Genomic DNA, 144,179 nt, shown 5'->3' on the forward strand with positions numbered 1-144,179 from the left:
CATCATTTAAAGAAATTTCTCTCTTATTTTGTGTGCTCCAAAACTAAGAGTGATTGCCTAACAATTTGCTTTCTTACCAGTTTCTCAGAAGCAAAAATCTAAACACTTTGATGCAGAGGATGTCCACGAAAGTGACAAGGATTCCACTTTAGATCAGACAGGAGCTGTCGAAAAGCAGATGCTCAACAGAATATAGAAAGCTGGGAAAGTAGAGGAGAAAGTGGAGACTTGCGATTCGCTGGTAAATGTCTAAAGTTTACCTTCAATGCATGCTCAGCCCCAGGAAGAAAATCAAGCTTTAGAGCAGCAGCAGATAAGGGCTCCGTGAAGAGCAAGTGCTTGGTGTTTGGGGAGGTGCCAAAGGTGAGCATGGGAAGCATTGTTCCCTGGTCATTTTGAACAACTTGCGGTATTTGGTTCAATGTGACAATAACGGAGATCACCAGGAGATAAAACCCCGAATAGATAGAAATAATGACCGCCACTGATCTTTGTTCATTCATCCAGAAAGAACTAACAATTCCTCCCCCAAGGCGCAGCATCTACATTTCTCCAATAATTCAAGGCTGTTTGCCTGCACGACCCTACTCATTCAATTCCAGTCCATTCCATTGAATTGATTAACTTCATGTAAAGTTCCTACAGCTATTGGTCCTAATTTGCCTTTCCATTGTTTCAATCTATTCTCCTGAAGAGTGAGGTGATTCATTTTGGTAGGAAAAACTTAGAAAGGCAATATAAACTATGAAGTACAATGTTAAATTTGATACCGGAGCAGAGAATAAACACCCACAATTTGAGAAGACTTTAAAAAAGTCATACGGAATCTTTGGCTTTATAAATCGAGGCATAGAGTACAAAAGCAAGGAAGATTTGCTGAACATCTATAAAACACTGGTTAGGTCACGAATGGAGTATTGTGGGCAATTCTGGGCACCACATTTCAGGAAGGATGTCCAGGCCTTGGAGTTGATGCAGAGGAGATTCACCGGATGACACCAGGGATGCAAGATATCAGCTAAGTGGAGAAGCTGGGGTTGTTCACTTAAGAGCAGAGAAGTTTAAGAGGAGATTTGATTGAGGTGTTTAAAATCATGAAACGCTTTGATACAGTAAATAAGGAGAAACTTTTTCCATTGCAGAAGGGTCGGTAACCACAGAACAGAGATTTTAGGTGACTGGCAATAGAACCACAGTGGAGATGAGGAGATTTATTTTACGGAGGAAGGATGGAAGGTGAAAATTAGTTGCAGAGGGGGAAGGAGGTACTCAGTAATTTAAACAAAGGAGTAACAGTAAATTGGAATATAATCATAGCATTTGGTTAGATTTAAGAGAATAATGTAGGAGTCTCTACACTCCTAGCAAAGATACTATAAACTCACTGGTAGTTAATAAACTGAGTTTAATGCACTGAAACTTTAACAAAACAAGAAAATACAAGAGAAGCTCTGAACAGGTCTGTACACTATAGCATTGCACGAGGACTAACTGGAAACGCCCTTCCAACCTGACGTCATCACGTCATCACTTTTCCCGCCGTTGTGAACGTCACGTGACCCACGCGACGACGTCATCGCGTCAGATCGCTATTTTGTCGATCTTGCACTGTTTAAACAGAGCAAACATTTAAAGGCAATAAACATGATTAAAGGCAATTGTACAAGTTACTGTGAGAGTCTCCTCGTGGCTTCGCCACATACACCCCCCGCAGAATTGTCTTTAACGAGAAGAGTCAATCGCTGAGGAGGTTGGACAAGCCTGTTTGACCGACTCCTAAATTCCCAGAAGTGCCAATCGCTATCGTGGCTCCAGAGGAAGTACGGGGACCGGCGTGCTTGACTCGCAGCAGTCTATTCGACGGTCTGGTTATGAAACTGCATGGTGGTCGGCAGCAGCGGGCCTTCCGGCCGAAATGAGGATGGTAGTAACAGTAACCAATCGTCGGAGGTGCCGGGGCCAGAGCCAGGGCCAGGCTCCTCGTGGCGGGGTGTTGCATGATGGCGCAGTTTGTTGCCAGGCTGCATAAATTTTATCCGCTTCTTCAGCGAGCGTGACGCAGTCTCCAGTCTCCGTACTGGCGACGGCTGCCTGGACTTGCTCGGGGAGATGAGTAAGGAACAGCTCGCGGCAGAGTAAGCACTGGGGTTTGGACCCCAGGAGAATCACCATGTGGCTCATATGTTCCGAGGTTTTGGAGTCACCTAACCCTGGTAGTGTCAATAAATGGCGAGCGCACTCCGCTTTGGTAAGACCGAATACCTGCAGTAGTCGTGTTTTAATGGCTACATACTTGTCAGCATTCGGGGGGCTCTCCAGAAGGCTGAGGATTCTCAATGCCGTCGAGCTATCTGGAGCGGTGACCACATGCAGATATCTGGTCTGGTCCTGTACGTCATGGCGGACTTCGAATTGTGCCTCGGCCTGCACAAATAAGGAGGCCGCCTGTTGTTCCCAGAATTGGGGGAGATTCAAGGCCACTGAATTGGCCTCCATTACTGGCCCGCGTTCCGTGTTCACCACGAAAAATGATTGCGAGGATTCGGGGTCAACAATGATGCAGTCTCTACACTCCTAGCAAAGAGGCTATAAACTCACTGGTAGTTAACAAACTGCCTTTAATGCACTGGAACTTTATCAAAACAAGAAAAACCAAGTGAAGCTCTGAACAGTTCTGTACACGATAACTCTCCACGAGGACTAACTGGAAACGCCCTTCCTCCCTGACGTCATGACGTCATCACGTCTCCTGCCGTTGGGAACATCACGTGACCCACGTGATGATGTCAACGCGTCAGATCGTGACTTTGTCGGTTTAGCTCTGTTTAAACAGAGCAAGCATTTAAAGGCAATAAGCATGATTAAAGCCAATTGTACAAGTAACTGTGAGAGCCTATTAGTGGCTTGGCCACAATAACTTAAAAATAACTAAATAGAGTACACTAACATTAAAAGGGATCTGAATTGCATTAAATACAAATCTGGTATACATAAATGATTAAGCAAAAAAAAGAACATATTTACATACCATATACCCTGAAGGCAGCGGAACAGGTAGATAAGGTGGTTGAAAAGGCATATGGGATACTTGCCTTCATTAGCCAAGGCATAGAATATAAGAGCAGGGAGGTTATGATGGAGCTGTACAAAACGCTGGTGAGGCCACAGCTGGAGTACTGTGTGCAGTTCTTGTCGCCTCACTATAGGAAGGATGTGATTGCTTTGGAGAGGGTGCAGAGAAGATTCACCAGGATGTTATCTGGGATGGAACGCCTCAGCTATGAAGAAAGGCTAAACAGGCTGGGGTTGTTTTCCTTGGAGCAAAGAAGGCTGAGGGGGGACCTGATTGAGGTGTACAAAATGATGTGGGGCATAGATAGGGTAGATAAAGAGGAACGTTTACCCTTAGTAGGGGGGTCAATAACAAGGGGGCATAGATTCAGGGTAAGGGGCAGGAGATTTAGAGGGGACTTGAGGAGGAACTTTTTCACCCAGAGGGTGGTTGGAATCTGGAACTCACTGCCTGAAAGGGTGGTAGAGGCAGGAACCCTCACAACATTCAAGAAGCATTTGGATGAGCACTTGAAATGCCATTGCATACAAGACTATGGACCAAATGCTGGAAAATGGGATTAGACTGGACAGGGATTGATGGATGGCGCAGACACGATGGGCCAAAGGGCCTCTTTCTGTGCTGTAAAACTCTATAACTCTATGACATAAGCAGATCGGCTTTGAAATAAAATGATGGGAAAGCTCAGACCCGTTGCCTGTAATTCCTGTGCCATGTGGTAACTCCAGGACGCTTCAATCCTGGATAACCACGTGTACAGGAAGTGCCTCCAACTGCTCGAACTGGAGCTCAGGGCTTCTGAGTTTGAGTAGTGGCCGGAGTCACTGCCGGGCATGCAGGAGGCTTGAGAATTTCCTGGAACACACATTGTAGGAGCTGGTCATCCCGCAGCTACAGAGAGTTCAGGAGGATAGTAAGTGGGTGGCGATCTGGCAGGGCAGGAAGAGGCACGCAGTGCAGGAATCCTCCAGAAGTCTGGCACTCTCAAATCGGTTTCCTTAGCTGAATACAAGTGAGCATGACAACACCTCGTAGACTGCAGACCAGAGCACATCCCCAACACAGTGGGTCAAAATAATGCACGGGGGGCACAGCAAAGTGTAATAATGCAGTGGTCATCGGAGATTCAATAGTTATGGAAACAGACAAGGGTTGCAGCAAAGCTGATGTGCGTCCAACATGTTCTGTTGCCTCAATGCTGCCAGGGTGAAGGACATCACTGAGCAGCTGCAGATCATATTGAGTGGGGTAGGCAACACACAGAATTCATGTTCCATGTTGGAACCAATGAAGTAAGTAGGAAAATGGTTGAGGTCTTTCAGGAGCTGAGGAGGGTGTTATGTAGCAGGACCTCAAAGGTATTAATCTCTGGCTTACTCCGAGTACCTTGTGCTAGTCAAGGATGTCTCAGAGTGGCTGCAGAACATTTTGGAAGGGGAGGGTGAACAGCAAGTTGTCCTGGTGCATATAGGTACCAACGATATAGGTAAAAAACGGGGTGAGGACCTCAAAGCTGAATATAGGGAGATGGAGGTAAGTTAAAAAAATAGGACCACAAACGTAGCAACCTCAGGATTGCTACCAGTGCTACGTGCTAGCCAGAGTAGAAATAGAAGGATATTTCAGGTGAATACGTGGCTAGAGGAAAGGTGCGAGGTGTAGGGATTCAAATTCCTGGGAATTTGGAAGCGGTTCTGCAGGTGGTGGGACATGTTCAAACTGGACGGTTTGCACCTGGGCGGGACCAGGACCGATGTCCTAGGGGGAGTGTTTGCTAGTGCTCTGGGGAGGGGTTAATCTATAATGGCAGGGGGTTGGGAACCTGAGCAGGGGACAGAGCAAAGGTAAACAAGGATAAAAGCGTAAGAAAGGAAGGAGAAAAACAAAAGTGGCAGTCAGAGAAATCAACGGTTTTAATCAAACATGGCCACAGTAAATAGTAATTCTAATAGATTTAATAGCGTTAAAAAACAAGCCTGAAGGCTTTGTGTCTTAATGCGAGGAGCATTTGTAATAAGGTGGATGAATTAGCTGCACAAATAGAGGTAAACAGATAGATTTGATTGGGATTACGGAAACATGGCTCCAGGGTGGCCATGGCTGGGAACTCATCATCCAGGGGTATTCAATATTCAGGAAAGATAGGCAAAAAGGAAAGGGAGGTGGGGTAGCATTACTGGTTAAAGAAGGGATTAACACAATTGTAAGGAAGGATATTAGCTCTGATGATGTGGAATCTCTATCGGTAGAACTGAGAAATACCATGGGGCACAAAACGTTAGTGGGAGTGGTATATAGACCTCCAAACAGTAATGCGGAGAAGTTGAAGACGGGAAGGGAATAGTCGGAGATGTTTAGAGATGTATGAGTTTAACTGGCATCTGACCATGTCGCCATTGACTGCAGCAATGAATGTCACTTATAACACGAATCTTGGCAACTCGCCAACAACATTCATATCCCAACGTATGTGGATAATGTTGTTTCTCTCTCTCGCTCTCTCTTGCTATACGTTTTGAGCCTTAGTTAGCCAAAGCCAGACATTCAAGTGTTGGAGAGAGTCTTGTTTTTGCATTTGCAGGGTTGTTGATGCGTGGTTTTCACAAACATATTTTCTTTTGGAGGAATGCAGCTGGGCACAGAGTGAACAACTTGTGACTTTGGTGAGTGTGGCACTGAATCTGAAGGGATAATCTCCGCTTGATAAAATCTAGTGATAAAATGTAGCCACGCAATTGGTAGAAGTGTCAGTAGGAGAGCATTTTGGTGACAGTGACCATAATTCGGTGAGATTTAAGGCAATCATGGAAAGGGACAAAGATGGACTGGAAAAAAAAGGTTCTAAATTTGGGGAAGGCCGATTTTAATATGATAATGGAGGATCTGGCCAAAGTGGACTGTGATCAGCTACTTGTCAGAAAAGCCACAGCAGAGGATTGGGACTCTTTCAGAAAGGAAATAGAGAGAGTACAATGCCAACATGATACTGTAAAGGTCAAGTGTGAGACCAACAAGCCCAGAGAAACCTGCATGTCAAGGGATACATAAAAATGGATTCAGAAAAAACGGAGGCTTTTGGCAGATACAAAGAACTAAAAAGAGTGCAAGCCCTAGAGGAGTGTAGAAAGTGCAGGTGGGTGCTTAGAAAATAAATTAGGAGAGCAAAGAGGGGCATAAAAAACATTGGCGGGCAAAATAAAGGAACATTCCAAGGTGTTTTATAAGTATATTAAGGGCACGAGGATAACCAGGAAAAGAGTAGGACCCAGTAGGGACCAATGTGGCAATCTGTGTGTAGAGCTGGAAGATGCAGGTGAGGTTTAAAATGAATATTCTTCATCTGTGTTCACTATGGATAAGGATGATGTAGGCATAGAAATCAGGCAGGGCGATTGTGATATACTTGAACAAATTAATATTGAGAGGGAGGAGGTACTAGTGGTTTTAGTGTGGTAAAAGTGGATACATCCCCAGGCACAGACGGGATGGATCCCAGACTGCTATGTGAGGCTAGTGAGGAGATGTTGGCGGCTCTGACACAAATTTTCAGATCCGCTCTGGCCACAGGGGAGGTGCCAGTGGACTGGAGGACAGTTAATGTTGTACCATTGTTCTAGAAGGGTACTAGGTATAAACCAGGGAATTACAGGCCAATGAGCCTAACATCAATGGTAGGGAAATAATTGGAAAAACTTCTGAGGAACAGAATTAGTCTCCACTTGGAGAGGCAGGGATTAATCATTGATAGTTAGCATGGCTTTGTCAATGGGAGATCATGTTTGACCAATTTGACTGCATTTTTCTTGGGGGTGACTAGGTGTGTGGATGAGGATAGTGACGTTGATATGATCTACATGGACTTCAGTAAGGCTTTCGACAAATTCCCGCATGCGAGACTGGCCAAGAAGATAAGAGCCCGTGGGAACCAGGGCAATTTGACACATTGGATCCAAAATTGGCTTAGTGGCAGGAGGCAGAGTGTGCGAATCGAAGGTTTTTTTTGTGACTGGAGGAATGTGTCCAGTGGTGTACCGCTGGGATCGGTGCTGGGTCCTTTGCTTTTTGTAGTGCACATTATTGATTTAGATTTGAATGTAGGAGGTATTATCAGTAAGTTCGCAGAATGCATGTAAATTGTTGGAGTGGGAAATAGGTAAGAGGGAAGCCTTAGGCTGCAGGACGATATAGATGGGTTGGTCAGATGGGCAGAACAGTGCCAAATGGAATTTAACTCTGCAAAGTGTGAGGTGATGCATTTTGTAAGGAAAAACAAGGCAATTGAATGCACAATGAAGTGTAGGAAACTAGGAAGGACAGAGGGTCAGAGGGGCCTTGGTGTGCATGTGCATATATGCCTGACGGCAGCAGGACTGGTAGATAAGGTGGTTAAAACGCATACTTGATACTTGCCTTCGTTAGCCAAGGCATACAAATTAAGAGCAGGAGGGTTAAATGGAGCTGTACACAACGCTATTTAGCCACAGCTGGAACACTGTGTGCAGTTCTGGTCGCCAAAATATAGGAGGGATTTGATTGCATTGGAAGGGGTGCAGAGGAGTTTCACCAGGATGTTACGTGGGCTTGAGTGCTTCAACTATGAACAGACACTGGACAGTCTTTGGTTGTTTACTTTCGAGCAGAGAAGGCTGAGCGGGGACTTGATTGAGGTGTACAAAACTATGAGCGGCATAGATAGGGTAGATAGAAAGGAACTTTTCTCCTTAGTAGAGAGGCCAATAACCAGGGAACATACAATCAAGGTAAGGGGCAGAAGGTTTAGCGGGGATTTGAGGAAATACTTTTTCACCCAGAGGCTGATTGGAATCTGGAACTCACTGCCTGAAAGGGTGGTAGAGACAGGAACCCTCAGCATTCAAGAAGCGTGTAGATGAATACTTGAAACGCCATAGCATACAAGGCTACGGAACAAGTGCTGGAAAATGCGATGATGATAGACAGGACTTGATGGCCAGTGTGGACACGATGGGCCGAAGGGCTTCTTTCTGTGCTGTATAACTCTATGGCTCTATGATTCTAGTCTTGTTTGCTTTCAATTAGCATTTAACTTAAATGTACTCTTTTCAGTTTTAATTTCTTCCAGGCTTGGGCAGAACTAAGCAAGCTGTGTACTGGAGTTAGTTAATTATCTCGTCTAATCTGTTTCTGCAACTGCCAGACAGCGGAGTGATATATCTCAGCAGTATAAACAAGGGAGGTTGCAGTACAGCTTGGCGCAGAGTGAATAAATTGTGCGTTTGGTAAGTGTGGAGTTCGATGAAGTGGTGGAAGTAGCTGCATGCTTTTCCTAAATTCTCCCACAGAGCAGTGCCGGCCCTGAGCGGGAGCAGACCGAGGCCCGAGACCAGGGATAAAAGCAGCAGCAGACCTGCATCAATAAGAGAAAACTGCATTGTGACATTACAGGTAAGGCAGGGAAGTGATTGGTAGTGACTGTGGGCGAAGTATCAAGTTCAGATATAACATATAACTAAATTAAAAAAACTAAACTTAATTTCATTAATTTAATAAACTAAACGAGGTAAATGCTTTCATTAACACTAAACTAATAAAATACATTAATTAATTAATGGGAGAACAGGAGATGTGTTGCTGCTGCAATACGTGGGAGCTTCTGGACATTTGTGTCCAGGGTGACTACATTTGCGGTCAGTGTCTGTGACTCGCGGAACTTCGGCTCTGAGTTCAGGAGCTGGAGTGCGTGCTGCAGACATTGTGAGACTTCAGGGAGGGAGAAAGTTACCTGGACCTATTGACCAGGAGACAGCCACAACCCTTAGATTAAATTCTTTACAATTGACACGTGGTCAGGGGCAGCAGGGTGCAACTGCGAACGAGGCAGGTACGGGGATCCAGGAGGTAGTATTGGAGGAGCATGTGTCCCAGCAATTTTCCAATAGATTCGCGGTTCTTGCACCCGTTGTGGACCAATGTGGGGAGTGTGGGGAGGAGCAGCAAAATGACCACGGCACCGTGGTACAGGAAGCCGTTCCAGTGGTGGGAGTAAAATGAAGGAGGTTGTCGTAGGTTACAGTATAGTTAGTGGGATTGACACTGTTCTCTGGAGACAGGAGCGTGAGTCCCGAAGGCTATGCTGCCTACCCGGTGCCAGGGTAAAGGACACTTCCACCGGGCTAGAGAGAATTTGGACTGAGAGGGGGAGGATCCATTTGTAGAGGTCCACGTAGGTACCAACTACATAGGTAGGACTGAGAAAGAGCTTCTGCTGGGAGAGTTTGAGCAGCTAGGGAATTTATTAAATACAGAACCACAAAGTTAATTATACCTGGATTATGACATGAGACACGAGAAAATTGTCATTGGGACAATAGGATCAGGGAGATGAATGCGTGGCTCAAAGACTGGTGTGGGAGAAGTGGGTTTCCAATCGTGGAGCACTGACACCAGTACTGGGGAAAGGGAGAGCTGTTTCATTGGGATGAACTACACCTGAACCATGCTGGGTCCAGAGTTCCAGCGAATCGAATAGCTAGGGAGGTAGATAGGGGTTTAAACTAAATGAGGGGGGTCGGGTCCCGGTGGAGAGAAATCTAGAATGCTAAAGAGAAAAGACAAGGAAGCAGTGCAGGAAAGTGATTGGGTTAAGCAAAATCAGATTGTGTCAGGAAGGGACAGAGCATACAAACAAAGGAGGGCATTAACAAATATTGTCCGGATAACAAAAAATGTTAATAAGACACAGAGGGCCAATGTATAAGGAAACGTTAAGATGTCTAAAAATGTTAAAAAAAGAAAAATCTAAAGGCACTGTATCTGAATGCACGGAGCATTCGTCACAAGGCAGACGAATTAACAGTGCAAATAGATGTAAACGGATATGACATCATTGCGATTATGGAGACTGGCTGCAGGGTGACCAAAGTTGGGAGCTGAATATACAAAGATATTCGACATTTAGGAAGGACAGGCAAAAAGTAGAAGGAAGTGGGGTGGCATTGTTAGTAAAGGATGAAATCAGAGCACTATTGAGAAAGGATATTGGCTTAGAAAAATCAAATGTAGAATCACATGGGTGCAGCTACGAAGCACCAAGGAGCAGAGAACATTGGTGGTGTAGTGTATGTAGCTTTAAGAGAGAACTACATTTACAGCTCCTGTATACTGTAGTACTGGCAGTGACCACACCTGTATATAAGCCTTGAGCATGCCTCTGTACTTTCAGTCATTAGACTACCCTCCTCCAGTAAACACCTGTTGATTGTTAAGTTTCAGCCTCCGTGTAGGTATTGGAAAACATCATACTTTAAGAATCACGGAATGAACAGTGGCGATGAGGTCGATTCGAATCTATCTGCAACTCTGCATTGCCCTTCAAGGATTCGCTCCGGGAGGGCGGTGGAAGAAAGTCAAGGCCAGAAGCACGGGAGTCGCCCACGAGCAACAGCCCAGTCATCCGGCAAAGAGTGAACATCGCAGGGGAGGCTGTTGAGAGCAGGGCTTGGTTCCCCAGCCACGACGATCCTGCAACAGACTGGCAACAGGTACAGTGCAGTCCCTTCCCGGACAGCGGCGGATGGCAGAGAAAAAGCCGAGCAGCGTCGATGGGGTAAGAGAGTGGGTGAAGCGCACAGGGCACAGCCGGGGGTTGAAAACCGAGCGGCGTCGAGGATAAAACAAAACAGAGAAAGAGGGTAAAGCAGCAGCCAGGTTCAGGACCGAGCGGCGGCAATGGGAAAGGCGCACAGGAGAATGCGCAGAGCACAGCCAGGGCTCAAGGCTGAACAGCGTCCACGGGGAGAAGAAGGGAGAGCGCGGGAGATGCCATTGAGCCGCGGAGAAGAAGGGAGAGCATTGGAGACGCCATTTTAGAAGCCGCAGTGGAGAAGAAGGGCAAGTGTGGGAAGAAAGGAAAGCGCGGGAGATGCCATTTTTTGCCAGCGGAGAAGAAGGGAGAGCATGGCAGACGCCATTTTAGACAGTTAAATCACACTCACGGATGCCGAAGAGTGGCAGTATCACTGCATTCGACAATGAAGTCGAAGAATGAGCGACATATGTGGAACGCATTGAGGTGTACTACAGGGTGAATGAAGTGCCAGATGCTAAGAAAGCACTGGTTTTGTTAAATTCCATGGGTGCAAAAACTTATGGCTTACTACGAAACCTAATAACCCCAGAGAACCCAGTGGATAAGAATTTCGAAAACATAGTGGAAATCCTACAGGACCACTTAAACGCCACACTGCTGCTGATAGCAGAAAAATTTAAGTTTCACAAAAGGAACCAGCATAAAGATGAAAGTAATGCTGAGTACTTAATGAACTGCGCAAGCTATTGAAACACTGCCAGTTTGGAGTGGGACTAGCAGATACGTTAAGGGACAAGTTTGTGTGTGGGCTTCAAAGTGAAGGAACCCAGAAAGGGCTTCTATCAGCAAAGGATCTTACGCTGGACAAGGCTTTCAGCATGGCAGTATCACATGAAGCAGCTACATGGGGCACTGCAGAGATACAACGGAGACCGCAAGAATATGGCACCAATGAAATTTCATATGGGGCAGGGAAGTGTTATCGCTGCAGCAGAACAACACACGACCAGAAGGATTGTTGGTACAAGGACCAAGTGTACAGACAGTGTGGAAAAGCAGGACACATAGCAAGATTCTGCAGGTCAGGGAAGAAAACCAGCAGAAAGAAATCTCCAGAGGAGAAGTACAAAAAGGGACATAAGGTGATGGACAGTAGTTCAGACGAACAGAAAACTGATACAGACTCCGGAAGCAAGGAGCTGGGTTGTCTGAACCTACATAAGGTAACCAAAATGGAGGATCACCAGACTATCTGTGTCACACTCACGATAGACGGAGTCCAAGTGAAAACGGAATTGGACACAGGATCAGCCCTAACAGTTATAAACCAAAGGGACTGCAAGCAGCTATTTTCACATATACCTCTTGAAGACGTACACGGGGCAAAAAGTCTACCCTAAAGGAAAAATAAGGGTGTAAGTGATATACAAAGGCCAGGAAATACCTAAAATGAACCTATATGTATTGCCAGATGGAGGACCACCACTACCAGGACGTGAATGGATCCGGAAGATACAATTAGATTGGCATTCCATACAGGCACTGATGGTTGAGGCCAAAAAGGATGACGACATCACAACTGGACGACAGTCGAAAATGCTAACTGATGCACAAGAAGTGTTCCAGGAGGGACTCGGAACACTAAAAGGCATAACAGCTACGATTGAAATAGAGGAAAATGCATGCCCAAAGGTTTTAAAGGCCAGACCCGTGCCTTATGCGATCCGACCTGCCGTCGAAGCAGAGCTGGAAGGGTTGGAACATTCAGGACTACTATCCAAAGTAGACTGGAGCGAGTGGGCTACACCCATCGTTCCTGTAATGAAGAGGTCGTGAAGTAATATGCTTGGGGAACCAAAGAAGGTCCGCATCTGTGGGGATTTCAAGGTGACAGTTAACCCAGTCCTTCACATGGTACAATAGCCGCTTCCACGGATTGAGGATATTTTCGCCTCTCTATCTGGAGGTAGACGCTTCACCAAAATTGATCTGGCCCAGGTGTACTTGCAAATGGAGGTAGAAGAAGCCTCGAAAATATACCTCACGATCAACACTCATAAAGGTCTCTACCAATACAACCGGCTGGTGTTCGGAGTAGCATCGGCTCTGGCTATTTGGCAAAGGGCAATGGATCAAGCCCTGCAAGGGATTCCAGGGACCCAGTGTTATTTGGACAACATCCTGGTCACGGGCGAAAATTACAGTGATCACCTCACCAACCTGGAGAAGGTGCTCACTAGATTAAAGGAATATGGGCTACGAGCTAATCGCCACAAGTGCGAGTTTTTCCAGAAGCAGATCTCGTATTGTGGCCACGTTATTGATGAAGAGGGATTACATAAGTCCCCTGAAAAGATTGAGGCAGTATTCAAGGCTCCAGCACCGGAAAATGTGTCACAACTGAGGTCGTTCCTCGGGCTGGTAAACTACTACCATAAGTTCTTAACAGATTTGTCTGCAGTATTACACCCACTGAACACCCTACTGCAAACGGGGGTACCAGGGAAGTGGAATGACGAATGTAAACGAGATTTCCAGAAGTGCAAATAATTGATCACATCAAAAGAGGTGTTGGCCCATTTCAACCCAGCACTACCAATTCGTTTGGCATGTGACGCTTCACCCTATGGTATTGGAGCAGTGCTATCACACAAATTCCCAGATGGGTTGGAGAGGCCAGTAGCCTTTGCGTCTCGGTCACTAACCTCAGCCGAGTGCAACTACGTCCAGATTGACAGGGAGGCCCTCAGTCTAGTATGGGGAGTAAAAAAATTCAACCACTATCTGCATGGGCAGAAGTTCATCTTGCTGACTGACCACCAACCACTTCTTTCCATTTTCAATCCAAAGAAGGGCGTTCCGGTGCTGACTGCACAACGGTTACAAAGATGGTCCTTTTTTCTAGGGGCAAACCAATATGAAATAGAATATAAAGGCACGAAGCAGCATGGAAACGCTGATGGGCTATCATGCCTGCCACTGCCTACTGTGGAGGAAGCACCAGCGATGGACGTTATCGAGATATTTTATTCATCAATAGTTGAACGATTGCCAGTAACTAACGTGGATATAGAGAAGGAGACTCGCAATGATCCGACACTGTCTCGGCTATATGATTTGACGGTGAGGGGATGGCCAACACATGGCGACTCACTGTTGCCAGCATTCTCATCCAGAGAGAACAGCTGTCAGTATGCCAGGGGACAGTGATGTGTGGATCCAGAGTGGTGATTCCACCCAAGTTAAGGGAGAGAGTGCTAAATGAGCTACATGAAGGTCATCTGGGGGGTGTGAAAATGAAAAGCCTTGCTAGGGCTTATGTGTGGTGGCCGGGAATCGATCAACAAATCGAAGACCTAACTAAGAGCTGCTCAGGATGCCAGAAGGTCCAAAATGCACCACCACATGCCCCTCTACACCCATGGGAGTGGCTCTCCTCTCCATGGAAACGGGTGCATATTGCTTTCGCTGGTCCATTCATGGACTCAATGTTCTTATTAGCAGTGGATGCTCATTCTAAGTGGCCTGAGGTGAAAAAAATGTCCTCAACCACTACAGAGGAAACGATTGCAGTCCTACGGACCATATTTGCCAGAAACGGTTTGCCAGAGCAGATTTTGTTCTGATAATGGACCACAGATAGTGTCAGAAGAGTTTCGAAAATTTATGAGAAGGAATGTGGTAAGGCATTACACATCCGTTCCGTACCATCCAGCCACAAATGGATTGGCTGAGAGGTTCGTACAAACTTTTAAGAAGGCGATAAAGGCCATGTGCGATGATGAAATTCCACTACAGCATAAGGCGGACAATTTCTTCTTAGCCTGCCGAAACGTGACACATGCAGTTACAAACCAGACCCCGGCCATGATGTTCTATAACCGAAGGTTGAGATCTCATCTGGACTTGCTCAGGCCAAATGTGCGAAGAAATTTTGAGGACAAACAATTCCAGCACATCAATGAGAAGCCGACAAGGAGCTTCAATGTAGGATAACCAGTCTTGGCCCGTGACTACCGAACAGAGAAATGGCAACCCGGAACGATATGCACAAGGCAGGGTCCATTAATGTACACAGTGGATGTCGGGGAGAACATTGTGAGACGCCACGTCGATCAGATCTTAGCGTCACAAGAACGAGTCAACCCCATGTATCAAGTACCTGGGGATGAACCCGACATACCGGTAGCATCTACCTGAGAACCAGTAGCAGTGGAAACCGATGAACTACCCGATGAAAAGGGGCAAGAATCGCCTCTGCACCAAGAACGAGAACCTCAGGAAAGGCGCTATCCCACAAGGGATCGGAAGCTGCCCCAAAGACTGAATCTATAATTGGACTATTGTTGTCTAATGTACATGTTAAAGTGTTAATTCTTATTTGAATATTAGGGGTACTACAAATCTAAAAGGGGAGGAATTATAGTGTATGTACCTTTAAGACAGAACTACTTTAACAGCTCCTGTATACTGTAGTACCGGCAGTGACCACACCTGTATGTAAGCCTTGCGCATGCCTCTGTACCCCCAATCTTGAGACTACCCTCCTCCAGTAAATACCTGTTTACTGTTAAGTTACAGCATCCGTGTGGTTATTGAAAGACATCATACTCTCAGAATCACGGATCTAACAAGAACAGTGTGATAAAGAGGCAGAAGGGACATAAATAAGAATAAGAACAGGAGAAATAGGAGCAGGAATATGCCATTCGGATCCTCGAGCGTGCTCCGCCATTCAATAAGGTCATGGCTCAACACCACGTTCCCGCCAGCTCCCCATAACCCTTGGCTCCCCTATAGCTCAAATATATATCTATGTTTCTTTGAATATACTCAATGGGGCAGAAATTCCTCCCCAAACGCATGAGTACGGAAGCGGTACTCACGCGTCTGGCCAGTGGAAATGCCGGTTTTCAGCATGCAAAGCACATGCGCTGAAAACCGGCATTTCCTCTCCTCTAACCCAAGAGGTGAAGAGGCTAGCACGTGCGCTGTAGGGGGCAGCACGTGCATCTTGGATTTCCTCTGTTTTGGGGGATTTGCGCATGCGTAAAGGCCTCTGATCTTGTAAAAAACACACGTAAATATTTATTTTTACAGGTAAGTGGTTTTTTAGTGCAATTTAGAATTTTTTTCCACAGGTTTATTTTTTTAAAGAATCTACAATAAGGTAAGTTTAGTTTTAGACACTTTTTATTAAAAATTAATTTTTTTCAAAAAAAAAATTATTGTTTAAATTATTTTTTTTAACTTATTTTTACGGATTGGGATGTTTTTTTAAATTGAAGTAGTGTTTTGGGGTGCAGTACTTCTCATGAGTTTGGCAGTTCTTACTCTCAAACTTATCACAGAATCACAGAAACCCCACAGTGCAGATAGAGGCCATTTCGGCCCATCGAGCCTGCACCGACGCATATACCACCCGATCCCCGTAACCCCTACACCAACACATATCCCACCCTATCCCCGTAACCACACGTATTTAATCCCCCTAACACTAAGGGTCAATTTATCATAGCCAATCAACCTAACCAGCACATCTTTGGACTGTGGGAAGAAACCGGAGCACCCGGAGGAAACCCACGCAAACACGGGGAGAATGTGCAAACTCCACACAGACAGTCGCCCGAGACCAGATTCGAACCCAGGTCTCTGGCGCTGTGAGGCAACAGTGCTAACCTGATCCCAGCAGGCACATTGCACTAACTACGCCGCTAGGTCAGGTTAGCACAGCGTGCCGACATCAGAACCTGGCCACTGACAGGAAATCCACTGCGGGCCAGGTTTCAGATGTTGGCGCGCCGGGTAAGTTCAGACCGGGGGCTTGCACGCGCGGCAAACCCCCGACACCAAGTTCTGGGCCATTGACTCCGCTTCCACAACTCTCTGGGGTAGAGCATTCCAAAGATTCACGACCGTCTGAGAGAAGAAATTCCTCCTCATCTCCGTTTTAAATGGGCGACCACTGTTCCTGAAAGTTTGCCCCCTTGCTCTAGATTCCCCCGGGAGGGGAAACATCCTCCCTGCATCTGCCCTGTCAAGCTCCCTCAGAAGCATAGACAGAGACAAAGACGAAAACAGAAACAAAGACAGATATAGAGAGCGAGAGCCTCAGTTTGACGGTACAGAGTGGTCTGAGTGATAAGGGACTTCAGTTATATTGAGAGTGTGCAGAAGCTGGGATTGTTTTCCTCAGAAGGTAAAGAGGAAATTTAATAGAGGCTTTAAAAATTACAAAGGGTTTTGATAGAGGAGATAAGGAGAAACACTTTCCAGTGGCAGTAGGGACGATAACCAGAGGACACCGATTGAAGATAACCAGCAAAATAACCAGCATGGGGAGACTTGTCTTATGCAGCAAAGGCTCAGGCCTAATGAATATCTTAATGCTCAGGATAAGTTATCACGGCCCAGGCACTCTGTCATTCCAGTCTTGCACGTGTTGCTAATGTTTCAAATGTGGCATTTTTCAAAATGTCAATGAGTTGATTGATAGCCATGCTATGTTTGTAAGGGAGATGCGTCAGCAAGAAAATAGATGGAAGACGGATAATAACAGTGACTGTTCTGACACGGTGAGCTACAGTTAAATTTGGGCATTTAAATATTTAAAGTTTATAGTTCCAAATGGCATTTCCTGCTGACTTTGAAACAGCAGACATTTTAAGGAAAGCAAGGATATTCATTTTGTACCTCTGTACCGAACAAGGCGCTGCTGGCTGCCGAGGCAGCAGCAGCGGGGTGGAAAGTCGAAAGGTAGATCAGGAGCGATATGACAAAAGGACATGTTCCAGAAAGCAGAGCCCCAAGGGCGGGTAGGCATTCACTTGAAATGTTTATGCACTGCTTGAGACAAAGCATCAAACACACACAAAATACCCGTGTGTGCTCTCTTTGTGTGGGTATGTCTCAGATATCCATATCAGAGTCAAGGACTCATGGAGGCTGGCAGCACAGTGGGAGGCCATTTGGCCAATCGTGCCTGTGCTGTCTCTTTGAAAGAGCAGTCGTGCTTTCTCCCGCTGTTATCTCATTTTCTCTCTTCCTCCTCAGTGCCCCACACAAAAGGCAAAAAGAAGGAGAACACTCTACTAACGAGGAACTGGTGCAGGGAGTTGTTATACAGTTCTTCATATGCCAGTACATATTTTAAAATGATTTTATTTCATTTTGTTCTGTTCAACTTTTCCCAGGGGCATTTTAAGGTGCTGCCCAAAGGTTTAAAATTGGGTTGTTATATATCCTCCCCGTCGGGGAATTGAATCCCGGGTGATAGGCGGGGATACTCACCACTATACTAACGAGGACCTGAAAGGTGTAGAATCTGTCAGAGCAAAAATCGAACTGTGAACAGAGGGACAAAGAGGCAGAAGGGACAGGAATAAGAATAAGAACAGAAGAAATAGGAGCAGGAGTGGGATATTCGGCCCCTCGAGCCTGCCCCGCCATTCAGAAGGTCATGGCTGAACATATCTTCGACTCAACGCCACTTTCCCGCCCGCTCCCTATAACCCTTGACACTCCTGTAGCTCAAATATATGCCTAGCTCCCCCTTGAATATATTCAATAACTCCGCCTCCACAGCTTTCTCGGGTAGAGGATTCCAAAGATTCACGACACTCTGAGAGAAGAAATTACTCCTCATCTCCGTTTTAAATGGGCGACCGGATATCCTGAAGCTTTGCCCCCTGGTTCTCGATTCCCCCAGGAGGGGAAACATTCTCCCTGCATCTATCCTGTCAAGCACCCTCAGAATCCTATACAGAGAGAGACAGGGACAAAGAGGGAGACAAAGACAGACAAACAGAGCGGGACCCTCAGTTTGACGTCTTACACAGTGGTCCGAGGGATGAGGCACTTCAGTTATGCTATGAGTCAGGGATTGCTTTCCTCAGAAGGTTAAGAGGAAATTTAATAAGAGGCTTTCAAATTTGCAAGGGGTTTTGATAGAGGTAATAAGGAGAAACGCTTGCCAGTGGCAGGAGGGCCAGTAAACAGAGGACACCGATTGAAGATCACCAGCAAAAGAATCAGTATGGGGAGAATTGTCTTACGCAGCAAGGGCTCAGGCCTAATGAATAATCTACTGCTCAGGATAAGTTATCACGGCCAAGGCACTCTCTCATTCCAGTCTTGCACACGTTGCTACCTTTCAAATGTTGCATTTTTCACACTGGCATTGAGTTGAGTGATAGCCGTGCTGTGATAAGCTAAGTTTGTTAGGGAGATGCATTCGGCAAGAAAATACATGGAAGGCTGATAATAACCGTGACTGTTCTGACACTGTGAGCTGCAGTTAAATGTGGGCATGTAAATATTGAAATTGTCTCGTTCCAGATGCCATTTCCTGCTGACTTTGAAACAGCAGGCATTTTACAGAAGTCTAGCAAGTGCATTTTGTACCGAATGATGCGCTGCTGACTGTTGGGGCAGCAGTGGTGTGGAAAGTTGAAAGGTTGATCAGGAGCAAGCATTGCTTCGCGCAGGTGCTTTGATTGACGGCGTTTCAAACAGCCCCGAAACACACTGTTTCCTGACCGGGAATCGAACGCGATGAGGAAAGTACCGAATTCTAACCACTGCACCATCAGGGAAGTTACAAGATGCTGTCTGCTAGCAAGCACAGCAATGCAGACTTTCCTCCTTGCTGCTTTGAAATTCAGGTCACTTTCACGCCAGTCAAACTTTTCGTACAAGATGTCATTTTTTAGGTGAGATCACAAAGGACATGTTCACGAAACCACAGCACCAAATGCGGGTCGGCGTCCACTTGAATTCTATTTCCTTCTGTGCATTTCTCAGAGAAACACAGTCAGAGAGAAGCCGTCGGGGTATTGAGTAAACACCACTATAATATCAAGGACAATGTAGGGAAAATGGTTATGTGGTGCTTGAGACAAAGACTCCAACACACACACACAAATACAGGTGTGTGCTCTCTTTGTGTGGGCATGTCTCAGATATCCATCCGATTCATGGAGGCTGGCAGCACAGTGGGAGGCCATTTGGCCAACCGTGCCTGTGCTGTCTCTTTGAAAGAGCAGTCGTGCTTAATCCCGCTGTTATCTCATTTTCTCTCTCCCTCCTCAGTGCCCCACGCAAAAGACAAACAGTCAGAGAACACTATACTAACGAGAAATTGTGGCAGGACGTTGTTATACAGTTCTTCATATTCCAGAACATCTTTTAAAAATATTTTAGTTCATTTTTTCTGTTCAACTTTTCCAAGGAAGAATTCTAAGGACCTGCCCAAAGTTTTAAAATGGGCGATGTTAAAAATACTCCCGTAGGGGAATTGAAACCCCGTCTGCCACGTGACAGACGGGGATACTTACAACTTTACTAACAAGGAACTAAGAGCTCCACAGTCTGTCACAGCAAGAATCGACTTGTGAACAGAGGGACAACGCAGCAGAAGGGACAGAAATAAGTATAAGAACAGAAGTAATAGGAGCAGGAGTGTGCCATTCGGCCCCTCGAGCCTGCCCCGCCATTCAGTAAGATCATGGCTGATCAGATCTTCGACTCAACGCCACATTCCCGCCCGCTCTCGATAACCCTTGACTCTCCTGTAGCTCCAATATGTGTCTATCTCCGCCTTGAATATATTCCATGACTCCGCCTCAACAACTCTCTGGGATAGAGGATTCCAAAGTTTCACGACCCACTGAGAGAAGAAATTCCTCCTCTTCTCCGTTTTAAATGGGCGACCCCTGTTCCTGAAACTTTGCCCCCAGTTCTAGATTCCCCCAGGAGGGGAAACATCCTCCCTGCACCTACCCTGTCAAGCCCCCTCAGAATCATATACAGAGACAAAGAGGGAGACAGAGACAAAGACGGACTAACAGAGCGAGAGCCTCAGTTCAACGTCTTACAGAGTGGTCCGAGAGATAAGGGACTTCAGTTATGTTGAGAGACTAGGTTTGTTTTCCTCAGTAGGTTAAGAGGAAAGTTAATAGAGGCTTACAAAATTACACGGCGTTTTGATGGAGGAAATAAGGAGAAACGCTTGCCAGTGGCAGGAGTGACGGTAACCAGAGGACACCGATTGAAGATAACCAGCAAAAGAATCACTAAATCACTATGGGGAGAATTGTCTTACCAGCAATGGCTCAGGCCTAATGAATATCTTACTGCTCAGGATAAGTTATCACGGCCCAGGCACTCTCTCATTCTAATCTTGCACACGTTGCTAATTTTCAAATGTTGCATTTTTCACATTGGCAATGAGTTGATTGATAGCCGTGCTGTGATAAGCTAAGTTTGTTAGGGAGATGCAGTCGGCAAGAAACTACATGGAAGACTGATAATAACCGCGATTGTTCTGATACTGTGAGCTGCAGTTAAATGTGGGCATGTACACATTTAAATTGTCTCGTTCGAAATGTTATTTCCTGCTGACTTTGAAACAACAGGCATTTTACAGAAGGCAGGAAAGTGCATTTTGTACCGACTGATGCACTGCTGACTGTTGGGGCAGAAGTGGTGTTGAAAGTTGGAAGGTTGATCAGGAGCAAGCATTGCTTGGCGCGGGTGCGTTGATTTGAGGCATTTCAACCGCCCCAAAACGCACTTTTCCCTGACCAGGAATGGTTTGTTAGGGAGATGCAGTCCACAAAAAAAATATGGAAGACTGATAATAAACGTGAGTGCTCTGACACTGAGCTGCAGTTAAATGAGGGCTTGTAAACTTTGAAAGCGCCTAGTTCCAATTGTATCTACCCCATGCTCTACCTGTCCCAGGATTATTTGATGGGACAATGTAGATGGAGCTTTACTCTGTATCTAACCGGTGCTGTGCCTGCCCTCGGAGCGTTTGATGTGGCATTGTAGAGGGAGCTTTACTCTGTATCTACCAGTGCTGCACCTGCCCTGGCAGTATTTGATGGGACAGTGTTGAGGGAGATTTACTCTGTATCTAATCCGTGCTGTACCTGACCTGGGTGTGTTTGATGGGACAGTGTAGAGGGACCTTTACTTTGTATCTAACCCGTTCTGGCCCTGCCCTGGGAGTGTTTGATGGGGCAGTGTAGAGGGAGCTTTACTCTGTATCTAACACGTGCTGTACGTGCCATGGGAGTGTTTGATGAGACAGTTCTTAGCGAGCTTTACTTTATATCTAACCCGTGCTGTACCTGCCCTGGGAGTGTTTGATGGGACAGTGTAGAGGGAGATTTACTCTGTATCTAACCCGTGTTGTACCTGCCCTGGGAGTGTTTGATGGGACAGTGTAGAGGGAGCTTTACTCTGTATCAAACCGTGCTGTCCCTGCACTTGGATTGTTTGGTGGGACAACGTAGAGGGAGCATTACTCTGTATCTAATAAGTCCTGTACCTGCCCTGGGAGTTTTTGATGGGGACAGTGTAGTGGGGGCATTAATCTGTATCTAACCCGTGCTTTACCTGCCCTGGGAGTGTTTGATGGGTCAGCGTAGAGGGATTTTTACTCTATATCTAACCCACGCTATACCTGACCTCGGAATTTTTGACGGGACAGTTTTGAGGGAACTTTACTCTGTATCTAACCCGTGCTGCACCTGCCCTGGGGGTGTTTCATCGGACCGTGTAGAGGGAGCTTTACTCTGTATCTAAACCGTGCTGTATCTGCCCTGGGAGTGTTTGATGGGACAGTGTAGAGAGAACTTCACTCTGCATCTAACCCGTGTTGTGCCTGCCCTGGGAGTCTTAGATGAGACAGTGCCGAGGGAGATTTACTCTGTATCTAACACGTGCTGTACCGGCCCTGGGAGTGTATGATGGGACAGTGTAGAGTGAGCTTTACTCTGTATTCAACCCGTGCTGTACCTGACCCGGCAGTGTATGATGTGACACTGTAGAGGGAGCATTAATCTGTATCTAACCCGTGCTGTACCTGTCCCGGGAGTGTTTGAAGGGACAGTGTAGAGGGAGCTTTACACTGTATCCACCCCATGCTGTACGTGTCCCAGCAGTGATTGATGTAACACTGTAGAGGGAGCTTTACTCTGTATCTAAGCAGTGATCTACCTGCCATGGAAGTGTTGGATGGGACATTGTAGAGGGAGATTTACTTCGTATCTAACCCGTGCTGTCCCTGCCCTGGGAGTGTTTGATGCGACAGTTTAGAGTGAGCTTCACTCTGTATCGAACCCATGCTGGACCTGCCCTGGGAGTGTTTGATGGGGACAGTGTAGAGGGAAATTTACTCTGTATCTCACCAGTGCTGTATCAGCCCTGGGAGTGTTTGATGTGGACAGTGTAGAGGGAGCTTTACTCTGTATATAACCCATGCTGTACCTGCACTGGGATGTTTGATGGGACAGTTTAGAGGGATCTTTACACTGAATCTAACCCATGCTGTGCCTGCCCTGGGAGTTTTTGATGGGACAGTTTAGAGGGAGCTTTACTCTGTATCTAACAAGTGCTGTATCTGCCCTGGGGGTATTTAATGGGACAGTTTAGAGGGAGCATTACTCTGTATCTAACCCGTGCTGTACCTGCCCTTGGAGTTATTGATGGGACAGTGTAGAGGGATCTTTACTCTGTATCTAAACCATGCTGTACCTGAATTGGAAGTGTTTGATGGGACAGTGTAGAGGGAAATTTACTCTGTACCTAACCCCGTGCTGTACCTGCCCTGGGAGTGTTTGATGGGACGGTGTAGATGGAGCATTTATCTATATCTAACCCGTGCTGGATCTGCCCTTTGATTGTTTGATGGGGGGTGTAGAGGGTGATTTACTTTGCATCTATCCCGTGCTGTACCTGCCCTGGGAGTGTTTCATGGGACAGTGTAGAGGGGCTTTTATTCTGTATCTAACACGTGCTGTGCCTGCCCTGGGAGTGTTTGATGGAACAGTGTAGAGGGAGCTTTACTTTGTATCTAACCCGTGCTGTACCTGCCCTGGGAGTGTTTGTTGGGGCAGTGTAGCGAGAGCTTTACTCTGTAACTAACCCGTGCTGTACCTGCCCTGGGAGTGTTTGATGGGACAGTGTAGAGGGAGCTTTACTCTGAATCTAACCCATGCTGCACCTGCCCTGGGAGTGTTTGATGGGGACAGTGTAGAGGTAGTGTTACTCTGTACCAACCCGTGCTTTACTTGCCCTGTGATTGTTTGATGGGGACAGTGTAGAAGGAGCTTTACTCTACCTAACCCGCGCTGTACCTGAACTGGGAGTGTTTGATGGGACAGTTTAGAGTGAGCTTTACTCTGTATCTAACCCGTGCTGTCCCTCCCCTGGGAGTGATTGATGGGGACAGTGTAGAGGGATCTTTATTCTGTATATAACCCGTGCTGTATCTGCCCTGGGATTTTTGATGGGTCAATTTAGAGTGAGCTTTACTCTGTATCTAACCCATGCTGTACTTGCCCTGGGAGTTTTTGATGGGACAGTGTTGAGGGAGATTTACTGTGTATCTAACCAGTGCTATACCTGCCCTGGGAGTGTTTAATGGGACAGTGTAGAGGGAGCTTTACTCTGTATATAACCCGTGCTGTACCTGCCCTGGGAGTTTTTGATGGGACAGTGTAGAGGGTGCTTTACTCTGTATCTAACCCATGCTGTACCTTACTTGGAAGTGTTTGATGGGACAGTTTAGATGGAGCTTTACTCTGTATCTCACCAGTGCTTTACCTGCCCTGGGAGTGCTTGATGGGACAGTGTAGAGGGAGCTTTACTCTGTATCTAACCCGTGCTGTACCTGGCCTGGGTGTGTTTGATGGGACAGTGTAGAGGGAGCTTTACTCTGGATCTAACGCCTGCTGTACCTGCCCTTGTTGTATTTGATGGGACAGTGTAGAGGGAGCTTTACTCTGTATCTTACCCCATGCTGTACCTGCCCTGGGTATGTTTGATCGGACAGTGTAGAGGGAGATTTACTCTGTATCTAACCCGTGCTGTAGCTGCACTGTGATTGTTTGATGGGACAGTGTATGGGGAGCTTTACCTTGTATGTGTCTCGTGCTGGACCTGCCCTGGAAGTGTTTGAAGGGACAGCATAAACGGAGCTTTTCACTGTATCTAACCCGTGCTGTACATGCCCTGGGATTGTTTGATGGGACAGTGTAGAGTGACATTTACTCTGCATCTAACTCATGCTGTACCTGCCCTGGGAGTGTTTGATGGGACAGTGTTAAGGGAGCTTTACCTTGTATCTAACCCATTCTGTACCTGCCCTGGGAGTGTTTGATTTGACATTGTGGAGGGAGATTTACGCCGTATCTAATTCTGTTACTTGAGTGGCGGCGGACCTTTGAGGTGCGGCGGTGATTACTTAAGACGAGCCCGAGGAGCAGGTAGGTTTTCCAACCTCAGAGCTCCCAGAGCGGGAGAGGGAAGTAAAATTAATCGAAGTTTGACGTCACCAGAAAGCATGTGAGTGATTGGTTGGTGAGTATTTCTCTCTTTTTCGTTTTTTCCAAACTTAAATTGTGGGGTTTATAGTTTATAGGGTGTCTGTTATTTAGCGGGGACTGCAGGTAAACAAGGGCCCTTGATTATATCATTTAATTGTAGTGTAATTGGTGGGATTCATTTGATTTAATTTAATCTGAATTAATTAAAGGGTAACTCATGGCAGGACAGTTCAGCGCCCATAGTATTGTCTTCCTGCACTTTTTGGAAATCAGTGACACTTCCTGTGTCCCTGAGGACCATGAGTACGGGAAGTGTATCCAGCTGCAGCTTCTGACAGACCGCATTGCGGCGCTGGAGCTGCGAAAGCATGCACACTGGAGCATTCGCGATGATGAGTACATCGTGGATAGCATGTTTAGGGATTTGGTCACACCACAGGTAAAGGCTGCACAGGCAGGAGGAGAATGTTTGACCACCAGGCAGAGTAGTAGGTGCAGGCAGGCAGTGCAGGGGTCCCCTGTGGCCATCCCACTCTCAGACAGATATACCGCTTTGGCTATTGTTGAGGAGCATGGCTTATCAGGGGAAGGCAGCAGCAGCCAACTTCCTTGCAACTTGGGTGTTTCTGCTGCACAGAACAGGAGGGAAAATAGTGGGAGAGCTATAGAGATAGGGGATTCTATTGTAAGGCGATTAGATAGGCTTTTCTGTTGCCGCAAACATGACTCCAGGATGTTATGTTGCCTCCCTGGTGCAAGGGTCAAGGATGTCTCAGAGCGGCTACAGAGCATTTTTGAAGGGGAGGGTGAACAGTCAATTGTCGTGCTGCATATAGGTACCAACGACACAGTTAAAAAGCGGGATGAGGTCCTAAAAGCTGAATATACGGAGTTAGGAGGCAAATTAAAAAATAGGACCTCAAAGGTAGTAATCTCAGGACTGCTACCAGTGCCGCGTGCTGGTCAGAGTAGAAATAGAAAGATATTTCAAATGAATCCGTGGCTAGAGGAATTGTGTAAAGGGGAGTGATTCCAATTCCTGGGAGATTGGAACCGGATCTGGGGGAGTTGGGACCACTACAAAACGAACGGTTTGCACCTGGGCAGGACCGGGACTGATGTCCGAGGGGGAGTGTTTGCTAGTGCTGTGGGAGAGGGTTTAATCTAAAATGGCAGGGTGTTGGGAACCTGTGCAGGGAGACAGAGGAAACGGAAACAAGGATAGAAGCAAGAAACAGGAAGGAGAAAAACAAAAGTGACAGTCAGAGAAATCAAGCTTTAAAAGAAACAAGGCCACAGTACACAATAATTCTAAAATGTCTAAGATAGTACAAAAAATCAAGCCTGAAGGCTTTGTGTCTTAATGCGAGGAGCATTCGTAATAAGGTGGATCAATTAGCTGTGCAAATAGAGGTAAACGGATATGATAAGATTGGCATGACGGAAACATGGCTCCAGGGTGACCAAGGCTGGGAACTCAGCATCCAGGGGTATTCAATATTCAGGAAAGATAGGCAAAAAGGAAAAGGAGGTGGGTAGCATTGCTGGTTAAAGAGGGGATTAACAAAATTGTAAGGAAGGATATTAGGTCTGACGATGTGGAATCAGTATGTGCAGAACTGAGAAATACCAAGGGGCAGAAAACGTTAGTGGGAGAGGTATGCAGACCCCAAACAATAATGTGGAGGATGGGGATGGCAGTGAACGGGAAATTAGAGAGGCGTGAAATAAGGGCACAACAGTTATCAAGGGTGGCTTTAATATAAATATAGATTGGGCTAACCAAATAAGTAACAATACCGTGGAGGACGAATTGCTGGAGTGTATACGGGATGGTTTCCTGGACCAATATGTCGAGGAATCAACTAGAGGTCAGGCCTTCTTAGACTGGGTATTATGTAATGAGAAAGGATTAATTAGCAATCTTGTTGTGCAAGGTCCCTTGGGTCGGAGCGATCATAATATGATCGAATTCTTCATTAAGATGGAGAATGAAGTGGTTGACTCAGAGACTATGGTCCTGAAATTAAATAAAGCAAACTACGATGGTCTGAGGAGCGAGTTGGGTAGGATTTGTTGGTGAATGTCACTCAAACTATGGCCGGTGGATAAGCAATGGCAAACATTCAAAGAGCGCATGGATGAACTACAGAATTTGTTCATCTCAGTTTGGCATAAAAATAAAACCAATAACGTGACTCAACCGTGGATAACAAGGGAAATTAGGGATAGCATAAGATCCAAGGAGAAGACATATAAATTGGCCAGTAAAAGCAGTAAACCTGAGGACTGGACGCAGTTTAGTGTTCAGCAAAGGGGGACAAATGAATTAATTAAAAGGGGGAAAATAGAGTTTGACAGAATGCTTGCAGGGATCATAAAAACTTTTGTAAAAGCTTTTATAGATATGTGAAGAGAAAAAGATTGGTGAAGTCAAGTGTAGGTCCCTTGCAGTCAAAATCAGGGGAAGTTACAATAGGGAACAAAGAAATGGCAGACCAATTAAATAAATACGTTGGTTCTGCCTTCACAACGGAGGACACAAATAGCCTCCCAGAGATGTTGGAGAAAAGAGGGTCTGATGAGAATCTACATCCCAGGGTACTTAAGGAAGTGATCATAGAAATAATAGATGCATTGCTGGTCATCTTCCAAAATTCGATAGACTCTGGAACAGTTCCCATGGATTGGATGTTAGCTAATTTTACCCCACTATTCAAGAAAGGTGGTAGAGAGAAAACGGGAAATTATAGACCGGTAAGCCTGACATCGGTAGTGTGGAAAATGCTAGAGTCCATTATAAAAGATGTAATAGCAGAGCACTTGGAAAACAGTGACAGGATCGGACAAAGTCAATATGGATTTACAAAAGGTAAACCGTGCTTGATTAATCTACTGGATTTTTTTGAGGATGTAACTGGTAAAATAGATAAGGGAGAACCAGTGGATGTGGCCCATTTGGACTTTCAGAAGGCTTTTGATAAGGTCCCGCATAAGAGATTAGCGTGTAAAGTTAAGACACATGGGATTGGGTGCAGGGTACTGACTAGGATAGAGAACTGTTTGGCAGACAGGAAGCAAAGTGTTGGAATAATCGGGCCTTTTTCCGAGTGGCAGGCAGTGACTAGTGGGGTACCACAAGGATCGGTCCTAGGACCCCAGCTATTCACAATATATATTAATGATCTAGACGACGGAACTAGATGTAATATCTCAAAGTTTGCAAAGCTGGTTGGGCATGTGTGCTGTGGGGAGAATGCCGAGAAACTCAAGTATGTTTTGGACAAGCTGGGTGATTGGGCAGACGCATGGCAGGTGCATTATAATGTGGATAAATGCGAGGTTATCCACTTCGGTTGGAAAACAGGATGGCAGATTATTATCTTAACGGCAATAGATTGGGAGAAGGGGAACTGCAACGAGATCTGTGTGTCCTTGTGCACCAGTTGCTGAAGTTAAGCATGCAGGTGCAGCAGGCGGTTAAGAAGGCAAATGGTATGTTGGCCTTCATAGCGAGAGGCTTCGAGTACAGGAACAAAGATGTCTTGCTGCAGTTGTATAGGGTCTTGGTGAGACCACATCTTGTGTAGTGTGTGCAGCTTTTGTCACCTTATCTGAGGGAGGATGTTCTTGTCATGGAAGGAGTGCAGTGACGATTCACCAGACTGATACCTGGGATGGCAGGAATGACGGATGAGGAGAGATTGGGTCGATTGGGCTTATATTCGCTGTAGTTTAGAAGAATGAGAGGGGATCTAATTTAAACTTATAAAATTCTAACATGACTAGACATACTAGATGCAGGAAGGATTTGCCCGATGGCCGGGGAGTCCAGAACCAGGGGTAACAATCTAAGGATAAGGGGTAAGCCATTTAGGACAGATGAGGAGGAACTTTTTCACCCAGAGAGTGGGGAACCTGTGGAATTATCTACCGTAGAAGGCAGTGGAGGCCAATTCATTAAAGATATTCAAGAAGGAGTTAGATATATTTATTAAGGCTAAAGGGGTCAATGGATATGGGGAGAAGGTAAGGAGAGCGTACTGAATTTGTATGAGCAGGCATGATCTCATTGAATGTCGCAGCAGGCTCGAGGGGACGGATGGCCTACTCCTGCTCCTATCTCCTATGTTTCAATGTGTCTAACCCGTGCTATACCTGCCCTGGGACTGTTTGATGGGACAGCGTATAGCGAGATTAAATCTGTATGTCAACGTGCTGTACATGCCCTGGGAGTGTTTGTAGGAACAGTGTAGAGGAATCTTTACTCTGTATCTAACCAATGCTCTACTGGCCCAGGGAGTGTTCGATGAGACAGTGTAGAGGCATATTTACTCTGTCTATCCCGTGCTCTACCTGCCCTGGAAGTGTTTGATGGAGCACTCTAGAGGGAGCGTTAATCTGTATGTAACCCGTGCTCTATCTGCCCTGGGAGTGTTTGATGGGATAGTGCAGAGGAACATTTTCTCAGTCCCTAACCCGAACTGTACCTGCCCTGGGGTGTTTGATGGGACAGTTTAGAGGGAGCTTTACTCTGCACATAACCTGTACTGTCGCTGCCCTGGAACTGTTTGATGTGACAATGTAGATGGAGCTTTACTCTTTATCAGACCTGTGCTCTACCTGCCCTGGAACTGCTTGATGGGACAATGTAGATGGAGCTTTACTCTGAATCTAATTTGGATGCAGCCTTACACTCTATCTAACTTGTGCTATACCTGCCCTGGGAAAATTTGATGCGAAAGTATTGAGGGAGCTTTGCTCAGTATCTAAACCGTGCTTTACCTGGCCTGGGAGTGTTTGAAGTGACAGTGCAGAGGCAGCTTTACTCTGCAGCTGACCTGAGCTGCACCTGCTCTGGGAGTGTTTGACGGTACATGGTAGAGGGAGATTTACTCTGTATCTAACCCGTGCTGTACCTGCCCTGGGAGTGTATAATGGGACAGTGTACATGGAGCTTTACTCCGTAGTTAACCCGTGCTGTTCTTGCATTGGTAGTTTCTGATGGGTCCGTGTAGATGGAGATTTACTCTGTATCTAACCCGTGTTGGACCTGTCCTGGGAGTTTTTGATGGGGCAATGTAGATGGAGCTTTACTCTGTATTCCGGTCTGCTCCTGCCCTGGCAGTGTTTGCTGGGTCAGTGTAGAGGGAGCTTTACTCTGTATCTAACCCGTGCTGCACCAGCCCTGGTTCTGTTTGATGGTACAGTGTAGAGGGAAAATTACTCTGTATCTAACCCATGCTGTACCTGCCCTGGGAGATTTTGATGGGACAGTGTCGAGGGAGCTTTACTCTGTATCTAATCCATGCTGTACCCGCCTTGTGATTGTCTTATTGGACAGTGTAGAGGGAATGTTACTCTGTATCTAACTCGTTCTCATCCTGCAGTGGGAGTGTTTGATGGGACAGTATAGATGTAGATTTACTCTGTATCTAACCCATACTGTGCCTCCCCTGGGAGTTTCTGATGGGACAGTGTAGAGGGAGCTTTACTCCGTATCTAAGCCGTGCTGCACCTGCCCTGGGAGTGTTTGATGGGAGAGTGTAGAGGGAGATTTACTATGTACTTAACCTGTGCTGTACCTGCACTGGGATTGTGAGATGGGACAAAAAAGAAGGAGCTTTAATCTGTATCTAATATTTGCTGTACCTGCCCCGGGATTGTTTGATGGGACAATGTAGATGGAGCTTCATTCTGTATCCAACCCGTGCTGTACCTGCCCTGGGAGTGTTTGTTAGGACAGTGTACATGGAACTTGACTTCTTATCTAACCCATGCTGATCTTGCGTTGGTAGTTTCTGATGGGAACGTGTAGATGGAGATTTACTCTGTATCTAACCCGTGTTGTACCTGTCCTGGGAGTGTTTGATGGGACAGTGTAGAGGGAGCTTTACTCCGTATCTAACCCAGTCTGCTCCTGCCCTGGCAGTATTTGCTGGGTCAGTGTAGAGGGAGCTTTACTCTCTATCTAATCCGTGCTGTACCAGCCCTGGTACTGTTTGATGGTCAGTGTAGATGGAAATTTACTCTGTATCTAACCCATGCTGTACCTGCCCTGGGAGATTTTGATGGGACAGTGTCGAGGGACATTTACTCTGTATCTAATCCGTGCTGTACCCGCCCTGTGATTGTCTTTTTGGACAGTGTAGAGGGAGTGTTACACTTTATGTAACTCGTTCTGACCCTGCCCTGGGAGTGTTTGTTGGGACAGTATAGATATAGATATATTTTGTATCTAACCCGTGCTGTGCCTCCCCTGGGAGTCTTTGATGGGACAGTGTAGAGGGACCTTTACTCCATATCTAAGCCCTGCTGTACCTGCACTGGGAGTGTTTGATTGGACAGCGCACATGTAGCATTACTCCTTATCTAACCCGTGCTGTTCTTGTGTTGGTACTTTCTGATGGGACCGTGTAGATGGAAATTTACTCTGTATCTAACCCATATTGTACCTGTCCTGGTAGTGTTTGGTGGGATAGTGTAGACGGAGATTTACTCTGTATCTAACCCGGTCTGCTCCTGCCTGGGCAGTGTTTGCTGTGTCAGTTTAGAGGGAGCTTTACTCTTTATCTGTCCCGTGCTGTAACTGCCCTGGTACTGTTTCATGGTACACTGTAGAGGGAAATTTACTCTGTATCTAACTCATGCTGTACCTGCCCTGGGAGTGTTTGATGGGACAGTGTCTAGGGAGCATTACCCGATAGATGACCTGTGCTGTACCTGCTCTGGAAATGTTTGATGGTACAGGGCAGAGGGAGATTTACTCTGTATCTAACCCGTGCTGTATCTGCCCTGGGTATGTTTGATTGGGCAATCTAGAGGGAACTTTTCACTGCATCAAACCGTGCTGTACCTGCCCTGGGATTGTTTGATGTAACAGTGCAGAGGGATCTGGATCTGTATCTAACCTGTGCTGTACCTACCCTAGGAATTATTGATGGGACAGTGTTGAGGGAGCAGTACTCTGTATCTAACACGTGCTGTACCTGCCCTGGGAGTTTTTGAATAGACAGTGTAAATGCAGCTTTACTCCGTATCTAACCCGTGCTGTCCCTGCGCTGTGAGTGTTTGGTGGGACCATGTAGATGGAACTTTACTCTGTATCTAACCCGGGCGGCACCAGCCCTGGTAGTGTTTGATGACAGTGTGTAGAGGGAGCTTTACTCTGTATCTAACACCTACTGCATCATCCCTGGGAGTGTTTAGTGGGACAGTATAGAGGGAGCTTCACTTTGCATCTAACCCGTGCTGTACCTGTCCTGGGAGTGTTTGATAGGACAGCGTAGAGCGAGCTTTATTCTGTATCTAGCCCGTGCTGTACATGCCCTGGGAGTGTGAGATGGGACAGTGCAGAGGGAACTTCACTCTGTATCTAACCCATGCTGCACCTGCCCTGGGAGTGTTCTATGGGACACTGTAGAGGGAACGGTACTCTGTATCTAACCCGTTCTGTACCTGCCTTGGGAGTGTTTGATGGGATAGTTTAGAGGGAGCTTTTCTCTGTATCTAACCCGTGCTGTGCCTCCCCTGGGATTTTTTGCTGCTACATTGTAGAGGGAGCTTTACTCTGTATCTAAGCCTTGCTCTACCTGCCCTGGGCGTGTTTGATGGGACAGTGTAGAGTCGGATTTACTCTGTACCTAGCCCTTGCTGTACCTGCCCTGGCATTGTTTAATGGGACAGTGTAGACGGAGCATTACTCTATATCTAACACGTGCTGTACCTGCCCTTGGAGTGTTTGCTGGGACAGTGCAGAGGGAGCTTTACTCCGTATCTAAGCCCTGCTGTACCTGCAATGGGAGTGTTTGATTGGACAGTGTAGATGGAGCTTAAGTCTTTATCTAACCCGTGCTGTACCTGCCCTTGGAGTGTTTGATGGGACAGTGCACATGGAGCTTTACTCCTTATCTAACCCGTGCTGTTCTTGTGTTGGTAGTTTCTGATGGGACCGTGTGGATGGAAATTTACTCTGTATCTAACCCATATTGTACCTGTCCTGGTAGTGTTTGATGGGATAGTGTAGACGGAGCTTTACTCTGTATCTAACCCGGTCTGCTCCTGCCTGGGCAGTGTTTGCTGTGTCAGTTTAGAGGGAGCATTACTCTGTATCTGTCCCGTGCTGTACCTGCCCTGGTACTGTTTGATGGTACACTGTAGAGGGAAATTTACTCTGTATCTAACTCATGCTGTACCTGCCCTGGGAGTGTTTAATGGGACAGTGTCGAGGGAGCATTGCCCGATAGATGACCTGTGCTGTACCTGCTCTGGAAATGTTTGATGGTGCAGGGCAGAGGGAGATTTACTCTGTATCTAACCCGTGCTGTATCTGCCCTGGGTATGTTTGATTGGGCAATCTAGAGGGAACTTTTCACTGCATCAAACCGTGCTGTACCTGCCCTGGGATTGTTTGATGTAACAGTGCCGAGGGAGCTTTACTCTGTATCTAACCTGTGCTGTACCTACCCTAGGAATTATTGATGGGGCAGTGTTGAGGGAGCTGTACTCTGTATCTAACACGTGCTGTACCTGCCCTGGGAGTTTTTGAATAGACACTGTAAACGCAGCTTTACTCCGTATCTAACCCGTGCTGTTCCTGCTCTGTGAGTGTTTGGTGGGACCATGTAGATGGAACTTTACACTGTATCTAACCCGGGCGGCTCCAGCACTGGTATTGTTTGATGAGTGTGTAGAGGGAGCTTTACTATTTATCTAACATCTACTGCATCATCCCTGGGAGTGTTTAGTGGGACAGTATAGAGGGAGCTTCACTCTGCATCTAAACCGCGCTGTACCTGTCCTGGGAGTGTTTGATAGGACAGCGTAGAGCGAGCTTTATTCTGTATCTAGCCCGTGCTGTACATGCCCTGGGAGTGTGAGTTGGGACAGTGCAGAGGGAACTTTACTCTCTATCTAACCCATGCTGCACCTGCCCTGGGAGTGTTCTATGGGACAGTGTAGAGGGAACGTTACTCTGTATATAACCCGTTCTGTACCTGCCTTGGGAGTGTTTGATGGGATAGTTTAGAGGGAGCTTTTCTCTGTATCTAACCCGTGCTGTGCCTCCCCTGGGATTTTTTGTTGCGACATTGTAGAGGGAGCTTTACTCTGTATCTAAGCCATGCTCTACCTGCCCTGGGCGTGTTTGATGGGACAGTGTAGAGTCGGATTAACTCTGTACCTAGCCCTTGCTGTACCTGCCCTGGGATTGCTTAATGGGACAGTGTAGACGGAGCGTTATTCTATATCTAACACGTGCTGTACCTGCCCTTGGAGTGTTTGCTAGGACAGTGCAGAGGGAGCTTTACTCTGTATCTAACCTGTGCTGTACCTGCCCTGGGAGTGTTTGATGGGACAGTGTAGAGGGAGCTTTACTCTGTATCATACCCGTGGTTCCACTGCCCTGGGAGTGTTTGATGGGACAGTGCAAAGGGAATTTTGCTGTGTATCTAATGGGAAAGTGTAGACGGAGCTTTGCCCTGTCTCTAACCTATGCTTTACCAGCCATGGGACTGTTGGATGGGACAGTTTACAGGGAGCTTTACGCTGTATCCAACCAGTGCTTCAAATGCCTTTTGAGTGTTTGATGGGACAGAGCAGAGCGCGATTTACTCTGTATCTAACGTGTGCTGAACCGGCCATGGGAGTGTTTGACGGGACAGTGTAGAGGGAGCTTTTCTCTATATCTAACCTGTGCTGCAACTGCCCTTGGTGTGTTTGACGGTGCATTTTAGAGGGAGCTTTACTCTCTAGCTGAATTTGCTGTACCTGCTCTGGTAGTGTTTGATGGTAGTGTGGAGGGAACTTTACTCTGAATCTGACCCGAGCTGTACCTGCACTGGGAGTTTTTGATGGGTCACTGTAGAGGGGTTTTTACTCTCTATCTAACCCGTGGTATAACTGCCCTGGGTGTTTTTGATGGGACGTCTAGATGGAGCTTTACTCTGTATCTAATCCGTGCTGTACCTGCCCTGGAATTGTTTGATGGGGCAGTGTAAAGGGAGCTTTACTCTATATCTAAGCAATGCTGTACCGGCCTTGGTGTGTTTGATGGAAAAGTGCAGAGGGAGCTTTACGCTGTATCTTACCCCTTCTGTGCCTGGCCTGGAATTGTTTGCTGGGACAATGTTGAGGGAGTTTTACTCTCTATCTAACTCGTGCTGCAACGGGCATTGAAATTTTTGATGGGACAATGATGTGGGAGCTGTACTCTGTAGCTAACACATCTGTACATGAACTGGGAGTGTTTGATGGGACAGTGTAGAAGCAGCTTTACTTCGTATCTAACCCTTGCTGTTCCTGCCCTGTGAGTGTTTGATGGGACAGTGTAGAGGTAGCTTTACTCTGTATCTAACCCGTGCTGCACCCGCACTAGTACTGTTTGATGGGAGAGTGTAAAGGGCGCTTTACTCTGTATCTAACCCGTGCTGCGCCTGCCCTGGGAGTGTTTGGTGGGACAGTGTAGAGGAAGCTTTACTCTGTATCGAACCCGTGCTGTAACTGCCCTGGGAGTGTGAGATGGGAGAATGCAGAGGGATCTTTACTCTGTATCTAACCTGTACTGTGCCTCTCCTTGGAGTGTTTGATCGGACAGTGTAGAGGGTGCATTACTCCCTATTTAACCCCTACTGGCCAGCCCTGGGAGTGTTTGATGGGACCCTCTAAAGGGAGCGTTACCCTATATCTAACCCTTGCTCTACCTGCCCTGGGAGTGTTTGATGGGACAGTGTAAAGGGAGTTTTACTCTGTATATAACCGCTGCTGTATCTGCCCTGGGTATTTTTGATGGGGCAGCCTAGATGCGGATTTACTCTGTATCTAATCCGTGCTGTTCCAGCCCTGGAATTGTTTGATGGGGCAGTGTAAATGGGAGCTTTACTCTGTATCTAAGCCGTGCTGTAAATGCCCTGGGTGTGTTTGATGGAAACGTGCAGATGGAGCTTTAATCTCTATCTTCCCACTTCTGTACCTGCCCTGGGAGTGTTGATGGGACAGTGTAGAGGGAGTTATACTCTGTATCTAACCGATGCTGTATCTGCCCTGGGTGTTATTGATGGGGCAGCCTGGATGGAGATTTACACTGTATCTAACACGTGCTGTTCCAGCCCTGGAATTGTTTGATGTGGCAGTGTTAATGCAGCTTTACTCCATATCTAACCCGTGCTGTTCCTGCTCTGTGAGTGTTTGATGTGACCATGTAGATGGAAATTTACTCTGTATCTAACCCGGGTGACACCTGCCTGGTAGTGTTTGATGGGAGTGTGTAAAGGGAGCTTTACTCTGTATCTAACCCCTACTGCATCTGCCCTGGGAGTGTTTAGTGGAACAGTGTAGAGGGAGATTCACTCTGCATCTAACCCGTGCTGTACCTGTCCTGGGAGTGTTTGATAGGAGAGCGTAGAGCGAGCTTTACTCTGTATCTAGCCCGTGCTGTACATGCCCTGGGAGTGTGAGATGGGACAGTGCAGAGGGAACTTTACTTTGAATCTAACCCATGCTGTACCTGCCCTGTGAGTCTTTTATGGGACAGTGTAGAGAGACTGTTACTCTGTATCTAACCCGTTCTGTACCTGCCTTGGGAGTGTGTGATGGGATAGTTTAGAGGGAGCTTTACTCTGTATCTAACCCGTGCTGTGCTTCCCCTGGGATTGTTTGATGGGTCAGTGTTGAGGGAGCTTTACTCTGTATCAAACCCATTCTGACCCTGCTCTGTGAGTGTTTGATGGGAGAGTGTAGATAGAGCTTTAATCTGTATCTAACCCGTGGTGTGCCTCCCCAGTGAGTGTTGGATTGCACTGTTTAGATGGAGCTTAACTCCGTACATAACCCGTACTGTACCTGCCCTGGGAATGTTTGATGGGACACTGTAGAGGGAGCTTTACATTGTATCTAAAGCGTGCTCGACCTGCCCTGGGAGTGTTTGATGGGACAGTGTAGAAGGAGCTTTACTCTGTATCTAACCCGTGCTGCACCGGCCGTGGGAGTGTTTGATGGGATGTGTAGAGGCAGATTTACACTGTATCTTACCAGTGCTGTATCTGCCCTGGGAATGTATTATGGGACAGTGTAGAGGTAGCTTTACTCTGTATCTAACCCGTGCTGCACCCGCCCTGGGAGTGTTTGATGGGAGAGTGTAGATGGAGCTTTAATCTGTATCTAAACCGTGCTCTACTGCCCTGGGAGTGTTTGATGGGACAGTGCAGAAGGAGCTTTACTCTTTATCTAACCCGTGCTGTACATGCCCTTGGAGTGTTTGATGGGATGTGTAGAGACAGATTTACACTGTATCTAACCCGTGCTGTATCTGCCCTGGGAGTGTTTTATGGGACAGTGTAAATGGATCTTTACTCTGTATCTAACCCGTGCTGTACCTGTCCTGGGAGTGTTTGATGGAGCAGCGCAGTGGGAGCTTTACTCTGTATCTAACCCATGCTGTACCTGCCCTGGGAGTGTTTGATGGGACAGTGTAGAGGGAGCTTTGCTCTGTATCGAACCTGTGCTTTACCAGCCATTGGAGTGCCTACTGCGACAGCGTAGGCGGAAGTTTATTCTATCAGTAATCTATGCTTTACCTGCCATGGGATTGTTTGATGGGACAGTGCACAGGGAGTTTTACTCTGTATCCAACCTGTGCTGTACTTGCCCTGGCTGCGTTTGACGGGGCTGTGTATACGGATTTGCACACTGTATCTAGCCTGTGCTATAGAGAGTAGCAATTTAAACTCAGATGCTTTCTATTGCCCACGCCTCAAATTCCTGAGAATTAAACTCAGAGACAATGTTTCCATTGGCCAATCCTGTTATTAAAAAGCTCCTTCTGCACACCCCGCAATGTTTTTTCTCTGTCTTCATACCATTGTAATTGCATTTACTTACGTTTAGGCTTCTAGATTCTAAGTGCTGATGTACAGAGGGTTCTGGTGGTCCTTGTACATGGATCACAAAAAGTTATCGTGCAGGTACAGCAAGTGATTAGAAAGACAAATGGAATGTTGTCCTTTATTGAAAGGGGGATGGAGTATAAACTTGGGAAGTGTTGCACAACTGCACAGGGCGGTGGTGAGATCGCACCTTGAGTACTGCATACAATTTTGGCCTCCTAATTTAAGGAGTGATATACTTGTATTGGAGGCAGATCAGAGAATGTTAACTCGGTTAATTGCTGAGATGAAACGGTTGTCTTATGAAGAAAGGTTGAGCAGGTTGGGCCTATACTTATTGGAGTTCAGAAGAATGAGAGGTGATCTTATTGAAGCATATAAGATTCTGATGGGGCTGGAAAGGGTAGATGCAGGGAGGATGTTTCCCCATGTGCGGGAATCTAGTACTAGGGGCATAGTTTCAGGATAAGGGGTCGCCCATTTAAAACTGAGATGAGGAGGAGTTTCTTCACTCAGATTGTCGGGAATCTTTGGAATTCTACACCCCAGAGAGCTGATGAGTTGGAGTCATTGAATATATTCAAGGCGGAGATAGACGTAAATTTGAGCTACAGGGGAGTCAAGGGTTATGGCGAGCGGGTGGGAAATTGATGTCGAGGCCAAGATCAGATCAGCCATGATCTTATTAAATGGTGGGGCATGCTCGAGGGGCCAAATGGCCCACTCCTGCTCCTAGTTCTTTTGTTCTTATTCTCTTATGTATGAAAGGGGTTAACTGAAGCTGTTTGTTCATTGAATGCAATTGATGTCAGTCTCCACGGGTTACCTGAAGCTGTTTGTTCATTGACTGTAATTAATGTCAGTCTCCACGGTTTACATGAAGCTGTTTGTTCAGTGACTGTAATTAATATCAGTGTCAATGGATATTATTGTATGTGTCCAGGGTTTCCCTCTTCTATTAATAAGGGACTCATTTCAATGTGTTATCCCATAGTGTCAGTGAGTGCCTCACCACCGGCACTGACAGGGATCAGCGGGCAGAGAGGGAGTCGGAATCTGAGATCATTAGATTTAATGTTACAACAATGGAGCGGAATCTAACAACAGTGGATTGGAATGTTACAATAATGGACAGGAGTTTCTCTTGGGCGTTTGATTATCTTTCTGAATATTCTGATTATCTCACATTGGATGAGCAGATCTATTACGCACTGTTGGCTATTCAAGGCATTTACTATCCCTTCCTTGCTGCTTTTGGTGTTCCTGGTAAGTCTCTCTATCCAGCTATTTCATTAACGATGTTTTACTGTATTACTGTTCTTGCTATTTACTCGCCCCTCTTTGCTTGTATTGGCATCCCTGTTATATTTCTATATTCAGGAATTAGATTTGTAAACCACTTTTCACTGGATTACTCTGTTTGACATTTACATCTTGGGATGACCAAAGCCATTGTCTTCGGTCCTCGTCAAAATCTCCATTATCAACCGACACAGTCCTCCACCGTGGCCAATGTCTGAGGCTCAACCAGACTGGTCACAACCTCGTCGTTCTCTTTGAATGTGAGCTGAGTTCCGACCTGATTTCCTGTGAATCACCAGGCCTGCCTACAACCCCCTCCATAACATCTCCAATCTCCACCCCGCCTCAGTACTTCCACTGCATAAACCCCATCTTTGCCTTTGTTAAATCCAGACTCGACAATTACAATGCGCCCCTGGCCGGCCTCACAGTTAAAAGCCTCCATAAATTGGAGCTGATCCAAAACTCTGCTGCCCATATCCTAACTCGCAGTAGTCCCGTTCTCCCATCACCTCTGTACTCACTGAGCTACATTGGCTCCCGATCCGGCAACACCTCAATCTTAATATTCTCATCCTTGTGTTCAAATCCCTCCATGTCCTCATCCCTCCAGTTAGTCCCATTCCCCGGCACTTTTCCCAAAGTCCTGCAAATTGCTCCCCTTATATATTTATCCAATTCCCCTTTTCAAGTTAATGTATTTCCCACTGTACCTCTCCCAGTCCTTCTGTCTCTATTTTACTTTCTATTTTCTCTCTCTCTCTCTATCCCTCTTCTCTGTCTGTCTCTTGCTCATAGAATCATACAGTGATACAGCACAGATGGAGCCCATTCTGTTCATCGTGTCTGTGCCATCTCTTTGAAAGTGCTCTCTAATTAGTCCTACTCTTTAGCCAGAGCCCTGTAAAAATTCCCCTTCAACTTATTATCCAATTCCCTGTCTAAAGTTACTATTGAATCTGCATCCACCACGTTCTCAGACAGAGCATTCCAGAACACAACAACCCACTGCATAAAGAAAATGCTCCATCTCTCGTCTGGTTCTTTTGACAAATACCATAAATCTGAGTCCTCTGCTTACCCACCATTCTGCCGCTAGAAACAGACTTACTTACTTTATCGAAATACATATTGATTTTAAACATCCATATTATATCTCCCCTTATGGAAAAGGACAATGAGAGAGTATAATGTCTCCAAGTGGGAAAGACCAATTATAGTAAGCTGAGATATGATTTAGCAACAATGGACTGGGAACAGCTGCTTGAAGGGAAATCAGTGTCAGAGCAGTGAGAAGCTTTCAAGGAGGAGATAGTGAGGGTTCAGAGCAAATATGTTCCCACAACTAAAAAGGGTGGAACATCCAAATCTTAAACCCTCTGAATGTCAAGGGACATACAGTGTAGGATAAGGGAAAAAAGGTATGCTTTTGTCAGATACCGAGAGCTCAATACTTCAGAAAACCTGGAGGAGCATAGAAAGTGCCGGGGTGAAGTTCAAAAGGAAATTGGGACAGCAAAGACAGGGCATGAAAAATATTGGCAAGTCAAATCAAGGGAAACCAAAATATGTTTTATAAATACATAAAGTGCAAGAGGATAATTAAGGAAAGAATAGGGCTCATTAGAGACCAAAATGGTAAGCTGTGTGTGCAGCTGGATGACGTGGATATTACTCTTAATAAATACTTTGTGCCTGTTTTCACAGAAGAGAGGGATGATGCAGAAAATTGTACTTAAGGAAGAGTGTGTAATATTAGCTTAGATAAATATAGTGAGAGAGGAAATGTTAAGGTTTTTACCAACTTTGAATGTAGATAAATCACGAGGCCCAGAAGAAGAGTATCCCAGATGTTAAGAGAGGCAAGGTCTCCTTTCCTAAGTAAGGATGCAGTTGCCATCGAAGGAGTGCAATGAAGGTGCGCCAGAGTGTTTCCTGGAATGGGGGATTGTCCTATGAGGAGAGATTGAGTAGACTAGGCCCACATTATCTATAGTTTAGAAGAATGAAAGGTGATCTCTTTGAAACATACAAAATATTTACATGACTTGAAAGGGTAGATGCAGGGAAAATGATCCCCCTGACTGGGGAGTCTAGAACCAGGGATCATCGTCTAATAATAAGAGGTCGGCCATTTAGGGCTGAAATGAGGAGACATTTCTTCACACCGAGGGTGGTGAATCTGTGGAATTCTCTACCCCAGAGGGCTGTGGAGGCTCAGTCATTGAATATATTCAAGACAAAAATCGATAGGTTTTTGAATATTAAGGGAATCAAGGGATATGTGGATAGTGCAGGAAAGTGGAGAAGAAGGAGAAGATCACCAATGATCTTATTGAATGGTGGAGCAGGCTCGAACGGCCAAATGGTCTAATCCTGCCCCTATTTATTTTTTCTTTTGTTCTTGAGTGGCCAAGGGTTTAAGTGTTTTGCAGGCAATGAACACCTAATCAAGAGTGCCGAACCACAGCCATTGACACAGAATCAGCCACACAGGCTTTTAAAAGAGGACAGGACAAGTCACACAGGCTCTTTGAAGAGACAGAAAAAGACACACGTGCTTTTTAAACAGACAGAACCAGTTAAAAGGGCTTTTTAAAGAGACATGACCAGTAAGACAGGATTTTTAAAAGATAAACGACAAGACACACAGGCTTTTTAAACCGACAGAACCAGTCATGCGGGCTTTTTCATCTGACAGGAAAAGTCACACAAGCCTTTTAAAGAGACAGGAACAGTCACACAGTCCATTGAAAGAGACATGACCCGTCACACAGTCTTATTAAATAGACAGACCCAATCACACAGGCTTAATAAAGAGACAGAACCATTCACTCAGGCTTATTAAAGTGACAGGACAAGTTACACGGACGTATTAAGGAGAGAGAACCAGTCACACAGGCATTTTCTTCTGACAGGAACAGTCACACAGGCTTTTTAAAGAGACAGGATTAGTCACACAGTCTATTGAAAGAGGCAGGACCAGTCACACAGGGTTATTAAAGAGACAGACGCAATCACACAGGCTTATTAAAGTGAAAGGATGAATCACAAAGGCTTTATAAAGAGACAGGATCATACACACAGGCTTTTTAAAGCGATAGGACCAGTCACACAGGCTTTTTAAATAGACAGACCCAATCACACAGGCTTATTAAAGAGACAGGACCAGTAACACAGGATTTTTAAAGAGACAGGACCAGTCACACAGGCTTGTTAAAGAGATAGAGCCAGTCACACAGGCTTTTTAAAGAGACAGCGCCTCACATACAGGCTTTATAAAGAGACACGATCAGACACAAAGGCCTTTTAAAAAGACAGAATCAATCACATAGGTTTTTGAAAGAGGCAGGACCAATCGCACAGGCTTTCTAAGGAGACAAATCTAGACATAGGTTTTTGAAGAGTCAGGACATGTCACACAGACATTTCAAAGAGACAGAAACAGTCACAGAGGCTTATTAAAGAGAAAGGACCAGTCATACTGGCTTTGTAAAGTGACAGGGCCAGTCACACACATTTGAATGAGACATGAACAGTCACACAGGCTTTGTAAAGTGACAGGACCAGTCACACAGGCTTTTTAAAGACAGGACATAGAAACATAGAAACAGAGAAGATAGGAGCAGGAGTAGGCCATTCAGCCCCTCGAGCCTGCTTCACCATTCAATGAGATCATGGCTGATCATCCAAATTCAGTACCCGGTCCCTGCTTTCTCCCCATACACCTTGATCCCTTTAGACCGAAGAAATATATCTAACTCCTTCTTGAATATATTTAATGAATTGGCCTCTGCTGCCTCCTGTGGTAGAGAATTCCACAGGTTCACCACTCTCTGGGTGAAGAAATTCCTCATCATCACAGTCCTAAATGGCTTACCTCATATCCTTAGACTGTGACCCCTGGTTCTGGAATCACCGACCATCGGGAACACCCTCCCTTCATCTAGTCTGTCCCGTCCTGCCAGAATGTTCTTAGTTTCAGTCCGATCCCCTCTCATTCATCTAAACTCCAACGGGTATAAGCCCAATCGACCGAATCTCTCCTCATATGTCATTCCTGTCATTCCACGTATCGGCCTGGTGAATCTTCGCTGCACTCCCTCCATGGCAAGAACAACCTTTTCAGATAAGGCGACCAAAACTGCACAAAATACTCAAGGTGTGGTCTCACCAAGGCCCTGTACAACTGTAGCAAGACATCCTTGTTCCTGTACATGAACCCTCTCGCTACGAATGCCAACCTTCCATTTGCCTTCTTAACTGCCTGCTGCACCTGCATGCTTACCTTCACCGACTGGTGCACAAGGACACCCAGGTCTCGTTGCACTTCCCCTTCTCCCAATCTATTGCCATTCAGATAATAATCTGCCTTCCTGTTTTTGACACCAAAGTGGATAACCTCGCATGTATCCACGTTATATTGCATCTGCCATGATTCTGCCCAATCACCCAACCTGTTGAATTCATGCTGGGGTTTCTGGCATCCTCCTCACAGCACACACGCACAGCCAGCTTTGTATCAAATGCAAACTTGGAGATATTACATCTAATTCCCTCATATATTTCATTAATATATATTGTGAATAGCTGGGGTCCTAGGACCGATCCCTGCAGTACCCCACTAGTCACTGCCTGCCACAAAGAAAAATACCCGTTTATTCCAACACTTTGCTTTCTGTCTGCCAACCAGTTCTCTATCCAAGTCAATACCTTGCCCCCAATCCCATGTGCCTTAACTTTACACGCTAATCTCTTATGCGGGACCTTATCGAAAGCCTTCTGAAAGTCCAAATACACCACATCCACTGGTTCTCCCTTATCTATTCTACCAGTTACATCCTAAAAAATATCCAGTAGATTAGTCAAGCACGATTTACTCTTTATAAATCCATGTTGACTTTGTCCGATCCTGTCACCGTTTCCAAGTGTTCTGCTATTACATCTTTTATAATGGACTCTAACATTTTCCCCACTACCGATGTCAGGCTTACAGGGCTGTAATTCATCGTTTCACTCCACCATCATTTTTGAATAGTGGAGTAACATTATCTACTCTCCAATCCATGGGTACTTTTCCAGATTCTATCAAATGTTGAAAGATGACCAGCAATGAATCTACTATTTCTAGGGCATCTTCCTTAAGTACCCTAGGATGTAGCTTATCAGCCCTGGGGATTTATCGACCTTCAATCCCGTCAATTTCCCTAGCACCATTTCGCTACAAATGCTGATTTCTTTTCGTTCAGGACCAGTCATATATGCGTATTAAAGAGACAGAAAGAGCCACACCGGCTTTTAAAAGAGACAAGACCTGTCACACTGGTTCTTAACCAGTCAGGACATGTCAATACGAGCGATTGAAAGAGACAGGCCCAGTCAGGCTATTTCTGGGGACAGCACCATTCACACAGCCTTTTTAAAGAGACAGGATCAGTCACACAGGCGTTTCAAAGAGACAAAAGCTGATAAACTGGCTTAGAAACAGATAGAAACAGTCACACCGTCTTTTTATAAAGACGGGACTTGACACTGCCGCGTTTTAAGGAGACAGGACCAGACCCAGAGGCTTTTTAAACATAAGAACTTAAGAAATGGTAGCAGGAGTAGGCCATCCGGCTCTTCGAGCCTGCTCCGCCTTTCAATGGGTTCATGGCTGATCTTCTGCCTCAACTCCATTCACCGGCCCTATCGCCATATCCCTTGATGTAATAACTAATCAGAAATGTATTGACGTCTGTTTTGAACATACCCAATGATTGAGCCTTCACAGCCCTCTGGGACAGAGAATTCCAAAGATTCACCACCCTCTGTTTGAAGACATGTCTTCTCATCTCAGTCCTGAATGGCCTACCCTTTATCCTGAGGCTGTGGCCCCTGGTTCTAGGCTCCCCAGCCAAGGGGCACATTCTCCCAGCATCCACCCTATCAAGCCCCGTAATAATTTTGTATGCTTCAATGCGATCCCCTCTCATTCTTCTGAATTCAAGAGAATATAGGCCGAGTTTACTCAATCTCTTCTCATACGAATGTCCCACCATCCCAGGATTCAATCTCCTGAACCTTCGTTGCACTCCATCTGTGGCAAGTAAATCCTTCCTTTGGTAAGGAGACCAAAATTATACACAGTACTCCTGGTGTGGTTTCACCAAGACCCTATATAAATGGAGTAAGACTTCGTTACTCCTGTACTCCAATCCTCTTGAAATGAAGGCCAGCATAACATTTGCCTTCCTAATGGCTTGTTGCACCTGCACATTCACTTTCAGTGACTCGTGTACAAGAACACCCAGATCCCGTTGAGCACCTGCATTCCCCAATCTTTCACCATTTAGGAAATACTCTGCCTTTCTGTTTTTTTTTTAACAAAGCAGATAACTTCACATTGATCAGCTTAAAGTGACAGGGCCAGTGAAACATGCTTTTTCAAGAGGGAGGACGAGGCACACGGGCATTTTTAAGAGGCAGGGGCAGTCAAACTGGCTATTTAAAGTGACAGATCAATCTCACATGATTTTTATAGAGACAGCACCATTCACACAGGCAATTAAACAGTCTGGACCTGTCACACAGCCTTTTCCAAGAGACAGGAGAAGTCACACTGTCTATTTAAAGAGTCAGGACTAATCACACAGGCTTATTAAAGGGACAGGAACTATGACACTTGCTATTAAAAGAGACAGGCCCAGTCAGACAGGTTCTTTATGGAGACAGCACCAGACACAGCCAGCGATTTCAAGAGACAAGGCCAGTCACACAGGCTTTAGAAATACATAGAAAGAGTAACACCGTCATTTTATAGAGTCGGGATCTGACACCCCCACGTTTTAAAGAGACAGGACCAGTGACACAAGCTTTATAAAGAGACATGAACAGTCATCCGAGCTTTTTTAACTGACAGGACCAGCCACAAAGGATTATTAAAGCGAAACGTCCAGTCACACAGGATTATAATCAGAAAGGACCAGTTACATAGGCTTTTTAATCAGAAAGGACCTGTCACACAGGCTTAGTAAAGAGATAAGATCAGTCACACAGTCTTATTAAAGAGACAGTAACAATCACACAAGCTTATTAAAGAGGCAGAACCAGCCACACAGGCTTATTAAAGAGACAGGACCATTGACACAGGCTTATTAAAGAGACAGGACCAGCCGCACAGGCGTATTAAAGAGACAGGACCAGTCACACAGGCTTATTAAAGAGACAGATCCAGTCACCCAGGCTTATTAAAGAGACAGGACCAGTCACACAGGCTTATTAAAGAGACAGATCCAGTCAAACAGGCTTATTAAAGAGACAGATCCAGCCACACAGGCTTATTAAAGAGACAGGACCAGTCACACAACTGTATTAAAGAGACAGGACCAGCCACACAGGCTTATTAAAGAGACAGGACCAGTCACACAGGCTTATTAAAGAGACAGATCCAGTCACACAGGCTTTTTAAAGAAACATGACCAGCCACACAGGCTTATTAAAGAGGCAGGACCAGACAAACAGGCTTATGAAAGAGGCAGATCCATTCACACAGGCTTATTAAAGAGACAGGATCAGTCACACAGGCTTATTAAAGAGACAGATCCAGTCACACAGGCTTATGAAAGAGACAGGGCCAATCAAACAGGCTTATTAAAGAGACAGGAACAATCACACAGGCTTATTAAAGAGACAGATCCAGTCACACAGGCTGATTAAAGAGACAGGACAAGTCACACAGGCTTATTAAAGTGACAGGAACAATCACACAGGCTGATTAAAGAGACAGGACCAGTCACACAGGCTTATTAAAGAGACAGGACCAGCCACACAGGCTTATTAAAGAGACAGGACCAGTCACACAGGCTTATTATAGAGACAGATCCAGTCACACGGGCTTTTTAAAGAAACAGGACCAGTCACACAGGCTTATTAAAGAGGCAGGGCCAGACAAACAGGCTTATTAAAGAGACAGAAACAGTCACAGACGCTTATTAAAGAGACAGGACCAGTCACACAAACTTATTAAAGAGACAGATTTAGGCACACAGGCTTATGAAAGAGATAGGACCAGCCACACAGGCTTATTATAGAGGCAGGTCCAGTCAAACAGGCTTATTAAAGAGACAGAAACAGTCACAGAGGATTATTAAAGAGACAGGACCAGTCACACAAGCTTATTAAAGAGGCAGAACCAGCCACATAGGCTTATTAATGAGACAGGACAAGCCACACAGGCTTATTAAAGAGACAGGACCAGTCACACAGGCTTATTAAAGAGACAGATCCTGTCACACAGGCTTATTAAAGAGACAGGACCAGTCACACAACCACATTAAAGAGACAGGATCAGCCACACAGGCTTATTAAAGAGACAGGACCAGTCACACAGGCTTATTAAAGAGACATATCCAGTCACACAGGCTTTTTAAATAAATATGACCAGCCACACAGGCTTATTAAAGAGGCAGGACCAGTCACACAGGCTTATTAAAGAGACAGATCCAGTCACACAGGCTTATTAAAGAGACAGGACCAGTCACACAGGCTTATTAAAGAGACAGGATCAACCACACATGCTTAGTAAAGAGACAGGACCAGACAAACAGGCTTATTAAAGAGACAGAACCAGTCACACAGGCGTATTAAAGAGACAGGAACAATCACACAGGCTTATTAAAGAGACAGATCCAGTCGCACAGGCTGATTAAAGAGACAGGACCAGTCACACAGGCTTAATAAAGAGACAGGACCAGCCACACAGGCTTATTAAAGAGACAGAACCAGTCACACAGGCTTATTATAGAGACAGATCCAGTCACACGGGATTTTTAAAGAAACAGTACCAGTCACACAGGCTTATTAAAGAGGCAGGGCCAGACATACATGCTTATTAAAGAGACAGATTCAGTCACACAGGCTTATTAAAGAGATAAGACCAGCCACACAGGCTTATTAAAGAGGCAGGACCAGTCACTCAGGCTTATTAAAGAGACAGGACCAGTCACACAAGCTTATGAAAGAGGTAGAACCAGTCATACAGGCTTATTAAAGAGGCAGGACAGTCACACAGTGTTTTTAAAAAACAGGACCAGTCACACAGGCTTATTAAAGAGACAGATCCAGCCACACAGGCATTTTAAAGAAACAGGACCAGTCCCACAGGCTTATTAAAGAGGCAGAACCAGTCATACAGGCTTATTAAAGAGGCAGGACCAGCCACACAGTCTTGTTAAAGAAACAGGACCAGTCACACAGGCTTATTAAAGAGGCAGAACCAGTCATACAGGCTTATTATAGAGGCAGGACCAGTCACACAGGCTTTTAAAAGGAGCAGGTCCAGCCACACAGGCTTATTAAAGAGGCAGGACCAGTCAAACAGGCTTATTAAAGAGGCAGAACCTGTCATACAGGCTTATTAAAAAGGCAGGACAGTCACACAGTCTTTATAAAGAGACAGGACTAGTCACACAGTCTTTTTAAAGAAACAGGATCAGTCACACAGGCTTTTTAATGAGGCAGGACCAGTCAAAGAGGCTTATTAAAGAGACAGGAACTTTACATTGACGGGCCTGTCACACAGCATATTAAAATTTGCAGGACCATTCTCACAGGCATTTTAAAGAGGCAGGAACTTTAAATTGACTAGACCTGTCACACAGGCACTTTGACGAGGATGGACCAATCACACAGGCTTTCTAAAGAGACAGGCACTTTTAATTGACTGGACCAGCCAGACAGGCGCTTTAAAGGGACAGGACATGTAACACAGGGTGTTAAAAGAGGCAGGACGTTTCAATAAGTGACATTGAATGAGACAGGCCAGGTCAGACAGGCTTTTTGTGGAGCCAGCACCAGTCACACTGCCTTTTCAAAAAGCCAGGAAAAGTGACAAAGGAGTTTTAAAGAGACAAGACCAGTGAAATATGCTTTATAACGAGACAGGACCAGTCACACAGGCTTTTTAAAGAGACAGGACCAGACGCACATACTTTTAAAGAGACAGGACCAGTCACACAGGCTTTTTAAAGAGGCAGGGCCAGTCACACAGGTTTTTTAAAGAGACCGGACCAGTCACACATGCTTTTTAAAAAGGCAGGACCAGTCACACAGGCTTTTTAAAGAGACAGGACCAGTCACACAGAATTTTAAAGAGACAGGCCAGTGCAAAATGCTTTTTAAAGAGACAGGACCAGTCACACAGGATTTTAAAAGGGACAGAAGCTGATACATTGGCATTCTAAAGAGAAAGGACCAGTGACACAGGCTTTTTAAGGAGGCAGGACATGTCACGCAGGCTTGTTAATCAGAAAGGACCAGCACACAGGCTTATTAAAGAGACAGGCCCAGTCACACAGGCTTTTTAAAGAAATAGGACCAGTAACACAGGTTTGTTAAAGGGACAGGACCAGTAACACAGGCTTTTTAAAGTGACAGGACCGGTCACACAGGCTTTTTAAAGAGACAGGACCAGTCACACAGGCTTTTAAAAGGGACAGGACCAGTCACACAGGCTTTTTAAAGAGACGGGACCATTCACACAGGCTTTTTAATCAGAAAGGACCAGTCACACAGGCTTTTTAATCAGAAAGGACCAGTCACACAGGTTTATTAAAGAGACAGAACAAATCACACTCTTTATTTGAAGAGACATGACAAGTCACAGACGTTTTAAAGAGACAGTACCAGCAACATGGGTTTTTGAAAGAGATAGCACTTGTCACACAAACTTTCAAACGACAGGACCAGTCAAAGTGGCTTTTTAAAGAAACAGGACCACTCACACAGGCTTCTTCAATGACAGGACCAGTTAGACATTGGCCCAGAAATTCGGTTCGGGGGCTTCCCGCGGGTGCAGTCCCCGACCTACACTTACCTAGCGCGCCGGGAGTTGACCTCTTGGCCTGCATGGAATTCCTCTCTGAGGCCTGTACCAGAGGCCGGCGCACTTTGCTGGTGTGTCCCAGGGGCGTAGTTAGTGCGAAGCGTCCCCTGGGATCACGTGAGCAACAGGCAGCCAATCGAAGCAGGGAATGCTCCATTCATAAGTCTTGACAGATAGACCTGTCAAAACGTATAAATGCTGAGGCTGTAAAACTTTACTTTACCTTCAAATAAATGTTTAAAAAACATCACACTTTGTAAATAAACTATGAATGACATTAAATAACTGTTTTAAACAAAAAATAAAATTTTTGAAAAAAATAATTTTATGAAAAAACGGGGCTAAAAATAAACTTATCTTGCTTTAAAGTACTTAAAAGTAAAAAACCTGTGGAAAAAATGTTTTAATATTAAATAATTGACCACTTTCCTTTGAAAACGAAGTCCTTACGGCTGCTTTTAACATTTCTAAAATGTGCAGACTTACCTGCTCATTAAAACCTGGAAAAAAAAAGGAAGTTCAACACGCGCGCGCAGACTCAAACGTCGCAAGGGAACTGTCTCTTAGCCCCTTGGTTCAGAGGAGAGGAAAGGCCGGTTTACGCGCATGCGCTGTGCATGCTGAAATCTGGAACTTCCAACGGGCCCACGCGTGAGTACCCTGTCCGTACTCACGCGTTGGGACCGGAATTACTGGACCATTAATATGGGAGAATTGTAATCTTCATATCGACTGGTGAAATCAAATTGGCAAAGGTTGTCTGGAGGACGAGTTCATGGAATGCATTTGGGATAGTATCCTAGAACAATACATCATGGAATCAACCAGGGAACAGTTGATTTTAGATCTTGAATTGGGTAATGAGACAGGGTTAGTTAGCAATTTCATAGCAACGGATCCGCTGGGCAGACTGATCATAATATGATAGAATGACACGTTAATTTTAAGAGTGACTTGCCTAAGTCCGAAACTAGAGCCTTACACATATATAAAGCCAATTACATAGGTATGAGGGGCGAGTTGGCTAAGGCAAATTGGAAAAATAGATTAAAAGGTATGACGGAAGATAAGCAGTGACTAACATTTAAAGAATATTTAATAATTCTGAACAAAACTACATTCCTTTGAGAAACAAAAGCTCCACGGGAAAAGTGATCCAAGCATGGAGAACTAAAGAAGTTGTGGATAGCAATAGATTGAAAGATGAAGCTTATAATGTTGCAAAGAATAATAGTAAGCCTGACGATTGGGAGATTTTCACAAACCAGCAAAGGCTGACCAAAAAAATTATATAAAGGGAAAAAATAGAATATAAGAGAAAACCAGCAAGAAATATAAAAGCAGATGGGAAGAGTTTGTAAAAGTATGTAAAAAGGAAAAGAGTAGCAAAAGTAAACGTTGGTTTCTTAGAGGCTGAGACAGGAGGAATTATTATGGGGAATAAGGAAATGGCAGAAACGTAAAAAAATATTTTTCATCTGTCTCCACAGTAGAAGACACAAAAAGCATACCAAAAATGTTGGGGAACCAAGGGTCTAATGAGGCTGAGGAACTTAAGGTAATTAATGTATGTGGAGGAAATGCACGAGAAAAATTTTTGGAACAAAAAGCCGACAAATCCACTGGACTGGACGGCCTACATCCTCTGGTTTTAACGAGGTGGCTGAAGAGATAGTGGATGCATTGGTTTTAATTTTCCAAAATTCCCTAGATTCTGGAATGGTCTCAGTGGATTTGAAGGTCACAAATGTATCACCGCTATAAAAGAAAGGAGGGAGAGAAGAAACTGGGATCTACAGCAAGTTAGCCTGACATCAGTCGTCGGGAAAATGCTGGAATCCATTATTAAGGAAGTGGTATCAAGTCACTTGGAAAATCATTTCATGATTAGGCCGAGTCAACATGGTTTTATGAAAGGGAAATCGTGTTTGACAAATTTATTAGAGTTTTTTGAAGATGTAACTCTCACGGTAGATAAAGCAGAACCATTGGATGTAGTATACCTGGATTTCCAAAAGGCATTATATATGGTGCCACATTAAAGGTTATTACACAAAATTAAGGCTCATGGGGTTGGGGGTATTATAGTAGCATGGATAGAGGATTGGTTAATGGACAGAAAACAGAAAGCAGGGCTAAACAGTTCTTTTTCAGGTTGGCAGGCTGTAACTAGCGGGGTGCCGCAAGGATCAGTATTGGGGCCTCAGCTATTTAAAATCTATATTAATGACCTAGATGAAGGGACCAAGTGTTATGTATCCAAGTTTGCTGATGATACCAAGCTAGGTGGGACAGTAAGCTGTGAGGAGTGCACAAGGAGTCTGCAAAGGGATATAGATAGACTAAATGAGTGTACAGTAAGTTGGCAGATGGAGTACAATGTAGGGAAATCTGAGGTTATTCACTTTGGTAGGAAGAATAGAAAAACAGAATATGTTTTAAATGGTGACTATCTTTCAAATGTTGGTGTACAGATAGATTTGCTTGTCCTCGTGCAAGAAACACAGAAAGCAGGTGCAGCAAGCAATAAGAAGGACCAATGGCATGTTGATCTTTCTTGCAAGGGGGTTGGAGTACAAGCGTAAGGAAGTCTTGCAATTGTACGTGGACTTCGTGAGACCACACCTGGAGTAATGTGCACAGTTTTGTTCTCCTTATCTAAGCAAGGATATACTTGCCCTCGAGGCGGTTCAACAAAGGTTCACTCGGTAGATTCCTGGGATGAGAGGGCTGTCCTATGAGGAGAGATTGCGTTGAAGGGGTGGTGGTGGCGTAGTGGCAATGTCACTAGACTGATAAGCCAGAGACTTAGTCCAATGCTCTCACAAATGTGTGTTCAAATCCCACCACGGCAACTGGCGAATTTAAATTTAATTCATAGAAACATAGAAGATAGGAGTAGGCCAAGCGGCCCTTCAAACTTGCTCCGCCATTCAATGTGATCATGGCTGATCATCCAAATTCAGTACCCTTTTCCCCATATCCCTTGATCCTTTCAGCCTCAAGGAACATATACAACTCTTTCTTGAATATATTTAATGAACTGGCCTCCACCGCCCTCTGTGACAGAAAATTCCACAGGTTCACCAGTCTCTGGGTGAAGAAATTCCTCCTCATTTCAGTCCTAAATGGCTTACCCCTTATCCTTAGACTACGACCACTGGTTCTGGACTCCCCGGCCATCAGAAACATTCTGGAATTAAATGTTAGTCTTAGTAATGGTGACCATAATTTGATTGTTGCAAAAACCCATCTGGTTAACTAATGCCCTTTAGGGAAGGAAATCTGCTGTCCTTGCCTACATGTGACTCCAGAATCACAGCAATGTGGTTGAATCTTAATGGCCCAGCAAGCCACTCAGTTATAAACAACCGCTACGAAAAACAATAAGAATAAAACCGGATGGACCAACTGGCAGCGGAAACGACAACGGCAAACCCAGCCCTGTCGACCCCGCAAAGTCCTCCTTAACAGCATCTGGGGGCTTGTGCCAAAATTGGGAGAGCTGTCCCACAGACAAGTCAAGCAACAGAACAGCCTGATATAGTCATAATTACCGAATCATACCTTACAACCAATGTCCCAGACACCATCACCATCCGTGGGTATGTCCTGTCCCACTGGCAGGACAGACACACCAGAGTTGGTGGCACCGTGGTATACAGTGGGGAGGGAGTAGCCCTGGGAGTTCTAAACATATATTCAGGACCACATGAGGTCTCATGGCATCAAGTCAAATATGTTCAAGTGAAACAGCCTGCTAATTACCACCTACCACCCAACCTCAGCTGATGAATCAGTACTCCATCATGTTGAACACCAATTGGAAGAAGCACAGAGAGTAGCTAGGGCACAAAATGTACTCTGGGTGGGGGACTTCAATGTCCATTACCAAGATTGGCTCGGTTGCAACACAACTGGCCGGAGTCCTAAAGGACATAGCTGCCAGACTGGGTCTGTGCCAGGTGGTGAGGGAAAAAATTACTTGATCTCGTCCTCACCAATCTACCTGTTGCAGATGCATCTGTCCATGAACAGCATTGTGGGAACTGACCACTGCACAGTCCTTGTGGAGACGTAGTCCCGTCTTCATGTTGAGGATACCCTCCACCGTGTTGTTTGGCACTACCACCGTGCAAAATGTGACAGATCTGGCAACTCAAAACTGGGCATCCATGAGGCGCTGTGGGGCAGCAGCAGAATTGCATTCAACCACAACCTGTAACCTCATGGCCCGGCATATCCCTCACCCTACCATTACCATCAAGCCGGGAGACCAACCCTGGATAAAAGAAGAGTGCAGGAGAGCATGCCGGGAACAGCACCAGGAGTACCGAAAAATGAGGTGTCAACCTGGTGAGGCTACAACACAGGACTACTTGCATGCCAAACAACGGAAGCAACATGCGATAGAGAGTGCTAAGCGATCTCACAATCATCGGATCAAATCAAAGCTCTGCAGTCCTGCCACATCGAGTCGTGATTGGTGGCGGACAATTAAACAGTTAACAGGAGGAGGAGGCTCCAAAAATATCTCCATCCTCAATAATGGTGGAGCCCAGCACGTGAGTTCAGAAGACAAGGCTGAAGCATTTGCAACTATCTTCAGCCAGAAGTGCCGAGTGGATGATCCATCTCGGCCTCCTCCTTAGGTCCCCAGCATCACAGATGCCAGTCTTCAGCCCATTCAATTCACTCCACGTGATGTGAAGAAACGGCTGAAGTCACTGGATACTGCAAAGGCTATGGGCCCTAACAACATTCCGGCAATAGTACTGAAGGCTTGTGCTCCAGAACTAGCCGCGCCCCTAGCCAAGCTGTTCCAGCACAGCTACAACACTGGCATCTACCCGGCAATGTGGAATATTGCCCAAGTATGTCCTGTCTACAAAAAGCAGGACAAATCCGACCCGGCCAATTACCGTCCCATCAGTCTATTCTCAATCATCAGCATAGTGATGGAAGGTGTCGTCGACAGTGCTATCAAGCGGCACCTACTCAGCAATAACCTGCTAACTGACGCCAAGTTTGTGTTCTGCCAGGGCCACTCAGCTCCTGACCTCATTACAGCCTTGGTCCAAACATGGAAAAAAGAGCTGAACTCAAGAGGTGAGGTGAGAGTGACTTACCTTGACATCAAGGCAGCATTTGATCGAGTGTCGCATCAAGGAGCCCTAGCAAAACTGAAGTCAATGGGAATCAAGGGGAAAATTCTCCATTGGTTGGAATCATACCTAGCACAAAGGAAGTTGGCTGTAGTTGTTGGAGGTCATTCATCTCAATCACATGACATCACTGCAATGTTCCTCAGGGCAGTGTCCTAGGCCCAACCATCTTCAGCTGTTTCATCAATGACCTTCCCTCCATTATAAGGTCAGAAGTGGGGATGTTCACTGATGATTGCACACTGTTCAGCACCATTCGAGACTCGTCAGATACTGACGCAGTCCGTGTCCATATGCAGTAAGACCTGTACAACATTCAGACTTGGGCTGACAAGTGGCAAGAAACATTCGCACCACACAAGTGCCAGGCAATGACCATCTCCAAAAAGAGAGGCTCTAACCATCTCCCCTTGACATTACCATCGCTGAATCCCCCACTATCAACATCCTGGGGGTTACTATTGATCAGAAACTGAACTAGAAGAGCTATATAATTACTGTGGATACAAGAGCAGGCCAGAGGCTGGTAATTCTGCGGCGAGTGTCTCACCTCCTGACTCCACAAAGCCTTTCCACCATCTACAAGGCACAAGTAAGGAGTGTGATGGAATACTCTCCACTTGCCTGGATGAGTGCAGCTCCAACAACGCTCAAGAAGCTCGACACCATTCAGGATAAAGCAACCCGCTTGATTGGCTTTCCATCCACCACCTTCAACATTCACTCCCTCCACCACCGGCGCACTGTGGCTGCAATGTGTACCATCTACAAGATGCACTGCAGCAACTCGCCAAAGCTCCTTCAACAGCACCTTCCAAACCCGCGATCTCTACCACTTAGAAGGACAAGGGAAGCAGACGCATGGGATCATCACCACCTACAAGTTCCCCTCCAAGCCACACACCATCCTGACTTGGACCTGTATCGCCGTTCCTTCACTGTCACTGGGCCAAAATCCTGGAACTCCCTTCCTAACAGCATTGTGGGTGTACCTACACCATATGGACTGCAGCGGTTCAAGAAGGCGGCTCACCACCATCTTCTCAAGGGCAATAAGAATGGGCACTAAATGCAGGCCTAGCCAGCTGACGACGCCCACATCCCATCAATGAATAAAAAAAAAGAATGGGCCTATACTCTCTGGAGTTTAGAAGAACCAGAGGTGATCTCATTGAAATATACAAGGTTCTGAGGGGGATTACAGGGTAGATGCTGAGACGTTGTTTCCCCTGGCTGGTGTGTCTAGAGCTAGGGGTCATAGTCTCAGGATAAGGGATAAGCTATTTATGACTGAGATGAGGGATAATTTATTCAGTCAGAGATTTGTGAATCTTTGGTATTCTCTGCCCCAGATGGCTGTGAATGCTGAGTCTTCGAGTATATTCAAGGCTGAGATAGGTAGCTTTTTGGGCTCTAGGGGAATCAAGGGATATGGTGATAGGGCGGAAAGGTCGAGTTGAGGTCAATGAACAGCCATAATCTTAATGAATGGCGGTGCAGGCTCCAGGGACGGTATGGCCTACTCCTGCTCTTTTTTCTTATTTTCTTATGTTATACAGTTTTTAAAGAGACAGCACCAGTAAAACATGCTTTTTAAAGAAGTAGGATCAGTCACACAGCCTGCTTAAAGAGCCACGATCAGTCACACAGGCTTTTTAAAGAGAGGACCAATCACACATTCTTTCCAAAGTGACAGGACCAGTCACACATTCTTTCCAAAGTGACAGGACCAATCACACATTCTTTCCAAAGTGACAGGACCAGTCACACATTCTTTCCAAAGTGACAGGACCAATCACACATTCTTTCCAAAGTGACAGGACCAATCACACATTCTTTCCAAAGTGACAGGACCAGTCACACATTCTTTCCAAAGTGACAGGAACAGTCACACAGGCTTTCTAAAGAGACAGGACCAGGCACACAGGCTTTTTAAAGAGACAGAACTAGACACATATGCTGTTTAAGCAAACAGGACCAGTAACACGGGCATTTTAAGCAGACAGGACCAGTCACACAAGCCTTTTAAGGAGACAGGACCACTCGCGTTTTTTAAAGAGGCAGCAATTTAAATTTTAAAGGATCAGTCGCACAGGCTTTTAACGAGATAGGACCTGACACACAGGCTATTACAGGAGGCAGGGCCTGTAGCACCGGCCTCTAATATCGACATGAACCGTCACACCGGCTTCTGAACTAGACAGGACCAGTCATATAGGCTTTTCAGAGTAACAGGACCAGTTTTACATGCTTTTTAAAGCGAAGATAATAGTCACACATTCTTTTTTAAATACACAGGACCAGTGAAACCCGTATTTTAAAGAGGCAGGAGCAGCCACATTGGTTTTTTTAAAGAGACAGGACCAGTCACACAGGCTTTATAATGAGACAGACCTGAAAAACTAACTTTTTAAAGAGACAGGACAAGTGAAACCTGTATTTTAAAGAGGCAGGAGCAGTCACATTGTTTTTTTAATGAGACAGAACCTGAAAAACTAGCTTTTTAAAGAGACAGGACAAGTGAAACATACTTTTTAAAGAAACAGGACAAGTCAAACAGGCGTATTCATTGACAGGACCAGTCATACATACTGTTTAAATAGACAGGACCTCTCACACCGGCTTATTCATTGACAGGACCAGTCATACACACTGTTTAAATAGACAGGACCTGTCACATCGGCTTATTCATTGACAGGACCAGTCATACATACTGTTTAAATAGACAGGACCTGTCACACCGGCTTATTCATTGACAGGACCAGTCATACACACTGTTTAAATAGACAGGACCTCTCACATCGGCTTATTCATTGACAGGACCAGTCATACATACTGTTTAAATAGACAGGACCTCTCACACCGGCTTATTCATTGACAGGACCAGTCATACACACTGTTTAAATAGACAGGACCAGTCAAACCGGCTTATTCATTGACAGGACCAGTCATACATACTGTTTAAATAGACAGGGCCTGTCACACCGGCTTATTCATTGACAGGACCAGTCATACATACTGTTTAAATAGACAGGACCTCTCACACCGCCTTATTCATTGACAGGACCAGTCATACATACTGTTTAAATAGACAGGACCTCTCACAACGCCTTATTCATTGACAGGGCCAGTCATACATACTGTTTAAATAGACAGGACCAGTCACACCGGCTTATTCATTGACAGGACCAGTCATACACACTGTTTAAATAGACAGGACCTGTCACACCGGCTTATTCATTGACAGGACCAGTCATACACACTGTTTAAATAGACAGGACCACTCACACCGGCTTATTCATTGAAAGGACCAGCCATACACACTGTTTAAATAGACAGGACCTGTCACACCGGCTATTAAATGAGACAAGAAAATAGAAACATAGGAGCAGGAGTTGGCCATTCGGCCCTTCGATCCACCATTCAATATGATCATGGCTGATCCTCTATCTCAATAACATATTCCCGCTCTCTTCCTATACACATTAATGCCTTTTCTTCTGGAAATCTATCTATCTCCCTCTTAAATATATTCAATGATTTGGCCTCCATAGCCTTCTGTGGTAGCGAATTCCATTGGTTCACCACCCTCTGATTGAAGAAATTTCTCCTTATCTCAGTCCGAAATGTCCTACCCTGTATCCTGTGATTGTGACCCCACCTTCTAAACCCCAACCAGGGGAAACATCCTCCCTGCATCCTGTCTGTCTAGCCCTGGCAAAATTTTATACGTTTCAATGAAATCCCCTCTCCTTCTTCTAATCTCGAGTGAATACAGGCCGAGCCGGCCCAATCTCTCCTCATACGACAGTCCTGCCATCCCAGGAATCAGTCTGGTGAACATTCGCTGCATTGCTTCTATGGCAAGTATATTCTTTCATAGGTAAGTAGACCAAAACTGCAGACAGTACTCCAGGTGTGGTCTCATCAAGGCCCTGCATAACTGTAGTAAGACATCCTTGCTCCTCTACTCAAATCCTCTTGCAATGAAGGCAAACATACCATTTGCCTTCCTAACTGCTGGCTGCACCTGTATGTTCGTATTCATTGACTGGTTTACAAGGACACCCCGGTCCATTTTTACATCAACACTTCCCAATCAATCCCATTTTAAATAATACTCTATCTTTCTGTGATTCCTACCGAAGTGGATAACTTCACATTTATCCACGTTATACTGCATCTGCCATGTATTTCCCCATTCATTCAACTTGTCTAAATCGCCGTGAAGCCTCTTGTTATCCTCCTCACAACTCACAATCCTACCTAGTTTCGTGTCGTCAGCAAACTTGGAAATGTTATTTTGGTTCCCTCATCCAAATCATTGAAATATATTGTGAATAGCTGGGGCCCAAACACTGATCCCTGCGGTACCCCACTAGTCACCGCCTGCTACCCTGAAAAATTCAAGCTCTCTGTTTCCTGTCTGTTAACCATTTTCAGTCCATGCCAGTATATTACCCCCAATCCCATGTGCTTTAGTTTTGCACACGAGCCTCTTATGTGGGACATTATCAAATGCCTTCTGAAAATCCAAATACCCCATATCCACTGGTTCTCCGATTAATATTCTATCAGTTGCATACTCAAAGTACTCCAGTAGGATTGTCAAACACGATTTCCCTTTCATAATTCCACGTTGTATTTGTCGAATCATTTTCTATGTGTCCTGTTATCACATCCTTTATAATAGACTCTAGCATTTTCCCTACTACTGATGTTAGGCTAACCTGTCTGTAGTTCCCTGTTTTCTCTCTTCCATCCATTTTTAAATAGTGGGGTTACATTTGCCACCCTCTAGTCTGCAGGAACTGTACCATAATTTATAGAATTTTGGAAGAGGACAGACAATGCATCCATTGTTTCCATGGCTACCTCTTTTAGTACTCTGTGATGCAGAATATCACGCCGTGGGAATTTATCAGCTTTCAGTCCCATTAATTTCTCCAGCACTATTATATTACTAATACTAATTTCCTTTAATTCCTCCTTCTCACTAGACCCTTGGTTCCCTAGCGTTTCCAGGAAGTTACTTGTGTCCTCTTCCGCGAAGATGGAACCAAAGAATATGTTTAATTGATCAGCCACTTCCTTGTTCCCCATTATAACCTCTCCCGCATCTGACTGTAAGGGACCTACATCTGTCTTCACTAATCTTTTTCTTTTTACATATTGTAGAAGCTGTTACAATCGGCTATTATGTTCCTTGCAACTTTACTCTCATACTCCATTTACACCTCTTAATCAATCTCTTGGTTCTTTTTGCTGAAAAATAAACAGCTCCCAATACTCAGGCTTACTAATTTTCTGGCAACTTTATCTGACTCCTCTTTGGATCTAATAATATCCTTAATTTATTTTGTTAGCCATGACTGAGCTGCTTTTCCTTTTGTGTTCTTGCGCCAGAAGTAATGTTTAACTGTCACACAGGCTTTTTAACGAGACAGGGACAATCACACAAGCTTTCTAAAGAGGGCGGACCAGTCACAAAGGATTTTTATTGAGACAGGACCAGTCACACAGAATCAGGCACAAAGGTTTATTAACGAGGCAAGTTCAGTCGCACATACATTTTAAAGAGACATGACCTGTCACACCGGCTGCTAGATGAGCCAGGACCTGTCATACATGCTGTTTAAACAGACGGGACCATTCACACCGGCTATTAGATGAGCCAGCATCTGTCATACATGCTGTTTACAGAGAGCGGACCAGTCACACCGGGTATTAGATGAGCCAGAACCTGTCATACATGCTGTTAAATCACAGAAATCCCACAGAGTAGATAGAGGCCATTTCGGCCCATTGAGCCTGCACTGACACATTTCCCACCCAATCCCCGTAACCCCTACACCAACATCAACACATTTCCCACCCTATCCTCGTAACCCCACGTATTTAATCCCCCTAACAATAAGGGTCAATTTATCATAGCAAATCAACCTAACCCGCACATTTTTGGACTGTAGGAGGAAACCGGAGCACACGGAGGAAACCCACGCAAACACGGGGAGAATGTGCAAATACCACACAGGCAGTCACCCGAGGCCGGATTCGAACCCGAGTCCCTGGCGCTATGAGGCAACAGTGCTAACCACTATGCCACCGTGCTGCCCCTTGAGGCAGGACCAGTCACACAGATTTTTGAAGCAGACAGGATCAGACTCAAAGGTATTTTTTTTAAGTGACAGGACCAGTCACAGAGCATATTTCAAGAGATAGGACCAGTCACATAGGCTTTTCAAAGTAACAGGATCAGTCACAAAGGCTTATTAAATATACAGGACCAGTCACACACGCTTATTAAAAAGACAGGACCAGTCACACAGGCTTATTAAAGAGACAGGACCCATCAGACCGGTTTCTTTTAGAGATTGGACCAGTCACACTGGCTCTTCAAAGAGAGAGGACAAGTCACACAGGCTTTTAAAAAAGTCTGGTCCAGTCATACATTATTTTGTATAGATATATGAACAGTCACACAGGATTTTTTTAAAGTGATTGGACACGTGAAACATGCTTTTCAAAGAGGCAGTACCAGACATGATTAGATACACAGGCGTTTGACATAGTGTGACATAGAATGCTGGTTAACAAAATTGAGGCTCAAGGAATAGATTGGTCAGTGGCAGCTTGGATAAGAATTTGGCTTAAGGACAGAAAACAGCGAGCTGTGGTGAACGGCTGTTATTCAGACTGGTGGGTGGTAGACAGTGGTGTTCCCCAGGGGTCAGTGCTGGAGCCACATCTTTTTTTGATATATATAAATTACCTGGATATTTGAATACAGAGTAGAATTTCGAAATTTGACAGTGACACCGAAAGTGTCGGTGTGGCAAGCAGTGATGATGATACCAATCGACTGCAACAGGTCATAGAAAAGCTAGCAAAATGGGCAGAGAAGTGGCAGATGGAATATAATACAGCGAAGTGTGAGTTGATGCATGTTGGCAGAAGGAACAGGGAGAGGCAGTTTCCAATAAATGGCACAGTTTTAAAGAGTGTGCAGGGACAGGGGGAACTGGGAGTTAATGTGCATAGGTCCCTGAGGTGGTGGGGCATATTGAGAGAGTGGTTGGAAAGCATATGGGATCTTGGGCTTCAGAAATAGAGGTATTGAGTACAAAAGTAAAGATATGCTGAACCTTTATGAAGCGCTGGTTAGGCAGCAACTGGAATACTGCGTCCAGTTCTGGTCACCAAACTTGAGGAAGGATGTGAAGGCCCTTGAGAGGGTGCAGAGGAGATTTACCAGAATTGTTCCGTGGATTGGGGATCTTAGTTACGAGGACAGGTTGGAGAAGCTGGATTTGTTTTAATTAAAGCAAAGGTGGTTGCACGATGATTTGATGGAGTTCTACAAGATTATGACAGTTTTGGAAAGGCTAGACAGGGAAAGGCTTTTCCCACTAATTGATGGTACAATGTCTATGGGACACAGATTTAAGGATTGGGGCAAGAGATACAGAGGGGACGTGAGGAAAAGGTTTTAACGCAGCGAGTGGTGATCAACTGGAACTTGCTGCCGACGGAAGAGGTGGAAGTGGAGACACTCAATGTTTTCTAGGGGAGACTGGATAGGCACCTGACGGAAATAAACTTGCAGAGCTACAAGGATAGAGTGGGGGAATTGGACTTACTGGATTGACCTATAGAGAGCCGGCATGGACATGATGGGCCAAATTGCCTCTTTCTGTGCAGTTATGACTCTATGACAGGCTTTTAAAAGCGGCAACACCAATCCTACCAGATTTTTAACGAGACAGGGTCAATCACACAGGGTGATTAAAACGGCAAGTCCAGTCGCAAATTTGTTATAACGAGGCATTTTAAGGAGACAGGAGAGTCACAAAGGTTTATTAGGGAGAGAGGATCAGACGCACAGGTTTATTAACGGGACATAACCAGTCACATAGACTTTTTAAAGAGATAGGATGTATCACACTGGCTATTTAAAGATACAGGACCAGACACACAGGCATTTTAAGCAGACAGAACCAGTCGCACAATATTTATAAAGAGACAGGACCTGTCACACCTTATTTAAAAAAAAGACGTTACCAGCCACAAAGGCCTTTTAAAGAGACATGAAAAGTCACACTGTCTTTTTAAAGAGATAGGATCAATCACACCGGCTTTTTAAAGAGACTGGACCAGTCAGGCAGGCTTTTTAAAGAGTGAGGACCTGTCACATATGCTTTTTAAAGAAACAGGACCAGTCACACAGGTTTAGTAAAGAGACAGGATCGTCACACAGGCTTTTTATAGAGAATGGACCAGTCACACAGGTTATTTTAATGAGATGGAACCAGACAAACATATATATGAAAGAGGCAGTACCTTTCACACCAGATATTCAATGAGTCACGCTCAGTCACACAGGCTTTTTAAAGAGATAGGACAACAACAGCAACAACAATTTGCATGTTTATAGCGCCTTTAACATAGTAAAATGTCCCTAGGCGCTGCAAAGTAATATTTTAAGACAACAAATTTGACTCCGAGCCACATAAGGTTAAATGAGGGCAGGTGACCAAAAGCTTGGTGAAAGAGGTAGGTTATAAGGAGTGTCTTAAGGAAGGAAGAGAGGTGAAAAGGTTTCCAGAGGGAATTCGGGAGCTTCGGGTCTAGGCAACAGAAGGCACGACCACCAAAGATTAAGCGATTATTATCAGTGATGCTCAAGAGGGCGAAATTAGAGGAGTGCAGATATCTCGAGGGGTTCTGGGTCTGAAGGAAATTGCAGTGATAGGAAGGGGCAAGGCAAAGGAAGGATTTGAAAATAAGGAGGAGAATTTTGAAATCGAGACGCTGCTTAACCGGGAGCCAATGTAGGTCAGCGAGCACAGGGGTTATGGGCGAAAGGGGCTTGATGCGAGTTAGGAAACGAACAGAAGAGTTTTGGATGACCTCAGGTTTACGTAGGGTGGAATGTGGGAGGCCAGCCAGGAGTGTGTTGGAATAGTCAAGTCTGGAGCAAACAAAGGAATGGATGAAAGTTTCATCAGCGAATGAGCTGAGGCAAGGGCGGAGACGGGCAATGTTATGGAGGTGGAAGTAGCCGGTCTATGTTGTACCGCTGATATGTGGTTGGAAGGTCATTTCAGGGTCAAATATGACACCAAGGTTGCGAGCCGGGTGGTTCAGCCTCAGACTGATGTTAGGGAGAGGGCTGGAGTCAATGGCTAGGGAACGGAGTTCGTGGCAAGGACCAAAAACGATAGCTTCATTATCCCCAATATTTAACTGGAGAAAGTATTTGCTCATCCAAAACTGTATGTCGTACACGCAGTCTGATAATTTAGACTCCGTGGAGGGGTCGAGAGAAAAGTTACTGAGTTAGATCTGGGTGTCGTCAGCGTACATGTGGAAACTGACGCTGTGTTTTCAAGGGGCACCATGCAGGTCAGAAATAGGAGGGGGCCAATGATAGTTCCAAGGGGAACGTCAGAGGAAATGATACGGCGGCGGGAAGAGAAGCCATTGCAGGTGATTCACTGGCTACGATTAGATAGATAAGAATGGAAGCAGGCGAGTGCAGTCCCACCCAGCCGGACGACGGTGAAGATGCTTTCCAGAAACATGGAGTGGTCAACCGTGTCAAATGCTGCAGACAAGTCAAGAATGGCGAGGAGGGAAATTTTACCTTCGTCACAATCACAATGGTTGTAATTTGTGACTTTGATGAGAGCCATTTCGGTAATGTGGTAAGGGCGGAAATCTGATTGGAGGGATTCAAACATGGAATTGCGGGAAAGATGGGCATGAATTTGGGAGGCGACAACACGTTCAAGGACTTTGTAGAGGAAAGGGAGATTGCAGATGGGGCGGTAGTTTGCAGGGACGGAGGCATCAAGGTTTTTTTTGAAGAGAAGGGTGATGACGATCAGATTTGAGGGAGAGGGGGAGAGTACCCGAGGAGAGAGAACCGTTAACAACATCAGCTAACATGGGAGCCAGAAAAGGGATTTGCGTTATCAGCAGTTTGGTGGGAAAATGGTCGAGGGAAAATGGTTCTCATCGTCAGGATGAGCGCACACAGATCATGAGGGGAGATCGGACAGAAGCTGCAGAAAGATCTGAGTTCAGCGCTAGGGAAGGGGGCAACGTTAGATGAAGTTTGGTCCAGTGGGGTGGGGAAGAAAGGGAAGTGGCAGAGGCAGCTGAACGGATAGTCTCAATCTTAGAAACAAAGAAGTCCATGACCGCCGCACATGTTATCGGAGGTGTGGCCGGAGGAGACAGTGAGAGGGGTTTGAGAAGACGGTTGGCAGCAGAGAATAGGAGCCGGGGTTTATCATTTCATTCCAGAATGATTCTGGAATAGTGAGCAATTTTGGCAGACGAGAGCTGGGCCCGATAGTGCTTTACGTGGTCCAGACAGATCTGGTGCTGAACGGCTAAGGACCAGTCACACAGGCTTTTTAAAAAGGCATGACCAGTCATACATGCCTTTTAAAGAGACGGGAAATGTCACACAGGCTATTTAAAGGGACAGGACCTGACACACCAGATTTTTAATCGGACATGATTGGCACGCAGGCTTTCTAGAGAGGCAGGACTAGTCACACAGGCTTTTTAATGAGACAGGAACAGTCTCACAGGCTTTGCAATGAGACAGGACGAGTCGCACTTGCTTTTGAGAGAGACAGCACCAGTCACAGTGGCTTTATAAAGAGACAGTACCAGTAACACATGCTTTTTAACAAGACAGGACCAGTCGCACAGGCTTTTTAAAGAGACAGGACCGGTCACATCGTGTTTTTAAAGAGATAGGATGAATCGCACCGAATGTTAAAAGATACAGGAACAGGCATAGAAGCGTTTAAGGAGACAGGGCCTGTCACACAGGCTTTTCAAGATACAGGACCAGTCATACCGGCTTTATAAAGATACATGGCTTGTCACACGTGTTTTTGCTAGAGAAACGCTCATTCTCATAGGCATTTTAAAGGGAGAGGACCAGTCAGACATGCTTTTGAAAGAAAGAGAACCAGTCACTCACGCTTTTTAAAGAAACAGGTCGAGTCAGTCAGGCTTATAATGGAGACAGGGCCAGTCACACTGGAGTTTTTTAGAGACAGAACCAGTCACACAGCCTTTTTAATGAGACAGGGCCAGTCAGACAGGCGGTTTATAGACACAAGTCCAGTCACACAGGATTGTTAAAGACAAAAGACCAGTCACACAGGCCTTTATAGAGACATCACCAGACACAAAAGCTTTTATAGAGAAAGACCCTGTCACAAAGGCTTTTATAGAGACAGATCCTGTCACAAAGGCTTTTATAGAGACAGACCCAGTCACAAAGGCTTTTATAGAGACAGACCCTGTCACAAAGGCTTTTATAGAGACGGACCCAGTCACAAAGGCTTCTATAGAGACACGCCCAGTCACAAAGGCTTTTATCGAGACAGACGCTGTCACAAAGGCTTTTATAGAGACAGACCCAGTCACAAAGACTTTTATAGAGACAAACCCAGTCACAAAGGCTTTTATAGAGACACGCCCAGTCACAAAGGCTTTTATAGAGACAGACCCTGTCACAAAGGCTTTTATAGAGACAAACCCAGTCACAAAGGCTTTTATAGAGACACGCCCAGTCACAAAGGCTTTTATAGAGACAGACCCTGTCACAAAGGCTTTTATAGAGACACGCCCAGTCACAAAGGCTTTTATAGAGACAGACCCTGTCACAAAGGCTTTTATAGAGACAGACCCTGTCACAAAGGCTTTTATAGAGACAGACCCAGTCACAAAGACTTTTATAGAGACAGACACAGTCACAAAGTCTTTTATAGAGACAGACCCAGTCACAAAGGCTTTTATAGAGACAGACCCTGTCGCAAAGGCTTTTATAGAGACAGACCCTGTCAAAAAGGCTTTGGTAGAGACAGATCCTGTCACAAAGGCTTTTATAGAGACAGACCCAGTCACAAAGGCTTTTATAGAGACTGACCCAGTCACAAAGGCTTTTATAGAGACAGGCCCAGTCACCAAGGCTTTTATAGACACAGACCCTGTCACAAAGGCTTTTATAGAGACAGATCCTGTCACAAGGGTTTTTATAGAGACAGACCCAGTCACAAAGGCTTTTATAGAGAAAGACCCAGTCACAAAGGCTTTTATAGAGACAGACCCAGTCACAAAGGCTATTATACAGACAGACCATGTCACAAAGGCTTTTATAGAGACAGACCCTGTCACAAAGGCTTTTATAGAGACAGACCCTGTCACAAAGGCTTTTATAGAGACAGACCCTGTCACAAAGGCTTTTATAGAGACAGACCCAGTCACAAAGGCTTTTTAGAGACAGACCCAGTCACAAAGGCTTTATAAAGAGGCAGACCCAGTCACAAAGGCTATTGTAGCGACAGACCCAGTCACAAAGGCTTTTATAGAGACAGACCCTGTCACAAAGGCTTTTATAGAGAGAGAATCTGTCACAAAGGCTTTTTAAATAGACAGGACCAGGCACACTGGCTTTTTAACGATATACAACTAATCACACCGGCTGCTTAAAGGGACAAGAACAGTCACAGAGCCGTTTAAAGATGCATGGCCAGTCACTCAGGATTGTTAAAGAGACAGGTCCTTATAACAAGCATCTAACGAGACAGGGCATGTCACACAGTCTTTTTAAAGAGACAGGACCAGTCAAACGTGTTTTTTAAAGAAACAGGACCAGTCAAACAGGCATTTTATAATGACAGGTTCAGACACACAGGCATTTTAAGCAGACTGGACCAGATGAAATGGATTTTAAAAAGACACGAGCAGTCATACAGCCTTTGTAAAGAAACCGGACCAGTTACAAAGGACTTTAAAGACAGGACCAGTCACACAGACTTAGTAAGCAGAGATTACCAATCACACAGGCTTATTAAAGATACAGGAACAGTTAGCCATTTGGGACTGAGATGAGCAGGAATTTCTTCCCCCACAGAGTGGTGAACATGTGGAAATCTCTGACACAGAGGGCGGTGGAGGCCAGTTCATTAAATATATTCAAGAAGTAGTTGGATATACTTCTTAAGGCAAAAGGGATCAAGGGATATGGGGAGAAGGCAGGGACTGGGTACTGAATGTGGATGATCAGCCATGACCTCATTGAATGGTGGAGCAGGCTCGAGGGGCTTGAATGGCCTACTCCTGCTCCTATCTTCTATGTTTCTATGTTTCTGGGTGAAGAAATTCCTCCTCATTTCTGTCCTAAATGGCTTACCCCTTATCCTTAGACTGTGACCCCTTGTTCTGGACTCCCCGACCATCGGGAACATCCTTCCTGCATCTAGTCTGTCCAGCCCTGTCAGCATTTTATAAGTATTAATGAGGTCCCCTCTCATTCTTCTAAACTCCAGCGAGTATAAGCCCAATCGACCCAATCTCTCCTCATAAGTCATTCCTGCCATCCCAGGTATCAGCCTGATGAATCTTCGCTGAACTCCTTCCATTGCAAGAACATCCTTCCTCAGATATGGCAAACAAAACTGCACACAATACTCAAGGTGTGGTCTCACCAAGGCCCTGTACAACTGCAGCAAGAGATCCTTGTTCCTGTACTCAATCCCTCTCGCTACGAAGGCTAACATACCATTTGCCTTCTTAACCGCCTGCTGCACCTGCATGCTTAACTTCAGCGACTGGTGAACAAGGACACCAAGGTCTCGTTGCACACCCCCTTCTCCCAATATATTGCCATTCAGACAATAATATGCCTTCCTGTTTTTGCCACCAAAGTGGATAGCCTCACATTTATCCACATTATAGTGCATCTGCCATGCTTCTGCCCAATCAGTCAACCTGCCCAAATCATACTGGAGTTTCTCAGCATCCTCCTCACAGCACACACGCCCAGCCAGCTTTGTGTCGTCTGCAAACTTGGAGATATTACATCTAGTTCCCTCGTCCAGATCATTAATATATATTGTGAATAGCTGGGGACCGACGTCCGGTCCCTGCAGTACCCCACTAGTCACTGCCTGCCACTCAGAAAAAGAGCCGTTTATTCCAACTCTGCTTTTTGTCGGCCAACCAGTTCTCTATTCATTTCAATACGTTGCCCCCAATCCCATGGGCCTTAACTTTACACGCTAATCTATTATGCGGGACATTATCCAAAGCTTTCTTAAAGTCCAAATACACCACATCCACTGGGTCTCCCTTAACTATTTTACCAGTTACATCCTCAAAAAATTCCAGTAGATTAGTCAAGCACGATTTACCTTTTTAAATCCATGTTGACTTTGTCCGATCCTGTCACTGCTTTCCAAGTGCCCTGATATTACTTCTTTTATGAAAGGCTCTAGCATTTCCCCCTACCGATGTCAGGCTTACCGGTCTGTAATTTCCCGTTTTCTCTCTACCAACTTTTTTGAATAGTGGGGTAAAATTGGTTACCCTCCAATCCATGGGTACTGTTTCAGATTCCATCGAATGTTGGAAGATGATCAGCAATGCATCTATTATTTCTAAGGCCACTTCCTTAAGTACCCTAGGATGTAGATTATCAGGCCCTGGGGATTTATCGGCCTTCTCTCCCGTCAATTTCCCTAACAGCATTTCCCTACAAATACTGATTTCTTTCAGTTCCTCGCTTTCATCAGACCCTCTGTTTCCCGACATCTCTGGGAGGTTATTTGTGTCCTCCTTTATGAAGACAGAACCAAAAAATGTATTTAATTGGTCTGCTATTTCTTTGTTCCCCATTATAAATTCTCCTGATTCTGACTGCAGGGGACCTACGCTTGACTTCACCAATTTTTTTCACTTCACATATCTATGAAAGCTTTTACAGTCAGTTTTTATGTTCCCTGAAAGCTTACTCTCATATCCTCTTTTCCCTTTCTTAATTAATCCCTTTGTCTTCCTTTGTTGAATCCTAAACTGCTCCCAATCCTCAGGTTTTCTGCTTTTTCAGGCCAATTTATATGTCCTATCCTTGGATCTTATACTATCCCTAATTTGCCTAGTTAGCCACGGTTGAGTCACCGTTTTTGCTTTATTTTTATGCCAATCTGGGATGAACAAATTCTGTAGTTCATCCATACGGTCTTTGAATGTTTGCAATTGCCTATCCACCGTCAACCATTTGATTGACATTTCCCAATCAATCCTACCCAACCCGCGCCTCATACCATCGTAGTTTCCTTTACTTAAATTCAAGAACCTAGTCTCTGAGTCAACCATTTCATTCTCCATCTTAATAAAGACTTTTATCATATTATGATTACTCTGACCCAAGGGGCCTCGTACAACAACATTGCTAATTAATCCATTCTCGTTACATAATACCCAGTCTAAGATGGCCTGATCTCTGGTTGGTTCCTCGACGTATTGGTCCAGGAAACCATCCCGTATACACTCCAGGAATTCCTCCTCCACGGTGTTTTTACTAATTTGGTTAGCCCCATCTATATGTAGATTAAAGTTACCCATGATGACTGCTGTGCCCTTGTTGCACGCTTCTCTAATTTCCCTGTTAACGCCATCCCCAACCTCCGCATTACTGTTTTGAGGTCTATATAACACTCCTACTAACGCTTTCTGCCCTTTGGTATTTCTCAGTTCTACCCATGCATATTCCACATCATCAGAGCTAATATGCTTCCTTACAATTGTGTTAATCCATTCTTTAACCAGCAATGCAACCCCAGCTCACTTTCCTTTTTCCTATGTTTCCTGAATATTGAATACCCCTGGATGTTGTATTCCCAGCCTTGGCCACTCTGGAGCCATGTTTCTGTAATCCCAATCAAATCATTTTTGTTTTCCTTTATTTGCGCAGCTAATTCATCCACCTTATTACAAAAGCTCCTCGCATTAAGACACAAAGGCTTCAGGCTTGTTTTTTTAACGCTCTTACACCTACTAGAATTATTATTTACTGCGGCCATGTTGGAGTTAAACCGATGATTTTTCTGACTGCCACTTTTGTTTTTTCCTTCCCACCTTTTGCTTTTATCCTAGTTTCCCATTCCTCTGTGTCCCTGTGCAGATTCCCAACCCTCTGCCATTTTAGTTTCAACCCTCCCACAGAGCACTAGCAAATACTCCCCCTACGACATCAGTCCCGGCCCTGCCCAGTTGCAAACCGTCCGGTTTGAAGTGGTCCCACCTCCCCCAGAACCGGTTCCAATGTCCCAGGAATTTGAATCCCTCACCCTTGTACACGTCCTCTAGCCTCGTATTCATCTGAAATATCCTTCCATTTCTACTCTGACTAGCACGTGGCACTGGGAGCAATCCTGTGATTACACTCTTTGAGTACTATTTTTTTAATATACCTCCTAACTTCCTATCTTCAGGTTTAAGGACCTCATCCCGTTTTTTACCTCTATCTTTGGTACCTATATGCACAACGACAACTGGCTGTTCACCCTCCCCTTTCAAAATGTTCTGCAGCCGCTCTGAGACATGTTTGACCCTTCCACCAGGGAGGCAACACAACATCCTGGAGTCTCGTTTGCAGCCGCAGAAACGCCTATCTATTCCCCTTACAATTGAATCCCCTATTACTGTAGCTCTACCCCGCTTTTTCCTCCCGTCCTGTGCAGCAGAGCCACCCTTGGTGCCAAGAATTTGGCTGCTGCTGCCTTCCTCTGATAAGCCATCTCACTCAACAATATTCAAACTGGTATATCTGTTTGAGAGGGGGATGTCCACAGGGGACTCCTGCACTACCTGCCTGTGCCTACTATTCTGTCTGTTGGTCACCGCTTCCCTTTCTGCATGTCCAACCTTTGCCTGCGGTGTAAGCAACTGCTTAAACGTAAACTCCACGACGTCCTCAGCATCACGAATGGTCCAGTATGTATCCAATCGCAGCTGCAGTGCCGTAATGCGGTCTGCCAATCATGCAGGCGTCTTAAAGTGACTGGACCAATCACACAGCCTATTTAAATGGACATGACCAGTCACACATGCTTTTGGTAGAGAATGGATCATTCGCACAGGCTTTAGAAAGAGACTGGACCAGTCATACATGCTTTTTAAGATGTGAGTTTCAGTCACTCAGGCTTTTGAAAGGGACAAGTTCAGTCCCACATGCTTCTTAAAGTGACAGGACCAGTCAAACAGGCTTTTAAAATAGTCAGGACCAGTCACCCATGCATCTTAAAGTGACAGGACCAGTCACGCAGGCTTTTTAAATAGTCAGGACCAGTCGCAGATGCTTCTTAAAGTGACAGGACCAGTCACACATGCATCTTTAAGTGACAGGAACAGTCATGCAGGCTTCTAAAAGTGATAGGAACAGTCAGCCATGCTTCTTAAAGCGACACGACCATTCACACATGCTTTGTAAAGTGACAGGACCTGACACACATGGTTTTTCAAGTGAGAGGACCAGTGCCACATGCTAATTAATTAACAGGACCAGTCACACATGCTTCTTAAACTGACAGGACCAGGCACACATGCTTCTTAAACTGACAGGACCAGGCACGCATGCTTTGGAAAGAGACAAAACCAGGCACACATGCTTTGTAAAGAGACAGGACGAGGCACACAGGCAGTTTAAAGAGACATGACCATTGACAAAGACTTTTTAAAGACACATGACCAGGCCCACATGAATTTTAAAGAGACAGTAATAGTCATACAATCTTTTTTAAAAAGTGATCGGACCAATCACACTGGCTGTTTACATAGACAGAACCATTCACACAAGCTTTCTAAAATGACAGGACCAATTACACAGCCTTTTTAAGGGACATCACCTGTCACACATGCTTTTGGTAGAGAATGGATCTTTCCAACAGGCTTTTAAAAGAGACTGGACCAGTCATACATGCTTTTAAAAAGAGAGGTTCAGACACGCAGGCTTTTGAAATGCACAAGACCAGTCCCACATGCTTTTATAAATCTCATCATTCATCAATAATCTAATCGTGAGATAAAGCTGGACGGCCAGCTGGTGGCGCCCTCCAAGGAGCATAAATACTCGGGGGTCGGCCCCATGCTACCCAGGGACATTTTGTAAGACAAGGAACTAGTGAACTACAACTCGACCTCCATGTTCTGAGACAAGTTGATTAAAGCCTTGCTTTATCCTCAAACCAAGTGCGTAGTGAGTTTTATTACATCAGGACCTGTCACACCGGCTATTAAAGGAGACAAGGCCAGTCACACGGGCTATTAAAAGAGAGGATAAGTCTTAAAGACTTCTTAATAAACAGGACCAGTCAGACACCCTTTTTAAAGAGCCAGATTCAGTCACAAAGGCATTTTAAAGAGACAGGACCAGTCACACAGGCTTTATAAAGTGACATGACCTGTCCCAAAGGCTTATTAAAGAGACAGGACACCTCACAAAGGCTTATTAAAGAGACAGGAACAGTGACAACGTCTCCTTAAAGGGATAGGACCAGTCACACAGGCGTTTCAAAGTGACACTACCAATCACACAGGCGTTTCAAAGCGACAGGACCAATCACACAGGCTTTGGAAAGAGAGAGGACGAGTCACACGGGCTTTTTTAAGAGGCAGGACCAGTCAGACCTGCTTTTAAAAGAGACACGACCATTAACACATGACTTTCAGCAAGACAGGACCAGTCACTCAGGCTATTGAGAGAGACAGGACGATTTTTAAAAAGACACGATCTGTCGCACCATATTTTTAGAGACATGAGCATTCAGAAAGGCTTTTTAAAGAGACATGACCAGGCACACATTCATTTTAAAGAGACAGAAATAGTCACACAGGTTTTATTTTAAAGAGGCAGGGCCATTTGAACTGAAATTTTAAAGAGACAGAACCAGTCACACCGGGTTTTTAAGGAGACAGGAGCAGTACCACATGCTTTTGTAACGAGACATGACCAGTCGCACAGTCTTTTTAAAGAGACAGGACGATTCAGATAGGCTTACAATGGAGACAGGGCCAGTCACACAGGCGTTTTATAGAGACAGAGCCAGTCACAAAGGCTTTTTAGTGAGACAGGACGAGTCAGACAGGCATTCTAAAGAGACAAGTCCATTCACACAGTCTTTGTAAAGATAAATGACCAGTCACACAGGCTTTTCAAACATAGACATAGAAACTTAGAAGATAGGAGCAGAAGTAGACAATTCGGCCCCTCGAGCCTGTTCCGCTACTTAATGAGATCATGGCTGATCCAGCAAATTCAGTACCCGGTCCCTGCTTTCTCCACATATTCCTTGATCCCTTTACCATTACGTAAGATATCTAACTTCTTCTTGAATATATTTAATGAATTGGCCTCCGCTGCCTTCTGTGGTAGAGAATTCCACAGGTTCACCACTCTCTGGGTGAAGAAATTCTTCCTCATTTCTGTCCTAAATGGCCTAACCCTCATCCTTAGATTTTGACCCCTGGTTCTGGAGCCCCCTGCCATCGGGAACATCCTTCCTGCATCTAGTCTGTCCAGTCCTGTTAGAATTTTTTAAGTTTCAATGAGATCCACTCTCATTCTTCTAAACTCTAGCGAATATAAGCCTAATAGACTCAATCTATCTTCATACTTCATTCCTGCCATCCCAGGTATTAGTCTGGTGAATCTTCGCTGCTCTCCCTCCATGGCAAGGATATCCTTCCACAGATAAGGCGAACAAAACTGCACAAATTACTCAAGGTGTGGTATCACCAAGGCCCTGTACAAGTGCAGCAAGACATCCTTGCTCCTGCATTCGAATCCTCTCTCTATGAAGGCCAACATAACATTTGCCTTCTGAACCACCTGCTGCACCTGCATGCTTACCGTTAGCGAGTGGTGCACATGCATGCCCAGGCCTTGTTACATTTCCCGTTTTCCGAATCTATTGCCGTTTAGATAATAAGCTTTCTTCCTGTTTTTGCCACCAAAGTGGGTAACCTCACATTTAACCACATTATACTGCATCTGCCATGCATCTGCCCAATCACCCAACCCGTCCTAACCTAACTGGGTTTTCTCTGCAGCCTCCTCACAGCACACACGCCCACCCAGCTTTGTGTCGCCAGCAAACTTGGAGATATTACATCTAGGTCCCTTGACTAGATTATTAATATATATTGTGAATAGCTGGGGTTCATGCACCGATCCCTGCGGTACCCCAATAGTCACTGCCTGCTACTCAGAAAAAGACCCAATTATTCCAACTCTTTGCTTCCTGTCTGCCAACCAGTTCTCTATCCAAGTCAGACCCTTACCCCAATCCCATGTGCTTTACATTTGCACGTCAATCTCTTATTCCGGACCTTATCGAAAGCCTTCTGAAAGTCCAAATACACCACATCCACTGGTTGTCCCTTATCTAGTCCATCACTTACATCCTCAAAAAATTCCAAAAAAGGCAGCACAGTGACATAGTGGTTAGCACTGTTGCCTCACAGTGACAGGGACCCGGGTTCGAATCTGGTGTCAGGTGACTGTCTGTGTGGAGTTTGCACATTCTCACCGTGTTTGTGTGGGTTTGCTCCGGTTTCTTCCCACAGTCCAAAGATGTGTGGGTTAGGTTGATTGGCTATGATAAATTGACCGTTAGCGTTAGGGGGATTACGTGGGGTTACGGGGATATGTGTTGGTATAGGGGTTACAGGGATCGGGTGGGATATGTGTCGGTGCAGGCTCGATGGGCCGAAATGGCCTCTATCTGCACTGTGGGGATTCTGTAATATGTCAAGCATGAATTACCTTTTCTAAATCCAGGTTAACTTTGTCCAATATTGTCAATGTTTTCCAAGCACTCTACTACTACATCTTTTATAATGGACTCTAGCATTTTCCCCACTACCGATGTCAGCCTTATCGGTCTATAATTCCCCATTTTCTCTCGCACCTTTTTTAAACAGTAGTGTTATATTAGCTGCCTTCCAATCCATGGGAACTATTCCAGAGTATATAGAATTCTGGAAGATGACCAGCAATGCATCTACTCTTTCTAGGACCACTTCTGTAAGTACCATAGGATGTAGATTATCAGGCCCTGGGGATTTATTGGCCATCAATACTGTCAATTTCTGTACCACCATTCCCCTAAAAATACTGATTTCATTCAATTCCTCCCTCTCATTAGAGCCTATGTTCCCCGAAATCTCTGGAAGGTTGTTTGTGTCCTCCTTTGAGAAGGCAGAACAAAAGTATGTATTTGTTGATCAACCATTTCTTTGTTACCCAATATAAATTCCCCTGATCCTGACTGCAAGGGACCTACGCTTGACTTCACCAATCTTTTTCTCTTCACATATCTATAGATGATTTTACAGTCATTTTGTATGTTCCCTGCAAGCTTACTCTCTGACTTAAAGAGTCAGGATTAGTCACACCGGCTATTTAAAACGACAGGGCCAGTCACACAAGCATTTTCAAGAGACAGGACCAGCCACACAGGCTTTTTAAAGATGCAGGACATCACACAGGTTAGAATTAGTTAGAAAATGTGTAGTGCCAGAGGACTGGCGGATAGCTAACCTGTTACCTATATTTAAGTAGCGCATAGGACATGTGCTGGCTATTATATACCAGCCAGCTTAACATCGATGGTAGGAAAAATAATGGAATCCCTTCTAAAGGGGAAAATAGCAGAAAATCTAGATACTAAATAAATAGTAATGAATTGTCATCATTGATTCCAAAAGGGAAATTCGTGCTTAAACAACCTCATCGTATTTTTGAATATGTAACAGAGAAAGTAGACAAAGGCAATGCAGTAGATGTATTTATCTAGATTTTGACAAGGCCTTCAATAATGTACACCATAATATACTAATGAACATGGTCAGAGAATGCGGAGTAAGGGGACAAGTTCGCAGAATGGATAGCAAGCTGGCTTCAAGACAGAAAGCAGAGAATAAGGGTAACATATAGTTATTCACAGTGGCTGAAGTTGGGAAGTGGTGTTCCACAAGGATCAGCGCTGGGACCACTGTTGTCCACAATTTATATTAATGATTTAGACGTAGGAATCAAAAACACAATTTCTAAATTTGCAAATGACACCAAATTGGGGAGGGGTTAGTCAATACAGAGCAGGACTGCAACGAACTACAGGAGGATATTAATAAACTTGCTGAATTGGCCTATAATTGTCATATGCTTTCAACACAGATAAATGTTACATTTTGCTAGGTAGAATAGTGCGAGTCTAGGTGGGGTAGAGGGACAAATGGATCTGGTATTACAAATACACAAATCATTAAAAAATGTGACACAGGATTGTATGGCCATAAAAAAGCAAACCAAGCACTGGGGTTTATATCTCGAGGTATAGAATTGAAAAGTCGGTAGTTATGCTAAACCTGTATCGAAACGTGTTAGACCACTTTTAGGGTAGAGTTCTGATCGCCATATTATAAAAAGGATACAGAGGCACTGGAGAGAGTGCAGAGAAGATTTACAAAGATGATACCATGAATGCGATGGTATACATATCAGGAAAGGATGACAGCTCGGTCTCCTTTCGCTTGAAAAAAGAAGGCCGAGGTTTGACCTAATAGAGGTCGTTAGAATTATGAAAGGTTTTGATAGCGTGGATACAGAGAGAATGCTTCCACTTGTGGGGAGATGCATAACTAGAGGCCAGCAATATAAATTAGTTACAAAGAATTGCAATAGGCAATTCAGAAGGAACTTCTTTACCCAAAGAGCTCTGAGAAGGTCGAACTCGCTGCCAAAGGGAGTGGTTGGAACGAAAAGTATAGAGGCCTTCAAGGGGAGACTGGACAAGCATAAAAGGGAGAAGGGAATAGAGGGATATGCTGATATATATATATGAGGTAAAACGGGTGGAACTCGAATGGAGCATGAACGCTGGCATGGACAGGTTGGGCCGAATCACCAGTTTATGTACCGTATATCCAATATAATCTTCGGTATTTCAGGTTCTTTTGCAACTCCCTTTTGAAAGCGATGATTGAGTTTCCCTCCACGATCCTTTTAGGCAATGCATTACTTTAGAATTCTGCACGTCAATTACAAGGGGAATGCAAGGAACAGCAACAACCGCTGTATATGGCATTCTTTGAGCTCACAAAGGACTTCGACACTGTCAACCATGAGGGATTATGGAGTGTCCTCCTCAAATTCGGCTGCCCTCAAAATGTTGTCACCATCGTCCGCATGCTTCACGACGACATGCAAGCCATTACCCTGACCAACAGTTCCACCACAGATGCAATTCATGTACGAACCGGGGTCAAGCATGGCTGTGTCATTGCACCAATGCTCTTCTCGATCTTCCTTGCTGCAATGCTCCATCTTAGCCTCAGTAAGGTCCCCGCTGGAGTGGAGCTAATTTACAGAACAAACGGGAAACTGTTCAACCTCCGTCGCCTCCAGTCCAGATCCATTGTCGTCCCATCCTCTGCCGTCCAGTTAATTTATGCAGACGACACTTGAATCTGTGCTCACTCGGAGGTCGAACTCAAAACTTTAGTCAACACCTTCACCAAAGCATACGAGCGCATGGGCTTTACACTAAACATCCATAAGACAAAGGTCCTCTACCAACCTTCCTACACCACTCAGTGCTGCCCCCCGTTTATCAAAATCTATGACAAGGCCTTGGACAACATGGACTACTTTCCATACCTCGGTAGCCTACTGTCAACAGGGGCAGACGACGACAACGAAATCCAACACCGCCTTCAATGTGCCAGTGCAGCCTTCGGTCGCTTGAGGAAGAGAGTGTTTGAAGACAAGGACCTCAAACCTGGCACTAAGCTCATGGTCTACAGAGCAGTAGTGATACCCGCCCTGCTGTATGCCTTAGGGACATGGAACCTGTACAGCAGGCACCTCAAGGCACCGAAGAGGTACCACCAATGCTGCCTCCACAAGATCCTGCAAATCCATTGGCAAGATAGGCACACCAAAGTCAGTGTTCTTGCTCAGGCCCAAATCCCCAGCATCGAAGCTTTGACCACGCTCGATCAGCTCCGATGGACGGGTCACATTGTCCGCATTCCCGATACGAGACTCCCAAAACAAGCACACTACTCCGAGCTCCGGCATGGCAAGACAGCCCTAGCTGGGCAGAGGAAACGCTTCAAGGACACCCTCAAATCCTCCTTGAAAAAGTGTAACATTCCCACCGACACCTGGGAATCCCTGGCCCAAGACCGTATCAAGGGGAGGAGAAGCATCCGGGAAGGCGCCGAACACCTCGAGTCTCTTCGCCGGGAGCAAGCGGAAGCCAATCGCAGGCAGCGCAAGGAGCGCACGTCAACCCAAGCAACCCACCCACCCGCCCCTTCAACCACCGTCTGCCCCACCTGTGACAGAGACTGTAGGTCCCGCATTTGACTCATCAGTCACCTGAGAACTCATTTTTAATGTGGAAGCAAGTCATCCTCGGTTCCGAGGGACTGCCTAAGAGGAATTCCAGATGTGAATCACTCGCTGCAAAAAAAGCTTTTTCTTATGTCGCCTTTGGTTCTTTTCCCAGTCACCTTAAATTTATTTCCTCTGGTTCTCGATCCCTCTCCCTATTTGGGACAATTTCTCTCCACCTAATTTCTCCAGACATATCATGATTTTGAACATCTCTATCTAATCTCCTCTCAATCTGCTCTAATCCAAGGAGAACGATACACAGGCATTTTAAAGGGACATGACCAGTTACCCTTGTTTTGTAAAGTGACAGGATCAGTCACATGGACTTCTTAAAGAGTCATGACGAGTCACACAGGCTTCTTAAAGAAACAGGACCAGTCACAAAGGCTTTGTAATGAGATAGGATCAGTCACACAGGCTTTATACAGAGACAGGACCAGTCACACAGGCTTTATAAAGAGACAGGACCAGTTTCACGGGATTTTTAAAGAGATATGACCAGTCACACAGGCTTCTTAAAGAGTCAGTACCAGTCACACAGGCTTTTTAATGAGACAAGAGCAGTCACACAGGCTTTTAAAGAGACATGTCCAGAAACACAGGCTTTATAAAGAGACAGGACCAGTCACACAGGCTTTTTAAAGAGACAGGACCAGTCACACCAGCTTTATAAAGAGACAGGACCAGTCACACAGGCTTTATAAAGAGACAGGACCAGACACACAGGCTTTATAAAGAGACAGGACCAGTCACACCAGCTTTATAAAGAGACAGGACCAGTCACACAGGCTTTATAAAGAGACAGGACCAGTCACACAGGCTATGTAAAGAGACAGGACCAGTCACACAGGCTTTTAAAAGAGATAGAACCAGTCACACAGGCTTTATAAAGAGACAGGGCCAGTCACACAGGCTTTATAAAGAGACAGGGCCAGTCACACAGGCTTTATAAAGAGACAGGACCAGTCACACAGCCTCTCTCATGAGACAGGACCAGTCACACAGACTTCTTAACGAGTCAGGACCAGTCACACAGGCTTTCTAATGAGACAGGGCCAGTCACCCAGGCTTCTTAATGAGTCAGGAGCAGTCACACAGGCTTTGTAAAGAGACAGGACCAGTCACACAGACTTTGTAAAGGGACAGGACCAGTCACACAGACTTTGTAAAGAGACAGGACCAGTTACTCGGGCTTTTTAAAGAGACAGGACCAGTCACATAGGCTTTTTAATCAGTCAGGACCAGTCACACATGCTTTGTGAAGAGACCTAACTAGATAAATAGGCTTTGTAAGGCGACTGGACCAGTTACACATGCTTTGTGAAGAGACAGGACCAGTTTCTCGGGCTTTTTAAAGAGAAACTACAGATCACGCAGGCTTCTAAATGAAACAGGACCAGGGACATAGTATTTTGAAGGAGAAAAAACGCTGAAAACACAAGTGCCTAGAAAATCCTCTCGGGCAGAGACTCAAAACACACGATTTCGGATCCGAAATCCTTGGCCCCCATAACTTTCCTTACAGATTATTAGATCATTAATGTTCGTTGACAAGTTCTAATCTTGTCCTGTTTATGACCCCTTACAACTTGCTTTTTTTGGGAAGTCTTAGTTTTAAAGTGTTTTATTGTCAAATGTTTAATAAAAATTTCGAATACCTTGTTAAACATTTCTCAGTATTAATGACAATTGGGTTCTTACCCACATGTTGTTCCTCTGTCTTTTTTACTTTATTCATGGAATGTTGGCATTGCTGGCCAGGCAAGCCAATCCCTAATTCTTGGGATCCCTAATCCTGGAGAAGGTGGCGTGGAACCGCCTTCTGGAACTGCTGCAGTCCTTATGGCGAATGTTCTTCCACGGTGCTGACTTTGGTACAGCTGAAATGCTTGCTCGGCCATTTCAGAGGGCAGTTAAGAGTGAATCACATATGGGCAGCCCAGGTAAAGATGGCAGGCTTCCTTTCCTAGGTTTTCACAACAATCTTCCATTACTGATAATATATATTATTTCAAATGTATTATGTGAAACTAAATTCCCCAGCTGGTGTGGTGGGATTATCAGTCCTGCCCTCTGGATTACCAGTCCAGTAACGTAAACATTGTCATAAATTGCAACTTCTACAAGAAGTAACTCAGGAAGCACTACTGAACGGACAGCTGAGGGTGCCGACCGAGGAGTATAAATACTCGGGCGTAGGCCCAACTTGACCTGAGACAATCTGGAAACAGGAAACTAGTGACTACTAAACAAAGCTCCATGTTTTGTTACAAGTCGATTAAAGCCTTGCTTTATGTACAACCAGGTGCCCAGTGAGTCTTTATTCCATCAAACACTCTGCTAATTTACACCACGTCTACAGAGAGTAATCTATCACACCTTTGATTTGTGCCTTGTAGGTGTTGGAGATATTTGCAGGATGCAGGAGGTGAGTTATTCACCTCAGAATACCAGATTCTGACCTACTGTCGTAACGACGGCATTTATGTGGCTGGCCCAGATGATTTTCTGATCGATAGCGACCCCTACAATTTTGATGGTGGAGGATTGGGTGACGGAAATGCCATTGCCTGGCAAGTGGAGGAGGTTAGATGATCTCTGGTTGGAAGTGGTCATCTTCTCCCGCTTGATTGGAGATAATTTACCATAATAACAGCAGAAATGAGGGATTGTAGTTATCTGGAGAGACTGGGACTGGTCTTCTTAGAGCAGCGAAGGTTAGGGGGAGATTGAATAGATGTGTTTAAATGATAAGTGTATGGATACCCTCTACTCGGAGCTCCGACACTGCAAGAGTGCCCGAGGTAGGCAGAGGAAACGCTTCAAGGACACCATCAGAGCCTCCTTGAAAAAGTGCAACATCCCCACCGACACCTGGGAAACCCTGGCCCAAGGCCACACAAAGTGGATGAGACGAATCCGGGAAGGCATCGAACACCTCGAGTCTCTTTGCAGAGAGCAAGCTGAAGCCACGTGCTAACAGCGGAAGGAGCGCACGTCAACCCAAGCATCCCACCAACCCGCCCATTCAAACACCATCTGCCCCACCTGTGACAGAGACTGTAGGTCCCGCATTGGACTCATCATTCACCTGAGAACTCATTTTTACTGTGGAAGCAAGTCATCCTCGGTTCTGAGGGACTGCCTAAGAAGAAGATTGATACCGTAAATAAGGAGAAATTGTTTCCACTGGCTGACTTGCCAGTATTAAAAGGAGGAGCTTTGTTCACGCAGTGAGTTTTTATGATCTGGAACTAACTCTCAGAAAGGCTGGTGGAAGCAGATTCAATAGGGTCAGGTCGTAGCATGCTCGCCTCTGAGTGAGAAGGTCCTGTGTTCAAGTTCCACTCCAGCGATGTGAGTACAGCAATCTAGCTAACACTTCAGTGCAGTATTTAGAGAGCGCTGCACAGCCAGAGGGGCAGTACTGAGGGAGCACTGCACTGTCGGAGAGAGGGTACTGAGGAAGCAGTCCACTGTCAGAGGGTCTGTACTGAGGGAGCGCTGCAATGTCGGAGGGTCAGTACTGTGGGCGCACTGCACTGTTGGAGGGTCAGTACCGAGGGAACGCTGCACTGTCGGATTGACAGTACTGCTGAAGTGCCGTACTGTCGGAGTGTCAGTGCAGAGGGAGGGCTGCACTGTCGGAGGGGCAGTACTGATGGAGCGCTGCACTGTCTGAGGGGCAGTACTGAGGGAGGGATATACTGTCGGAGGGGCAGTACTGAGGGAGCGCTGCACTGTCCGAATGGCAGTACTGAGGGAGCGCTGCACTGTTGGAGGGGCAGTACCGAGGGAACGGTGCACTGTCAGAAGGGCAGTATTGAGGGAGCGCCACTATGTCCGAGGGAAGTAGTGAGGGAGCGCTGCACTGTTGGAGGTGCAGTACTGAGGGAGCGCGGCACTGTCGGAGGGCCAGTACTGGGGGAGCACTACATTGTCGGAGGTGCAGTCCTGGGGGAGCGCTAGATTGTCGGATTTGCAGTACTGGGGGAGCGCTACATTGTCGGCGGTGCAGTACTGAGGAGGCACGACATTGTTGGAGTGTCAGTACTGAGGGAGCGCTGCATTGTCGGAGGTGCAGTACTGGGGAGCTCTACATTGTCGGTGGTGCAGTACTGGGGGAGCGCTCTGTTGGCGGAGGAGCCATCTTTCTAATGCGACGTTTAACCGAGGCATAATCTGCTGTCTCTCAGGTGGATGTTTGAAGAAGAGCTGTGGAGTTTTCTTCAGTGTTCTGGCCATTATTTATCTCAAACAGCATCACTAAAATAGATGGTCTGGTCATTATTACTTTGCTGTTTATGGAACTTGACGTGCACAAACTAACGGCCGTGTTTCCTACAGTACAACACTGACTACACTTCGAAATAACTTCATTGACTTTAAAGTGCTTTGGGACATCCCAAGGTTGTGAAAGGCGCTCTATAAATGCAAGTCTTTCTTTGTTAATAGAAACTTTCAACAGGCGTTTGAATATGGATTTGAAAAGGAGAGATTTTCATTACCATTCACGACTGGATATGAGAGATTTGAAATAATTTCATCGCTGGTCTCTGTCCAATTTCATCCCACTGAGCACGATGGTAGTGACACATGATATGATGGAGTGTGTCCTCAGTGTGAAGGCGAGACATAATCTCCACAAATATTGTGCAGTGTTCAGTCCTACCAATATCGTCATGGACAGAGACATATGTGATAGGTAGGTTGGTGAGGACGAGGTCATGCAGGCTGTTCTATCATGTTGGTTCTCCCACCACCAGCCACAATCCCAGTCTTGGAGCTGTGTTCTTCAGGGATCAGTTAATGATGGTTCTGCCGAGCCACTCTCGGTGATGAACATTAAAGTATACCCCCTTCCAAGCCATAGTATATTTTGTGTCCTTCCTGCTCTTGGTGCTCCTATCACCTGGGGTTCAGCATGGAGATGTGCCGATTCATCAGCTGAGGGAGGTCGGTAGGTGGTAATCAGCAGGAATTTACAACTGCCCATATCTGGATGGCAGCCATGAGACTTCATTATGCCCTTGGGCAATGTTGAGGACTCGCAGTATCTCACCCACCAGATTGCGTACACCTCTGGCCTCACTTCTGGTGGGTCTGTCCTGCTGTCATACCCTGGGATGGTGATGGCGGAGTCGGGATTTGTTAACTGATAGGTATGGTTCTGTGATTATGACTGCGAGAATTCAATGTTTCCAGAGCGGTTCCTTGAGTATTGAAATGGTTACAGGGTATTTACCGAATTGTTTCCTATTTTAAGCACATCCCTTTGATTCCTTGGAGTCAACCCTTTGAATGTTTTCTTTATTTTTCCCCTCTGTAAAGCGCCATTACAAGTTTGGTTGGGTGAGTTCAATCTTTAGAAACATCTTGCTGTTCTTGTTGTAGATTCAGGTGAACAGAGTGCCCTGGGAATGAAATTACTGGACTGAGGCGGGAGCAGTGTAAGCTAGGTGGCCCTGGAAATGTAATTACTAGACTGACGTCAGGGCAGTGTAATCTAGGTAGCTCTGGGAATGAAATTCCTTGACTGAGGCGGAAGCAGTGGAATCTAGGCGCCCCTGTGAATGAAATTCCTGGACCGAGGCAGGAGCAGTGTAATCTTGGCGGCCCAGGGAATGACATTCCTGGACTGAGGCAGGAGCAGTGTGATCAAGGTGGCATGGGAATTAAATACCTGGACTGTGGCGGGAACAGTGTAAATTAGGTGGCACTGCGAATGGAATTACTGGAATGAGGGGGGAGCAGTGGAATCTAGGTGGCACTGGGAATGGAATTACTGGAATGAGGCGGGAACAGTGGAATCTAGGCGGCCCTGGGAATGAAATTCCTGGACTGAGGGGGGAGCAGTGGAATCTAGGCGGCCCTGGGAATGAAATTCCTGGACTGAGGGGGGAGCAGTGGAATCTAGGCGGCACTGGGAATGGAATTACTGGAATGAGGCGGGAACAGTGGAATCTAGGTGGCCCAGCGAATTAAATTCCTGGACTGAGGCGGGAGCAGTGGAAACTAGGCGGCCCTGGGAATGAAATTCCTGGACTGAGGGGGAGCAGTGGAAACTAGGTGGCCCTGGGAATGAAATTCCTGGACTGAGGCGGGAGCAGTGGAAACTAGGCGGCCCTGGGAATGAAATTCCTGGACTGAGGCGGGAGCAGTGGAAAGTAGGCAGCCCTGGGAATCACATTCCTGGTCTGAGAAAGGAGCAGTGGAATTTGGCGACTCTGGGAATTAAATTCCTGGATTTAGGCGGGAGCAGTGTAATCTAGGCAGCCCTAGGAATTACATTCATGGGCTGAGGCGGTAGCAGGGGAAAATAGGCAGCCCATGGAATGAAATTCCTGGACTGAGGCGGGAGCAGTGGAATCTTGGTGGCTGTGGGAATTATATCCTGGAATGAGGCGGGAGCAGTGGAACCAAGGCGGCCCTGAGAATGAATTTCTTGGACTCAGACGGGAGCAGTGGAATGTAGGCAGCCCATGGAATGAATTTCCTGGAATGAGGCTTGAGCAGTGGAATCTAGGCGGCCTTGTGAATGAAATTCTTGGCATGAGTCGGGAGCAGTGGAAGCTAGACGGCCCTGGGAATTAAATACCTGGACAGAGGAAGGAGCAGTGGAATGTAGGCGGCCCAGGGAATTACATTCTTGGACTATGGGGGAACCAATTGAATCTAGGCGGTCCTAGTAATGACTTTCCTGGACTGTGGCAGGAGCAAAGTAATCTAGGCCGCCCTGGGAATGAAACTCTTGAACTGACTAAGGAGCAGTGGAAGCTAAGCTGCCTAGGGAATGAAATTCCTGGACTGAGAAAGGAGCAGTGGAATGTAGGCGGCCCTGGGAATTAAATTCCTAGACTGAGGCGGGAGCAGTGGAATCTATGCAGCCCAGGGAATGAAATTCCTGGACTGAGGCGAGAGCAGTGGAATCTAGGTGGCCCTGTGAATTACATTCCTGGACTGAGGTGGGAGCAAAGGAATCTAGGCAGCCCTGGGAATGAAATTCCTGGACTGAGGTGGGAGCAGTGCAATCTAGGCGGCCTGGGAATGAAATTCCTGGACTCAGGCGGGAGCAGTGGAATGTAGGCGGCCCAGGGAATGACATTCCTGGACTGAGGCGGGAGCAATGTAAACTCGGCAGCCCTGGGAATGAAATTCCTGGATTGAGGCGGGAGCAGAGGAAGCTAGGCGGCGTTGTGAATGAAATTCCAGGAATGAGGCAGGATCAGTGTAATCTAGGCGGCCCTCGGAATGAAATTCCTGGACTGAGGTGGAAGCAGAGGAATTTAGGCGGCACTGGATGAGGAATTCCTGGACTGAGGTGGGAGCAGAGGAATCAAGGTGGCACTGGGAATGAAATTCCTTGACCGAGGCGGGCGCACTGGATTCTAGGCGGCCCTGGTAATGAAATTCCTGGACTGAGGCAGAAGCAGTGTAAAGTAGGCAACCCTGGGAATTAAACTTCTGGATTGAGTTGTGAGCAGTGGAATCTTGGCAGCCTGGGATTGATATTCCTGGACTGAGGCAGGAGCAGTGTAATCGAGGCGGCGCTAGGATTGAAATTCCTAGACTGAGGCAGGAGCAGTGTAATCTTGGTGGCTCTGGGAATTACATTCCTGGACTGAGGCGGGAGCAGTGGAATCTAGGTGGCACTGGGAATTATATTCCCGGACTGAGGCGGGAGCAGTGGAATCTATGCAGCCCTGGGAATTACATTACTGGACCGAGTCAGGGGCAGTGGAATGTAGGCAGCCCTGGGAATGACATTCCTGGTTTCTGGCGGGAGCAGTATAATCCAGGCGGCCTGGGATTGTAATTCCTGGATTGAGGCGGGAGCAGTGTAATCTAGGCAGCCTGGGAATTAAATTCCAGGGTGGAGGCGGAGCTGTGTAATCTAGGCAGCCTGGGAATGAAATTCCTGGATTGAGGCGGAGCAGTGCCATGTAGGCAGTGACTTCATTCCATCACTGGGATCATCTCTAAGATCCTGCCATTCAGGAACTTTTATTTATCCTTCATGTTTTTACCCCAATGTCCTGGCATGGTATAAATCAGAGTACACGTTTGGGGCAATGCATATTTTCTAGTATTTTATACCATCCTTTTTTCTGTCACTTTCTCATCTTTTGTTCTCAGTTTGAGTTTAATACATGAAGAGAAATTTCGTTCTCTCTTTTCTGTCCACGGCACTCAAAGGATGGGTGAAATAACAGCTTAACATTTACATTTACATTTGTAACAGTTCAGCAGAATGTTGTCTCAGGTTCAGAAGATTTTCACCAAATGCCGAAATGTCATCGGCCAGAAACGTTAACTTTATTTCTCTCTCCACAGATGCGGCCTGACCTGCTGAGTATTTCTAGCAGTCTCTGTTTTTATTTGCTGCTGTTTTCACCGAATGGTCGGTGTGGTGGCTTACACAGAGTCTCAGGAACAAATGATGGGAGATCACATCCGCATCGTTAAATGTATGAAATATCCGCTAATCATTTAGTTCCAGTCAGTGTCTCCTTTCACACCCTCTCCAGTTCTGCATTAGTGGAACTGCTTCTGAAGGTTAGAATAGGATTACAAAGATCATTTCCATTTCCACAGAATATTCATTCAGTCAGATTTCAAAACGTTTATTTCCAAACTTTGTTTAGAATTTACAATTGATCCCATGCCCGTCTGGGGAAGATCAGTAGATCTGTCAGTGAGACCCAAAGTGATTCTGTATTGCCTCCTGCTATCCTTCAGGATAAACAATCCCAAATGATAATTACTGATGTACTGAGGATAAGAAAATCCTTTCATATTTTTTCATCTAATATTCACTGCACCGGTTGGAAAGCAACAGCTGAATAGTTGAAGGATAAACCTCTTCCATTTGTTTTCAGGTACTTTACAAAAGCGTTCGGCGGCACTTTGCCTGTGGGACAGGTCGTCTGATTTCGATGTAAATTACCTGGTCAATGATAACGATTTATTTTAATTCAGTGTCTATTCTTTGCAATGTTATTTGGAAAATCTTCCTTTCAATGAGCTGCGATTTGGATATTTCAAAAAAGTGTAGAAAACTCAATCTGTAACACTTCTTACAACCCAGTTATCTTAATTACTGCAGTGCAATTATATTTATTATCTTATTGTCATATTACATCCATACATTTTCAATACAATTGCCTGTAATTATTGTACGCCAAGGTAGCAATTCCTGTATTGTGCTGCAAAATGGATATTCTAACAAGGAGCAGGAATCCAAGCAGGACTTACCACGTCCCTAACACAGGGGCACAGAAGCGAATTGCATCGCTCCAAATGCCGACTGATCCTAGGACACGAAGGCTTCCTGAGAGGTTCTGGTCCTTTGTGTCCCTGGTACCTCGGATGGTGCTCTTGTCTGCCTGGTTAAAGGTAGATCCAACACTTAATCTCTCATTGATTAAGAATCTGTTACTTTAATTTTGTATTTACCACAATTTCATTTATTATTCCGCAATTATTCCCGATTATTATTGCAATATACCTTGTAGTCAGCTCCACAGGTAAAATAATTAGAATATGTCTTTGAGTGGCGCTAGTGAGTTGCAGATTTCACCCCAATACCATCAAATTGCTGCTTTTGCTCCCTTCCTGATATATAATGTTCCTGTTTATTTCCCTTCCTCACAGTGAATTTGGTGACAATTGTGATCCTTTCCCGGGGAAAGTGCGGTCTCTCCAAATGTGTCACTCGCTACCTGGTGGCCATGGCCACAGCGGATCTACTGGTCGTTATCCTCGATCTGATATTGAGGCAGATTCCCATTGTTTATAAGGACAAGTTTCATTTCGTACTGTCCTTCCGAATGTGTAATATCCACGCCGTTCTGATTTATGTAGCCACAGACTGTTCTGTCTGGTTCACCGTCACTTTCACCTTTGATCGATTTGTGGCCATTTGTAGCCAGAAGCTGAAAACTAAATATTGCACCGAGAAAACGGCGGCTGTGGTTCTGGGAACAGTGACTGTGCTGAGCGGTTTAAAGAACATTTTCTGGTATTTTATGTTCACAGATCAGTATTGGCTTCAGAACAACCCCTGGTTTTGTGGTGTACCACCCGATGTTTTGTTTTCACGTGTCTGGGGAGCAATCGAGTTCCTTCATTATATTCTCACCCCGGGGGTCCCATTTGTTCTGATTCTGCTGCTCAACGCTGTCACTATCAGGCACATTTTACTGGCCAGCAGAGCCCGCAGGAGACTCCGGGGTCCCAGCAGTGGGGGGAGTCCCAGGGATCCAGAGATGGAGAGTCGCAGAAAATCCATCATTTCACTGCTTGTTATCTCCGGCAACTTCATCCTGTTATGGGCAGCGTTTACGGTGTTTTGTATATTGAACCGGATGTATGATTTGGGGTTATGGTCTGTATTTCTATCATATTATGTTCTCGAAATGGGTTTGATGCTGCAGCTGCTGAGTTGCTGCACAAACACTGGGATTTATGCAGTGACCCAGACTAAGTTCAGAGAGCAGTTGAAGAATGTGGGGAAATATCCCTTTACACTGATTGTAAAATTCATTAAAGGATGAGAATAAATGGTGAATTTGCAGCCTGAGAGCTCCCTGGGCCTGTTATTGTGAGCGAGCTGCTCACCTAGGGCCGGACCGGGCCGAGCTAGTGATCAGCAACATTCACAAACTCACTCACACAGTCTACACTGGGCTCCCTGGGCCTAATGTTGCAGTGAGCCGCTCTCCCCAGGGCCGCGGGGCTGGTGATCGGGGACAATCACACACTCACAGACACAATGTCAACACTGGGCTCCATGGGCGCGATATTGTGGTGAGCCGCTCTCCCCCGAGTCGCAGGGCTGGTGATTTGGGAGATTCACACACTTACTCACAAACTGACTACACTGGGCTCACTGTGTCTGATATTGTAGTGAGCCACTCTTCCCCGGGCCGCCCGTGGGGCCGGTGATCAGGGACAGTCACACACTCACTCACACACTGTCTACACTGGGCTCACTGTGTCTGATATTGTGGGGAGCCACTCTCCCACGGGCCCCGGGGCCGGTGATCGGGGGCATTCACTCATTCACTCACACACTTTCTACACTGGGCTCACTGGGTCTGATATTGTGGTGAGCCGCTCTCCCCCGGGTCGCAGGGCTGGTGATTGGGGACATTCACACACTCACTCACAAACTGACTAATTGGGCTCACTGTGGCTGATATTGTGGTGAGCCACTCTTCCCCGGGCCGCGGGGCCAGTGATTGGGGACATTCACACACTCACTCACAAACTGACTACACTGGGCTCACTGTGTCTGATATTGTGGTGAGCCACTCTTCCCCGGGCCGCCCGTGGGGCCGGTGATCGGGGACATTCACACACTCTCTCACACATTCTCTGCAGTGGGCTCCCTGGGCCTGATATTGTGGTGAGACGCTCTCCCCCTGGCCAAAGGGCCGGTGATCGGGGACATTCACACACTCACTCACACACTGTCAGCACTGGGCTTCCTGGGCCTGATATTGTGGTGAGCCCCTCTCCCCCGGGCCACGGGGCTGGTGATCGGGGACATTCACATGCACACTCATACACTGTCTAAACTGGGCTCCCTGTGTCTGATATTGTGGAGAGCCGTTCTCCCCCGGGCTGGGACGGTGTTCGCGGACATTCACACACACAGTCACACACTCTCTACACTGGGCTCCCTGGGTCTGATATTGTGGAGAGCCGCTCTCCCCCAGGCCGGGACACTGTTCGCAGACATTCACTCACTCACTCACTCACTCTCTACACTGGGCTCCCTGGGTCTGATATTCTGGTGAGCCTCTCTCCCCCGGTCACGGTGCCGGTGATCGGGGACATTCACATACTCACTCACACACTAACTACACTGGGCTCCCTGGGCCTGATATTGTTTCGAGTCGCTCTCCGCCGGTCCGTGGGCCGGTGATCGGGGACATTCACACACTCACTCACACACTGTCTACACTGGGTTCCCTGGGTCTGATATTGTGGTGAGCCGCTGTTCCCTGGCCACGGGGCCGGTGATCGGGGACATTCACACACTCACTCACACACTGCCTACTCTGAGGTCCCTAGGTCTGATATTGTGGCAAGCCGGTCTCCCCTGGACCGCCCGCGGGGCTGGAGATCGGGGACATTCACACACTGACTCACACATTGTATACACTGGGCTCACTGGGTCTGATATTCTGGTGAGCCGCTCTCCCCTGGGCCGTCCGAGTGGCTGGTGATCGGGGACATTCACACACTCACTCACACACTCTCTACACTTGGCTCCCTGGGCCTGATACTGTGGTGAGCCACGCTCCCCTGGGCTGCAAGACCGGTGATCAGTGACATTCACTCGTTCACTCACACACTGTTTACACTCGGCTCCCTGTGCCTGATGTTCTGAAGAGCCGCTCTCCCCTGCGCAGTCATGTTGGTTACCAGGGTGATTCACACACTCACTCACACACTGTCTACACTGGGCTCCATGGACCTGATGTTGTGGCGAGCTGCTCTACCCCGGGCCGCGGGGCCGGTGATCAGGCACATTCAAACATTCACTCACACACTGTCTACACTGGGTTCCTTGCATCTGATATTGTGGTGAGCCGCTCTCCCCAGGGCCGCGGGGCTGGTGATCAGGGACATTCACACACTCACTCACACACTGCCTACTCTGTGGTCCCTAGGCCTGATATTGTGGCAAGCCGGTCTCCCCTGGACCGCCCGCGGGGCTGGAGATCGGGGACATTCACACACTGACTCACACATTGTATACACTGGGCTCACTGGGTCTGATATTCTGGTGAGCCGCTCTCCCCTGGGCCGTCCGAGTGGCTGGTGATCGGGGACATTCACACACTCACTCACACACTCTCTACACTTGGCTCCCTGGGCCTGATACTGTGGTGAGCCACGCTCCCCTGGGCTGCAGGACCGGTGATCAGTGACATTCACTCGTTCACTCACACACTGTTTACACTCGGCTCCCTGTGCCTGATGTTCTGAAGAGCCGCTCTCCCCTGCGCAATCATGTTGGTTACCAGGGTGATTCACACACTCACTCACACACTGTCTACACTGGGCTCCATGGACCTGATGTTGTGGCGAGCTGCTCTACCCCGGGCCGCGGGGCCGGTGATCAGGCACATTCAAACATTCACTCACACACTGTCTACACTGGGTTCCTTGCATCTGATATTGTGGTGAGCCGCTCTCCCCAGGGCCGCGGGGCTGGTGATTGGGGACATTCACACACTCACTCACAAACTGTCTACACTGGGCTCCCAGGGCCTGATATTGTGGTGAGCCGCTCTCCCCCGGTCCGCAGGGCCGGTGATCGGGGACATTCACACACTGACTCACACACTGTAAACACTGGGCTCCCTGGGCCTGATATTCTGGTGAGCCGCTCTCCCCCGGTCCGCAGGGCCGGTGATCGGGGACATTCACACACTGACTCACACATTGTAAACACTGGGCTCCCTGGGCCTGATATTCTGGTGAGCCGCTCTCCCCCGGTCCGCAGGGCCGGTGATCGGGGACATTCACACACTGACTCACACACTGTCTACACTGGGCTCACTGGGTCTGATATTCTGGTGAGCCGCTCTCCCCTGGGCCGTCCGAGTGGCTGGTGATCGGGGACATTCACACACTCACTCACACACTCTCTACACTTGGCTCCCTGGGTTTGATACTGTGGTGAGCCACGCTCCCCTGGGCTGCAGGACCGGTGATCAGTGACATTCACTCGTTCACTCACACACTGTTTACACTCGGCTCCCTGTGTCTGATGTTCTGAAGAGCTGCTCTCCGCTGCGCAGGCATGTTGGTTACCAGGGTGATTCACACACTCACTCACACACTGTCTACACTGGGCTCCCTGGGCCTGATATTGTGGTGAGCCGCTCTCCCCCGGTCCGCGGGGCCGGTGTCGGAGACATTCAGACACTCTCTCACACACTCTCTACATTGGGTTCCCTGGGCCTGATATTGAGGTGAGCCGCTCTCCCCCGGGCCACGGGGCTGGAGATCGGGGACATTCACTCACTCACTCACACGCTGTCTACACTGTGCTCACTGGGTCTGATATTGTGGTGAGCCACTCTCCCCCTGGCCGCAGGGCCAATAATCGGGGACATTTACACACACTCGCACACTCTCTACACTGGGCTCCCTGGGCCTGATATTATGGTGAGTCACTCTACCCCGGGTCGTGGGGCCGGTGCTCGGGGACATTCACACACACACTCACACATTGTCTACACAGGGCTCCCTGTGCCTGATATTGTGGCGAGCTGCTCCCCCCGGACCAGGTCTCAGGTATGGGAGGTGCGATTTTATGTTCGATTGGGGAAGTACATTTTAAAGTGATGACGATAGACTAGCAATGGCTAGCATTTAAATAATTAATACATAGTTTACAACAAATATACATTCCTTTGAGGCACATAAAACGCACAGGAAATGTGGTCGAACCGTGGATAACCAGAGAAGTTAAAGATAGTATTAGATCAGAGGAAGAGGCTTATAATGCTGTCAAAAAGAGCAGTGAGCCTGCGGATTGGGAGGATTTTAGAAGTCAGCAAAGGAGGACCTAGGAATTGATAAAGAAAGCGAAAGTAGAATATGAGAGTTAATTCGTGAGATAAATAAAAACAGACTGTTAAATCTCCAATACGTATGTAAAAAGGAACAGATTAGTCCTCAACAAAGGCCTGAGCTACATTCGCTTACGCTCCCACCTCAATGAATTTCGAGCTCGGCACGATGTTGAGCTCTTTTTCTGCTGCCTTCATCTCCTTGCCCACTTCTCTGGCCAGGAGTGGTCCCCCCGCACAACTGACCCTTTCTCCCGCTTGCAGAATTCCTGTTCTACTTGGACCACTCCCCCTGGCCTCTTACCCTCTCTAGAACTTTTCATCGCTAACTGCCGCCTTGACATCGTCCGTCTCCATTTCTCTGCTCCCTTCACTCACTCCAACCTACCTCCCTCTGAACTTGCAGCACTCCATTCTCTTAGATCCAACCCTGACATTGTCATTCAACCCGCTGACAATGGTGATGCTGTTGTTGTTTGGCGTACTGACCTCTACCTAGTGGAAGCTGAATGCCAACTCTCCGACACATCCTCCTACGTCCACCTGGACCATGACCCCACTACCAAACATCAAACCACCATTTCCAAGACTGTCACTGACCTCATGTCCTCTGGAGATCTACCCCCGCTGCCACCAACCTCATAGTTCCCCAACCCCGCACAGCCCGCTTCTACCTCCTTCCCAAGATTCACAAACAGGTAGACCCATCGTTTCAGACTTTTCTTGCCCCACAGAAATTATCTCTTCCTATCTTGACTCTATCTTTTGTCCCCTTGTCCAGTCACTTCCCACCTACATCCGCGACTCTTCGGATGCCCTCCACCACTTTAACAGTTTCCAGTTTCCTGGCCCCAACCGCTTCCTTTTCACCATGGACGTACAATCCCTCTACACATCCATCCCCCACCTGGATGGCCTGAGGGCGCTCCGCTTCTTCCTTGAACAGGGGCTCGACCAGTCCCCATCCACCACCACCCTCCTCCACCTGGCTGAACTAGTTCTCACATTGAACAACTTCTCCTTTAACTCGACTCATTTCCTCCAAATCAAAGGTGTTGCCATGGGTACCCGCATGGGTCCTAGCTATGCCTGCCTTTTCGTGGGCTATGTGGAACAATCTTTGTTCCAGTCCTACTCGGGTCCCCTCCCTCAACCCTTTTTCCGATACATTGATGACTCTAGCGGTGCCGTTTCCTGCTCTCACCTCGAACTTGACAATTTCATTTACTTTGCCTCCAATTTCCATCTCTGACTCTTCCCTTCCCTTCCTCGACTTCTCCATCTCCATCTCTGGGGATAGGTTATCGACCAATATTCACAACAAGCCCACTGACTCCCACAGCTACCTGGACTACACTTCCTCCCACCCCGCTTCCTGTAAGGACTCTATTCCATTCTCCCAGTCTCTCTGTCTCCGCCGTATCTGCTCCGACGATGCCACCTTCCACACCAATGCTTCAGACATGTCTTCCTTTTTCCACAACCGAGGATTCCCCTCTACGATGGTTGACACTATCCTCGACCGTGTCGGTTCTATCTCCCGCAATTCTGCCCTCACTCCTGCCCCTCCCTCCCGGAACCATGATAGGGTTCTCCTTGTCCTCACCTTGCACCCCACCAGCCTCCACATTCAACGGATCATCCTCTGGCATTTCCGCTACCTCCAAAGTGATCCCACCACCAAACGTATCATCCCTCCTCTCCACTTTCAGCATTCTGTAGGGACCGCTCCCTCCGAGACACCCCAGTCCACTCCTCTATCACCCCAAACAGCCCTTCCCCTTCACCTGGCACCTTCCCGTGCAAGCGGATGAGATGTAACACCTGTCCCAATGTCCAGTGCCCCAAACACCTCTTCCAGGTGAAACAGCGATTTACTTCTACTTCCCGCAATCTAGTATACTGTATTCGCTGCCCATGATGTGGTTTCCTCTAAATTGGGGAGACCAAACACAGATTGGGTGACCGCTTTGCAGAACACCTCCATTCAGTCCATAAGGGTGATCCGAGCTTCCGGTCGCCTGTCATTTTAATTCACCACTCCATTCCCACTCGGACCTCACCATCCTTGGCCTCTTGTATTGTTCCATGGAAGCTCAATGTAAACTCGAGGAACAGCACCTCATCTTCCGATTAGGCACTCTGCAGCCTTTCGGACTCAATATCGAGTTCAACAATTGCAGATCATAACCTCGGCCACTATTACACATTTTTTCTTGTAATTTTTCCACTCCTTTTTCCCCCCCTTTCCTTTTGTTTCTCTCTCACACCTGGCAGCTATCTCTTGCCCTGCCAGTACACTTTACACCTAATCTCAGCCTATTACCATCTCGTCTAGATCTTTTGTTTCTTTCACTTCTTTTGTCCGATCACAGCCCTGCCTTCGATTTATTTTCTTTTCTCTCCAGTTTTGAAGAAGGGTTCGACCCATAACGTCAACTCCAATTTCTCTCCACGGATGTTGCCTGACCTGCTGAGATTTTCCAGCATTTTCTGTTGTTATTTTGGCAGTATCATTGCCGTTTTCTGCTCTCGCCCTGAACTAGAACATTTCATTCACTTTGCTTCCAATTTCCAACCTTCCCTTACCTTCACATGGTCCATCTATAACTCTTCCTTTCTCTTCCTCGACTTCTCTATCTCCATCTCTGGGTATTGACAATCATTCACTATAAGACACTGGAATCACTCATCAGGCCAGGCAGCATCTGTGTAGAGAGAAACAGAGTTAAAGTTTCAGGTCTGAGACCCTTCATCAGAACTGAAAAAAGCTGGAGATGTAATTGATAGCACCTTCTCCTGCTGCTTCACAAAGTCAAAGGGGGCAAGAAAGAGTGACAAACAAAACAGAAGAACAAAATAAGCTGTCAAAAATCACCCACAGGACGCAGCAGCAGAGAGGCATGATAAATAATAGTACCTAGGTTCGGATCAGCCATGATCCTATTGAATGGCGGAGCAGGCTCGAGGGGCCGTATGGCCTACTCCTGCTCCTACTTCTTACGTTCTTATGTAAGGTACATTTAATTGCAGGCGCTCGTTGCCACATGGGTTTAATGTATAGCGGCTGTCGAACAGACCTGACTAAAACATGGGCTGGAATCGTGACCAAACATTCCTGGCTACAATGCATTCTGGAGGGATGGGTTTGGGCAAAAGATGGAGGGGGCGTAGTTGTTGGCAGTACTTATCAAGAATAATATAACATTTTACAGAGGGAAGATATGCTAAAGATTCAAAGACTGAATCTATTTGGGTAGCGTTAAGGAACAGAAAATGAGCTGTTACATTTCTGGGTCTTTACTATAGGCCCCCAAATTGTGGGATGGAAACAAAGATTGCGAGTATTTATCCTCAGTTTTGTGGGTTTTTTCAGAGGCCCAGTTTCGGTTGCAGCCAGTGAGTATTTATACTCAGTTTCGCAGGTTTTATCAGAGGTGAACCAATCTCACAGACGAGCGGTGGCGTTCCAGAGCCACGTCATGATTCAAAAAGTGACGCAGTCAAGAAGAAGCAGCTGATTGGGTGAGTATGGCCAGGTGAGTATTTATACTACTCTATAGTTTGACAGTTACGTTTAATCGTGTATAAGGTTAAGAAAGTCTTTATTTTGTGGTTTATAGTTTCTAACGTCTCTGTTGTATAGCGGGGAATACCAGTAAACAATGGCCCTTGAGTAACTAATACCATTTAATTGCAGCGTAGTTAGTGTTCTATGATTTGATGTAATTTAATTTAAGTTAATTAAAGGGTAAGATTGCTACAAATGCCACGAGTTAGTCAGTGTAGAAATAGAAGGATATTTCAGGTGAGAATGTGGCTGGAAGAATGGGGCTTGGGGGAGAGATTAAATTCCTGAGACAATGGAACCGGTTCTGGGGGAGCTAGGACCAGTACAGTCTGGACGGTATTGCATCTGGGCAGGATCGGGACCGATGTCCTAGGGGGAGTTTTTGGTAGTGCTCTGGGGGAGGGTTTAAACTATAATGGCAGGGATTTGGGAACAAGTGCTGGGAGACAGAGGAAAGGAAAGCACGGATAGAAGCAACACAGAGGAAGGAGAAAAGCAAAAGAGGCAGACAGAGAAATAAAGGGTTTAAAGCAAACAGGGCTACAGTAAAAAACAATTCTAATAGGAATTAGAGTGTTAAAAAAACAAGCCTTAAGGCTTTGTGTCTTAATGCGAGGAGCATTCATAATAAGGTGCATGAATTAGCTGTGCAAATAGATGTAAACAGGTATGATATGATTGGGATTACGGAGACATGGCTCCAGGGTGATCAAGGCTGGGAACTCAACATCCAGGGGTATTCAATATTCAGAAATGACAGTCAAAAAGAAAAAGGAAATATGGTATTGTTGCTGGTTAAAGAGGAGATTAACACAATAGTAAGGAAGGATATTACATCTGATGATGTGGAATCTGTATGGGTAGAGTTGCGAAATTCCAAGGGGAAGAAAACGTTAGTGGGAGTGGTATACAGACACCAAAACAATAGTGGTGAGGTTGGGGATGGCATTAAAAAGGAAATAAGAGAATCGTGCAATAAGGGCACAACAGTTATCATGGGTGACTTTTATCTGCATATAGATTGGGCTAACCAAATTAGTAAGAATAATGTGCAGGAGGAATTCCTAGAGTGTATACAGGATGGTTTCCTGGACCAAAATGTCGAAGAGCCAAATGTAGATCAGGCCATCTTTTAATGGTTATTATGTAATGAGAAATGATTCATTAGCAATCTCGTTGTGTGAAGTCCCTTGGGGAAGAGCGATCATAACATGATAGAATTATTCAATAAGATGGGGAATGACGTAGTTGACGCAGACACCAGGGTCCTGAAATTAAATAAAGGAATCTACGATGGTATGAGGCATGAGTTGGCTAGGATGGATTGGGGAACATTACTTAAATGGTTGATGGTGGTTTGGCAATGGCAAACATTTAAAGATCACATGGATGAACTACAGAATTTGTTCATCCCTGTCTGGCATAAAAATCAAACAGGAAAGATGGCTCAACCGGGGCTAACAAGGGGAATTAGGCATAGCATAAGATCCAAGGAGCTGACATATACATTGGCCAGATAAAGCAGAAAACCAGAGGATTGTGAGCAGTTTTGGAGTCAGTAAAGGATGACCAAGGGGTTAATTAAGTGGGGGAAAGTAAAGTATGAGAGTAAGCTTGCAGGGAAGGTAAAAGCTGACTGTAAAAGCATCTATAGATATGTGAAGACAAATAGATTAGTGAAGTGGTGCGTAGGTCCCTTGCAGTCAGAATCAGGGGAATTTTTCACGGGGAACAAAGAAATGGCTGACCAATGAAATACATACGTTGATTACGTCTTCACAAAGGAGGACACAAATAACCTCCCAGAGAGGTCGGGGAAAATAGGGTCAAATGAGAGGGAGGAACTGAATGAAATCAGTATTTGTATTGAAATGGTGTTAGGGAAATTGCCAGAATTGAGGGCCGATAAATCCCCAGGGCCTGATAATCTACATCCCATTGTATTTAAAGAAGTGGTCTTAGAAATAGTAGACGCATTGCCGGTCATCTTCCAAAATTCTATAGATTCTGGAACAGTTCCCATGGATTGGAGAGTAGCTAATGTTACCCCACTCTGTAATAAAGGTATTTGAGAGAAAACAGGGCAATATAGACCAGTTAGCCTGACATCAGTAGTGGGGAAAGTGCTACAGGCAATTATAAAATATGTAATAGCAGAGCACTTGGAAAACAGTCACAGGATCGGACAAAGTCAACATGGATTTACTAAAGGTAAATCATGCTTGACAAATCTACAGGTTATTTTTGAGGATGGAACTGGTAGAATATATAAGGGAGAACGAGTGGATATGGTGCATTTGGACTTTCGGAAGGCTTTCGATAAGGTCTCGCCTAAGAGAGTAGCATGTAAAGTTAAAGCACATTGGATTGGGGGCAAGGTATTGATTGGATAGAGAACTGTTTAAAAGACAGGAAGCAAAGATTTGGAATAAACGTGTCTTTTTCCGAGTGGCAGGCAGTGACTAGTGGGGTACTGCAGGGATCGGTCCTAGGAAACCAGCCATTCACAAAATATATAAGTGATCTAGACGAGGGAACTAGATATAATATCTCCAAGTTTGCAGACGTCACAAAGCTGGGTGGGCATGTGTGCTGTGAGGAGGATGCAAGGAAACTCCAGCATGATTTGGACAGGTTGGGTGATTGGGAAGAATCATGGCAGATGCAGTATAATGTGGATAAATGCGAGTTAATCCACTTTGGTGGCAAAAACAGGAAGGCAGATTATTATCTGAACGGCAATAGATTGGGAAAAGGGTAATTGCAACGAGACCTGGGTGTCCTTGTGCACCAGTCGCTGAAGGTAAGCATGTAGGTACAGCAGGTGGTTAAGAAGGCAAATGGTATTCTGGCCTTCATAGCGAGAAGATTCGAGTACAGGAGCAAGGATGTCTTGCTGCACTTGTACAGGGCCTTCGTGAGACCACACCTTGAGTATTGTGTGCAGTTTTGGTCGCCTTATCTGAGGAAGGATGTTCTTGCCATGGAAGGAGTTCAGCAAAGATTCACCAGGCTGATACCTGGGATGGCAGGAATGACGTATGAAGAGTGATTGGGTCGATTAGGATTATATTCGCTAGAGTTTGGAAGAATGAGGGGGGATCACATTGAAACTTATAAAATTCTAACAGGACTAGACAGACTAGATGCAGGAAGGCTGTTCTCGATGGCGGGGGAGTCCAGAACCAGAGGTCACACTCTAAGAATGAGGTTTAAGCCATTTAGGACTGAGATTAGGAGGAATCTCTTCACCTGGAGAGTGGTGAACCTGTGGAATTCTCTACCAGAGAAAGCAGTTCCAACCAAATAATTAAATATATTCAAGAAATCGTTAGATATATTTCTTAAGGCTAAAGGGGTCAAGGGATATGGGGAGAAAGCAGGGACCCGGTACTGAATTTTGATGATCAGCCATGATCTCATTGAATGGCGGAGCAGTCTTGAAGGGCAGAATGGCCTACTCCTGCTCCTATCTTCTATGTTTCTATGACTCTATGTTTCTATATTCAGATCTAAAATCAACGCTGTGTAAAAATATAAGCCGTGGGTTTGTGAGCCAAGCCCTAACCTCTGGAATTACCTCCCAAAAAGGCTCCCACTCTCTTTCCACCTTTAAAACGCTGCTTAAATTCGACCACTTTGAAGAAGCTTTTGGTCATCTGTTCTACTATCTCCTTATGTGGCTCGGTGTCAAGCTCTGTCTGAAAGTCGCTCCTGTGAAGCGTGTTGTGATGTTTTACTACTTTTAAGACGCTATATAAATGCAAGTTGTTTGTCGTTGTGTATATGTGTGTGGTCCTTATAACAATGTGGGTGTCAGTTGTAAATAGTGGTGAACGGCTGTTTTTCAGACTGGAGGGAAGTATACAGTGGTATCACCCAGGGGTCGGTATTAGGACCACTGCTCATTTTGATATATATTAATGACCTGGGCTTGGATATACTAGGCATAATTTCAAACACTGCTGAAGAACGGAAAGTAACAGACCTCATGAGGACATATATAGAGTGGTGAAATGGTCAGACACATAGCAGGTGTAATTTAACACGGAGATGTGTGAAGTGATCCATTTTGATAGGAAGAATGAGGAGAGGAAATATAAACTAAATGCAATAATTTTAATTGGGATGCAGGAACAGAGAGACCTCGGGTGTATTTATCTATCTTTGACGATGGCGGGACAAGTTGAGAAGGCTGTGAAAAATGATACGGGATCCATGGCTTTATTAATAGAGATATAGAGTACACCACCGAGGAGGTAATGCAAAGCCTTTATAAATCACTGGTTAGGGCTCAGAGGGAGGATTCTGGGCAGAACATTTTGGAAGAATGTGAAGGCGTTAGAGAGTGTGCTGGAGAGATTTACAAGAATGGTTCTAGGGATGACAGACTTCAGTTTCGTGGATAGACTGGAGAAGCTGGATTTGTTCTCCTTGGAGCAGAGAAGATTGTGAGGAGAGTTGAAGTTGATAGAGGTGTTCAAAATCGTGAGGGCTCTAGACAGAGTAGATAGAGAGAAGCTGATGCTATTTGTGGAAGGGTCGAGAACCAGAGGACACAGATTTAAGCTGATTCGCAGAAGGTCCAAAGGCGTATTTGAGGAAAAAAAGTTATGCAGCGATTGGTTAGGATCTGGAATGCACTGCCTGAAAGCATGGTGAACGCAGATTCAATCATGCCTTTTGAAATGGAATTGGATAAGTACCTGAAGGATAAAAGATTGCAGGGCTACGGGGAAAGGGCGGGGGAGTGGGACTAGCTGAAGTGTTCTTGCAGAGCGGAGGCATGGACTCGATGGGCCGGAAGGCCTCCACGGTGCTGTAACCATTGCTGTGATTCAATGATTCTAAATTCAGTGTATAACATGGGATATGGTTTAACAGTTAACAGATTATTGAAGTAGTGACTCTCCCTCAGTTAGCATTACCTTCGTCCTGCAAAAGAAGGTTATCAGTTAATTAATGTTGCTTTCCCGTGTAAGCAACCTAAAAGTTTAAATCAATCATAAGTCTCACGTGGGTCTCGAACCACGTGACTGAAATTAAAAATCGCACCGCACTACCGGCTGAACTAGCTGGATATAATCAAGGTGCATCGCATTGTTGCAATGCTGATGGCCAGAGATTCAGTGATTCTTGTTCCATTGAATGTCAAAGGGCGATGGTTAGACTCTCGCTTGTTGGAGACAGTCATTGCCTGGCACTTGTGTGGCACAAATGTAACTTGCCACCTAACAGCCTAAGCCTGAATGTCATACACGTCTTGTTGCATGCAGGCATGGAAATTTTCATTATATGAGGAGTTGCGAATGGAACTGAACTCCGTGCAATCATCAGCGAACATCCCCACTTCTGACCTTATGAAGGAGGGAATGTCATTGATGAAGCAGCTGAAGATGATTTGGCCTAGGACACTCCCCTGATAAACTCGTACAGCGATATCCAGGGGCTGAGATGTTTGACCTCCATCAACGACAACCATCTTCCCTTGTGCTAGTTATGGCTCCAGCCAGTGGAGAGTTTCCCCCCGACAGCCCCACAACCCCCACGTCTCCCATTGACTGCAATTTTATGAGGGCTCCATGATGCCACACTCGGTTAAGTGCGGACTTGAGGTCAAGGGAAGTCATTCTGAATTGATCTCTGGATTTCAGCTCTTTTTTCCATGTTTGGACCAAGGCTGTAATGAGGTCTGGAGCTGTGTCGTCATGGCAGAACGAAAACTGAGCATTGGTAAGCAGGTTATTGCCGAATAAGTACTGCTTGATAGCAATGTTGATGATACCTTCCATCGCTTTGCTGATCATTGAGAGTAGATTAAATGGGCAGTAATTGTCCGGATTGGATTTCTCCTGCTTTTTGTGGACAGGACATACCTGAGCAGTTTTCCACATTGTCAGATAGATGCCAGTGCTGTAGCTGTACTGGATCAGCTTGGCTAGAGACGTGGCTAATTCTGGAGCACAAGTCTTCAGCATGACAGCCAGGATGATGTAGGGTCCCATTCGCGTTTGCTTTTTCCAGTGTGCTCCGTCGTTACTTGCTATCACATGGAGTGAATCGAATTAGCTTGAGAATGGCTTCTGTGATGGTGGGGACCTCAGGAAGAGGGCAAGATGGATCATCCTCTGCACTTCACAGAATCAATCACAGAAACCCCACAGTGCAGATAGAGGCCATTTCGGCCCATCGAGCCTGCACCGACACATATCCCACCCGATCCCCGTAACCCCTACACCAACACATATCCCACCCTATCCTGTAACCCCACGTATTTAATCCCCCTAACACTAAGGGTCAATTTATCATAGCCAATCAACCTAACCTGCACATCTTTGGACTTCTGGCTAAAGGTGGCTTTATGCGCTTCAGCCTTGGCATTTGCACTCATGTGCTCAGCTCCATTAACATTGAGAATGGGGATAGGGGAACCAGACATTGCTCTAAGGCCTGTTTCAATCATTCCCCAGAATCATGCACAGAAGCGCCTGATGCCCTCATTTGTTTAAAGCAGCAAGCAGACAAAAACGCAGGTATTCGTTCAAAATCAACGCACAAGTGGCCACACACACAATAAACAGAAACAGAGAGACAGGCAGAATTGGGAAACACTGGGAAATGGACAAGAAATATTGGCAAGGACTAACACGCTTTGCGTTCAGAATATTGTCTGAACACCTGTGGCTAATGAAAGGGATTTTGATGCTTGATTTCCTTATACACCTTGGAATTCTGGAGAACATGGCCAGTAGTTTGCAGAAACGCGGCTTAGATCTGCTGTTGTGAACCGAGGCCATGCTGCAGGATCCTTTAATAATCTCTCACAAATCAACTGAAAGCAGCCGGAATATGCAGCATTGAGAGGGGTTTTCTGCAAGATCAGGGCTGGAAAGGGGAGGGAGTGAGAGACACTGTAGACTTTGAATGTGTAGAAGACTGCACAGAGAAACAACAAATGTAACAGGGCTTTAAACATTGAACCAAGAATGAGAAATTTTCCATTTTTCTACTAGTTAATTGAATATGATTTCAAAATGTTTCCACTCGGTCTCGAACCGGGAAATTTTCACATATTTGGCGACCGTGCTGACCAATCCACTACGGAAATGCTGTGCTGAATGGTCACCTTCTGCAGACCCCCGTGAAGCAATGCTCGCTCCTGAGAAAACTTTCAACTTTCCACTTCGCTGCGACTGCCTCAACAACCAAAAGCACATCATTCGGTCCAGAGGTACAATATACACTTCTGTAAAATGCCTGCAGTCAGCAGGACATTATATTTGGAACTAGACAATCTAAATGTTTACATGCCCGCATTTAACTCCAGCTCACAATGACAGAACAGTCAGCATATCATTAGTCTTCCAGGCATCTTCTTGAACTGCATCTCCCTAACAGCCTTAGAATCTCACAGCATGGCTTTCAAACAATTCATTGCCAGTGAGAAAAATGCAACCCTTGAATCTTATCTAAGTGTCCTTGACTGGAATGAGAGAGTGCCTGGGCCGTGGGCAGTGATAACTTATCCTGAGCATTAAGATATTCATTAGGCCTGAGCCCTTGCTGCGTAAGACAATTAACCTCATCTCCCCTCTGTTTCTTTTGCTGGTTATCTTCACTCGGTTTCCTCTGGTTACTGTAACACTTTCATCTTGATGTATCATTGGCCCGCAGGCATCTGTAAGGAATACCTATTATATTCACATGTGATCACATGCTGAGTTGTCTTTAGCCTGCAGGCATCTGTAAGGACTGCTATTGTTTGGGAACACCTAGTGTCCTGACTCCATCTTGTCCACATGGTGCTGTGCTGTTGTGAGTCAGACAGACCTGATGCTTCTTTAAAAGAACAGCGAGAGCTCTAAAAATGGGCGACACAGACATAAAACACTTCAAAAACTGTGGATATTGTGGGAACAACTGCCATGGAGAAAAGGAGTACTGCCCTGCCAAAGGAAGACAATATACTAAATGTGGTAAACGGAACCACTTTGCCAAAGTTTGCAGGACGGTTTCCGGAAAAATGGTAGACATAGTGAGTGACAGCCAAATGCCAGATAGAGAGCCAAATGCAGATGATCTGTTTATTGATTTTGTGTCACAGAAAAAACAGATTTCATAGACTGAGCAAGCTTTGGCCGATATTGAGATAGGAAAACAGGGCAAAGAGTGTATTTTTAAACGAGACACTGCATCTCAGGTTAATGTAGTTCCTCTGAGTGAGTATCACAGCTTGAAGGATGAGTTTGAGCTACAGCCCACCTCACGCAGACTGACCGGCTAGCGGGGTGAGCAGCTCAATGTAAAAGGCACATACATGATGAAATGCAAGTACAAAGAAAGCGATATGATGTTGAACATTTACATTTTTTACACATAAGCACCTCCAGTGCTAGGTCTAAATATATGTTTAGACATGGATCTCGTCAAGCTAGTGCTATCATTGACAGCACCAGTTGAGAAGAAGACAGTCGTGGAGGAGTTTGCTGACGTTTTCAAAGGAATCGGACTATTCCCTGCTGAATACACTATTCACCTTGACCCAGCAGCAACCCCTGTGGTTTGCCCACCGAGAAGGATACGTCTTGCTCTACGTAGTCGCCTGAAGGAGGAGCTGCAGAGCATGGAGAATACAGAAATCATCGTCCGGGAAACAGAACCGACAGAGTGGGTCAACGCGGAAGTAATGGTTGACAAACCACGCATAGGAAAGCTCAGAGTCTGCCTCGACCCCAGAGATTCGAACAAAGCTATCAAACGCCCTCACTACCCTCTACCAACGCTAGATGACATCACACCCAAGCTAGTGGGAGCACGTTACTTCAGTGTAATGGACGCACAATCAGGATACTGGACTATCAAGCTCATGGAAGAGTCATCTAAGCTAACAATGTTCAACACACCATTTGGACGCTACCGATTTCTGCGTTTACCATTTGGTCTTATATCAGCTCAGGATGAATTCCACCGGAAGATCGACGAAACCTATGAAGGCCTCGATGGAGTCGTCACAATTTTTGATTACATCCTCATCTATGGCAGGAATAGAGAGGAACATGACAGGAACCTCCATGCGATGCTACAAAGATCATGGGAGAAAGTCATCCGGCTCAACCCGGAGAAAAGCATAAACGGATCCACCGAGATCAGTTATTTCCGACATCAGCTTTAAGTCGGATCCAGAGAAAATCTCTGCCATCAAGAAGATGAAGCGGCCAAAGCACCGCGCAGAGCTAGAGACAGTACTAGGCATGGTTAACTGCTTAGCCAAGTTTGCTCCGAGCCTCTCCGAAATCAAAGCATCCATGCGTCAGTTGCTCAAACAATCCTTTGAGTTCCTGCGGGACAAACAACATGACACAGCATTTCAGAAAATGAAAGACCTAATCACCGGAGAACCAGGATCTGTTCTTGCCTACTTCGACCGCAACAAAGAGATCAGACTACAAGTGGACACATCAAAGTACGGACTAGGCACAGTATTACTGCAAGAAGGAAAGCCCATCGGCTATGCTTCCAGATCCCTCACAGACAGTGAAATCAACTATGCTCAATTCGAGAAAGAGCTATATGCAATTCTGTTCGGATGTAAGCGTTTCCATCAGTATGTCTGTGGCCGACAAGTCCTTGTGGAATCCGACCACAAGCCCCTCGAGTCAATCATGAGGAAAACACGAGCCGCAGCCCCACCAAGGCTACTGAGAATGATCCTTCAGCTACAGAAGTATGACTTCACAATCATTCACCGTCCAGGCAAAGACATTCCTGTCGCAGACACGCTCTCCAGAAAGTCTGTTAGCTACCAGGAAAGCAGACTCAGTGAAGGCATGGATGTGCAGGTGCACATGGTTTACAACAGCTTAACAGTGAGTGACTCAAAACTGAAGGAGATCCGAGCAGCAACAGAGAAAGATGCACAACTTACACTGCTGAGCAAAGTCATACATGAAGGATGGCCTGAGGAAAGGAGGAAATGACCTCAGGGCATATCTGAATTCTGGAACCACAGAGATGAACTGTCAAAAATCAATGGAGTCGTTTTCAACGGGGAGAAAATCATCATTCCTACCAGTCTCAGAGAAGAGATGTTGACAAAAATTCATGCTGGACATATGGGCATGGAAAAGTGCAAACAAAGAGCACGTGACATTATGTTTTGGCCCGGAATGTGCAAACACATTGAGGACATTGTCAGAAAATGTTCCATTTGTCTTGAACGCCGCCCAGCAAATGTCAAAGAGCCCATGATAGCTCACCGTATCCCAGACAGGCCCTGGCAGGTTGTCAGCTGCAAGCAAGTGCATGCAAAACGTGTACAGATACAGAAACACCAAAAGAGAACTATGACAGGTCAGCTAGACTACTGCCGTCACTGCACAATGGAGAATCCATCAGAATCGAAGAGTATGACTATTGGATGCCAGCAGTCGTCATCCAGTCAGCTGACACTGAGCGATCGTATCATATCTGCAACCCAGAAGGACAGGTGTACCGCCGCAATTGCATGCACCTCCTGGACACCAAGAAACAACACCGTCATTCTGATGAGAAGGGTCAGTTCAACAGAGTGTGATGAACAGAGCAATATAAAAACACATTATACTTACCTGCACCTAAACCTGAACCATAATTGTTCACCGATTCAGAAGCATGCTCAGTTGCATACCACACAAGGTCGGGACGAGAGGTCAAGCCTAGAGTTATCCTTGACTTGTGAACTGTCAAATCGTGTAGGCAGATAGCTGCCCGAAAAAAAAATCAGTACATCGTTATGAAACGTTGAGATGTTTTCAGTGTTAGTTAAATGTTGAGTTTACTTATATGTTGATGCTACTGAGAACATTATGTAGAAGAAAAGTTCAAAAGTAATGCATCACAGTTTTCTTTTGAAAGAAAGGGGATGAAACATTTGCATATTGATTTATCATTGGCCCGCAGGCATCTGTAAGGAATTCCTATTATATTCACATGTGATCACATGCTGAGTTGTCGTTGGCCTGCAGGCATCTGTAAGGACTGCTATTGTATGGGAAGTCCCAGTGTCCTGACACCAACTTGTCCACACGGTGCTGTACTGTTGTGAGTCAGACAGACCTGATGCTTCATTAAAAGAGTTTAAACTGTAGTACTCCGTTGTCCTGCAATTTATTATTTTTCTACAACGTGTGCAAAACAGGACAGTTACCATCCCTCCTGCCACTGGAAAGCATTTCTCCATATTTCCTCTATCAAAACCCCTTGTAAGTTTGAAACCCACTATTAAATTTCCTCTTAACCTTCAGAGCAAAACAATCCCAGCCTCTCCAGACTCTCAACATAACAGAAGTAGCTTATCCCTTTGACCAGTCTGTAAGACGTCAAACTGAGGCTCTTGCTCTCTATGTCTATCTTTGTCTCTGTCTCCCTCTTTGTCTCTGTATATGATTCTGAAGGGGCTTCACAGGGTAGACGCAGGGAGGATGTTTCCCCTCCTGGGGGAATCTAGAACAAGGGGGCAAAACTTCAGGATAAGGGGTCGCCCATTTAAAACGGAGATGAGGAGGAATTTCTTCTCTCAGAGGGTCGTGAAACTTTGGAATCCTCTACCCCGGAGAGCTCTGGAGGCGGAGTTATTGATTATATTCAATGTGGAGATAGACGTAAATTTGAGCTGCAGTGGAGTCAAAAGTTACGGGGAGCGGGCGGGAAAGTGGCGTTGATTCAAAGATCTGATCAGCTACGACCAGATTCAATGGCGGGGAATGCTCGAGGGGCAGATGGCCTACTCCTGCTCCTACATCTTCTGCTCTTATTCGTATTACTGTCCCCTCTGCCTCTTTGTCCCTCTGCTCACATGTCGATTCTTGCTCTGCCAGCATCTGTATCTCTCAATTCCTCATTAGAATAGTGGTGAGTATCCCCGCGGGTCGCCAGGGTTCAATTACCCGATGACGAGGACTTTTAACATCCTCAATTTTAAAAAATAATTTTAAAAGACGTACTGGCATATGAAGAAATAAATAACAACTCGCTGCCCCAATTCCTCGTTAGTATAGAGTTCTCCTTCTCTTTCCCTTTTATGTGGGGCACTGAGGAGGGAGAGAGGACAGAGAAAATGAAATAACAGGTATACGCAGAAAAAGCGGTGGTGCGGGACCATGCACAACTGCTCTTTCAAAGAGACAGCACTGGCACGATTGGCCGAATGGCCTCCCGCTGTGTTGCAGGCCGCCATGAATCTATGACACACAGATGGATATCTGAGACATACTCACACAAAGAGAGCACACACGGGTATTTTGTGTGTGTTTGAGTCTTTGTCTCAAGCACTGCAGAACCATTTCCTCTGCATTGTCCTTGATATTATAGTGGTGAGTATTCAATACCCCGACGGCTTCTCTCTGACTGTATGTCTCTGTCTCTGAGAAAAGCACAGAAGGAGATAGATGTCAAGTGGCTGCCTACCTGCACTTGGTGCTGTGCTTTTGCGAACATGTCCTTTGTGATCTCGCCTGAAAAATGTCATCTTGTACGAAAGGTTTGCCTGGTGTGAAAGTGATCTGAATTTCAAAGCTTCAAGGAGGAAAGATTGTGTTGCGGTGCTTCCTGGCAGGAAGCTTCCTGCAGTATCCCTAGTGGTTAGGGTTCAGCGCGTTTATCGCCATGTCCTGGGTTCAATTCCCAGCCAGGGAAGAGTGCATTCTGGAGCTTTTGAAATGCTACCAATCAAAGCAACCACGCGAAGCAATACTTGCTCCTCATCAACTTTTCAACTTTCCACACTGTTGATGCTGCCTCAACAGTCAGCAGTGCATCATTCGGTACAGAGGTACAAAAGGCACTGCCTTCACTTCTGTAAAATGTCTGCTGGTTCAAAGTCAGCAAGAAATGACATTTGTAACTAGAAAATTTGGGGGAAAAATTATGTTGGTTGCGCCTCCTGTTATCGCCTTAAGAGGGTGCCAATTGGGCCAAAAAGCAATTAGCACCTGGGTGCAGTGATATCTGCACCTCCAGCGAAATGGACCGGACATTTTGCGGCGGTGCTAACTAATACCACCCGATCTCCTGCGCACGAAGATCTTGACGTCATTCGAGAGTGCAACACCCTTGTGACGCCCCGGAATGGAAATTGAGTGGCGTCTCCTCCTTTCCACCTGGTGCACTCAAAGACAGGTTGATTGGAGCGCTTCTCAGTCGCTGTGGGGCTGGGGGGACGTTATTTAAAGGGGACCTCTTCCTGGCTTCTGTGTGATAGCCATTTTTGCACCACTCCTTCTGAGAGAGAGAGAGAGATTTTCAGAGACAAAGAGAGAAAGAAAGACTTCTGCATTGAGTCAAAGCTGTCTGAGCTAGTTTTGGCTTCTGACCATAACTTTGCAGATACTTTGCTTTTAGACCGACATAACTTTGATTGCCTAGATATTATGGGGGCTCCAATGGATGCGATTGTCGTCCTTCTCCATCACATTCGGAGGGCTCAGAGACGAAGAGAGAGAGTGGCAACCATGGCATGGCGGAGGAGGGCCATCAGGCCTCTGTACAGGAGACCTTACCCTCCCAGGGTTTTTTGCCAACAGTTCTCCAACCTTACTATGTCTGAGGAGCAGTGTTTGTAAAGGTTGCGCTTCAGCAAGGAGGTGGTCACTGGGTTCTGCCACCTGTTTCAGCCAGAGCTGCAGCTTTCAACTGAGGAGCAGGACGTCTCTGTCGGTGGCAGTGAAGATAACAGTGGCTCTTAACATTTATGCCACTGGCTCATTTCAATCAGCTACTGGGTTCATCGCCAATATCTCCCAGTTCGTGGTGCATTGCTGCATCCGTCAGGTCACAAATGCCCTCTTTAGAAGGAGACGTAAATCTCATTCACCATGACCCTGGACAAGTAGCAAGAACGCAGAACGGGCTTTCCGATGATAGCGGGCTTCCCCATGGTGCTGGCCGCCATTGACTGCACACATGTGGCTTTGCCTGCACCGCAAGAGAATGCCGATAATTTCTGCAACCGAAAGGGCTTCACTTCCATAAACGTTCAGTTGGTCTGTGACCACAGAAGGCTGATACTCGCTGTCAATGCCCACTTTCCTACTTTCATCAAGCGCCAGACTTCCGTGGCAGACCTTCCCAGGCATTGCATCACCCAGGAAGTTGGCTTCTCGGGGACAAGGGATATCCTCTGTGAACCTGGCTGATGACACCGCTTCATACGCCCAACACCCTCGCTGAGCTGCGATAAATCGAGAGCCATCAAGATACCAGGAACATCGTTGAGCACACAATCGGCTTGCTCAAGCAATGGTGACGCTGTCTGGAACATTCTGGAGGAGCCCTTCAGTACTCACCTGAGCGAGTCTCCCACTTCGTTGTTGTCTGCTTCATGCTGCTTAACCTGGCAATCGTCAGGACCCAGCCAATGCAACCAGGAATTGGAGCACCAGCAGAGGAGGAGGAGGGAGAGTAGGAGGAAGATGAGGAGGGTGATCTTCAGTAGCACCAATGCGGAAGGGAGGCACACAATGTACAAAGTGGAAGGGCCGTCCGTCAAAGGCTCATAGCAAGTCTCTTCTAGTCCCCCTCTGAGGAAATTGATTCTGCCATTCAAACAACCTGAATGAAATCATCCCGCAACCCCTAAGGCGGTCAAGGCAACAATGATTGCAAAGTCCAAACATATACATTTTGAATACAGACACATCTTTAATTGACAAACTCTGTGCGTCTCATTTCTGCCTGACAAACTAATAGAAAGAGGCACAGAAAGAACAATCATTAACATAACTGCCTCTCACAACATGGAGACAATGTCCCAAACAATTACAAAAAATTGACCATGAACAATTAAAAAAACAATGAAAAACATTTTGTCATACCTCCCACTTTTTGCCCTTCAAGGGTGATCTCCTTCCCTTGCGAAATTCCCCCCTTCCGACCCTGCAGCTCCTCCGGAATCGGGCCCCAGTGGCTGGAGCAAGGCTGGAGAAAGGTTGCTGATTGTCACAAACTGAGAGTGCAGATGCACTGGAAGGACGGCCTGGTTCGGCTCTGGGCCTGGAGGGCCCGGCTGCAGACTGCACCAACTCTGCATGGGCGGCAGCAGTCTGTCCTACAGGTGGTGGCAACTGCAGTGGAGAAGTGCCAGTCGCGTCAGCAGGAATGCTGTAATCTTGAGAGAGGACAGCAACTCCCTGCTCGAACGACACACTGGCACTCCCATGGGGCAGCACTTCAGCATCTGGAGCAAACTGATGGAGCACAGATTGCTGGCCTGCTGTGGTGCGGTGAGAGCCCCAGGGTAATTTGACTTTCAAGCGAGGGTGGCAGCAGTCAGTGCTCGCTTGGCCTGAATATACTTCTGCATGAGATCAGCCAGTGACTGCATTGCAACAGTAAGCATTTGCATGGCAGCCGCCTGTGCTACGCCGAAGTGCTCCAACTCCTTGCCAGTGATTCAATGCATTCGGGCAACCTTGTCACTGCAGCCATGAGTTACGTGTGCCTGGGCGCTCATTTCAGCGAGGACCTGCTCCTCCTCTGCATCCAGTGCAGCAGGCCTTGATGGCATACTCTCCCTCCGGGGAGAGGGCCCCCGATCTTCCCTACCCCCTCACGTTGCTGCAGCACGCTGGGTCCTGGAGCTTCACTCTCATCAGACCATTCCCCCCTGCTCCCCTCCAGGGATGGCATGTTCCCAGTGTGGGCATGGGCTTCCACAGGAGATGGTGGAACTAATGCTCCGGCTTCCTGTTCTGCCTCGCCTTCAGCTTCACTCCCACTGGCAGCTTGAGGGCCCGTCTCCTCACCTGGTGGATCACCATCTGAAAGCAGGTAGGTATAAGAGTGGCGTTAGCGTGAGGAAAGGGTGGCAGCAAGCGAGGAATGAGTGCAGCGATTTAGTAATTTGGATTGAAAGTGTCAAAGGCTGGTGTTGTGAGGAACAAGTGGAAGGGGAGAGGACAAAAATGTGATGACCTTACCATCGCTGTCCAGAACGGGGTCGGCGTCTCCAGTGGTGATGGGACCAATCACCCAGCTTGCCACAAACCTCTGGACATGCACTTCAAGGTCGCTGAGTGGTTGCAGCTGAGGCCGCCCTCCACCAGTCCATTGCTGCTGTCCCCTATTATGAGACAACTTGGCCTGCAAGAAAAAGGACGGCGTCTGAGTAAATATCCAGCCATGGTCTTGCCTGAAATGCCTCCCATAAATAAATAGCCCTTACTGTATTCAGCCATGGTCTTGCCTGAAATTACTCCCATAGTTGAATAGCCCTTATTGTATGCAGCCAAGATCTTCCCTGAAATGCCTGCCATAGTTGAATAGCCCTTACTCTATGCAAAGTGTGGAATGTGCGTGTGCGTTTGATGAAAGGGCCATAGGTGTTGATGAGTGTTCAGCATTGGGGCTTTTAAAACCCTCTGGCCATAAAGTGAGGTTGAGATGGAGGGATGGAGAGGTTTTGTAAAAAAACTCACTCATGCTGACAACCCGAGTGAGGTCGTTGAACTTTTTCCTACATTGGAGATTGGTCCTAGGCACCATGCTGCTTGAGCAGACTCTCTGAGCCACCTCCCTCCACACTGTTCTGTACGCACGTGGCAAAGGCCTCCTGCCACTCTCTGGGTAAGGAATACATCTTCTGTGCTCCACAGTGTCAACCAGAGCCTCCAAGGCCCGCTCGATGAAGCACTGTGCTGGCTCCCTCTCCTGCTCCATAGTCCTTGGCTGCAAGATTTAGCCACAGGTCTCTCCAGGCCGAGATTCAAGGCTCCATTGAGTAATGTGTGGCTGCAGAGCAAGATCGACCCGCCCCTTTAAGAACTGACCAGCGCCAGTGTGTCTGTGTTCCATTGCTAACTGATAGCACCTGCGCTGTGCCCGCGCTCTGAGCTAGCGCCTCGCTCCTCGGCCTTAGCGCCTTATGACAGGTGTGTAGCACCTGATTTAGTGCTCCAATCATCTCCAGGGGCGATAAAAGTCAAGTTTGATGTCAGAGGCGGTAATTAGCGCCAGGCGCTAAACTTTGTGAACCGCCAATAATGGTGCCCCAAATGGGGCAATACCGAATTTTTACCCTGTTAAATGTTTACATGCCCACATTTAACTGTAGCTCACAGTGTCAGAAGAGTGACGGGTATTGTCAGACTTCCATGTATTTTCTTGCCGACTGCATCTCCCTAACAAACTTAGCTTATCACAGCACAGCTATTAATCAATTAATTGCCAGTGTGAAAAATGCCACATTTGAAACATTAGCAACGTGTGCAGGACTAGAATGAGAGAGTGCCTGGGCTGTGATAACTTATCCAGAGCATTAAGATATTCATTAGGCCTGAGCCCTTGCTGCGAAAGACAATTCTCCCCATACTGGTTCTTTTGCCGGTTATCTTCAATCGTTGTCCTCTGCTTACTTTCCCTCCTGCCACTCGATAACGTTTCCCCTTATCTCCTCTATCAAAACCCCTTGTAAATTTGAAAGCCTCCATTAAAATTCCTCTTAACCTTCTGAGGAAAACAATCCCAGCTTCTGCACACTCTCAACATAACTGAAATCCCTTATACCTCAGACCACTCTGTAAGACATCAATCCAAGGCTTTCGCTCTTACGTCTATCTTTGTCTCTGTCTCCCTCTTTGTCTCAGTATATGATTCTGAGAGGGCTTGACAGGGTAGAGGCAGGGAGGATGATTCCCCTCCTGTTGGAATCTAGAATTAGGGGCAAAGTTTCAGGAAAATTTGTCGCCCATTTAAAACGGAGATGAGGAGGAATTTCTTCTCTCAGTGTGTCGTGAATCTTTGGAATCCTCTACCCCAGAGAGCTGTGGAGGCTGGGTCATTGATTATATTCAAGGCGGAGATAGACATATATTTGAGCTACAGGTGAGTCAAGGGTTATGGCGAGCGACAGGAAAGTGGTGTTGAGTCGATGATCTGATCAGCCATGATCTTATTGAATGGCGGGGCAGGCTCGAGGGGCTGAATGACCCACTCCTGCTCCTATATCTTCTGTTCTGATTATTATTTCTGTCCCTTCTGCCTCTTTACCCTCTGTACACAGTTCGAGTGGGTATGATGTAATGAGATAGGATTAATTCACAATTATTTTGTGCGAGGTCACTTGGGGCTGAGCGATCATAATATGATAGAAGTCTTCATTAAGATGGAGAGTGAAGTATTTGACTCAGAGACTAGGGTCCATAATTTAAAAAAAGGAAACTACGATGGTATGAGTCGCAAGTTGGGTAGGATGGATTGGGGACCTTTACTTAAAGGGTTGACGGTGGATAGGCAATGGCAAACATTTATAGATCACATGGATGAACTACAGAATTTGTTAATCTCTGTTTGGCTTACAAGGGAAATTATGGATAGCATAAGCTCCAATGAGTGCATATATAAATTGGCAGAAAAAGCAGCAAACCAGAGGATTGGGAGCAGTTTAGGATTCAGCAAAGGAGGATAAAGGGATTAATTAAGGGGGGGCAAATAGAGTATGAGAGTAACTTGCATGGAACATAAAAACTGACTGAAAAAGCTTCTATAGGCATGTGAAGAGAAAAAGATTGGTGAAGTCAAGCGTAGGTTCCTTAGAGTCAGAATCAGGAGAATTTATAATGGGGAAGAAAGAAATGGCAGACCAAATCATACATGGTTTGGTTCTGTTTTCAAAAAGCAGGACACAAATAATCTCCCAGATATGTCGGGCGAAATAGTGTCTAATGAGAGGGATTAACTGAATGAAAACAGCACTTGTAGGGAAATGGTGTTAGGGAAATTGATGGGATTGAAGGCCGATATATCCCCAGGGCCTGATAACCTACATCCTAGGGTAATTAAGAAAGTGGCCCTAGACATAGTAGATTAATTGCTGGTCATCTTCCAAAACTTTATAGAATCTGGAACAGTTCCCATGGATTTAGGGCAGATAAAGTTACCACACTATTCGAAAAAGCAGGTAGAGAGAAAACGGGGAAATATAGACCGGTAAGCCTGACATCGATAGTGGGGAAGATGCAAGAGTCCACCATAAAAGATGTAATAGCAGAGCACTTGGAAAACATTTGATAAAATACCGCATAAGTTACTTTTAGCTGAAGTTGAAGCTCGTTGAAGTGAAGGCAAATTATTGGCCCAGAAAGTCGGGTCAGTGGATTCACGCGGGTGCAAGCTCCCATCCTGCATTTAGCTAGCGCGCTGGCTGTTGAGCTGTGGGCCCACGTGGGATTCTGATACTGGGCCTGCTCCAACTGCCAACGTGCAGTGTTTGCGTATCCCAGGGGCGCAGCTAGTTTGAAGCGTCCCCTGAGATCACGTGGGCCATGGAGAGCTAATCGTATCAGGAAATCTCTATTCATAGATTTGACAGGATGACCTGTCAAATCAATGAATTTGAGTTCGGCCACAAAACAGGACTAAAACTTCAAATAAATGTTTTAATAAATCACATTTTTCAAATAACTATTAATGACATAAAATAAATATTTAAATAATAATTTAAATTTTTGAAAAAATTAATTAAAGTTTCTAACGGTGTTAAAAATAAACTTACCCTTCTTTAAAATATTTATAACTAATAAACCTGCAGAAGAAATGTTTTAATTTTACATTATTCACCACTTACTTTGTTGAAAGCTGGTCCTGCACGTGCTTTTTATAAGCGGAGCTGCTGGAGACTTACAATCCCGGAAAAACCTGGAAAAAAAGCGGAAGTTTAGGCGTAGGCGCTGCCTCTCTGGTGCATGTAATCGACCTGTGAACCCCTTCCTTTAAGGGAACGGAAGTTCTGGTTTCCCGCACATGCGAAGTGCATGCACGAAACCGGCACTTTCGTTGGGCCTATGCGTGAGTACCCAACGCGTACTCACCCTTCGGGATCCGAAATTCTGTGCCATTGACCTGGTTAGGAAATTGGTTGACAAACATCTCTCAATCTGAAGTTTAAAATTGAGTCCCAGGTCACAAATCATTATTAGATAGTAGACATGGAGCAAAATACATTTGATGAAGTCATGAATAAGTGACTTTTAGCTAAAGTTGAAACTTATGTAAGTGAAGGCAAATTATTGACCTGGTTGGAAATTGGTTGCACGACAGGAGACAAAGTTTATGGATAATGATCAGGGACATTCATTGGCAGCATATTCCGAGTGGTGTCTCGGAGGGATCTCTTTGGGGGCCTCAACTATTCATCGATTCCATTAACGACTTACTTGATTGGATTGAGAGACACACATCCAAGTTTGACGGTGACAAAAAAGACAGGCGGCATTTGAAGCATTTAGATGGAAGTAAGAAATTGGAAAAGATTGTCATAGATTGAGCGAATGGGCAAATCTCTGGCAAATTGTTTTATATATTAGCAAGAATTGATTCAAAAAGGCTAATTGAAAGCTGATACTTATATCTGTAGGATTACAATGTAAGAGGGAGAAATTATGCCACAGCTATGCAAAGCACAGGTTGGGCCACACCTACGGTACTATGTTCAGTTCGTGGCATCACAGCTTAGGAAGGTAGTATTAGGTATAATAAGTGAAGCATAGATTTACCAGAAGGACACAGAGAGTCCAAGGGAAAACATAAAAGGCGAGATTGCACAAACTTGCGTTGTATTCCCTGGAACTTAGAAGCTCAATTGGTGGTTTGATTGCATTATTCACGAAATATTAAGTGGAACTTATAGTGTCGATAGCGAGAAGCTATTTCTGATGGTTGACCCATCTGGGAGTAGGGGCCACAGCCTCAATATTAGATCCAAGCCTTTCAGGAGAGAAGTTTGTGTGACAGAAATTTGTAACACACTTCCGCAAACAGCAATTAAAGCTGGGTCAATTGTCAATTTCAAACTTGAGATTGAGAGATGTTTTTCAACCAAAGGTATTAAGGGATCTGGAGCAAAGGGATGGAAATGGATTTCGATCACAAATTTACTTGAATCGAAGAAAGGCTCGAGGGGTTAAAAGGCGTACCCCTGTTGTTATTCTCTTTGTTAAAGGATCAAAGCGCGAATGTAAAGATGAGTATCACGATTTAAAAGCTGCGCCGAATAGGGATTTAATCCCTGGGCCTTCAGAGTAAAGTCTGATGCTCTACCGACCGAGCTACCCGGGCTCTTGCCAGCCAAAGCACTCAAAAGTACTTTCATTGGCTGCAGTGCATTATTGCACCTCCTACAAATTCAATTTTCTTGTCTATAATCCAGCCTGTACAGCGCAATTCTTCCGCAAATCCAGATTGACTGCTTCAGGCCTCCATCACTTCAGAAAGATTATCCCTCGCACAAACGACATGCTCTTTAGCAACGGTGTCAGATGTGACAAGTGCCGTCTCCCAATTATCTGCATTGGATCTTCAACTTTTCAGCGTATTTATGATTGACTTGGATGGAGCAATAGAGCACTGTCGATCGTATTTTGAAGATTGCACTAAGTTAGTCGGTCCGTTCGTAATGCAGTTGGGAAATGGCGGTAACCAAAGGGACAGACACCGATGAAGTAAGCCGGCACAACAAAGGCAATCGAGTTCACTGTGCGCAAGTGTGACACCATCCACTTTGGAACAAATTAAGATAGTTCAGAGTATTTTCTAAATAATGGGAAGCTATTGACTGTTGAGGAGCAAAGAGGTTTATGTGTGCCTGTGCTGTCTCTCCCTCTTACTTAACCTTACTGTATGTACATAACCTACTGAAATATGTATAACTTACCTGTTAGGGCCGTTGCCCCTTTAACTCACCTTTTAGGGCCATTGCCCCTTTAAGACGCGCCTTAGCGAGATGACGTCACGTCACGTACGACGTGTCGTGCGTGAGGCGGCTGCCGGCCCGACTCGGCTCTCCAGAAAGGCCGCCGGCACAGCCCGGACCAGTGTCTTCGGCCGCATCGATCAGCCGCCGGGAGCGCCGCTATCTTCCGCTCCCGCGGCAAGCATCGGCCCAGCCTGGCCTCCAGCCCCGCTCCTGACTTAGGCCCCAATGGCCAGCGACGCAACGACCGGCAAACGTGACGACATCACAACCCCAAGCGTGATGAGGTCATCACGCTCCCCACGGGACTGCGAGCTCATTCCTCGTGGAGCCGCCGCCGGAACAGGACTTGCGCCACGGTGCTCCTCAGTTGTATTGACCCCATGATTGAGTCTTGGAAATTGTTTGTCTGTAAGTATTTTAGAATGCTATAGACGATTAGCGTACACTGTATGTTGTAGAAAATGTTTAGTTGTAACTTTTCTCTGTCTAGCTGGTTATCTAGCAGCTGTATTTGATACACTATGTACAGGGCTAATTTAAAGAGAATGCCTTCCAGCTTGTTAAATGTAATTCGTTGCCAGACGTACTGTGTTGCCCAGGCGTACCTAAATTTGTGTACACATACCAATTATGCGTCTGTATACTAATGCGTCCTTCCATTTCTGTGTTGTATTTCAGTTTTACAATAAGAATCTTTCAGTAAAGCGTTACAAGAAAAGTCAAGCCTTGTGATTTTATTGGAAGATATCAAGTTGTTTGCTATCTGTCTAGCTCTGCATAGGATCGTGTTGCGAGGGCAGAACAGTGCCAGTTCACAAATCATTATTAGTTAGTAGACATGGAGAAAAATACATTTGATAATGTCACGAATAAGGGACTTTTAGCTAAAGTTGAAACTCATGTAAGTGAAGGCAAATTATTGACATGCTTGGAAATTGGTCGTGCGACAGGAGACATCGTTTATGGATAATGATCATTTCCATTAATTGGCAACATATGACGAGTGATGTCTCTGAGGGATCACATTCGGGACCTTAACTATTCACGAATTTTATTAACGACTTTTTTGACGGGATTGAGAGCCACACATCCAAGTTAGACGATGACAAAAAAGGTAGGCGTCATTTTCATCAGTTGAGATGGAAGCAAGAAATTTGACCAGATATTCATAGTTTAATTGAATGTGCACATTTTTGGCAATTTGATTTAAATATGAACATGTTTTCTCAAACTATAAACTATGCCAACAAAGGGGAAGAGATAACAGCAGGAATGTGTGATGTTGGCTTAGACGACCAACATTGTGACTGGCATGGTCAGAGTGTACCCGAGATCAAGGGGTGGGCCCGACAGTTGAGTGAGTAACCACATAAACCAATAAAGAGCAACTGTTGTGACACTGTTTGTACGTGAACGCCCCCATTCTATGGTAAGTGGGCGTTGCTTATAGAATTGCATAACTGGAATGATCAACTGCTTGTCCCCTGAGAGTGCACCCCTAGCTTGAGGAAGCTGAGTGGCTCTCCCTTGTGCACAATTTTCAATTAGTTGTTTAATAAATTCTGTACTTCGCCTCAATTCCGTCTCTGTCTGGAGTTTCTCCAAATTCGAATCTAACAGTTGGTGTCAGAAGTGGGATACTGCACGTAAGTACCATCGGAGTTAAACAACACTGGAATTGACGACTGAGGCGAGAACCGCATCGCGTCCTAAGGGAAGAAGTCAGAGTAAGGTTTTTAGGAGTAACAGGGACACGCTCGTTCACCAGTGGGGCTAAAACCGTGTATGTGCCAGTCAGTATTAAATTACCCACATAGTAAATTATTCCTCATGGAGACTGTGGACTGAAGGAGTTGATTAGACATAAATGCATATTTCTGACTTAGAGTATAAGGTGATACGTTTGTGCCGATAGAGTATAAGAATATACGTAACAATGAACAGAGGCCACATGGGTGAAGAGGGGAGACCTCCTTCACCGGATGTTCCAGCTATGTCCACCATTGTCACTCTTGTTCCATGGGTCCGAGAAGCTAATTTGAAATTTCAAAGTGAGATGATTAAAAATGGGTGGAAAGAAACAAGCCCAGTAGTTGACCAAATAAAGTGGCGGGAAGAACACAAGGACGCCAAACAAGCCTATTACGGGGAATTTTTGTGTGCTAGTTGGATGGATCAGATGGGAACCATAATTGTGGGCGAGGGGCGGGGGGGAGACCGGCCCTGTTACAAGAAATCTTGAGATCCGTGCAGGAGGCTAAAGTCCAGTTCCGTAGTCTCCTGCACCTGAAGCCACCATGGACTGAGAATCTAGACAACTTAAAATGCTTGGGTGACATTGTCGAGGCTCTACAAAAAGAGACTCGAGATACATCGACCTTAAATCCCAGGCCCCGGTCGGGGACTGTAGAAGTTCTACGAGTCGAGACCACCCAACCCACTTAACGCTTCAGTCAGGGGCCGAAAAATCCAATCCCGTGGCCCCCGTCAGAGATAACCAGGCGGTAGGAGCCCAAAATCCAGGTAGAGGTGGACGGGGTACGATGGGCGAGGCACAGCCTTTTACGCCCCAGGAGAGATCCAGCATCATCCTTCATATTCCCGACCTCAAAAGGCACAATCCCAATGTAGAGGTATGGGCAAAAAAAGAAGTGCTGCCCGGCACTTTAATATGGCCATACAAGACATAAAAGATATTATCGAGGTGAAACGTCCCTCTATGGTTTATTAGGATATTAGGGGAGCCCCAAGGGGGGAGATATCCCTTCCAGGAATATAAAGATCGACAATGCAGAGTACAAGCCCTCCGCCCGGTTACATGCACATGGGCGGAGGAAGGACAAAGGGGGAGAGTTTGTGAGAATTAACCTCTCACCTGGGTGGAGGAAGGACCATGGGGGAGAGATTGTGAGGCTTACCCTCTCACATGGGCGGAGGAAGGACCATAGGAGAGAGTTTCTGAGACTTATCCTCTCACATGGGCGGTGAAAGGACCATGGGGGAGAGATTGTGAGGCTTACCCTCTCACATGGGCGGAGGAAGGACCATAGGAGAGAGTTTCTGAGACTTATCCTCTCACATGGGCGGTGAAAGGACCATGGGGGAGAGTTTGTGAGACTTACCCTCTCACAATGGCGGAGGAAGGACCACGGGGGAGAGTTTGTGATACTTACCCTCTCACATGGGTGGAGGAAGGACCACGGGGGCGAGCCTATGAGACTTACCCTCTCCCATGGGCGGAGGAAGGACTATGGGGAGAGTGTGTGAGACTTACCCTCTCACATGGGCGGAGGAAGGACCATAGGGGAGCGTTTGTGAGACTTACCCTCTCACATGGGCGAAGGAATGACCATGGGGGAGAGATTGTGAGACTTACCCAATCATATGAGCGGAGATGGGACCATTGGGGAGTGTTTGTCAGACTTATCCCCTCACTTAGCCGGAGGAAGGACCATGGGGGAGAGTTTGTGAGTCTTACACTCTCACTGGGCGGAGGAAGGACCATATCGGAGAGATTGTGAGACATACACTCTCACATTGGCGGAGTAAGGACCATGGGGGAGAGTTTGTGAGACTTACCCTCTCACACGGGCGGAGAATGGACCATGGGTGAGAGTATGTGAGACTTACCCTCTCATATGGGCGGAAGAAGGACAATGGGTGAGAGATTGTGAGACATACCCTGTCATGTGCGCGGAGGAAGGAACATGCTTGAGAGTTTGTGAGACTTACCCTGTCACATGGGCAGAGGAAGAACCATGGGGGAGGGTTTGTGAGACTTACCCTCTCACAATGTCAGAGGAAGGACCAAGGGGAGAATTTGTGAGACTGACGCTCGCACATGGGCGGAGGAAGGATCTTGGGGGAGTGTTTGTGAGACTCACCCTCTCACATGGGCAGAGGAAGGACCATGGGGAGAGTTTGTGAGACTTACCCTCTCACATGGGAGGAGGAAGGACCAAGGAGGAGAGTTTGTGAGGCTTACCCTCTCACATGGGTGGAGGAAGGACCATGGGGGAGAGTTTGTGAGGCTTACCCTCTCACATGGGTGGAGGATGGACCATGGGGGAGTGTTTGTGAGACTTACCCTCTCACATGGGCAGAGGAAGGACCATGGGGGAGAGTTTGTGAGACTTACCCTCTCACATGGGTGGAGGAAGCACCATGGGGGAGAGTTTGTGAGACTTACCCTCTCACATGGGCAGAGGAAGGACCATGGGGGCGAGTGTGTGAGACTTACCCTCTCACATGGGCAGAGGAAGGACCATGGTGGAGAGTTTGTGAGACTGACCCTCTCACATGGGCAGAGGAAGGACTATGGGGAGAGATTGTGAGGCTAACCCACTCACATGGGCGGAGGAAGGGCCATGGGGGAGAGTTTGTGAGACTTACCGTCTCCCAATTTCGGAGGAAGGACCATGGGGGAGAATTTGTGAGACTTACTTTCTCACATGGGCGGAGGAAGGACCAGGGGTGAGTTTGTGAGACATACCCTCTCTAATCGGCGGACGAAGGACCATGGGGAAATGTTTCTGAGATTACCTTCTCACGTGGGCGGAGGAAGGAGCATGGGGCAGAGTTTGCGGGACTTACCCTCTCACATGGGCGGAGGAAGGATCATGGGGGAGAGTTCGTGAGGCTTACCCTCTCACATGGGTGGAGGAAGGACCATGGGGGAGTTTTTGTGAGACATACCCTCTCACATGGGCAGAGGAAGGACCATGGGGGAGAGTTTGTGAGACTTACCCTCTCACATGAGCGGAGGAAGTACCATGGGGAGAGTTTGTGAGATTTACCCTCTCGCATGGGGGGCGGAAGGACCATGGGAAGAGTTTATGAGGCTTACCCTCTCACATGGGCGGAGGAAGGACCATGGGGGGGAATTTGTGAGACTTACCCTCTCACATGGGCGGAGGAAGGGCCATGGGGGAGAGTTTGTGATACTTACCCTCTCACATTGGCGGAGGAAGGACCATGGGGTAGAGTGTGTGAGACTTACCCTCTCACACGGACGGAGGAAGGACCATGGGGGAGAGTTTGTGAGAATTACCCTCTCACATGGGCGGAGGAAGGACCATGGGGGAGAGTTTGTGAGACTTACCCTCTCAAATGGGCGGAGGGAGGACCATGGGGGAGAGTTTGTGAGGCTTACCCTCTCACATGGGCGGTGGAAGGACCATGGGGGAGAGTTGTTGAGACTTACCCTCTAACATGAGCGGAGGAAGAACCATGGGGGATAGTTTGTGAGACTTACCCTCTCACATGGGCAGAGGAAGGACCATGGGGGAGAGTTTGTGAGGCTTACCCTCTCACACGGGCGGAGGATGGAAGATGGGGGAGTGTTTGTGAGACTTACCCTCCCACATGGGCAGAGGAAGGACCATGGGGTAGAATTTGTGAGACTTACCCTCTCACATGGGCTGAGGAAGGAACATGAGGGAGAGTTTGTCAGACTTACCCTCTCACATCGGCGGAGGAAGGACCATGGGGTAGAGTTTGTGAGACTTACCCTCTCACATGGGCGGAGGAAGGACCATGGGGGAAGTTTGTGAGACTTACCCTCTCACATGGGCGGAGGAAGGACCATGGGGGAGAGTTTGTGAGACTTACCCTCTCACATGGGCAGAGGGAGGACCATGGGGGTGGGTTTGTGAGGCTTACGCTCTCACATGGCGGAGGAAGGACCATGGGGGAGAGCTTGTGAGGCTTACCCTCTCAAATGGGCGGAGGAATGACCATGGGGGAGAGTTTGTGAGATTACCTTCTCACCTGGGCGGAGGAACGACCATGGGGGAGACCTTGTGAGGCTTACCCTCTCACATGGGCAGAGGAAGGACATTTGGCGAGATTTTGTGAGAATCACCCTCTCACATGGGCGGAGGAAGGACCATCGTGGAGAATTTGTGAGAAATACTCTCTCACTTATGCGGAGGAAGGACCATGGGGGAGAGTTTGTGGGACTTACCCTCTTACATGGGCGGAGGAGGACCATGGGGAAGAGTTTTTGAGTCTTATCCTCTCACATGGGCTGAGGAAGGGCCATGGGGGAGAGTTTGTGAGACTTACCCTGTCACATGGGCAGAGGAAGAACCATGGGGGAGGGTTTGTGAGACTTACCCTCTCACAATGTCAGAGGAAGGACCAAGGGGAGAATTTGTGAGACTTACGCTCTCACATGGGCGGAGGAAGGATCTTGGGGGAGTGTTTGTGAGACTCACCCTCTCACATGGGCAGAGGAAGGACCATGGGGAGAGTTTGTGAGACTTACCCTCTCACATGGGAGGAGGAAGGACCAAGGAGGAGAGTTTGTGAGGCTTACCCTCTCACATGGGTGGAGGAAGGACCATGGGGGAGAGTTTGTGAGGCTTACCCTCTCACATGGGTGGAGGATGGACCATGGGGGAGTGTTTGTGAGACTTACCCTCTCACATGGGCAGAGGAAGGACCATGGGGGAGAGTTTGTGAGACTTACCCTCTCACATGGGTGGAGGAAGCACCATGGGGGAGAGTTTGTGAGACTTACCCTCTCACATGGGCAGAGGAAGGACCATGGGGGCGAGTGTGTGAGATTTACCCTCTCACATGGGCAGAGGAAGGACCATGGTGGAGAGTTTGTGAGACTGACCCTCTCACATGGGCAGAGGAAGGACTATGGGGAGAGATTGTGAGGCTTACCCACTCACATGGGCGGAGGAAGGGCCATGGGGGAGAGTTTGTGAGACTTACCGTCTCCCAATTTCGGAGGAAGGACCATGGGGGCGAGTGTGTGAGACTTACCCTCTCACATGGGCAGAGGAAGGACCATGGTGGAGAGTTTGTGAGACTGACCCTCTCACATGGGCAGAGGAAGGACTATGGGGAGAGATTGTGAGGCTTACCCACTCACATGGGCGGAGGAAGGACCATGGGTGAGTTTGTGAGACATACCCTCTCTAATCGGCGGACGAAGGACCATGGGGAAATGTTTCTGAGATTACCTTCTCACGTGGGCGGAGGCAGGAGCATGGGGCAGAGTTTGCGGGACTTACCCTCTCACATGGGCGGAGGAAGGATCATGGGGGAGAGTTCGTGAGGCTTACCCTCTCACATGGGTGGAGGAAGGACCATGGGGGAGTTTTTGTGGGACATACCCTCTCACATGGGCGGAGGAAGTACCATGGGGGAGAGTTTGTGAGACTTACCCTCTCACATGGGCAGAGGAAGGACCATGGGGGAGAGTTTGTGAGACTTACCCTCTCACATGGGCGGAGGAAGTACCATGGGGGAGTTTGTGAGATTTACCCTCTCGCATGGGGGGCGGAAGGACCATGGGAAGAGTTTATGAGGCTTACCCTCTCACATGGGCGGAGGAAGGACCATGGGGGGAATTTGTGAGACTTACCCTCTCACATGGGCGGAGGAAGGGCCATGGGGGAGAGTTTGTGATACTTACCCTCTCACATTGGCGGAGGAAGGACCATGGGGTAGAGTGTGTGAGACTTACCCTCTCACACGGACGGAGGAAGGATCATGGGGGAGAGTTTGTGAGAATTACCCTCTCACATGGGCGGAGGAAGGACCATGGGGGAGAGTTTGTGAGACTTACCCTCTCAAATGGGCGGAGGGAGGACCATGGGGGAGAGTTTGTGAGGCTTACCCTCTCACATGGGCGGTGGAAGGACCATGGGGGAGAGTTGTTGAGACTTACCCTCTCACATGAGCGGAGGAAGAACCATGGGGGAGAGTTTGTGAGACTTACCCTCTCACATGGGCAGAGGAAGGACCATGGGGGAGAGTTTGTGAGGCTTTCCCTCTCACACGGGCGGAGGAAGAAAGATGGGGGAGTGTTTGTGAGACTTACCCTCCCACATGGGCAGAGGAAGGACCATGGGGTAGAATTTGTGAGACTTACCCTCTCACATGGGCTGAGGAAGGAACATGAGGGAGAGTTTGTCAGACTTACCCTCTCACATCGGCGGAGGAAGGACCATGGGGTAGAGTTTGTGAGACTTACCCTCTCACATGGGCGGAGGAAGGAGCATGGGGGAAAGTTTGTGAGACTTACCCTCTCACATGGGCGGAGGAAGGACCATGAGGGAGAGTTTGTGAGATTACCCTCTCACATGGGCGGAGGGAGGACCATGGGGGTGAGTTTGTGAGGCTTACTCTCTCACATGGGCGGAGGAAGGACCATGGGGGAGAGCTTGTGAGGCTTACCCTCTCACATGGGCGGAGAAAGGACCATGGGGAGAGTTTGTGAGATTACCTTCTCACCTGGGCGGAGGAACGACCATGGGGGAGACCTTGTGAGGCTTACCATCTCACATGGGCAGAGGAAGGACATTTGGCGAGATTTTGTGAGAATCACCCTCTCACATGGGCGGAGGAAGGACCATCGTGGAGAATTTGTGAGAAATACTCTCTCACTTATGCGGAGGAAGGACCATGGGGGAGAGTTTGTGGGACTTACCCTCTTACATGGGCGGAGGAGGACCATGGGGAAGAGTTTTTGAGTCTTATCCTCTCACATGGGTTGAGGAAGGACCATGGGGGAGAGTTTGTGAGACTTACCCTCTCACATGGGCGGTGGAAGGAACATGGGGGGGAGTTTGTGGGACTTACCCTCTCACATGGGCGGGGGAATGACCAATGGGGGAGTGTTTGTGAGACTTACCCTCTCACATGGGCTGAGGAAGGACCATGAGGGAGAGTTTGTGAGACTTACCCTCTCAAATGGGCGGAGGGAGGACCATGGGGGAGAGTTTGTGAGACTTACCCTCTCACATCGGCGGAGGAAGGAAATGGGGGAGAGTTTGTGAGACGTACCCTCTCACATGGGCGGAGGAAGGACCATGGGGGAGAGTTTGTGAGACTTACACTCTCACATGGGCTGAGGAAGGACCATGAGGGAGAGTTTGTGAGATTACCCTCTCACATGGACGGAGGAAGGATCATGGGGGAGTGTTTGTGAGACTTACCCTCTCACATGGGCGGAGGACGGACCATGGGGGAGAGTTTGTGAGACTTCCCCTCTCACTTGGGCGGAGGAAGGACCAGGGGGGAGAATTGGTGAGTCTTTCCCTCTCACATGGGCGGAGGAAGTACCATGTGGGAGAGTTTCTGAGACTTATCCTCTCACATGGGGCGAGGAAGGACCATGGGGGAGAGTTTGTGTGATTTACCCTCTCACATGGGTGGAGGAAGGACCATGGGGGAGAGTTTGTGGGTCTTACCCTCACACCTGGGCGGAGCAAGGACCATGGGGGAGAGTTTGTGAGGCTTACTCTCTCACATGGGCGGAGGAAGGACCATGGGGGAGAGTTTGTGAGGCTTACCCTCTCACATGGGCGGAGGAATGACCATGGGCGAGAGTTTGTGAGATTACCTTCTCACCTGGGCGGAGGAAGGACCATGGGGGAGAGTTTGTGAGGCCTACCCTCTCACATGGGCGGAGGAAGGACATTTGCCGAGATTTTTGAGAATCACCCTCTCACATGGACGGAGAAAGGACCATTGTGGAGATTTTTTGAGACTTATCCTCTCACATGGGTTGAGGAAGAACCATGGAGGAGAGTTTCTGAGACTTACCCTCTCACATGGGCGGTGGAAGGAACATGGGGGAGAGTTTGTGGGACATACCCTCTCACATGGGCAGTTGAAGGACCAATGGGGGAGTGTTTGTGAGACTTACCCTCTCACATGGTCTGAGGAAGGACCATGAGGGAGAGTTTGTGAGACTTACCCTCTCACATGGGCGGAGGAAGACCATGGGGTAGAATTTGTGAGACTTACCCTCTCACATGGATGAGGAAGGAACATGAGGGAGAGTTTGTCAGACTTACCCTCTCACATCGGCGGAGGAAGGACCATGGGGGAGATTTTGTGAGACTTACCCTCTCACATGGGCGGAGGAAGGACCATGGAGGAGAGTTTGTGAGACTTACCCTCTCACATGGGCGGAGGAAGGACCATGAGGGAGAGTTTGTGAGATTACCCTCTCACATGGGCGGAGGGAGGACCATGGGGGTGAGTTTGTGAGACTTACCCTCTCACATGGACGGACGAAGGACCATGGGGGTGTGTTTGTGAGACTTACCCTCTGACTTGGGCAGAGGACGGACCATGGGCGAGAGTTTGTGAGACTTACCCTCTCACGTGGGCGGAGGAAGGACCATGGGGGAGAGTTTGTGAGACTTACCCTCTCACTTGGGCGGAGGAAGGACCATGGGGGAGAGTTTTTGTGATTTACCCTCTCACATGGGCGGTGGAAGGACCATGGGGGAGAGTTTGTGTGGTTACCCTCTCACATGGGCGGAGGAAGGAACATGGGGGGAAGTTTGTGAGACTTACCCTCTCACATGGGCGGTGGAAGGAAATGGGGGAGAGTTTGTGAGACTTACCCTCTCACATGGGCGGAGGAAGGACTATGGGGGAGAGTTTGTGAGACTTGGCCTCACACATGGGCGGAGGAAGGACCATGGGAAAGAGTTTTTGAGACATACCCTCTCACATGGGCGGAGGAAGGTCCATGGGGGAGAGTTTGTGAGACTTACCCTCTCACATTGGCGGAGGAAGGACCATGGGGGAGAGTTTGTGAGACTTACCCTCTCACACGGGCGGAGAATGGACCATCGGTGAGAGTATGTGAGACTTACCCTCTCATATGGGTGGAAGAAGGACAATGGGTGAGAGATTGTGAGACAAATCCTGTCATGTGCGCGGAGGAAGGAACATGCTTGAGAGTTTGTGAGACTTACCCTGTCACATGGGCAGAGGAAGAACCATGGGGGAGGGTTTGTGAGACTTACCCTCTCACAATGTCAGAGGAAGGACCAAGGGGAGAATTTGTGAGACTTACGCTCTCACATGGGCGGAGGAAGGATCATGGGGGAGTGTTTGTGAGACTCACCCTCTCACATGGGCAGAGGAAGGACCATGGGGAGAGTTTGTGAGACTTACCCTCTCACATGGGAGGAGGAAGGACCAAGGAGGAGAGTTTGTGAGGCTTACCCTCTCACATGGGTGGAGGAAGGACCATGGGGGAGAGTTTGTGAGGCTTACCCTCTCACATGGGCGGAGGGTGGACCATGGGGGAGTGTTTGTGAGACTTTCCCTCTCACATGGGCGGAGGAAGCACCATGGGGGAGAGTTTGTGAGACTTACCCTCTCACATGGGCAGAGGAAGGACCATGGGGGCGAGTGTGTGAGACTTACCCTCTCACATGGGCAGAGGAAGGACCATGGTGGAGAGTTTGTGAGACTGACCCTCTCACATGGGCAGAGGAAGGACTATGGGGAGAGATTGTGAGGCTTACCCACTCACATGGACGGAGGATGGGCCATGGGTGAGTTTGTGAGACATACCCTCTCTAATCGGCGGAGGAAGGACCATGGGGAAATGTTTCTGAGATTACCTTCTCACGTGGGCGGAGGAAGGAGCATGGGGCAGAGTTTGCGGGACTTACTTCTCACATGGGCGGAGAAAGGATCATGGGGGAGAGTTCGTGAGGCTTACCCTCTCACATGGGTGGAGGAAGGACCATGGGGGAGTTTTTGTGAGACATACCCTCTCACATGGGCAGAGGAAGGACCATGGGGGAGAGTGTGTGAGACTTACCCTCTCTCATGGGCGGAGGAAGGACCATGGGGGAGAGTTTGTGAGATTTACCCTCTCACATGGGCGGAGGAAGGACCATGGGGGGAATTTGTGAGACTTACCCTCTCACATTGGCGGAAGAAGGACCATGGGGTAGAGTGTGTGAGACTTACCCTCTCACACGGACGGAGGAAGGGCCATGGGGGAGAGTTTGTGAGAATTACCCTCTCACATGGGCGGAGGGAGGACCATGGGGGAGAGTTTGTGAGGCTTACCCTCTCACATGGGCGGTGGAAGGACCATGGGGGAGAGTTGTGGAGACTTACCCTCTCACATGGGCGGAGGAAGAACCATGGGGGAGAGTTTGTGAGACTTACCCTCTCACATGCGCAGAGGAAGGACCATGGGGAGAGTTTGTGAGGCTTACCCTCTCACATGTGTGGAGGAAGGACCATGGGGGAGTGTTTGTGAGACTTACCCTCTCACATGGGCTGAGGAAGGAACATGAGGGAGAGTTTGTCAGACTTACCCTCTCACATCGGCGGAGGAAGGACCATGGGGGAGAGTTTGTTAGACTTACCCTCTCACATGGGCGGAGGAAGGACCATGGGGGAAAGTTTGTGAGACTTACCCTCTCACATGGGCGGAGGAAGGACCATGAGGGAGATTTTGTGAGGCTTACTCTCTCACATGGGCGGAGGAAGGCCCATGGGGGAGATTTTGTGAGGCTTACCCTCTCACATGGGCGGAGGAATGACCATGGGGGAGAGTTTGTGAGATTACCTTCTCTCCTGGGCGGAGGAACGACCATGGGGGAGACTTTGTGAGACTTACCCTCTCTCATGGGCAGTGGAAGGACATTTGGCGAGATTTTGTGAGAATCACCCTCTCACATGGGCGGAGGAAGGACAATCGTGGAGAATTTGTGAGAAATACTCTCTCACTTATGCGGAGGAAGGACCATGGGGGAGAGTTTGTGGGACTTACCCTCTCACATGGGCGGAGGAGGACCATGGGGGAGAGTTTGTGGGACTTACCTTCTCACATGGGCGGGGGAATGACCAATGGGGGAGTGTTTGTGAGACTTACCCTCTCACATGGGCTGAGGAAGGACCATGAGGGAGAGTTTGTGAGACTTACCCACTCACATCGGCGGAGGAAGGAAATGGGGGAGAGTTTGTGAGACGTACCCTCTCACATGGGCGGAGGAAGGACCATGGGGGAGAGTTTGTGAGACTTACACTCTCACATGGGCTGAGGAAGGACCATGAGGGAGAGTTTGTGAGATTACCCTCTCACATGGACGGAGGAAGGACTATGGGGGAGTGTTTGTGAGACTTACCCTCTCACATGGGTGGAGGACGGACCATGGGGGAGAGTTTGTGAGACTTACCCTCTCACTTGGGTGGAGGAAGGACCATGGGGGAGAGTTTGTGAGACTTACCCTCTCACATGGGGCGAGGAAGGACCATGGGGGAGAGTTTGTGTGATTTACCCTCTCACATGGGTGGAGGAAGGACCATGGGGGAGAGTTTGTGGGACTTACCCTCTCACCTGGGCGGAGGAAGGACCATGGGGGAGAGTTTATGAGGCTTACTCTCTCACATGGGCGGAGGAAGGACCATGGGGGAGAGTTTGTGAGGCTTACCCTCTCACATGGGCGGAGGAATGACCATGGGGGAGAGTTTGTGAGATTACCTTCTCACCTGGGCGGAGGAAGGACCATGGGGGAGAGTTTGTGAGGCCTACCCTCACACATGGGCGGAGGAAGGACATTTGGCGAGATTTTTGAGAATCACCCTCTCACATGGGTGGAGAAAGGACCATTGTGGAGATTTTTTGAGACTTATCCTCTCACATGGGTTGAGGAAGAACCATGGCGGAGAGTTTCTGAGACTTACCCTCTCACATGGGCGGTGGAAGGAACATGGGGGAGAGTTTGTGGGACTTACCCTCTCACATGGGCAGTTGAAGGACCAATGGGGGAGTGTTTGTGAGACTTACCCTCTCACATGGTGTGAGGAAGGACCATGAGGGATAGTTTGTGAGACTTACCTTCTCACATGGGCGGAGGAAGGACCATGGGGGAGAGTTTGTGAGACTTGCCCACTCACATGGGCGGAGGAAGACCATGGGGTAGAATTTGTGAGACTTACCCTCTCACATGGGCTGAGGAAGGAACATGAGGGAGAGTTTGTCAGACTTACCCTCTCACATCGGCGGAGGAAGGACCATGGGGGAGATTTTGTGAGACTTACCCTCTCACATGGACGGAGGAAGGACCATGGGGGAGAGTTTGTGAGACTTACCCTCTCACATGGGCGGTGGAAGGAACATGGGGGAGAGTTTGTGGGACTTACCCTCTCACATGGGCAGAGGAAGGACCATGGGGGAGAGTTTGTGAGACTTACCCTCTCACATGGGGGAAGGAAGGACCATGGGGGAGAGTTTGTGAGACTTACCCTCTCACATGGGCGGAGGAAGGATCATGGGGGAGAGTTTGTGAGACGTACCCTTTCAATTGGGGAGAGGAAGGACCATGGGGTAGAGTTTGTGAGACATACCCTCTCACATGGGCAGAGGAAGGACCATGGGGGAGAGATTGTGAGACATACCCTTTCACATGGGCGGAGGACGGACCATGGGGGAGAGTTTGTGAGACTTACCCTCTCACATGGGCGGAGGAAGGACCATGGGGGAGAGTTTGTGAGACTTACCCTCTCACATGGGCGGAGGAAGGACCATGGGGAGAGTTTGTGAGACTTACCGTCTCACATGGGCGGAGGAAGGACCATGGGGGAGAGTTTGTGAGGCTTACCCTCTCACATGGGCGGAGGAATGACCATGGGGGAGAGTTTGTGAGATTAACTTCTCACCTGGGCGGAGGAAGGACCATGGGGGAGAGTTTGTGAGGCCTGCCCTCTCACATGGGCGGAGGAAGGACATTTGGCGAAATTTTTGAGAATCACCCTCTCACATGGGCGGGAAAGGACCATTGTGGAGATTTTTTGAGACTTATCCTCTCACATGGGTTGAGAAAGAACCATGGCGGAGAGTTTCTGAGACTTACCCTCTCACATGGGCGGTGGAAGGAACATGGGGGAGAGTTTGTGGGACTTACCCTCTCACATGGGCAGTTGAAGGACCAATGGGGGAGAGTTTGTGAGACTTACCCTCTCACATGTTCTGAGGAAGGACCATGAGGGAGAGTTTGTGAGACTTACCTTCTCACATGGGCGGAGGAAGGACCATGGGGGAGAGTTTGTGAGACTTACCCTCTCACATGGGCGGAGGAAGGACCATGGGGGAGAGTTTGTGAGACTTAACCTCTCACATGGGCGGAGGGAGGACCATGGGGGAGAGTTTGCGAGCCGTACCCTCTCACATAGGCGAAGGAAGGACCATGGGGGAGAGTTTGTGAGATTTACCCTCTCTCATGGGCGGAGGACGGACCATGGGGGAGAGTTTGTGAGACTTATCCTCTCACGTGGCGGAGGAAGGACCATGGGGGAGAGTTTGTGTGACTTGCCCTCTCGCATGGGCTGAGGAAGGTCCAAGGGGCAGAGTTTGTGTAACTTTCCCTCTCACATGTGTGGAGGACGGACAATGGAGGAGAGATTGAGAGACTTACCCTCTCACTTGGGCGGAGGAATGACCATGCGGGAGAATTTGTGAGGCCTGCCCTCATAGATGGGCAGAGGAAGGACCATGGGGGAGAGTTTATGAGACTTACCCTCTCACATGGGCGGAGGAAGGACCATGGGGAGAGTTTGTGAGACCCTCTCACATGGGTGGAGGAAGGACCATGGGGGAGAGTTTGTGAGACTTACCCTCTCACATGGGCGGAGGAAGGACCGTGGGGGAGAGTTTGTGAGACCTTCACTCTCACATGGGCGGAGGAAGGACCATGGGGGAGAGTTTGTGAGACTTACCCTCTCACATGGGCGGAGGAAGGACCGTGGGGGAGAATTTGTGAGACCTTCTCTCTCACATGGGCGGTGGAAGGACCATGGGGGAGAGTTTGTGAGACTTACCCTCTCACATCGGCGGAGGAAGGTCCATGCGGGAGAGTTTGTGAGACTTACCCTCTCACATGGGCAGAGGAATGACCATGGGGGAGTGTTTGTGAGACTTACCCTCTCACATGGACGGAGGACTGACCATGGGGGAGAATTTGTTGGACTTACCCTCTCACATGGGCGGAGGAAGGACCATGGGGGAGAGTTTGAGATGCTTACCCTCTCACATTGTCAGAGGAAGGACCATGGGGGAGAGTTTGTGAGACTTACCCTCTCACATGGGTGGAGGAAGGACCATGGGGGAGAGTTTGAGAGACGTACCCTCTCAAATGGACGGAGGAAGGACCATGGGGAAGAGTTTGTGAGACCTACCCTCTCACATGGACAGAAGAAGGAACATGAAGGAGAGTTTGTGAGACTCACCCTCTCAAATGGGCGGAGGAAGGACCATTGGGGAGAGGAATGACCATGGGGGAGAGCTTGTGCTAGTTACCCTCTCACATGGGCAGAGGAAGGACCATGGGGTAGAGTTTGTGAGACTTACCCTCTCACATGGATGGAGGAAGGCCCATGGGGAAGAGTTTGTGAGACTTACCCTCTCACATGGACGGAAGAAGGACCATGGGGGTGAGTTTGTGAGAATTACCCTCTCACATGGGCGGAGGAAGAACAATGTGGGAGAGTTTGTGAGACTTACCCTCTCACATGGGCGGAGGAAGGACCATGGAGGAGTGTTTGTGAGACTTACCCTCTCACGTGGGCGGAGGAAGGACCACGGGGGACAGTTTGCGAGACTTACCCTCTCACATGGGCGGAGGAAGAACCATGGATGAGATTTTGTGCGACATACCCTCTCACATGGGCGGAGGAAGGACCATGGGGGAGAGTTTGTGATGCTTACCCTCTCACCTGGGTGGAGGAAGGACCATGGGTGTGTTTTTGAGACATGCCATCTCTCATGGGCAGAGGCCGGACCATGGGGAGAAATTGTGAGGCTTACCCTCTCACTTGGGCGGAGGAAGGTGCATGTGGGAGAGTTTGCGAGAGTTTACCTCTCACATGGGCAGAGATAGGACCATGGGGAGAATTTGTGAGATTACTCTCTCAAATGGGCGGAGGAAGTATCAAGGATGAGAGATTGTGAGACTTGTCCTCTCACTTGGGCGGAGGAAGGACCATGCGGTAGAGTTTGCGTGATTTACCCTCTCACATGGTCGGGGGACGACCATGGGGGAACGTTTGTGAGGCTTAGCCTCTCACATGGGCGGAGGAAGGACCATGGGGAGAGTTTGTGAGGCTTACCCTCACACATGGGCAGAGGAAGGACCATGGGTGTGTTTGTGAGACATACCCTCTCTCATGGGCGGAGGCTGGACCATGGGGAGAGTTTGTGAGACTTAGCCTCTCACATCGGCGGAAGAAGGTCCATGGGGCAGAGTTTGTGAGACTTACCCTCTCACATGGGTGGAGGAAGGACAATGGGTGAGAGTTTGTGAGCCTTTCCCTCTCTCATGGGCGGAGGAAGGACCATGGAGGAGAGTTTGTGAGACTGTCCCTCTACATGGGGGCAGGAAGAACCACGGCGGAGATTTTATGAGACTTACCCTCTCACATGGGTGGAGGAAGGAACATAGGGGAGAATTTGTGAGGCTTACCCTCTCACATGGGCGGAGGAATGACCATGGAGGAGAGTTTGTGAGACTGTCCCTCTCACATGGGGGCAGGAAGAACCATGGGGGAGATTTTATGAGACTTACCCTCTCACATGGATGGAGGAAGGACCATGGGGGTGAGTTTGTGAGACTTACCCTCTCACATGGACGGAAGAAGGACTATGGGGGTGAGTTTGTGAGAATTACCCTCTCACATGGGCGGAGGAAGAACAATGTGGGAGAGTTTGTGAGACTTACCCTCTCACATGGGCGGAGGAAGGACCATGGAGGAGTGTTTGTGAGACTTACCCTCTCACGTGGGCGGAGGAAGGACCACGGGGGACAGTTTGCGAGACTTACCCTCTCACATGGGCGGAGGAAGAACCATGGATGAGATTTTGTGCGACATACCCTCTCACATGGGCGGAGGAAGGACCATGGGGGAGAGTTTGTGATGCTTACCCTCTCACCTGGGTGGAGGAAGGACCATGGGTGTGTTTTTGAGACATGCCATCTCTCATGGGCAGAGGCCGGACCATGGGGAGAAATTGTGAGGCTTACCCTCTCACATGGGCGGAGGAAGGAGCATGTGGGAGAGTTTGCGAGAGTTTACCTCTCACATGGGCAGAGATAGGACCATGGGGAGAATTTGTGAGATTACTCTCTCAAATGGGCGGAGGAAGTATCAAGGATGAGAGATTGTGAGACTTGTCCTCTCACTTGGGCGGAGGAAGGACCATGCGGTAGAGTTTGCGTGATTTACCCTCTCACATGGTCGGGGGACGACCATGGGGGAGCGTTTGTGAGGCTTAGCCTCTCACATGGGCGGAGGAAGGACCATGGGGAGAGTTTGTGAGGCTTACCCTCACACATGGGCAGAGGAAGGACCATGGGTGTGTTTGTGAGACATACCCTCTCTCATGGGCGGAGGCTGGACCATGGGGAGAGTTTGTGAGACTTAGCCTCTCACATCGGCGGAAGAAGGTCCATGGGGCAGAGTTTGTGAGACTTACCCTCTCACATGGGTGGAGGAAGGACAATGGGTGAGAGTTTGTGAGCCTTTCCCTCTCTCATGGGCGGAGGAAGGACCATGGAGGAGAGTTTGTGAGACTGTCCCTCTACATGGGGGCAGGAAGAACCACGGCGGAGATTTTATGAGACTTACCCTCTCACATGGGTGGAGGAAGGAACATAGGGGAGAATTTGTGAGGCTTACCCTCTCACATGGGCGGAGGAATGACCATGGAGGAGAGTTTGTGAGACTGTCCCTCTCACATGGGGGCTGGAAGAACCATGGGGGAGATTTTATGAGACTTACCCTCTCACATGGACGGAGGAAGGACCATGGGGGTGAGTTTGTGAGACTTACCCTCTCACATGGGTGGAGGAAGGACCATGGGTAGAGTTTGTGAGACTTACCCTCTCACATGGACGGAGAAAGGACCATGGGGGTGAGTTTGTGAGACTTACTCTCTCACATGGGCCAGTCACAAATTAGATGTGGTAGAGCGGAGATGGACCCAGTTAGAGTCCACGGTCCCTACCACGAAGCCCACCAACAACACCCGCTCTGATCAGAAGCCGAATGAGCCGTTGAGTCTGTAGTAGTAGACTTATTATCAACCTGTATAGTAACGAAGACCCACTCCCATACCAACTCTCTGGTGTGGCCAGTGCAGAAACCAGATGAATCCTGGAGAATGACCATTAATTATACAGCTCTGAATCGGGTCACTGCCATGCTCCATGCCTTAGTGGCGAATTCCGCCACTATTTTAAACGGCCTCCACCCAGCCCTATCCATATTCACGGCACTGGACATCCAAAATGGATTTAGGCATGTCCTTTGGATCCCGGTTCCCAAGAGCCCTTCGCTTTCACTGTCCGATCCATCCAATATACTTGGACCCGGTTGCCTCAGTGATTTCACAATGCCCATATTATTTTTCACGAGAGCCTGGAGAAGGTTCGCCAATCAGCTTTGGCAGTTACCCGAATGCAAGATTCTGCCCGTCTTCAAGCTGTTGGTGACATTCTCATTGGTAGTCCCTCTCCCTCAGCTCATCTGGACGCCCTGACGTGTGTCCTGGAGACTTTCGCTCTAGGGGTTTTCAAACTAAATCCGATCAAATCTCAAATTGGGTTCCTCGGGTTACCTACCTTGGTCAGATCAACTCCCCAGAGGGGAGGACCCTGACCCTCGAAAGTGTACAAGCGCTCTTGCAGATGCATCGACCCGTCACTGCCTCTGGCCTGCGAAGTGTGATGGGATTGTTTAACTTTTGCCGTACCTATGTATCTGACTTCACCAAATTGGCAAGCCCTCTAAACGACCTCCTAAAGGGAGGGCCCCCGGGAGAGGCAAGGCTGAATTGGACATCAGAGGCAGTTGAAACCTTTGAGATGGTCCAAATCACTTTGGCCAACGCACCTGCCCTGGGTCTCCCAGACACAGCGAAACCATTCCACCTGTGGAATTGGGTGGGGAATTGGGCGTATAGAGCGGTAGTGGGACAATCCCGGAACGATCGAATGCGACCGGTAGATTATTACTCGTGCCCAGTACCATCCTCCATGACAGGACAGGCCCCGTGCCTGGCGGCCACTGATTGTGCAGCCTGGGCGGTAGAAGCAATAGAGTCCATGGTCGGTCCCAGGAAGGTAATCCTTCATATCCGCCACAGCCTCGTGAAACCTCTTGCACCTAGCCTGATAACTATTTCCAACCAGAGGTGTGCGAGATGGGAGGCTTATTTATTGGGTAGGGGTTTGTGGATCGAGGTGGTAACCGACCCTGGAGTGAATCCAGCATCGTTCCTATTCGAGGAAGGGACCCCCCATGACTGCACCACTGTCTTACATCGCGATAGTCAGGGACCCGTCTTAACCGAACCCATAGCTGAGGCCTGGCTAGAGATGTACGTGGCTGGGTCTAGTTATTAACACGAGGACCGATGGGTCACTGGATGAGCAGTAGGAGGTCCTACAGGACAGACCCTCACCCAAGGGGCCCTGGGCATGGGAGGAGCCCAGTTGGCGGAAATCACTGCCCTCACTAGAGCCCTTCAATTGGCAGAATGCACCACCGCCAATATCTATACAGAGAGCCAGTATGCCTACTCCATCGTCCACAACTACTCCCGCCTGTGGCAGCGGCGGGGATACTTGACAACTTTAGGCAACACTATTAAACACACTTCCGCGATCGCCGAACTCCTTCGGGCAACGGATGGCCCCACGCTGGGGGTGGTAGTCATGTTTCGCGCCCACCAGGCAGGGTAGAACCCAGAAATCCAGGGTAACCGACACGCCAATTTCACCACCCGATGGGCCGCGTTGGCTCTCCCTGTGATGGCCGTTAGTCCTAAGGAAGCAGTACAAAATGAAGAGGCTTCCCTGGCCGACGATTTACCGAACGATCCGCTCCTAACCGCGTAACTTTCCGAGTCCCCAGAGAATATACATTTTTGGGTTCATGATGGAGCGTACAAAGACCCAAGTGGCTTTTGGCATCACGAGACAAAGTACATGTTTCCTACGTCACTTCGACGTGCCCTGATACAATCTTATCACGAGCCTGCGCATTTGGGAGGGCATAAGTTATATTTCATTTTCGCTGACACCTGGAGGTGGCCCAGCATGGCCAGAGAGATCCACGCGTATGGTTGCCTATATCTACCTTGCCTCCAAACGGCATTCGGTTGTGACATCTGTGTTTGTATGGGGCATGCCTGGCGGCCCAGGGGACACTGGACCACCGGGCGTGCCCCTTACCCCACAGCGGCATCGACATTCTTACCCGTTGGCTCGAGGCCTTCCCCTCTAGGAGGAATACAGCCGTAGCAGCTACGAAAATCCTAGCGATGGAAGTCATTCCCCGATGGGGGGTGCCTTACCAGATAGATTCCAACCAGGGAACACACTTCACCGGCAAGGCCATGAAAAAGGCTTTACCCCTCCTGGGGGTTCGACAACGGTTCCACATCCCTTACCATCTGCAATCCTCAGGAATGGTGGAACGGATGAGCCGTACTATAAAACAGTCTGTGACTAAGGCCATTATACAGACCGGAAAGGGGTGGCACGCTGTTCTCCCCACCATTCTTTGGGGCATACGAGCCCCACCATCCAAACGCCCTGGCTTAACCCTTTTCCAACTAATGACTGGACGAGCTATGGTATTACCCCAAGATGCACCCTCTCAGGGTACTGGGGACACTGCCCAATTCCAGACAACTCTCCTGACATATCAATACCTGATCCGTGTGGCCAATCAGGCCAACCACTTTCGGGTTCAACACTTACAGGAGGCATATGATGCCAAAAGACAAAGGGGAATTGAGAAGCTCCGCCTTGGGTTCGAGGTACCTTTGAGCCACGGTTGGATGGGCCCTTCCAGATCCTCCTAAGTACAGGAACCTCCGTTTGCCTACAGGAAAAATTGGATGTAAGTTAGAGACACTGGAGCCAAAACAAGCCGGTGATGGAGCCCGGGGAAGATATTTCCACATCTCTTGGGGACCCTATAATTAAAAGGCAATAATAAGGTGTCTTTTCTCCCTATATTTGATCAGGACTGGATTTCGAAGGACTAAGTCGATTCTTCGGGTCGCTATTTTACCTGTCTCTTTCTTACAGATGTGCAGGCCCGACCTCATTAGTGCCACCACTTCTGGGGATGTCGACCTTTCAACGGTCCAGTTTTTCGACTTAACCAGAGATCCTGCGAACTCTCCCTACTATATTACACTAACCTTCCTCGGAACTCATTCCTTGACTCTAGTGTTCCGATTATTTCCCTTTTGTGGTAGGACTACCGGATCCCTCTTTCTACATCTCAACAGAACTCAGAATCTTTTATTTACCCTTCCCCGCACAGAGGAGATAGATCGGTTCCGAGACACAGCTGCTCTTTGGGAACAGCTGGTGTCGGGACTGGAGGACCTTCCCGAGGGGATATCCATCCCCTTTTATAGGCCCTCCTACCTCCGAAAGGGGACAGTGCAAACGGTCTTCACACATTCCCGTCCGACGGCTGCTAACCATCACCAAATTACGTTAGGTCAGGTAACTTACATTGAACCACTTTCACAAGGCCACCGCCTCCATATCAATGCCATATATGCGTAGCCTTAATCCTGCTCCAGCCTTGTGCTCATGGCTAATAGCAGGACAGACTGAAAGGGGGCCGGAGACAGAGGGTCAGAGGGGGAGAGAGATAGAGTCTTCTAGTTACCACAAGCTAGTGCCAAGACGGGTAAAGGAACTGGACACTTTATGCCTAGTGCTGGTAAAGGATAACGATGGGCTGGCTTATCTTGGGAATGATATGGTTACTGTTCGGCGAACAAACACCTACCATGGCGCTGAGGTTCTGCATCGACCGGCCGGGAGCCCCCTTTTTCTGTGAGATGACCACTGGTGCACACAAAACAGACAAGCGGGTATGTATCGGTAAAAGCGAAGGAAGGACAGGATATGCTGCCAGAATAATGCCAGGCGCTGGCACCCCTTATGTACGCCCACCATAGAGAGATGTCAAACTTTCGGAATTACAGAACAATACGAGGAGCCGGGGATACCACCTGTGATTGACTGCTACTGGGGTGCCCCACCTACACCCCTGCCCCAGTGTTTTCTGTGACACCATCCTCCCCAGTGACCTGCACTCCCCTCATAACGGAGGGACCTGCTAGTGGGCTAATGTTCACCCGTACTGGGGATATATTTAATGATAACATGCATCATGAATTAGTGTCAGTGGGGCTGAACTTGGCCAACACCACCCCGCCTGCTTGGTGTTCACCACAAACTCAACAGATTTACCAGCATCTTCTAACACAGATATTGAAACAAGGCGCGTTTAAAAAAAAAATGTTGTATTCATTGATGGGATGTGGGCGTCGCTGGCTGGCTAGGCCTCCATTTAGTGCCCATCCCTAATTGCCCTTGAGAAGATGGTGGTGTGCCGCCTTCTTGAACTGCTGCAGTCCATATGGTGTAGGTACACCCACAATGCTGTTAGGAAGGGAGTTCCAGGAATTTGGCCCAGCGACAGTGAAGGAACGGCGATACAGGTCCAAGTCAGGATGGTGTGTGGCTTTGAGGGGAACTTGTAGGTGGCGATGTTCCCATGCGTCTGCTGCCCTTGTCCTTCTAAGTGGTGGAGTTCGCGGGTTTGGAAGGTGCTGTTGAAGTAGATTTGGTGAGTTGCTGCAGTGCATCTTGTAGATGGTACACTCTGCAGCCACGGTGCGCCGGTTGTGGAGGGAGTGAGTGTTGAAGGTGGTGGATGGAATGCCAATCAAGCGGGCTGCTTTATCCTGAATGGTGTCGAGCTTCTTGAGTGTTGTTGGAGCTGCACTCATCGAGGCAAGTGGAGAGTATTCCATCAGACTCCTGACTTGTGCCTTGTAGATGGTGGAAAGGCTTTGTGGAGTCAGGAGGTGAGACACTCGCCGCAGAATTCCCAGCCTCTGGCTTGCTCTTGTAGCCAAAGTATTTATATGGCTGGTCCAGTTCAGTATCTGATCAATGGTAACCCCCAGGATGTTGATAGTGGATGATTCAGCGATAGTAATGCCATTGAATGTCAAGGGAAGATTGTTAGAGTCTCGCTTGTTGGAGATGGTCATTGCCTGGCACTTGTGCGGTGCGACTGTTACTTGCCACTTGTCAGCCCAAGTCTGAATGTTGTCCAGGTCTTGCTGCATATGGACACGGACTGCGTCAGTATCTGACGAGTCTCGAATGGAGCTGAACAGTGAGCAATCTTAGCGAACATCCCCACATCTGACCGTACGATGGGGGAAAGGTAATTGATGAAACAGCTGAAGATGGTTGGGCCTAGAACACTGCCCTGAGGAACTCCTGCAGTGATGTCATGTGATTGAGATGAATGACCTCCAACAACCACAGCCAACTTCCTTTGTGCAAGGTATGATTCCAACCAATGGAGAGTTTTCCCCTTGATTCCCATTGACTTCAGTTTTTCTAGGGCTCCTTGATGCCGCACACGACCAACTGCTGCCTTGATGTCAAGGGCAGTCACTCTCACCTCACCTCTTGAGTTCAGCTCTTTTGTCCATTTTGGGCCAAGGCAGTAATGAGGTCAGTAGCTGAGTGGCCCTAGCGCAACCCAAACTGGGCGTCAGTTAGCAGGTTATTGCTGAGTAAGTGCCGCTTGATAGCACTGTCGATGACACCTTCCATCACTTTGCTGATGATTGAGAGTAGACTAATGGGACGGTAATTGGCCGGGTCGGATTTGTCCTGCTTTTGTAGACAGGACATACTTGGGCAATTTTCCACATTGCCGGGTAGATGCCAGTGTTGTAGGTGTACTGGAACAGCTTAGCTAGGGGCGCAGCTAGTTCATAGCAGAGAAAGATACTGACAGAAAAGCAGGTGCATATGGCGACTTCAGAGGTATTTAGTTAGTGATGCAGCGACAGTCTTTAACACTGTCATATCGGTTGTTAACACCATTGATCTGGCTACCATAGGTCAGAAGGTCCGGGAATGGGTTCCCACATTAAAGCCATCTTACAAGAGCAGAATAAGAGTTCAAGGAGGA

Source organism: Somniosus microcephalus, unplaced genomic scaffold (assembly GCF_052327205.1).
Source record: "Somniosus microcephalus isolate GS21.2 unplaced genomic scaffold, FLI_Smic_1.0 unresolved_chr6, whole genome shotgun sequence".
In the NCBI taxonomy this organism is placed as follows: Eukaryota; Metazoa; Chordata; class Chondrichthyes; order Squaliformes; family Somniosidae; genus Somniosus; species Somniosus microcephalus.